This window comes from Sinohyriopsis cumingii, chromosome 11 (genome assembly GCF_028554795.1).
Source record: "Sinohyriopsis cumingii isolate HCF-2022 chromosome 11, ASM2855479v2, whole genome shotgun sequence".
In the NCBI taxonomy this organism is placed as follows: domain Eukaryota; kingdom Metazoa; phylum Mollusca; class Bivalvia; order Unionida; family Unionidae; genus Sinohyriopsis; species Sinohyriopsis cumingii.
In genome coordinates, this window is record NC_142971.1 from 112,891,910 (window position 1) to 113,036,088 (window position 144,179).

The 144,179-nt window shown below is 36.1% G+C and overlaps 3 protein-coding genes across 4 annotated transcripts; 2 read left to right on the top strand and 1 right to left on the bottom strand.

The window, feature by feature from the left end:
• The first annotated feature begins 7,065 nt into the window (after nt 1–7,065).
• On the top strand, nt 7,066–9,249 carry LOC149789432 (macrophage-expressed gene 1 protein-like). The gene has a single exon (XM_089973603.1). The coding sequence runs from the start codon at nt 7,066–7,068 to the stop codon at nt 9,247–9,249; it is 2,184 nt and encodes a 727-aa protein (XP_089829729.1).
• A 7,140-nt stretch (nt 9,250–16,389) lies between these two features.
• Nucleotides 16,390–83,617, bottom strand: LOC149789433 (transmembrane protein 209-like). The gene is made up of 16 exons (XM_089975520.1): nt 83,569–83,617; nt 79,303–79,456; nt 73,355–73,413; nt 72,511–72,642; nt 65,610–65,836; nt 62,957–63,137; nt 57,768–57,854; nt 53,961–54,139; nt 48,846–48,908; nt 48,008–48,104; nt 46,058–46,183; nt 44,023–44,117; nt 36,869–36,983; nt 31,273–31,370; nt 26,747–26,820; nt 16,390–21,627 (listed from the first exon to the last, which is right to left on the bottom strand). The coding sequence occupies exons 2-16, from the start codon at nt 79,440–79,442 to the stop codon at nt 21,573–21,575; spliced, it is 1,728 nt and encodes a 575-aa protein (XP_089831646.1). The 5' UTR covers nt 79,443–79,456; nt 83,569–83,617; the 3' UTR covers nt 16,390–21,572.
• A 25,919-nt stretch (nt 83,618–109,536) lies between these two features.
• On the top strand, nt 109,537–128,171 carry LOC149789434 (U6 snRNA-associated Sm-like protein LSm3). 2 transcript variants are annotated; one of them, XR_016424356.1, is made up of 5 exons: nt 109,537–109,662; nt 116,777–116,887; nt 121,108–121,203; nt 122,322–124,114; nt 124,197–128,171. XR_016424356.1 is itself a non-coding variant. In XM_089975521.1 (4 exons), the coding sequence occupies exons 1-4, from the start codon at nt 109,642–109,644 to the stop codon at nt 122,403–122,405; spliced, it is 312 nt and encodes a 103-aa protein (XP_089831647.1). In that variant the 5' UTR covers nt 109,537–109,641; the 3' UTR covers nt 122,406–128,171. The 2 variants fall into 2 exon arrangements, 1 of the variants encoding a protein (XP_089831647.1); XM_089975521.1 differs by having other exon boundaries at nt 122,322–128,171.
• The last annotated feature ends 16,008 nt before the right edge of the window (nt 128,172–144,179 follow it).

Consider the following 144,179-nt stretch of genomic DNA (forward strand, 5'->3'; position numbering starts at 1 on the left):
TCCAACATGAGCCTATCTGATACATCATCGTCAATAGACGACATGCAGTCAACCCTGCTTCCAAGAAGTGTCTCCAACAATATATCTTCTTCTTGATTGAATAAGTTAACCCCGTCTCTCACTTCTAAAGAGTCAATCACTCTCTCAAAGAAAACGTTTCGCTCCTCAAGTAACATTTCGCAACCTAAAATAAGATGTTTCGCTCTGTCGTCATTCTCTTTTCCACAGAGTTTGCATACCATAACTTTATATAGTTTCATTACTTCAGAGAGAGGCCATAACATGGATGGAAATTTACGTCAAGAAACCATATACTACTTGGTTTTAAGTCCAAATGAATGTTTCTGAAGTGAATTAAATCACCTCTTAGTTCCATATTTGCTATCATGTAGTTTCTTCATGGTTTTGAATAATATCTATAATATGTCGATTTCAAACGATTTTTCCTTCTGTTTGTACTCTTGCTGCATAGTCTAAAAGAACACTTCCCATACCATATTTCTTAGTTATTCTGTCAATATCTGGTATAAATCCCGTCTGTTTTAGCGGGTTGGTCAGATACTGACATAAGCACATAATGAAAATCTTTTTCCAGATAAAAGTTCAATCGCCCTTACACAATTGGTTGAAAAAGAGCAATGTCATCCTATCTATGTATGCTTCCATTGACCAGAGTCCTAAGGTACTACTCGTTGCCTCCGTAGGCGAATATTTATCGAAAGCTTGCATACGTCGCGCTGCATATCTCTGGCATAACTCAAGTTCTACTATATTTGAGTTTGTGATACCTGACCATAGTTCACATCAATATAGGACCGAGGGTAAAATAATTCTTTTCCAAATCTTCAGACTTATTAAAGGGTTCATTCCTCCATCTCTGATACCAATAAAATAAAAAGAGTTTAACAAGCGTTTGCCTTCATCGCATGCTTGTTTTATCGCGTCGTTTGGTTTTAAGTTGTATTTTAGAGGTATGCCGGCATACTTCTTACTTTTGACTACCGGAATTGGAGATTTGTGGAGCAGAAAAGAATGTATACCAGTCGTTCTTTTGTTAGTAAGCAAGATGGTGCAACTTTTATCTGCGTTATATTTTAATCTCCACCTTTTCGCATAGTTGGAAATTGTATCAAGCAGCTGTTGCATTGAATGATGCGAGTTAGACATTACAGTTGTGTCATCTGCTAATAAGATACAAGGCAGGTGGAGATCGACAAGTTTTAGACCTCGCAAAGTGTGATCCAGTTCTAATTCCGTGATCAAATCATCTATCATTACGCGCGCGCGCGCGCGTGTGTGTGTGTGTGTGTGTGTGTGTGTGATATCTTGGTTTATTTCCAAAGCATTTTTGAATGCTCATTAATTAGTTCAGTTTGGAATAGAGCAGAATACGATAATCTTGTTTCCAATTATCTTTCCTTGTTTAGTTTTGTAATTTTGTTGACAACAAAATATGTTTAAACCATGGGATAGATGCTATTTTAAATACAAGCTTTCATAATCTTTTCAGATGATTTGGAGAGTGCTAACTGCAATATATGTGCAGTGACAGTCCGTATTGACTCACATTAAATAAAGTATAGCTCGTTCCGCACTGGATCGCGAATAGTTTCCACGTCTGTTTCAATTGAATTTTCACGTCAGGGACTCGAACTGTAGCTAAAATGACTGAATTAGTTTCGTGAATGAATGAATGATTTAAACGTAATTTATATTGACATAAAGCGCAACACTATTCAATCGATAGATGTTGAACAAGACTGGCCTGAGTACGCTACCCGTAATCCGCCATGTTCGTCCAAGTTCTGAGCTAGTCCGTTTTTGATACTGCAATGAAATCAACGCAAGGCAACCACATTGTGATTGAATATAGCTTAAATAGGAAATTGGATCACTATTTAATAAGCAAATCAACTGCCCCACAGTCATGGCGGCATCGAACTTTTTTATGCAAACATACAACCCTGTTTTAGCATGTATACAATGAGATGTGTTACGGTCTACTTTGATTCTAACGGCGTTGATATACACGAAAAAAGTAGTTACTTTTAATTACATTTAATGACTCTTGCCAAAATGTTCACTGTCCTACAGACATAGTCCGATAAATGAACACTCCAAATTTGTGTTGATACTGGTGGACGATATTTTGGCCGGATGTCACCTGTTCACTAAAATGTGCAAGTTTGCTGCATGAAAACCTTTTCAGAACAAACCAGCGTAAAATTTAGACACATAACGGAAATTGGTAACAGCCATATCTGCGCGAAAATAAAAATGGCCACTGGACAGAGGGTTGTGCTATTCCACGTTGATTTACAAGTCACCAAACATAGCATTAACTCCTGAAATATAATGTGATGATTTAAAAGAACCCATTTGCCGACGGTAGCTCCACAGCCACGAGAAATACCGGTAAGTGTATAGAATGTGTACCAATATGTGCAACCAAACGTGCTGATTTTTGCATGTTTTAATGAATAGGTGATATCAGCCCCTACACCGATAATCAGTGTCATCACTGGTGAGGGGATGATTTATCGACCTACTACAGACTCGGATGTTATTTGATATGCTGTGCGGAAAGAACTATAGAATGTCTTGCTTTGTTCTGACTACTTCTTTACGACGTGCTTTTTCAATGGATTTCCTCTTTGTACTTCTTTGGACTAGCTACCCCTTCTCCCGAACCAATTTTCTCCTAATGCAATGATTCTATGCAGACTAAAACTGCTTACGTATTTTGGTCGAATTGGGTTAAAGTTTATAAAGTTTTGCTGCACAGGAAATCCTGGAGCAACCAAAGCAGATCTGGTAGCCGACCTAAAGTCTGGCAGACGAAATTGAAGTGGTTTATTAGTGTGTATCTTTCGTAATAAAACATATTTTCACGTTTCTCCAAAGAGTACATATTCAATGCTGAATGCTGGTGACAGAATAATAATGTAAACTCGAAGGGATTGATGCTATAATACCCGAATAGAATTTCTAGGAATTCAAAATATTTAATGTTGAAATCATGTCTCACATTTTTCTTCAATAACAAGATTTTAAATTAGCTGCTTTGGATGTCAGGTTGATACTATTTTCATTTAGAACCAAAAAGACATTATTTATGATAAAGAAGACAATATGAAATCATCTGGTGGAAACTCGTGTTGATACGACTTTCCGTTTAGTAAAGATAACAATAACAAGATCTGCAAGATGAATGGCATCATAACCATATGTATAACATATTGACGCCATTCCATTTGGGACTAATTTGGCATCATAAAAAGTCGTTTGGTGAAGCCTGATGCCGATTAGACCAGCCATTTAGGAGAAGTGGCCATAATACCATTTTCATTAATGTCCATTGTGGTAGTCAAATTGGAAGTCCGATCGTTATCACTTACTACCAACTCGACATTTTAAAAAAAAAGTATGTCAGTGAAAACTGCATCTTAATATGACCATTCATTCGGAAGTAGCGATAACAAGATTTTCAAAATGGCCACTAGATGTCTGATGAGTACAATTTTCATTTAGGACCAACTATGTGTCACAGGAAGTCTCAGAAAGAGTAGGGATAAAAAATACTTGCAAGATGGCTGCTATGGTGTCCATATTGGATATCAGATTGGATTTCAGATGGCCACAGTTGTTTATTTAGGACCAACTAGACATCATTAAACGTATTTCAGTGAAAACCACAAGTTGAGATGAGGAGCAGCAATAACAATATTTTCAAGATGTCAACTTTGGCGGCCATATTGGCTGTCCAAGCGGCACCATTCTCATTTCGGACGAACAAGCCCATGGGATGAATCTGTGCTGTGTGCAACGTTTCATGGTAATCCTAGAAGAAGTTTAGGAGGAACAACAATGACAATCTTGTACCAAGGAACGGACTTACGACGGACAACATAACATTATATAAGCTCCCCTGTTATGTGTATGACCAGTAGAGCTAAAACCAGTCGTTTGAGATGAAATGTCATTGCTTAACTCACGGTATGAAGTATATGGCAAATGGGAACCAGTCTAGAGATGAGTTAACATGAAATAGAGGATACACGAGTTTGGAGGGCCATGACTGGTTGATAATGAAAAGTAAGTTTCGTTTTTAGCAATATTTTGAGATGTTGCCCTATTTGTAACTGAAAAATTTTGAGAGAATTTTTAATTCACACAATTTTAGACTTTTACAGGTTTTACTTCAGAACACTCATTACTGAAATCAATACACGATTATTTAGTTGCGGATCTAAAAACATGTTTTAAACACACAAAATATACCATGACTCGTTCGATTTTCTCAACAAAGAAGATTGCACCAAAGATGGGTCTATACTGATAAATATAACATTGATCATAGGCGTTCAGATATTGTAAGTTATTAAGGTTTTAATATAAAGGTGTTTCCATAGGTCTACTTCGGAAGCTGAAAAAGTACTGCGAGTCCAGCGGGGGGGGGGGGGATATAATGCAGGGAACCAGATTAATAAGAAAATGTGCCTTATGGACACACGGTACTAATTATACGGAAGAACTGTGAACCAGTGTAGAAATGGGTGAAGAAATAATAGAGTATTTACGGGTTTGGTGGTCCATAATTGGTTAATAATGAAAATTAAAATTTTAGGAAAAATATCTTTTGAGAGCTTATCCTATATGTAATTTAACAAAAATATAGACAAATTTCTACTGATGCAATTTTAGCATTCTTACAGGCTTGACTCAGGAGTACTCAATAATGAAAGTAGCACCTGATTCATTTGGTGCAGAATCAATAACATGTGTTTCATGCACATTTATGTAAACAAAATGCCGCGGTTCTCCACACATAAGCTTGCACCAAGGTTAGATGTGCATGGAGAATTATAGGTCTCATCATCAGCACCCAGAAATTTTAAGTTATTGAATTTTGAATATGATGGTTTTTCCATATGTTTACTATTGGAGTTGAATTAGTACCGTGTGTCCTTATGGGAAACATGTACAGAGAATTCCATTCGTAACTAATGCTCCGGTGGATTAGTGGTTAGAGCGTCCTCCTCGGATGAGTGAGGTCGTGGGTTCTAACCCCGGCCGAGTCATACCAAAGACTTAGGAAAATGGTATCAGCAGCTGCCTCGCTAGGAGCTCAGCATTAGGAGGTTAGTCTCATGATTGGTCTGCCTGGTGTCAGGATAATGTGACTGTGGGACATCATGTTACATGTCTGCGGCGTTATGTCCCAGTGCTAGACATCACTATAAGCTGTCACACTGCAGACATTGTGGCGATATGACTGAAAAATTGTTGAAGCTACGTTAAAAATCCAAATCACACACACACACACACACACACACACCATTCAGAACTTCTTGGTCAATCCTACAGATTCTACAATTTAGTCTCGCAGAAATAGCCGATGACGTTCAGGGAATTCGTACGTTGACTAGGATGGGGAAAACATCAGAAGTTCGGTGTTTTTCAAAACGATCGCTTCCATATAGGCATCATGGGGTTGCAGACTTCATGCAAGAGTTGCCTACGTCCGAAATCGAAATGCTTGAAAGCCTGCAAAATACTTACCTCCGAAACTAAAGATTTGACAACGGAAGTGCTTCAATGTGCATGGTCAATTTCTCACTCTAGAAAACAACTTTTACGAAACATTTTACCAAGTTCAGATTACAATGAAGACATATATTTGACTGACTTTGGCAAGCTATCACAACAAAAAAGTAAAGGGGGCTAATTGTTTCGAACTCTTTTGTCAGACTCTTAACATGCATTCATGTCCACTAAGCTTGTCGACGTAGGCATAATAACAGGTTAGTAAATCGCCAGATAGCAAATGCACTTACTTAGCGACAATCGTGCAGTATGCAATGAAGGAAGTATCTGCACTTTCACGAGCACCAGGAGTGTGACGCAACCGTTAAAGAAATATTAGCAAAGCCAAGTTTAGTGTAACGATATATGATCTTGCTGAAAGCTCAGTGTTACCCTGTATACACAATTAGTGGAGTATATTTATAGTTCGTTTTCATATATATATATATATATATATATATATATATATATATATATATATATATATATATATATATATATATATATATATAAATTAGCGATACCTGTCTCCATGTTTAATATATATCCCTTAATGGTATCATGTATCTTTCTGCAAAGAAAGAAAATGTCATATTTTACTACGTTTCAGTAACTAGTTCCACGTGCGGTATCAAAAATGATAATCATACACGTAGTTTCAACAACGCACTACAATAGCAGCATATTGTAGAGTAAGAATGAGTCAGCAAATACGCAACAAGTATTGGAGACTTTTCTTGATTTATGCATTGTCCTAAGGAAGCATTTACTGAGACTTGTTTTCAAAGTCAATAACTTGACCCATGACATTGCAAATACAAGTAGCCTCCCAGCCATCGCACCACAACAATTAATTGGACGTTCCCTTGTTGAAATAAAATATTGAAAAATATCTTTAAAATGACCCTCTTCCTAAATTCATGACGATAACATGGAAATGAGCTTGAAGAAGAAATTACGTGCAATGTACGATCATAACACATGTAGTAGTGAATGCGATGAGTTTTTCAAATGAAGTTGTGCAAAGTTAACAAAAAATATTCTCCTTTTTGAACAAATGAGCTTACTCTAAAGGAAAATAACACATTTGTTCAAGTAGGACGTGGAATACATAATCATACTTATTTTTCAACTATGAAGAGAAGCGGATTAAAGTATATATCAGATAAAACCTGTGTATCGTATCGTACTCTAGCAACGATCAAAGTTTGGGATCATCATTTGAAAATAGGGCATACCGAGTTATCCTAGATAATCACTGACCGTATTCCTTATTGAATCGTGTTGCTAACACATAAACGATTGCAATTCCGGTACCTTTGTTCAATGTTTGACTAACACCTCAAATAAATCTAGTACGAGGAGTGCGCATGCTCATATTCCACGTATTTACACGCAGAAGTAGCTACGTGGATATATACGACGTTAGAGTATTTAAATGACTTTGTCTCGACCTTACAGTTGATAACCGAGTGGAAGATGGTACCATACAGATGGATCTTGCCCCTTTGCATAACAGCAGGGGTAATGGCCAGCACATATGCATTGTCAGAAATAGATAGAACACCTACTAAGGATTTACCACCAGAAAGTCCTCGGAGATGCATGTTCGAGCTGGGCCACGATATTACGCTTTTTGAGGTCCTTCCTGGACTCGGATGGGACAACTTACAGAACCTTGAAATGGGGCGAGTACTCCTGATGAACTACAGCAAATGTCAAATGAGCGATGACGGCAAGTACCTGCTACCAAACGATGCTATTTTGATTCCCATAAGGCAGAGTAATTATGATATGGTCTCTGAAGTGATCGACACCATGAGCAAATATACTTCCGTAACATCGAAGTCAATAAATATCAATACAAAATTTGTGGGACCATATTTTTCAGTAGGTGGTTCTTTCTCAAACGAGCATAAGACGGTGAGACAGCAGCTGTCAGAGTCTCAGTCAGTAGTTGTGAGATCACAGGCTAGGTTTGTGGTATATAAAATAAATATGCAGCCAGATGCTGCACTCCATCCAACCTTTCGGAAAAGAGTTTTGGAAATTGCGAAATACGTATACTTGAATGAAAAGAAAATGGCAAGATATCTTTCTCAGTTGTTGATAAGAGATTTCGGAACACACGTTTTGATGAGTATGGAAGCGGGCGCAGCCATTGTAAAAGAGGACATGCTGGACAGATACTATGTTCAAAACAAAACATCAACGACGGATAAAACTATGCTGGGTGCGAATGCCAGTGTCAATTTTGAACTTCTTTTAGCTAACTTTGATATTGGTACCAGTGTCATGCACAGGTCAGAAGATCAAAATACAGTTACTGATGACTATGAGCAAAGCTTACGACATTCAGTGGTGAGGACGTATGGTGGTATGAATTTTGGAGCGTCGAACATCTCTACAAACAAATGGGTAAAAAGCTTGGACAATGGTCTCGTAGCAGTAGACAGAGCAGGCGACCCGCTGTTTTCTTTTTTGACACCACTTCTGTTTCCAGAACTACCGGAATTTACAGTAAGAAAGACACAGGAAGTCATAAAAGAGGAAATTCTGAACTACTACAAAATTAATTCATACCGTGGCTGTACCGACCCACTTAGTTTCAACTTTGACATGAAAGCCAACATAGACGACGGTTCCTGCAATCCTCCTACTGATAATAAGAGTCTGGGTGGTCTATACCAGAACTGCACCTCAACTGAAACTGAAAACGGTGACCTTTGTCTGAATGACGCACATAAAAACCCTATGACTGGAGACACCACATGTCCCATGGGGTATAAACAAATACAGCTAATTTCATCCGAAGTGTCAAGTGTTGAATACGAACCTCAATGCAGTCAAGTTTTGTTCTGGAAGTTTTGCCACGGCACGCGAACATTGACAAGTCTTGCGACCTACACAGCATACTGGTGTTACACTGAGATGCCAGATGGGGAGAACAATTCGTACAAATTTGGTGGGGTATTTACTGACGATAAGCCAAATGTTTTTACTAACAACCATTCATGTCCCCCTGATTATCAAAGTCTGGAAATTGCCGAGAGAGTATTTGTGTGTGTTTCAGACGATTACGATGCATTTGACTTTGGAAATATATTCGGTGGCTTCTTTACTTGCCAGGTAGGAAATCCCTATGCAAATTCTAAATTATTATATTCTGATCCAAAATCTTGGCCAAAAGGCTGTCCCACAAACTACAATGAACATTTACTAACAGTTATCGATGGCTGCGAGATAAGTTACTGCATGGGTTCCTTTATTGGCAATGGAACGCATCAAGTTGTACCTAACATAATTCCTCCTCCTTTTATGGATGCCCCAATGCCAGAAAATGCCGAAACGAGTTTTGTTTATCTTCACGAGGACAAAAACACGTGGCTCCAAAACGAAGATGCACTGGACAAGCTATCCAATACAGAATACCTATCGTCGGCAATGAGTACATACATTGATCATTTTAAAAACTGGACTTCCCTTCCAGACTGGTCATCTTTTAACTCTTTGTTTTCTTTCAGTGTCAACCATACTACACCCACCGCCTCAGTGTTGACTTCCAAAAGCAGCCATAATCCACCAACGTCTGCTCACACAGTTAATAATTCTGACACGCCATCAACAACTCAACGATCAACAACAGTACATGGAAAAAGCTGAACATCCAATGATAGGCGTTCAACAAGAGGCAATGGAAAGGTAAATCCATTATCAGACTCTGCCACTGTATGAACGCAATATTCTAATTCTTGTAATATAAAGCAAATTAAAAATTAAATGTACTGAAATAAATCCTTAAATTTATCCAACTATTTTAGGGCTGAAGTAGATTCAGATAGATATCATTTGTAAAAAGAAAAGTATCCCAATTTTGCAATATGCTACAAGTAAATATTTGTCCATTTAATTTCTAATTTAAAATAAAATTAAGACGACAAAGTTTTAATTTGATACAGTAATTATTTGATGAATTGTGTAGTTTGATTTTCTTATTCCTTAATTTAGAAATGATGTGTCATCTATACCTAATAAGTAAAGACTCCTTTCATGATCTGAATAAAATCGTATGTAACCCATGAAAAAAATTCACATTTTAAATATAAAGTACGCAAGTTAGCTAACTTGCTGGTGGTAGAAAGACTTAATAGATTGCTCACGTATTACACAAATATTAGGAAATTAGGACTGTTATGGATATTTTATTGCACAACAAAAACACAAGTAGTGTCAAGGAAACTTAAGCAAAATACATTATCCAAGCTCAAACAAAAATAACGCATCCAGGTTTATCCGATAATAGGGGGATCATTTGATGATGGAATTAGAATCCTCGCTCTTTTCGGATGCGCTTTAGAGTGATGGAATTGTAAAACTAGTCCAGTCCTCTTCAGTCCCATTATCTTACAATAAATCCATTAAATACTTGCCACATTGATAGCAAAGTGTGTGTATTAAGATTGATTCACAAATGATATGCGGCTTGTGAAATATTTTTCACACAAACAATACAATGAAACAGTATACATTTCCAGACTGTTATCAAAGTAATACATAGGTACATTTTGGTTTTACTTTTTTGTTAATATGCGATATTTTGTAACTTTACATTTTAATGCACTAGGTGTACTCTAATAGTAGTGCAATTTAAGTTCACGGCTGTCCTACTACTTTGTGTGCAGAGGTTTCAAATGCGCTGCATAAGAGCAGCACCTTTAGTAGGGTTAAGTTTAATGTAACTGTTGCTATGCTGACCTACCTCTCACTCAAATTAGCGGTGTATACATTGCGAGTTAGGCCACTCATTTAATAGAAGACGCTAGTGTGCTATCTTTATTTGATGTAAGGCATCAGAATGTTGAAGTCGTTTTATTTTGTTTTTTAAGTAAAAGAGTACTTCCATACTGGGCTGCTTTTGACAGCGTCACACTAAACGACGATACACTGTAATAAAAGTATATTCTACCCGTCAAACGTTTCGTAAATTGAACAGTGTAACCTGCATACATAAAATGGCTCATTTTCAGAATGTAAAACAACTGGAATCGCTTCAGCTTTCTTTGCTAAATGCGATCTGCTGAGCATGCGCACCACTGCGTCAAATGAACTGACGAAAGCCTTTTACGTGAATACGAGTTCTTCCAATCAATTGGATCCCGGATAAAAAGGCATCCTTTATAGAAGCTGATTTTCTATTTCTTTCAAGATATATAGAAAATTCTTGTAAAATCACAGTGTACATAGCAATAACCTGTGTTTCCATTTATTGACAAGAAAATCTAAACAGCTGCTGAAGAAGCTGATGAAGCCAAACACTTCATTTGCATTTAGATCAAACGGTTGTATGACAAGATATTACTGCAGTTTTACAATTATTAGAAGGTACATTTGTTTTGTTAGCATCATTATACATGCGAACACTTTAACGACCGGTATTATTGTGCCAACATAATTTAGCAGAATATATATTAAGTTTATAATTTAACCCTATCACTCGTTTGTCGTAAATAATATGCAAGGGGCCATCCATTTAGTACGTAGGCAAAATTCTGGCAAAGCTGGACCCCCTCCCCCATACGTACTTTTTACAACCACATGCGTACGTACGCTTGACGCAAACACCCCCCACCCCACCCCACCCCCATTCTATAGAACGACCTATATTTAATCCACGCAGAAATCATAAAGGATTAATAATATTAACGTGTTTAATAAAACAGATAGTCCACCGACGTTGAATGTCTGGCTGCATCAAAGAAATAAGCTACGTAACTTTAAACAGTTTGTTTAAGTGTCCGCTAAAATTCAAACGCCGACTGAACCCAGTCGAACAGGTTAGGTATTAAACAAATTATTATCGAGGTTTCACCACCACCTCCGTTTCCTACGCTTACTTACATTATTAGTAGACGTACCCCCACCCCCATGCAAGCGTATGCATTTGGGTTACTCCCTCCCCTCCATGCGTACGTACTAAATGGACGGCCCCATAGCATCAAAATAATACAATACTTGAGTTCTTCTTGAATTTCACTAATAAAAACAAGTCCAAGTGTATGAAACGAGTATATCTCGAAGCTGAAAGTAAAGATGGCAGTCGAGTACGGTTTGACCCAGGACTTGCACATGTGTACACAATAGTCATTATGCCATATATTTTACCTTACAGGTGGTTTCCAATTTCGTTAAAACAAAAAAAAAAAAACATTTTTCGCAACACACCCCCCCCCCCAAAAAAAAAAAAACAGACGGGTACTTGTGTGGTTTCAGCTTCGTTAAAAGCCCTCTGAAACAAACAGAGATCTCAGGATTTTATTCCTGCTCGACAATGAGTGATTATCTTCTGTCACGTTGATGAAAGACAATGAGTAGTAAAAGGAGGATCACTATGATCAACACCTCTTGTTTGATCAATACGAAGAACAGCAATGACCTCATCAAGACATTGACAAAATAATGTGTCGGGTAAAGGAATAATTTCCTAATCAAATTCATTCTCAGGAGTTATTTTTCCATAGCTCTTAGTAACTGCACAAGCAGGGTATACATCAGGGATTTCAATATCAACAGAATCAAGATTTTTTATCCAATCAAGTCTTGTCAGTTATAAGTGGATTAACCAAGACCTTATCTCCAGGTAGGTCACTATCTACTAATAAATAAATACCCTCAATTTGCAAAGAAGTCATAGTTTTGATAGTCAATGATCCTGAGACTAAGTCTTATTCCAAATTGACAACATGGAGAGGAACATTAATAAAAAGTCGCGCTCGACTCCCTGAATAAGAACACTTTCACTGGAAGACAGAGTCGCAGATAAAGTCAAAGTACCTGATATTAAAAGACTGAGAAGTCCCTGTATCCTTTATATTGTAATAGGGATAGGTTCGGCAGAATCGCCAATAAGTGATATAGAACCTTTCACCACGAATGGTCCACAAGTTCTCCATAATAAAATGCGACTGGTGTTTGTTTGACCCAACCAAGGTGTTGCTTTCAATACAAGACCGTGATCTTGACATCATAAAAATAAGAGTATTTGAAATAGCTGTCTTTATTTTGTTGCTTATTTTAAAACTGCCATCATTGACAGAGAACTCTTTATTATTTTGAGACTGCCGTCATTGACAGAGAACTCTCCCGACTGAACATCAACATTGCCTGCCTCCAGGAGACCCGACTGGATGACTGCGGCACCATCAGGGAAGCCAATTACACGTTCTTTTGGCAGGGGAAGCCCTCCGATGAACCTAGACAGCATGGTGTAGGCTTTGCCGTAAAGAACACGCTAATCGCCTTCATTGAACCTCCATCATCAGGTACTGAGAGAATCCTTGCCCTCCGGCTGTCAACATCCTTAGGCCCGGTCAACATCTTCAGCGTGTACACCCCAGCCCTCTGCTCCCCCCCACGAGGAGAATGACAAGTTTTATGAGGCTCTGGATCAGGCAATATCCAGTATCCCCAACACTGAAAGCCTTTACTTACTAGGAGACTTCAATGCTAGAGTGGGAGCTGACCATGAGGCCTGGTCCACCTGTCTCGGCTTTAACGGAAGGGGCAAGATCAACGAGAATGGTCAGAGACTGCTGAAGATGTGCTGCTACCACAGCCTATGTGTGACCAATACTTTCTTCAAATGCAAGGAGATCCACCAGGTGTCGTGGAGACACCCACTTTCACGCCACTGGCACAGCTAGACCTCGTCATCACCAGGCGTGCAGAACTGGCCAGTGTCCTCCTCACCCGGAGCTACCACAGTGCCGATTGCAACACGGACCATTCCCTCGTGGCCAGCAAGGTGCTAATATTACCCAAGAAGCTGCACCACGCCAAGAAGAAGGGTCACCCACGCATCAACACCTGCCGTGCAAGCAACCCAGAGAAAACACTGCAGTTCATCAGCAAACTGAAGGAAGCCCTCACTAAAGTGACACGTGATGACACCATTGACTCCAAGTGGTCCCATATCCGTGACTATGTGTACAATTCAGCCATCACAGCTTACGGGAAGAGGGAGCGAAAGAATGTCGACTGGTATGAGGCAAACTGGGAGGAGATGGAGCCCGTGCCTGAGGCAAAGAGGAAAGCCCTCCTGGCATACAAGGCTGCACCTAGCCCCAGAACACTACAAGCCCTCAGGATTGCAAGGAACAACGCCCAGAAGACCGCCCGCCGCTGTACCTATACCTATTAGCTGAACCTTTGCAACAGTATACAGACAGCTGCCGACACCGGGGATGCAAGAGGAATGTACGAGGGCATCAGAAAGGCGACAGGTTCCCCCCAGCTACAAAACCGCCCCCCTCAAGTCCAAGACGGGCGAAGTCATCACAGACCAGGGGAAACAACTGCAGCGATGGGTTCAGCACTATCTCGAGCTATATGCAACCCAAAACAATGTCACCAGAACTGCCCTGGACGCCATTCCAGACCTGCCTGTCATGAAGGAGCTAGACACAGCCCACCCTGGAAGAGCTGCGAAAAGCCATCGACTGCCTTGCATGTGGGAAGGCTCCTGGAAGCGAAGGCATTCCGCCTGAAGTCCTCAAGAACGGAAAACCAACACTGCTAATACAGCCCCTACACATACTCTTCTGCCGTTGCTGGGAACAGGGATGCATCCCACAGGACATGCGTGACGCCAACGTCGTCACTCTGTACAAAAACAAGGGAGACCGTAGCGACTGCAACAACTACCTGGGCATCTCCCTCCTCAGCATCGTCGGAAAGGCTTTCGCCTGTGTTGACTTGGTGCGCTTGCAGATCCTAGCCTCCCGCGTCTACCCAGAGTGCCAGTGTGGATTTCGAGCCGGCAGGTCAACTATAGACATGATCTTCTCACTACGTCAGTTGCAGGAGAAGTGTCGCGAGCAGCAGATGCCCCTCTACATTGCCTTCATAGACCTGACGAAGGCGTTTGACCTAGTTAGTCGGAGTGGACTCTTCAGACTCCTGCAGAAGATTGGCTGCCCCCCACGTCTGCTTGCTGTCATCATGTCGTTCCACGAGAACATGCACAGCACAGTGTGCTTCAATGGCGCAACATCTGAAGCATTCCCAGTCATCAGCGGAGTCAAAAAAGGCTGTGTCCTTGAGCCGACGCTCTTTGCCATCTTCTTCTCCATGCTTCTCCAGTATGCATTCAAGGACTGCAGCGAGGGAGTGTACATCCATACCAGGGCTGACGGCAAGCTGTTCAACATCGCCCGTCTCCGTGCTAAGACTAAAGTCACAGAGGTACTCATCCGTGAATTGCTCTTCGCCGATGATGCAGCCTTGACATCACACACAGAAGATGGACTTCAGCAGCTGGTATGCCGCCTCTTCCTTGCTTGTAAGGAATTTGGACTGACCATCAGTTTGAAGAAAACGAACGTCATGGCGCAGGACGCATACTCCCCTCCCTCTGGCACCATCGATGGGTACAACTTGGAAGTTGTTGAGAACTTCACATACCTCGGGTCTAACATCTCCAGCTCACTCTCCAATGATTCTGAGGTGAACGGCAGGATTGCCAAGGCAGCAGCAGTGATGGCCAGACTTAACCAAAGAGTCTGGAACACCCCAACCTCACCGAAAAGACCAAACGGCGTGTCTACCAAGCCTGCGTGCTCAGCTCACTTCTCTACAGCAGCGAAACATGGACCTATGCAAGACACGACAGGAAACTCAACAGCTGTCACCTGAGATGTCTGTGGCGCATTCTGCACATCCAGTGGCAGGACAAAGTACCCAACACAGAGGTTCTAGAACGCGCCAACATGAATAGCATGTTCTCCATTCTCAGCGAGAGGCGCCTCCGCTGGCTTGGCCATGTCAAGAGAATGGACCCAGGGCGCATTCCCAAGGAACTGTTATATGGGAAGTTAGCAGAAGGTGCACTACCACATCTGCGCTACAAAGATGTTTGCAAGAAGGATATGAAGACAGCAAACATCAATGTCAACGACTGGGAGAGCTGTGCAAACAACTGTTCTAGCTGGCGTCTAGCTATCAGGCAGGGAGTTCAAAACGCAGAGGAAGAAAGAAAAACTTCAAACATCCAATCAGACAATTGCATCAAACTGTACACAGGTTAATTTTCTAGGCTGTAAACAACCTATTTATAGCTTCACTATCCTAAGGTAGAATCCACAATCATGGTGCCAAGACTTTGACCAGTATGATCGAGTGATGATGAACATATCACTAAATCATGGACAAATATTAGATATGTAATATGTTGCTAATAAATGATCATTACAATCTACAATCATGGATAAAAATTTAACACAATGTAGGTACAGAAAACACTATATAAATTGTGAACCACCTGTCTACAGATGACAATAATAAAAGGAATCAAATATTATATGGAATTCAAATACATATAAGCTCTATGACTAGGAAAATACTTAAAAGCAATGCAAAATGAAAACATGATCTGGCATCGTGCAGCTAATGCAAAAAAGCTGCACAATAAAGCAACTTTTTGTATGTAATGCATACAGCACAATATATGTTAATGGACAGTAGATCAATATCTGTATTAGAAAATGTACCCTAGAGGTGGTAAGCTATGCAGTTCTGATAAAACCATCCCTTGATGCTGGACATATATGCAGTAAACAATTTATACCCTAACTTCCACCTAAATATGCAGATGACTTTATCTTAAAGTTTTCATGTGAGAGAGCTGGATTTGCAAGGAAGTAGCAGTTTTCTTCAGGTATTATGATTGGGTAACATACTGAAGAAATGAAGTGTCTCACTCCATCACCTATCATGTGCATATAGTTTTAAAATACTGACAGAGAAATGTTCGTTGAAGTCATACTTTTATTCATAAGTGATTTTATGGGGAAAAAAATAAATTGCAAAACAGATTTACATGTGACATTTAAATACATATTACAGGACTGTGTCAAACAATCAACATGACCTATCTTACAAACATACTGCAATTAGGCTGAGGGAGACAACTTTTATATACTAATTTCTTTGTATCTTTTACAAGAAATAATGAGGTATGGCTTAAGTGCTGGAAGCCAGCAACACTTCCTTTTATGGTATCCAAATTTATTTACAATCATCAAATTCTAAAACCAGTAGAGCTATCACATATACAATGAGCATTAATTATAATTCTGGCTAAGCAGTCTTATTAATATATCAAACTTACGAAAGTTACAAACAGACTGTTTATGTATTCTTATCACTGCTATACATAAACAATGGCAGCCCATGATGTTTATCACTGGATCTATGCATGCTTAATCACCACCAAGTCTCCCTGTTGTCCAAGCCTGTGTCCAGTGCTAAAACTTCCTTGCTTCTTGATTTTTAAATTCCCAGAGACACATAATCCAGTGTACTGCTATCTAAAAAAAATTCCCTCTAAATGGTTTGACACAATACTGGCTGAAAAGAATTTCTAGGAATCCAAGATAAGACCATCTTCCTTTTAACTGCTGAGTATCCAAACTGTCTCTAATATTCTTGAAAACTCTAAAATACCAATTTGGAAGCAGAAATATTGTCTTGCATGTCTAAATCAAGATGTTCACAAGATATCTTAAGTGCTGGACAAAATCTTTGTCGTGGCTAGTGACCTTGAACCTGATAATTATGAAATCATTCAACTTGTGTCTGGCAATGTCAATATATACTCCTGTGTCTAGTTTAGCCACATCAAAAGCATTTTTTGTTTTAAAAAGAACAGTAATTGAAGTGGCCTGTGATTCATCAGATATACCTAAAAACTATATTTAAATTATACATTTTTGCTTAATCATGCTCATCAGCCAATACAGCTAAACAGTGGAGTCAAGACTTTTGACGTTAAGATCAATGTTAGTGCTGACTATGAACTTATTTATTGGAATGTAACTAATTAGGTCTAGTTAAAATTCTTTAGCATAATTAGCTACATTGATTACATGTGTAAATGGTTTTGCTTATTTTACTGCCACTAAATCTTTACAAAATTGGTAAAAGTGTAAAAAAACATGCACTTGGCAGTCAATGATACAGGAACTATCTGTTCCAATTAAAGGATATATTTTCACATCTTTGATTATAGCACTTTTACTTTGATTTTTTTGTTATAGTTTCCTTAAGGTATGGATATTTTCATATTAAATGTGGCCTTTCATAAAAAAAAAAAACAAAGTTAAAAAAAATTGCACATTAACGTTGATACTCACTTATGAGTCAAGTCAAATTGCAAACAACAAATATCCTGACCTGCCATATCATAATGAACCTGCAGATTAAGGTCTATGTTATATCTTCTACTGATTACTTCTTATAAACTGCACAGACCATATCTGCTGGTGCATCATACGATGACAAATCTGGGTCTGTACAATTTGCAGTTGGACTCATCAGCAAGTATATCTGGTACATAACAGGATGATTTACTGAAAATGCTGACAAATATTTTGGTATAAACATTATTTACCTTCGAAAAACATATTTCTAAACAGAATCTTTGATAAGTAACAAGTATTTAAAGAAACACCGTTTTAAGTTCTTAAATTACTCAGCAGTTTGATCATGAATCTTAAAAGCATCTCATGCACATGTCAGGGGAATACATCAGGTTGCATTCTCAACTTTTTATCATGTACATCTATGCAGCAGTACGAAATGATATCACAATGATCCTACAGACATTTAAGCAAACTGTCAGACATATTCAACAAAACAAATCCTACCAATGAATCCTATCATAATAAGACGTCAACCCAACATACAGATTCTGGTCGAAGGTTGAGCTATGAATTGGTTCAATTAAACAACATCATATCAGTTACTACACATGGTGTGCACCTTAGACATTTTGGTAAACAATACAGCCTTGCTTGAGCTGGACTTGATTATGTACAAGTAAATGTGTTCATAAGCTCAATGAAGTACAAAAAAAATAATCATTGTAATACGGAAAGAAGTTGTTTGAAATGCTGGAATGGAAATCTGTTTAGAACTAGCTGTCACAATATTTTTCAAATTTTACATAGGCATCATATCATTCTGGACCAACCAACTACACATAGTGAAAAGTGTTTCAGTGAAAATTCATATCAGTATGACCATGCTGTCAAAAGCAGACACAATACTGAGTCTCATGATGTCCATCATTGATCAGTATCATTTTTATTTAGGACCAACTTGCAAACAAGTCTTTGGTGAAAACCTCATGTCAATATGAACATGCATTCATGATTACAGATAACAAGATTTTCAACATGACCACCAATAATGGCTGTACCGGGTGTCCAGGTACCGCTGTCATTTAGGATCAACAAGACATCATAAAAAGTCCCTTAATGAAAACCCTGTCGGTATGAATAGCCTTTCTGGACAAGTATTGACCACAAGATGACTACCACGTTGGACATATTGGATGTTAGCACCATTTTCATTTGGGGCCAAGTACACATTAAACATGTCATTTGGTGAAAATTTTATGTTGATATAACCATTTGTTAAGAAGTATTGATACAAAATATTCAAGATGGCTAACATGGTGGCCGTAGTGGATGTCACCATTTTCATCTATGGCCACTGACGTTTCATTCGTTAGTGGTAGCAACAAGTAGATTGACATAACTGCTTTGATGTCAATATTGGATGGTCAGATCAGCACCATTTATTTGGGACCAACTAGACATAAAACAGAAGTCTTTCAGTTGAAATTTCCATGTTGATATGTCTCTGTCTAGAAGTAGTGATACCAAGATTTTCAAGATGGCCCCTGTACTGGATGTGCATTGATGCCATTTTCATTTAGTCCCAACCAGACCTTCAAAGGAATGTGTGTTTGTAAAGTTTCATTGCAATCTTCCAATGAGTAAAGGAATAGTGATAACTTGTGCTGATGAACAGATAAATTACAGATGGGAAATGGACAATGGGCTCATCTAGTCTATAATCAACTGAGTTACAAATAATGGTATTTTGTCAGCAATATTTCTGAGCAGCGATGTTACCTTAACTGGAGTTGAACTAAAATTCTAACTACCTGTAAAGTCTGGGTGAGTCACAAGGTACTCGGTTTTGAATACCAAAATTAAGTTGATTAGAAAATGCAGTTTCAGATTACTTAGCTTGTCAGTCATCAAAAATCTCTGCATTATTCTATGCTTAAATACTTTGAGGAAAATAATGAAAAGTAAATCCAAGCAGTATTTGTAAGTTGCTGTATGGGAAAATATGAAGGAATTTTTTGAGCTATAATGCATGATGTTAAGAGTACAGTATAGCTCAGAAAACAAACCGAGTTCATATTTTCCTATACAAATGTATTAACCTTTTTATTATACAGTCATACTGCTTATCTACCTAAGGCTGAATAATAAAAAGAACATGCTACAAGGAACAAAGTTAATGAATTTCTGCTTGATTTTGAAGTAAATACACAAACATGGCATGGTTAAATAAATGTACAGTAACAGTTTTCATGTGCACATAGCACCACTTGGAGACTTCTGAATTTGGTAGCGGATCACACTCTCAGTCCATCATTTAACAAAGGAATCTCATTTTGATACACTTATGATTGAATTATCGAGTCATACTGTGAATTACTCCACCCTGAAGCAACTTTTCCAGTTGGTCTGGAATGGAGGTATTTTGCATCTCTGTTGATTTAACTAAATTCTGCTTATCTGATTGTGATGGACTGGAGTTATTAGTAGGGTCAAAGCTGTACAATATACATGTGGCTAAAAAAATGGCCCAGAAGCAAAGCTGTATGTGTTTCTGGTCTGTCATTGTCTGAAATCATTAAGGTTGTCAAAATATGAAACTTTTAAAAGAAAAAGTCCCAAGAAGATGCAGATATTGTCTGTTAGGGATTACATCAAATTTGTTTTGTTTTGGAGTGCTGGAAATGTATTCTAGATTGAAGCAAAATTTTGTACTGTGGATCAATTTTTTTGAAACCCATGTAATTCTGATTATCTGAATTAACTAGGAAAAGAACATCTTGAGTAAATTCAAGAGACAACTATTACTAGCTGTAGATATATTTTTTTAGCCTTTGACTTGCATGTTCTTTGTTGGAGGGACCACAGCTACATGACGTGTGATTTGTACAATTTCTCAAAAAAAATCAAACGGAAAAGCAACTGGCTTATTGGCTATAAGGCTCTCGATATTCTACAAAAACCTGCTTTCTTAAAGTTTCAATTTTTAATTTAGTGTTTGGACTGGCTTGTAAAATGGGATGTCTCTGAGGGAGACAGGATAGCCTTTGGCATTGGGATATGCCTTTCTGTGCCATTTGTATAGGCTATAGAGAGCACAGCTGAACCATTCGATCTGCAAATCATTATGAACATTTCCGCAAAATAACTGAAAGATCAGAATTATATTTTCAATACTGCACATATTATATCTGTATTCATAAAGCCATCGCTGAACACTGCAGATATCACATTCAGTTCTTTGTTTGGTTGAAAGCTTTATGATTCAGGGAATTCATTGACATCATCAACAATTATGATCTCTACTTTCATACAGATCAAATAGCTTGCTTAGTTCATCAATAAAACAAATCCAATATATCAAACATTACAGTGTCGTCTACATCAGCATACATTGTTTGTAATAAAAAGTAGTACATAATGCATGATACTATTTTTAGACATACATTTCATGCAGTATGAAGCAGTGCAGTATTGAGAAATACTGCATGACTCTGACAATGTAAAATTAATGGAGAAAAGAGTATTTAAAAACTCGACATATTTTGCTGAATGTTTTTCCCTCATGCAGCTGAGTTTGAAAACCAAATGGTGATTATGAAAATGCTCCGATATTTAAAATGTCTTCATTTGAAATGATTCACCTGGTCAGAAACTGGTAATATCCTTGCCAGTTCTGCGTAAGGAAAGAATCCATGGTATTGCTGCAACCATTCTGTTTATTTCAGTCAGTGTGGGTGTACTATAAGTGAATGAACATATTATCACATGCTGCAAGCACACTCTGAACAATCAACTGTCAAATATATTGAGGATGTTAACTCCAGACATTCCAAGGCTGACTCTCCTGCAAGACAAATGTTTGGTACAATGAGATGAAACAGTGAGTATGGATAATACTATGGGGTATTATTAAGTTAAAATTTCTTACTTTAGGTTTTAAATATCTCTCTGTGTGTAGTGTTATATATTACAAAATGTAAAACACAGTAGAGAAATAAAACAGATATTGACAAGCAAACAGAATGACAGACAGGCAGGAAGGAGTCTTACATGTTAGGGATCTCTGCCAGAGTTCAGTGCACTCTGTTCACTTTACCACTGTCAAGGTCTCATGAACTTTACAGTATGTGACAAATGAACTGGGGCTAATCACCACATAACCAACATCCTGAAATATTGAGGTCTGTTCTTTTAAAATGCACATGGGATCCCAGGGAAGGCACTTTGAATTTGAAGTTGTCACCAAAAGTTGCAATTTGTATATCTGCATTATTTTCAGAGGAAATCTTCAAGTAATCAGAGGACACTGCCATATATTTTAAGCAAAAATCCCATGATGGGATGTATGCTCGACTAGCTGATACAATCATTTCTTCCTTTAAACTGTGAAATGCTGAAACCATCTTTGATATTCTTCAGCAGTTTTAAGATTTCAAATTAGTTGCTGTGGTAGACATACTGGACGTCAACTTGGCACCATTTTTATTTAGGAACAACAAGGCATCATAACAAGTATTTTGGTGTAAAACCCATTTTGGTATGACTTTCCATTTTGGAGGTGTAATGAAAACAAACTTTTCAAGAACAGACACAATGGATATCAGATTTGCACCATTCTATTTCATACCAACCAGACACCATAAAAATCTTTTGATGAAAGCACAATGTCAATATGACCAGCCATAGGAGAAATAGTGATAACAACATGTTCAAGATGGCTGCTGTTCTGTTTGTATTGTCAGATTAACACCATTTTCAATCTGGATAAAATATACATCATCAGAAGTCTTTTGGTGGAAACGCCATGTCAATATTATGTTTCATTGAGAAGGATTAGCAATAACAAGAATTTCAAGATGACCAATGTGGCAAACATATAAGACTTAAAATCGACACCATTTTCATTTAGAACCAACTAGTCACCTTAATAAGTCTTTTCATGAAAATTCCATGTTGATAAGACCATGAATTCATGAGGAGTAATGATAGGATTTTCAAAATGGCTGCTCCAGTGGCCATGTTGGCCACTGAATCATTGCCATTTTCTTTCAGTGCAAACTAGACATCGAAATAAATCTTCTATTTAGAAGGAGTACCAATAGCAATATTTTCAAGATGGCTCTTGTGGCAGCCATACTGGACAACAATTGTCCCCATTTTCTTTCAAGACCAACTACACATTATACGTCTTTCAGTGAGAACCCTATGTAGATAATACCATCCAAACAGAAGTGGTCATTACAAGTTATTTAAGATGGCTGTAGTATTAGCCATACTGAATACCAGATTTGCTGCATTATCATTTAGACTTAATATTTCTTTTTAGTAAAAAACTGTATAATGATCTGACCATCCATTTTGGATAAGCAGTGAAAACAAGATTTTCAAGACAGTCACTGTGGCAGCTATACTGGATGTCTGTGCAGCACCATTTTCATTTAGGTCCAAGTAGATCATAGGATGAAGGTGTCTAATGCTTTATTGAAATCCTCCAAGCTGTTTTAGGAGGAGTAGGGATAAGATAAAAACAGAACAAAAAATAACAGACAATGGGTGGACAACAGATTATCCCAAATGTTTTTCTGGTCTATGACCAATAGAACTCAACATCTGCATTCCCTGGATGCCATGTATGTGTAAATGAAACATCCCTGAACTAAATACTGCTATTTATGTCTCCAAATAATAATTTAATTTACCATTTTGTTAGAAAACATGCTGTACTTACAATGCAAAGATGAAATAAATCTGGAGAATGATAACTGTAAACATTAATATTTTTAATTTTGCTAGATTCTGTCAAACTACCAAGACACTGACAATGTTAAATAGAATGACAGGCAATTAATTCTGAATGAGAAAGATATGCTACAGATAACACTTCTGTCAAACAGAGTGGAATGTAATTAACTTTGGAAGAAAAAGAAATACTGCAAGTAGACCTTCTGTCAAATAGAATGGAATGTAATTAACTTGGAAAAAAAAGAAATACCACAGGTAGACCTTCTGTCAAATAGAGTGAAATGTAATTACTTTGGAAGAAAAAGAAATACTGCAGGTAGAACTTCTGTCAAATTGGAGTGGAATGTAGATAACTTTGGAAGAGAAATAAATAATGCAGGCAGAACTTCTGTCAAATAGAATGGAATGTAATTAACTTTGGAAGAGAAAGAAAAACTGCAGGAAGAACTTCTGTCAAATAGAGTGGAATGAAATTAACTTTGGAAGAGAAAGAAATACTGCAGGTAGAAGAGAAGGAAATACTGCAGGTAGAACTTCTGTCAAATAGAGTGGAATGTAATTAACTTTGGAAGAGAAGAAAATACTGGAGGTAGAAGAAAAGAAAATACTGCACATAGAACTTCTGTCAAACAGAGTGGAATGTAGATAATTTTGGAAGAGAACGAAATTCTGCCGGTAGAACTACTGTCAAATAGAGTGGAATGTAATTAACTTTGGAAGAGAAAGAAAAACTGCAGGTAGAACTTCTGTCAAATAGAGTGGAATGTAATTAACTTTGGAAGAGAATGAAATATTGCAGTTAGAACTTCTGTCAAATAGTGGAATGTAATTAACTTTGGAAGAGAAGAAAATACTGGAGGTAGAAGAGAAGGAAAAACTGCAGGTAGAACTTCTGTCAAATAGAGTGGAATATAATTAACTTTGGAAGAGGAAGAAAAACTGCAGGTAGAACTTCTGTCAAACAGAGTGGAATGTAATTAACTTTGGAAGAGAAAGAAAAACTACAGGTAGAACTTCTGTCAAACAGAGTGGAATGTAATTAACTTTGGAAGAGAAAGAAAAAATGCAGGTAGAACTTCTGTCAAATAGAGTGGAATGTAATTAACTTTGGAAGAGAATGAAATACTGCAGGTAGAACTTCTGTCAAATAGAGTGGAATGTAATTAACTTTGGAAGAGAATGAAATACTGCAGGTAGAACTTCTGTCAAATAGAGTGGAATGTAATTAACTTTGGAAGAGAATGAAATACTGCAGGTAGAACTTCTGTCAAATTGAGTGGAATGTAATTAACTTTGGAAGAGAAGAAAATACTGGAGGTAGAAGAGAAGGAAATACTGCAGGTAGAACTTCTGTCAAACAGAATGGAATGTAATTAACTTTGGAAGAGAAAGAAAAACTGCAGGTAGAACTTCTGTCAAATTGAGTGGAATGTAATTAACTTTGGAAGAGAAAAATACTGCAGGTAGAACTTCTGTCAAATCGAGTGGAATGTAATTAACTTTGGAAGAGAAAAATACTTCAGGTAGAACTTCTGTCAAATTGAGTGGAATGTAATTAACTTTGGAAGAGAAAAATACTGCAGGTAGAACTTCTGTCAAATCGAGTGGAATGTAATTAACTTTGGAAGAGAAAAATACTGCAGGTAGAGCTTCTGTCAAATCAAATGGAATGTAATTAACTTTGGAAGAGAATGAAATACTGCAGGTAGAACTTCTGTCAAATAGAGTGGAATGTAATTAACTTTGGAAGAGAATGAAATACTGCAGGTAGAACTTCTGTCAAATAGAGTGGAATGTAATTAACTTTGGAAGAGAATGAAATACTGCAGGTAGAACTTCTGTCAAATAGAGTGGAATGTAATTAACTTTGGAAGAGAAAAATACTGCAGGTAGAACTTCTGTCAAATCGAGTGGAATGTAATTAACTTTGGAAGAGAAAAATACTTCAGGTAGAACTTCTGTCAAATAGTGGAATGTAATTAACTTTGGAAGAGAAGAAAATACTGGAGGTAGAAGAGAAGGAAATACTGCAGGTAGAACTTCTGTCAAACAGAATGGAATGTAATTAACTTTGGAAGAGAAAGAAAAACTGCAGGTAGAACTTCTGTCAAATTGAGTGGAATGTAATTAACTTTGGAAGAGAAAAATACTGCAGGTAGAACTTCTGTCAAATAGTGGAATGTAATTAACTTTGGAAGAGAAGAAAATACTGGAGGTAGAAGAGAAGGAAATACTGCAGGTAGAACTTCTGTCAAACAGAATGGAATGTAATTAACTTTGGAAGAGAAAGAAAAACTGCAGGTAGAACTTCTGTCAAATTGAGTGGAATGTAATTAACTTTGGAAGAGAAAAATACTGCAGGTAGAACTTCTGTCAAATAGTGGAATGTAATTAACTTTGGAAGAGAAGAAAATACTGGAGGTAGAAGAGAAGGAAATACTGCAGGTAGAACTTCTGTCAAACAGAATGGAATGTAATTAACTTTGGAAGAGAAAGAAAAACTGCAGGTAGAACTGCTGTCAAATTGAGTGGAATGTAATTAACTTTGGAAGAGAAAAATACTGCAGGTAGAACTTCTGTCAAATCAAGTGGAATGTAATTAACTTTGGAAGAGAAAAATACTTCAGGTAGAACTTCTGTCAAATTGAGTGGAATGTAATTAACTTTGGAAGAGAAAAATACTGCAGGTAGAACTTCTGTCAAATCGAGTGGAATGTAATTAACTTTGGAAGAGAAAAATACTGCAGGTAGAGCTTCTGTCAAATCAAGTGGAATGTAATTAACTTTGGAAGAGAATGAAATACTGCAGGTAGAACTTCTGTCAAATATAGTGAAATGTAAAATAGAGTGGAATGTAACCAACTTTGGAAGAAAAAGACATTGCAAGTAGTGTTTCAATCAAAAAGAGTGGCATACAATTAACTTTTGAAGTGAAAGAGATACTGCAGGTAGTACTTCAGTCAAATAGAGCAGCATATAAATGTACGAGACATACTGCAGGTAGTGCTTTGCTCAAAACTTTCACCTCACTTTCAGATAATAATGCTTAAGACTAAAAAGTACCCTATCTGCATGACAGACATTTAATTGAAATAAGTGGTTACATGCAAATAAGGATAATGTATTGTATATCTTAAATTCATAACTAAAGGAGCTAGATATTTATGACCAAGTAGTTACTAGTTTTTAAGTTTTAAATAAAGGCACGTATATGTTCTCACCCAAGCATCCCATGTTCCCTGGTCTGTATGTGATACAAGAACAACAGGATTGCTTGAAACATATTGTTTCGACCCTGTGGAAAGCAAAAAAGAAAATAAGTGCAAGCATTTTTATTAAGGCTTTCCAGAAATAAATTGATAAATTGGGGGTTGGGGTGTCAGAGGCACATATTTTTATTTTTATCCACCCAACACATTGTGCCTTGAATGGTCAACATAAAACACTTATTCTGGATTAATCTCAAACTCACATTTATTTAATAAGCACCTTCCAGCCAATGACCTTCACTTTTTTGATCTAAAGAACAGAGACATTTCAATATACCAAATGGGAGTACACAAGGTATGATCAGACTATGCATTTTGCACAGTCTGGCAAAAATTATATTTCTTCAGACTGGGTGTAGCATTGGCTGCCTTTGTCAAAAATGGAAATTTATAATTCCTGGTGACCCTTGCCTCACATTTGTTACACCTCATATTTCAGGCAATTATTGTCTTGATGCACACTACTTAAGTAATAAGAACCCATATTACAGAAAGAACAACTTAAAAGACAGGATGCATTTACTGCTCATTGTCTAATGCTGTTAAATGAGTTTTACAAGAGAATATAATATGCTGCAAAGTGCAATTGTGAAAACAAGGAGCAGAAAAAGCATATTTGTCAGGTGTGCTGATTATGTTATTTTTGGAAACTACTATGAACATACTGTCACTGTTGCAGAAAGATTTGTTTTCCCTCAATGCCACAGTTATCTCAATCAATATTATTACACCAGAAAAAGAAATGGGGGTGGGCATGATCTAAGGAGATTATTATGATTATATGTACATAAATTGTGCCCAATAAATTACATTGAGTTCAGGCCTAGTGAATCATTTAGTAAATCACTTTACATCTTCTAGTATCCTTGAACATTATAAGAAAGAGGCATGTAATACTGAAATGCACCATCTGTCCATGTTTTACATGTGTTTATGTTATAGTATTATAGAAATGTCATCCAACAAATGAAAACACATTGTAGCAGCCTCTTAAAAAGTTCAAACTACATTCCTCAGATGTAGCAATAATGAAGATTTTTAAGATAGTACACCCCCGCACTATTTTCGTTTAGGATAAACTAGATATTATGTATACTTAATTTAATTGTTAGTCTGTTAGTTTTAATTTTTATATTTTATTACATGTTTTTGTAATGCAACATTGTATGCTGAACATGACCCTGTCCAACACTGAGTTCATTTTTGCTTGACCCGATTTACTTTTGTTTTCTTTTTTTAATATATTTATTTCATTTAGGTAAACAACTAATAATAGCTTAATTATTCCCTATGTGTAACTGAATTATTATTCAGGTAAACAAGAAGCGGTAAATATGTTGATCAGGGTCAGCATTTTGGAAATTCCTAAGTGAATTTTGTGGGCTATTGTGTTGTAAATAATCAAGGCTCATTAGATCATTCTAGACGGGTTTTTCCCATTAGGTAATGGTTGTTTTGGTCAAGAAGAGAACTATACTATCTTGGGACTGAGGATTTTACCAGTTGTGCTTTGACATATTGCACTTTAAGTTGTATATGTTGTGACCAGTTTGGGTTCAATTTTATTTTCTTCAAATTATTGAATTCAGGTGATTATTTTCTCTCAAAATACAAAAGTGCTCTGATAAAATTCTTGGATAAAGACATGCATTGAAAATTATACTGAATTAAAACCTGGAATAATTATTAGGTACAATGATGCTTATGACAGTGAATTTAACCAATAAACTTAATGAAATACAGCCTTTTATAGTTTTAGATTCTGATGTTGAAAGTTACTACTGTATATAATTCATTTAAAAATGATCATTTGTCCTAGAGTATTGGTGTATGCTTTTAATTGTGTCTTATCATAAGTCATGGCCCATACATGATTGATCAGTTCTTAGCTGTGACAGACCAGTATAGGGGCCCCGAGTGGCCGAGTGGTCTAAAGCGCTCTTCGTTACAGATCACTGCCATCTCACCTCTGTCTGCGGCAGTTCGAGTCTAAGATTCAGCCAATGTGGGTATGTGAGAAAGCTTGCCAGTAGCTTCTCGAGGGTCGGTGGTTCTTTCCGGGGTTTTCCCGGGTTCTTCCTCCACCATTAATACTGGCCACCATGTATAGCCTATCGTGTGCTGAAAAATGGCGTTAAACCCCACAACAACAACAACAACAACAAAAGACCAGTGTAGTGCAGCATAGTCAACTGAATTATGTTTATTGACTTAAGCCATGACTAATGGAAATGGCCATGGTACAATACATGCCAACCTCTCAATCTATAAGCATAATTTTGCTAATATAAGTGGCAAAAGAGCATAACCTGAGCATAAAAAGCATAATCTATATATTACTAGTACTAATATTCAAACCCCTACTTCACTAAGGCTATAACATTACATGCCGCAATTACAGTACAATGTACGAAAAATGTACATTTATATTTTCTACTAACCTGGATCTGCGGGTCAAAATACTTGGAAAAAATGGGCATAGTGCATGTGGACTAGAACCAAAAAAAATGCTCTTACACTATACTTATGCAGCAGTCTTTCATTTTTGAATATTTTCAAATTTTTATGAGTGGAATTAAAGAAATGAGAAGATAAATTACAAACATGACTTTTTTTTACTTTACTTTATAATGTACCATAAATTCATATACAGGCAAGTGGAAGATGTAATTCTGTGAAAAAAGCAGTGTATCCCCCAGGGGTGTAAAACTGAGGGTAAACAAAAAACCTTGGTGTCAGAACTGGGGATCGAATTAAAAATGTGGGGGTCAAAAATATACTGACAAATATTCATCCGACTTGTACTTTTTCAGCTTGAAATAGGATATTGCAATTTGCACAACATACTGTCTCTCTCTCTCTCTAAACATACAAATAAACCAACAGGCACAATTAACAAACAAATGCATTGTCCATTCAAGGAATAATTTTATTAGATCATTTTTCTTTTAAAATCGTACTTTTAACAGTGTCCTTATAATCTTTCTGAAGCAATATTATAGACCAACATATTACATACAAGCCAATACAAACAGCCTAATAGATCTTTTTAACCAATGGCATTCAATTTACTGCCTGTCATAAAATGTGTACTATCATCGGTTTCATTGTACTTTGTCCTAGAACAGATTTATCCAAAATTCAAGGAGGCTAATGATTCATCTTGTTTCTAATAAGTTACACTTGAACTTTAAGGTCTTTCTTTTACTGCAGCAAAGTTAAAAACCAGCAAAATCTGCAATGACCCCCGACTGTGTAGTCCAAATAAACGCATTTGTCTCAGCAAGTTTACTGATTTCTTTGTTGTGAAAGAATGTCTTGGGTTATAATGTGTTCTCCAGATATCTTGTGGTGAACGAAGGCAGATTTTTTAAAATTCTTAAACCCTGTCACGAAAGGATTATTCACTTTCACAGTCTTTGCAATCACGCTATCAGAAGTCACACCAGTAAGCCTAATGGATGTGCCGTATTCCAGTCAAGGGAATTATTTTCTCCATTTTTCATTAAAGTTAGATCCACAGTTACTCTTTTGTGTTCTGCTTCTTTCACTTTCTTTGCTAATGATTTTTAGTGCATGTCGTTTTAATCTGAAGATCACTTTCTAGTGCAACAAGCATTGAGGTTAAACATCAAGATGACATCTTGTTGAGCTCAATGGAAATTGCGTGAGAGCTCGCGAGATTAGGGGAAGCTACTCCGTTATAACATTGCCTATGTTAGTCTGGTTCCATATTTTGTATGTTCCCTGCGTTCCACTCCGCTATACGAATAGAGGAGCCCAACAAAGGGAGTAGACAAAGCGGGGAACTAGTCAATGCCTATGCTCGAAGTATACATGATGCCATGCCACCCTTCGTCCAACGTATTAGGTATTAAATAAATCCTAATCGCATTATGCGAATCCCTTGCATCAAAAAAATGCACGGCAACAAAATGTGTGCATCAATTTTCTCCAATGTAAAGGGAAACACTGAAAAATGTATAATGATTATGCCAAAAGCATAATGGTTGGCATGAATGTGGCAGTTGTGACCTTTGGTGATACATTAAATGTGTTGTCAGATTTGCTACATTACCTGCATATATGAATTCAGGTCGACATGTTAAAAAAGCAAATGTTTTGTCATGTTTACTGCTCCCCAATCCCCTTCTGAGTAAAAAGTATTCCAAATCGAGCAATTTAACAAGTTTCATTTTTAGTAGCTGCTATGGCGAATATGACACTAAGACAAAAGGAAGACAGTGGTGCACTCAAAACCAGTCATGAATGCTTGAATCTAGTGGGGAGAAAACAAAACAATAATACATTAATACTACTATATTTAAATCACAATATAACATATCAGGCACATTGTATTGCAAAATTACCAGTAGACTATTACACCTTTAAAAGTACTATCTTGGTTTTCGTACAATATTTGTTAAATATTATTGTGCAATATTTGCTACAATTATTTCTAGAAAAAGAATTCTTACCTTTGGTAAACTGAATACATTATTCTTTATGATGACTTGAAAATGGGGTGAATTAATTGCTGACTGGTATATAAGAAAGTTGTCTTTCTTCTCTAAATCTGAAACATACAATAGTTGTCATTAGTATAGTAATAAAATAAACTCACATATTTAACTAAAAATCTTTAAGAAGGTCCCTTTCAAGCAAACAGATATATGTCAGTATGAAATAGCAAACACTGTATGTGCACATGCTTTGAGAGATCAAATGGCAGCTAAGTGGAGTCATTACACAATGATTCCAATTTTTGTGAACTTAAAAGTTCAAGATGTGTTTCAGACACTCTTCAACTTTTCAAAATAAAATATCAACTGAAGCTATTACCTTGTCCTCCAGATATCATTAAAAGGAAAGGATTCCTTCATGGAGATATCCTAATAAGAAACTGTTTCCTCCATGGAGATATAATAATTAGAAATGGTTTCCTCCATGGAGATATCATTATAGGAAATGGTTTATTCCATGGGGATATCATAATAAGAAATGGTTTCCTCTATGGAGATATAATAAAAAATGATTTCCCACATGGAAATAACATAGTAAGAAATTTGTTAAGTAAATATTCAGCAGAATACCAGGATATTATTCTGCTAATATCATTTTCTGTAGATAAGCAGTGAAAAACTATCAATAATAATATTAAACTTTCAGCTGATTAACGGAATAAAAAAAATGTATGTTAAACATAAATGAACATTTTATGTACATATTAGTAAAACAGCATATCCTCAGGGGCCTCGAGTGGCTGAGTGGTCTAAAGCGGTCACCGTTCTAGATCAATGCCATCTCACCACTGTCTGCGTGGGTTCGAGTCCAGGGCTCGGCTAGCGTGGGTACGTGGGAAAGCGTGCCAGTAGCTTCTCTTGGGTTGGTGGTTCTCCCCTGGGTCTTCCAGGGTTCTTCCTCCACCAGTTATACTGGCCGTCATGTATAGACTATCATGTGCTGAAAATGCCGTTAAACCCTAGAACAACAACAACAACAACATCCTGAACAACATAATTAACTTTCATGAATGGCCCTTATTTTCAGCTATGACCTATGTTAACAACGGAAAGATAAATATGAAGTTAGGAAATAACAGATACATAAGTACTTAAATTATTGGGAAACTTATCTATCTGACATTCAAAAGCTGAATTTTTCTTTCTTCTGTAAAACAAAAAAATCAACATATGAGATCATTTTCCTAAAGAAAATTTGTGTTAGTTATATGAATTTATTATTATCTGAATGCCTTTTTAATTGTAATACCCTCCATCCATCTGTCCATCAATCTGTTCCCAAACCTCCTCCTAAACCACTGGGTGAAATACACAAAACTTTGTAGTCATGCTGACTATTTAGTAACCACATGTGAGAGGATGTCATCTTTGGCTTCTGTTCCTGGGGTTTCTGGGAAGGGATCAAATGTGAAATGGGGAATATTTTAATTAACAAGGACATTTTAAAATACTTTCTAACCAAACTTCATTGTATATGCAGTCTAAGCAGGAAAACACACCATATATGAGATGAACTCATGAGATGCAGTACGATATCACCCCTACCCATCACCCCTGTCACTAGCTGGTGACACTGGAGTTGGGAGAGGATTTTGCAATATGCATTAGAAATGTAAACAAGCATAGGGGTTTGTTATGATTTGTCATTGCAGTTGCTCTAATTTATCACTGGATACTAGTTTTCTTTGGCTGCCACATATGTAAAGATCCAATAATCAATAATTTTTCCATAGGCACAACAAAATTCTCCCTCATTTTAAAATTTAGGTACATAAAAAAAAAATGCTATTTCTTGCAAAACAAGGAAAACTTATTTCTGTGAAAACCAACTTTGAGAGCAAAGTATGTTTCTTTTTGCTAACATGATCACAGTACATAAGGAATACATCAATTACATTTCAAATCCAGCCTTTACAAGCTAGAAAAGACATTACTCTTTTTGGCTTGCTTTCACAACAGAAGTGATAATCATCTGCCTACCAAGACTGAAGTTGGAGTAGAGCGGTCTACCCTTAGAAAGAGGAACTGGTACCAGATCCTGGCATTCACCAGTTACTAATGTAGTGGACCTGCACACTTCTCCATGGAATCAACAGCTACAAGAACTTGGTAAGGTGTGCCTGTATTAATACTGGCAAGTATTATATAAGACACCTATTTATGGCTGTGTAAAACTTAATTTCGGTATGCAAGTCTAAATTGTTACTCGCCTGAATTAGCTAGTGTGAAGAAAAGTTAGTTATGTTTCTCTGTCTCTATAATTTTACTGAAGACCCAGGGAGCAATGCTAAGTCAAAAGAGAATGGTGTGAATTGGTATTCCATATAAGTGAATGCAAACTGCAGGAATTTTCAGGAAGACTTGTGCATTGGTATGTGGTGTTATGCATCCTTTAGGATCTATACTAATTATGAAATCTCCTTCCATAATGGCACTGAGAACTAGTCTCCATATCTTCATTTTGAACCATGATTATCAAGTGAAAAGGTTGTGGAAGCCTAGATCAATGATTGACCAAAGTGTGTGTGCTAATGACCTTTGGCACCAAAAACAGTCTGGAGTAAAATTCTGGTGAGTTATTGTTTTGCTACTTTTTTTCTCAAAAATGTATCGTCTGAGAAAAGGGTTTGTAGGACTGTTTCTCCTTTTAGCATGCCCTAGTGGGTCATTCATTTTTCTCTGGTCTTATCTCTGAAATGTGGGCATAGCTCTAGGACACTGTGTCTGTATTAGGTTTTCCCTTTAGCAGTCTGTTCCCATCCTTCCTAAACATGACCACTGAAGAGCAAGTTGACAATACTGGCTGTGATCTAAGGGCAAATTTATGGTTTTCCTCAAGGAAGGCAGATGTAGAGAGAAAGGCATCTCTTTCTACAAGCTATAAGTTCAATGATGCCACTAGGTAATTGTTAAGTATGTGCTGTGTTGCTCTGTTCAGAACAGGCATCATCCATGACACTGACTCCCAAGCATGACCAGAAGGTTTATTTAAAAGGTGACTAGACTATGTTTAGATTGCTGAATATAGTCACAGATAATAAGTTGAGCATAACTCCTACTGCAATGACATTTCACAAGCAAGCTGAGAAGGACAGTGAACTAGACATCCCCAGTCTAGTTCCTGCCAAGCTGTGACACTGTTCTCTTGAGACATTCACCAAGTGAATTTGTTGATGGTCCTGGAACAGTATTGGGAGGCAGGTAATGGTCAGAGGCCATTCATTCTTTGATGCTGGTGCCAGTAATACAGGATGTCTTGGTATATCCATCACCAATCCAGATGGGCCTCTTTAGAAAACAGTGCTGGCACTTGATGCACTGCTGAGTAGACCTATTCCAGCATGAGAGCACAACAATGGCATGTAATGGTGAAACAAGTCAAGCACTGTGTGACCTTACTGGGAAAAGGTACAAATGACAAATAAATGTCTACAATAATAACAATAACAAATTTATAGCAAATAATATAGACAATTACTTAACAGGCACACCAGACCAAGGACTGATATAAATTTAAATACTATAGACTGTCACCTTATGGCACATAATTATATTAGGAATTAAACTGGCAGTGATATGTACATCATACAATGAAGTCCTGACAAATAAAGTGTGAATTCTTCATCACAAAATAGAAATCATATGTGATAATACTCTTTGGAGTCACTCATCTAGTGTAAAGGCATAAGTAAACTGGTTTTGCAAGTCTTGAAAATCAGCATGCTTCCAGTAAGTTCAATTAATTGCCTGTCTGCAGACCCGCCAACCCTTATGATTTTACCATAAGTCTTGCTGCAATGACTCTTAAATTATGGACTTAAGGAAAATAAGAGCAAAATTTACAAAAATATGATGATTGTGTTCCATGTTTGATCCCAGGTCCTGGTTTCATATTAGGTTCAATGGAGTTTGTTAGAGATCCAGTCTGACTTCACAGGAATGTGTCAGATGCCTGCATGATCATGCTGTTGGCCATAGCATTTTCCAGAAATGATGTCCACGAAACAAAAATACTTAGTAGATGAAATGGACAGTATCAGAAAAAGTTTTAAAAATTAGCATAGAATGAACTATAAAACAGAACTACAGTTTCTGAAACTGTAATGGAGGTCTAAGTATACTTTACAAATCAGTTAATTGAACATAACATTTGCCTTCACAGCATTAGTGTCAAATCACACTTACGAATTTTTTAATACATTTTTCTAAGTCAGCAGTAGCAGTAAATGATATTTTGTTGGACCTTAATGAAAATTGGTTGAACTTGTAGAAAAATGTTCACTGCCATATTGAGAAGGTCTCGGTAGGGTTGGCAGGTTCTTGTCTGATTTCACATGTGTTTGCCAGTGTTATTCTCTGTTCAGAGGGGCCCCGAATGGTCGAGTGGTCTAAAGCGCTCTCCGTTACGGATCACTGCCATCTCACCTGTTTGCGTGGGTTCGAGTCTCGGATTTGGCCAATGTGGGTATGTGAGAAAGCTTGCCAGTAGCTTCTTGAGGGTCGGTGGTTCTTTCCGGGGATTTCCCGGGTTCTTCCTCCACCATTAATACTGGCCGCCATGTATAGTCTATCGTGTGCTGAAAAATGGCATTAAGCCCAACAACAACAACTCTATTTAGAGGTGTCAACACAATGGACAGAATTAAAATGTGTGTGGGATAAAAACAGTTCAGATTTATTGACAACAATCATTACCTGTACAGATTGTATAGGAATCATTTTTAGACCATACATGTGATGTACACCGAATGAATAAAAGAGGGTTGAGTAAAGAGCTGAACTGAAAGCACTATAAACCATAAGACAGGTAATTAAGATCAGGTCAGATAAATTTACTGATGATAAAGTTAGACCACTGAAGTGTAATATATTTGTCAACGATGAGGATAAAGCAAGAAATATACAGAAAAATAGACCAATATAACTTCCCCATGGACAAGTTCAACTGAGAAAACACCCATGAATATCTCAGTAGATGAAAAAGTACAATTCATTATTTGCAAGGCCTCAGGAAAGAACATGTTTACAGTGCAAGCAGAAGTATCAACTGATGAGAAGATGGTATTTTGGCAATAATCCCTCCATCCAAGGGGCACCACCCTAATCTGACTTTAATCCTGGCACCCAGACAAACTTTGAGTGCTTCTTTTGCTAAAGTAAGTCAATGAGATTCAGTGAATGTATATTTAGCTTTAAAGGGCTGGAGTTACTAACATATAATAGGTATTATATTTCAAGATGAATTCACAGTACACACAAAAATAGGTGGTGACATTCACAGCAAAATCAATATATATTAAATGTCAAGTAGGTAAACTGTGAGACCCTGAATGTAATATCCAGAAAACATGAGGAACCCTGTGATTTCATAAGTTTCTTGACAGGTCACACATGTATCTATATTCATTTCTGCAAACATGTTATTCCAGGTATGTGACTCCAGTTTGTCCCAGGCTAAAACTTGTTTCCGAATATATGGTCAGCCATGCATCTTAAACATATTTTTAATTATATTATTTCCAGGAACCTGAGCATATGCCTTATGTCTTACTTGGTTTGTCTGGTGTCTTCATAAAGTACTGGTTGGTAAAAGTTTTACCATCAGGATATTTGGGCTGGGCTGGTAGCCTGGAGTCCAGATATGTACAAAACAAATGCATCACAAGCTGAAAATATCAAAATTTATATTTTCTGACACTTTGCCATCTACAATACTATATCATTAGTATTTGCAAATAATAACATAATGGTTAACATACACAAAACTGACATTGTTACTTTAACACTTGTTTCAGATTATAATGCTTAGTTTCAAGAAGATGCTCATGGTATTTCTAAGGATCCAACTGGGTGATACTGTAAATATTCTGTGTCTGCTTGCAGTGTGACTGATCTGTAAAAAAAAGGCTTGTAAGATAGCAGTAAACAATGGTCCAAAAGTCTGTGGAAGTATAAACTGAGACAAACCAACTGACTGGATTTAAAATGAGAGGGTTATAATAACTGTGAAATTTTTTATGGTTAAGAATGTCTGACTCTACAATTCTATTTTGAAAAATTATACAGCAGAAAGTAGTGTGGAAAATGTACCACAATCAAGCCTGCCTAGTAAGATCAGCCACCAAGATGAACCTCACTTATTGAGAATTGTCATGAAATATCATGACAAGATTTTGAGAGATATTACAAATGAATTCAATAAACACTGAACTGATTCATCCTGTGACTGTTCTGCAAATTTTACATAAGATTTTTTTAATTGTTAAATAAAAGATATGTAATGGAAATCATCCTGAAAAAAAAAAGGATGCTCACTCAGTTTATATTTGGAGAATGAGACCTACTGTCCTGACTGCATGTTCTTTATGTCAATGTGTTATTTTTTTTAAATCACAAGTTGAGGGGTGAATCACATGTTACGGTGTAGTAACCATGTGTGTGCATCACATGTTATGGTGTAGAGACCCTGTGTGTGCATCACATTACGGTGTAGGATGCTGTGTGGTACATCACATTACAGTGTAGGGACGATGTGTGTGCATCATATGTTAAGGTGTAGGAAGCCTGTGTGTTCATCACATGTTACAGAATAGGGACCCTGTGGGATGCATTACATGTTACAGTTTAAGAACCCAGTGGAAGCATCACAACTTACAGTGTAGGGACCCTGTCGGTGCATTGCCTGTGTGTGATTTGGATTTTTAACAAAGCTCTAACATCTTTTCAGTCATATCGCTACAATGTCTGCAGTGTCAGTTTATAGTGATGTCTAGCACTGGGTCATCATGCCACAGACATGTAGCATATCCCATCCTGTCACTTTATCATGACACCAGGCTGACCAGTCCTAACACTAACCTCTTAATGCTGAGCGCCAAGCGAGGTAACTGCTAATACCATTTTTGTATGTCTTTGGTATGACTCAACCAGGGATCGAACCCACAACCTCTCACATCCGAGGTGGATGCTCTAACCACTAGGCCACTGCAGCAGTCCTGTGGGTGCATTGCATGTTATAGTGTAGGGACCCTGTGGGTACATCACATATTATAGTGTAGCGACCCTGTGGGTACATCACATGTTATAGTGTAGAGACCCTGTGGGTACATCACATGTTACAGTGTATGGACCCTGTGGGTACATCACATGTTATAGTGTAGCCACCCTGTGGGTACATACATGTTATAGTGTAGGGACCCTGTGGGTACATCACATGTTATAGTGTAGGGACTCTGTGGGTACATCACATGTTACAGTGCAGGGTGAAAAATACTGTGACATTTTTTATCAATATCTACAACAAATTTTAGCAAGACAATTCAGTAATAAAACACACTTCTTCCATTGGGCACACATGTTAAGGAGTATAAATATGCTAACAGTAGTAGAGTTGATGTATTACATAGCCAGCTGACCTAGAATATAAAAACAGTCCATGACTTTTAATCAAATGATCACCAGCAATTTTACTAGAATCATTTAAAACCCAGATGAACTTTTGGCCCTTGTATATGGTATTTGGGTTAATTTTAATACTGAATTAGTCCATGATATTTGGCTTCATTTTCGTCCAGAATACCACATATAGTCAGAAACTTTGCTCACTGGTTCTGAAAGGCAAAGTTTTAATTTTACTCCATCCTCCATTGGATTCTGATACAGATTCCTCCAAATAAATAACTACAATACTGATAAAACAATTTTTTATGCACATAAACAAACTGCCATGTTTTTAAAGGAAGTGATCTTGTCACGTGATTCATTAGTCGCAGTCTGGTACCCTATTTTTTTAAATACATTTCTTTACACTAAGTGAGTGAAGCCAAAACGGTTTCGATGTGTACCATTTAGCATCACGCAGATTTGACCTCATGACCGTTAGGATTTGTAATTTTGACAGTTATTGTCAGTAGTAATAGCCACTAATTATCAAAGTGAACAAGCTGAACATCTTACTAAGGGAAGCCATAAAGGCTATCAAACCATTTTCCAGCTGACCTGTGTATTGTACATCGATGCTGCCACTTCTCAGCTGTTACGACTGTTCAATAATTGCAATCTTAACAATTATCGAAGTGACTAAACCGGACATCTTATGATAACACAGCAGTAAGGCTAATTGGATTGCATGTACTTACCTTTTTATATGGATTAAAATTTGAGGCTTTCTCGGCTTTATGGAATAAATGTGGCTTTTCGTGAGGCGTAAATGATATAATATTAACTTTAGTGGTGCATGTACTTTAGTCAACATTTCTTTCAGTAACGGAAACCTGACATCAGGAAACAGAAATCGGATTACTTAACACACGTTATGATACTGGCTGTGGATACATATCAAAATAAAATGCAGCTGCTTGTGAGTGGTAGATTTTATTGCACTAATATGCTGGCTGCTGGTTGCGTTAGCCGGGTGGCCTTTCGTGAGGGGTACTTTTGAACACAAACTCGTCGTTGCCAACGGATTATGGCCATAAGGAGCGGGTGGCAGGTGGCCGCTGGTCAGGGGGGCCGTTCAAGAGGGGGACTACCGTATTAAGATTTTATGTCTTCAAATAAAAAAGAAATTGTGCACTAAATTGTTTTTCCAAAATTACTTAAGTAATCGCATTAATGTTATGAATTACTTCTGCTACCTCCAGAATCCAGCCATCCCAAAGACTTTGTATAGACCAAGGGAAGTAACTCTTACAGACTGCTACTCAATACCCCACTAGGTGATGCTTCATATACCAGATATAAGCAGTTTTAACTTTAGCTGTGGGAAAGGGTGTGAGGGATTCATAGTAATATGATTGGGTATGTACTTTTAAAGAAACAATTTACTATAACATTTCTTTTCTCCCTCAAATACATTACCCAATCATATTAACATTTAATAGCAGAATACGTCCGTGGATGTAATGTGATGTGATTTGGATTTTTAACATAGCTGTAACAATTTTTCAGTCATATCGCTATGATGTCTGCAATGTGGCCGTTTATAGTGATGTCCTGTACTGGGGCATCATGCCACAGACATGTAGCATGATGTCCCACCCAGTCACATTATCCTGACACTGGGCCGACCAGTCCTAACACTAACCTCTTAATGTTGAGCGCCAAGTGAGGCAGCTGTTAGTACCATTTCTGTTAGTCTTTGGTATGACTTGACTGGGGTTAGAACCCACCACCTCCCGCATCAGAGGTGGATGCTCTAACCACTAGGTCACCGGAGCGGTCACAGGAGGAAATGCTGAGCATCCAAACCCCTACCTACAAGTACCCTGTGGAGTCTTTACTTGTAAGTGTAAAACTCTCCTAACTATATTTGACAAAACCGAATATAAATGTGTGTGTATATATATATATATATATATATATATATATATATATATATATATATATATATATATATATATATATGTTTAAGCAATTACTGCTCTGCACTTGAAAAATAATAACAATGTTTTTCTTGGACGAATCCAATGAAAGTTGACTGATTCTACCCAATGGTGAGGTTGTGTCAGGAGTGACTTGATCTGCTGACTGCTTACTTAGCAGCAACCAAAGGACCAATGAGATTTAACTCCATCTAAACGTGAGGCCATGTCATGCAAATAGAAAGTGGAAAAGTGGACTGGGCATACGAACCAACTGATTATTTGTCTTTAATTAAGTTCTGGAAGCCAGGACTAAAAGAAATAGCTTGTATTTCATGAGCCAAAATCTTTATCAGACATACCTGTTTCTGTAATAGATCAGAGCATGCTGACTGGATGCCTCCCTTTAGCTTGGATGATAATTCTTGTGGGGCTACATCCTTTATCCTCGTTTTATTTTGGGAGCAAAAGCCTCATGTATCTGGACCGGGTAGACTATGTGTGCTTCAAACAGATTTGGAGAGCATGTACCAGGTCCTGAAACCTTGCCTCTCTCAAAGGATCTATCAACAAGTGGGATTGTAAAATTAGTTTCTGGTTGCCAGTTGACAGAAGCAACTTTATAGTGATGAAACCTATCTCTGTCATTAAAAGTACTGAACCATCTGAATGATACTGTTTGTAGTTTGGATCTTAATGAAAGCATGAAGCATGTTTACTCTTGACACCAAAGCTATCAGGAAGTGCATTTTGTACAATAACTGCTTCAGGGGAAGTGGACAAAGGTTCAAACCTTAAGAGTGGAGTTGAGCCTTGTCAAAACCCACGAGAGACTGCATACTTTTGGAACAGGGTCAGCGAAAGAAGCTGGAATACATCAAAGTTGGTCAGCAAGCCAAAAACGTGACAAATGATGGGGGTTGTGGCTGCAATTTTCTTTCAAGATGCTTTTATTTTAATTTAATATGATGATAATTATTTTCCTCCAAATTGGAGATAATGGATATAATATGGAGTTAAGTTTCTCTGAATCAGAGCAGGATATTTTTCCAGCTATTTGAGAGCTGAAAATGTCGAAAATAAAAAACAATCCAGGGACCTGCCACAGAAAAATAAATTGGTCCCTAGTATAATTGCAGTATACTATGAATTATGGTATATTCAAAACTACTGCAGTACACCACCAGAGGCCAAGTACATGAGTGAGAAAATAGAAACCACATTCAATATGTACAAGTTTTGAAGTGGCATTGAAAATATGCCTGTCCACCTTGTAATACAGAGGGAAAAACATACTGACAGCAACAAAATCTTTGTCAAGGCCAGGAACATCTGTATCATAAACACGGATAAATAATAGCTGGAAGCTGATGGAAAAGAAAGCCATTTTATTACCTAATTACCGATTTTGTCTGATAAGTGACCAACTATTTTGGCAATCTTCAATGACTGAGGTTAAACTCAAACAGATGGAAGTACATTATCTACATCCTGACTGACTGAAGATTTGACTTTGTATGCTATTCTTGTAACCAGCAGTGGCAACCTTCTGAAGAGGGTGGATTTGAAATATATCCTCTATGCAAGCATTAAAACTGAATTCAGTCCAATTAAGTTCAGAATTATCAAGAGACTCTAAATCAGAATGTTCATCAACTTGAAGGTCTTCATCCTCATGTGCGTATGCTCTAAAATATGTCATACCTTAAGGCAAAGTGGCCGTCATATTGTCAGCATGCAATACTGTTCATCTTCCCAATAGGAAAGCTACAAAAGGTGGTCAGGAGGCATTCCGGACAGCTTGTGTACTAATGTGGTGGTATGACATGGCTGGCTTGGCTGGGACAGTACAGATGGCCTAATTGGCTGGGTAGACAACTTGACATATGAAATGGATCAGTTGGACAGCCAGAAAGGCTGGAATGGGCAGCCAAGTCTGATAATACATCATTGCTGATGGTACGGGCAAACAGTACTTGAGAACTGAATCCATACCATATCAGATGTGTCTGAACAGTTGGCTGAGTGGCTGGACAGTTGAGAGTCAAAGCGGCAAATAAATCACCAAAAATGAATGCTGGCCAGGTCAGCTAGCAAATCATAAAACACTCTTATATGCCTGGCTTCATCATCTATATCATGCCAGGAGTGGTGAGCTGAAGTTATACCCTGTGAGTTGCCTATGAAGAAACTTTGTCATACTTGCTTGTTGATATTCTTGTTGACAAAACTTTGTGAATGATACTGATCATTCTAGATCTCTTTTGGTGTCCATCTGCAATATGTCCTCTCTATGTGATAATTTAATGGGTGGAAGAGGAGGCACTAACACAAACTAGATAATGAGTAAGAGGTAGGGTGTAAACTTAAAATGTCTTGTTCACTAGATTTGGATAAGGCCCTTTCTTCCTTGCCCTCAAGCTCTTTTTTGAAAAATGTTGGATCATACGTCTTGTATCCACAATGAACACACCTTGCAGGTGTTGGACAGTGAGCATTTTGTGCAGGAATGGCAGGAGGGTAGAAAACATTATAGACTTAAAACAAACTTTCTCCAGATTTTCACACAAGGTAATTCATCCTCTAGCCATTACATAAGGGGGTACTTTTGACAGTATCTATGAACAGACTTCCTTAAACTTTACATTTAATAGCCACATTGTCGCAGACTATCTGAATATATAAAGACCAAAATACAACAGGCATAATACAAGGTGATATAATGGCTATCAAATGTCAAATTATGAATGCACATTTCTGCAGATGTTTCAAATCAACAAATGTCTGCAAGTCAAATGTGAAATCAGATACTGACTGAATTTACAAAGGCAAAATGGAACAGTAATTCAGTATATACTGATAATAAGAAAAATGAGAAAATACATTCTAAAAGACAAACATAAGAACAAAAACAGTGTACTGGGGTGTGAGTCAGCAGTGAGTATGGAGTTACTGACTGAACATATTCTCATAAACATCTGAACATTCACCAAAATAAATCAAAATGCAATATACACTACATAGAATGATTGCATCACTTACTGTAATACCAAAAATAGGATTGTTTATGGGTAAGAAACAAATGAGAAATCGACAGACAAACTGAGGCTGTTGACTGGATACAGCAAAAGTTAAAACAGGCTATTTGCAGTATGGACACAGCCACCTAGCGGGTAAGGTGGGTAATCTGTATTATTTACTTCTCTTTTTTGATACACTCTTTGAAGGCTGGATTCCGAAGGTAGCAAAAGAAATTCCTAATGTTAATATGATTAGGTAATGTATTTGACAGAGAACAAAAATATTTGTTTACAAAGTTGGAAACAAGATTTCATAGACTTACAGCAGCATCAGTTGGTAGATGTTCTCCCCAATGTTTCCCATAGTTGCCTCCACTTGCCCAACTGAACTCGCTTATACAACCATCCTTACCCAGATCTGAAATTCAAATGTTTATCTGTTTTTTTTATCAATGTTAATCAGTATTATTACTACTCTGAAAAATAACTGAGTAACTCCATTTCAATTCATAATGAAATACAATAAACATACCTTCTAATACACAAAGAGGGTAGAAAACATTATAGACTTAAAACAAACTTTCTCCAGATTTTCACACAAGGTAATTCATCCTCTAGCCATTACATAAGGGAGTACTTTCGACAGTATCTATGAATAGACTTCCTTACACTTTGTTTCGGGGCCCCGAGTGGCTGAGTGGTCTAAAGCGCTCTCTGTTACGGATCACTGCCATCTCACCTCTGTCTGCATGGGTTCGAGTCTCGGATTCAGCCAATGTGGGTATGTGAGAAAGCTTGCTAGTAGCTTCTTGTGGGTCGGTGGTTCTTTCCGGGTTTTTTCTGCGTTCTTCCTTCACCATTAATACTGGCTGCAATGTATAGCCTATTGTGTGCTGAAAAATGGCGTTAAACCCTACAACAACACTAATAATTCTGATTTGCCCTGACACCATGGATGGAATAAAAATCAGGATAACAAAGGTAAAAACTTGGGATATGGATACAAAACATAGGTCAGTGCTTGCAACAATATACCGTATACTCCTTAATTAAAGTAAGCACTCTAATGCCCCCTCCCCTTTTCAAAACAGAAAATTTTAATGACACAGTGTAACCTCAGTGCAAAAGGTCCTAGGGTTCAGGTTAACACCAGTACAGAAGGTCCTGGGGATTTAGGTTTGGTATTACAGTTTCCAAATGATCAGGCTTTATTTGTCAATGTATTGATCATTTTAACTGTGCTGATATGTACATTGAATGGGTGTGTATGTGTAATTTGGATTTTTAACATAGCTTTAACAACTTTTCAGTCATGTCTGCAGTGTCTCAGTTTATAGTGATGTCTAGCACTGGGGCATCATGCTGCAGACATGTTGCATGATGTCCCACCCAGTCACATTATCCTGACACAAGGCCGACCAGTCCTAACACTAACCTCTTAATGCTGGGTGCCAAACGAGGCAGATGTTAGTACCATTTTTGTAAGTCTTTGGTATGACTCAACTGGGTATCGAACTCACGACCTCCCGCATCCGAGGCGGACGCTCCAACCATTAGGCCACCAGAGCGATTCTACAATGAATGGACTAAGCTGCTGTAGAGTATTCCTCATGGAATTTCTGCATCACTTCTGCTCTCTTTGCACTGCTATTGTGAATCAAAAGGCATTTGTACAAATTTGGATTTGGGGCAAAAAATTTGGAAATTGGGATTCTTTAAACTTTTAAACAAAATTTCTTGATGATTCCAATCGGGACAAGTAGCAGGTCTGGTAATGGTAGTCATATTTTATAGCAAATTGGCACTTTTTTAATAATCCAAAGACCTTCATGCCAGGACATTGTCAAATCTGGCTGAAATCTGTTGAATGGATTTTCATTTAGTAATGTGTGAGAAAGCTTGCCAGTAGCTTCTCGTGGGTGGTTCTTTCCGGGGGTTTTCCTCCACCATCAATACTGGCCACCGTGTATAGCCTATCGTGTGCTGAAAAATGGCATTAAACCCCACAACAACAACAGCATTTAGTAATGGTGGCAATACCTGATGGTGAATTGGCATCATCTGAATATCTGGAAGACCTTCATGCCTGGATGCTGTCAAATTTGGTCAAATTCAGTATATTAAAAGCTGTTTAAAGGGTTTTTTTTATTGTCAGTAATGGAATTCATTTGGGATGACAGATCAGCATCCACTGAACAAAAAGGCCTTGATAATGATCCATGTGTAAAATCATGTGCAAACTGATCAAGTGGTTTTGGAAAGTTGTACATAATAACTGTGAACAGACCATGGATAATGAATGATGACTAACAATAAACTTGGCAGATTAAATAAACTAAGTATAGATGCCTTACTAACCTTTAATTCTTTGCACCATGTATTCCTGAGGGGAAGGGTAATCAAGATAAGGAAGCAGTGAATTCAGTGTTGGAATCAGTGTTCCTTTTGTCAATTCTAAATGCTTCAATGTAGATATGGATACCTCTGAAAGTTAATAGAAAAACAACTGAAAATGATTATATAACATGAAAATTGTATAATTTATCCATTATAATGTACTCTCAAATGGAAATAGTTTTCATTTCATACCCATAATACATCATTTTTTGTATATGATCTATTATAAGTATGGCATTTAACCCTATGATTGGCAAAACTGTCAAGATGATTGTATGCAGACCTACCAACCCTGATGAGACTGCCTCAGTAAGGCAGTTGATTTTTTTCCTTAAGTTTGACCTATTTTCTGTCAGATGTAATTTGAAGAAAATAAAATTCAGCCCAAACTGGTCACAACAAAATACAACTTAAAGTACTAGATGTTAAAGTACAACTGGTAAAATCGTCACAGTCACAAGATAATACAGTTCTCTGCTTGACCTCAGGTCACAATTAGCGTTTTCTAAAAACAACCATTACCTAATGGAAAATAACTTTCTAGAATGATCTAATGAGCCTTGTTTATTTACAACACAATAGCCTATAAAATTCACTTAGGAATCTCCAAAACCGTGACCCTGATCAACATTTTTAGTCCCTCTTATTTACCTGAATAATAATCCTAATAATAAGCTCATACACATAGAGAATAATGAAGCTATTATTAGTTGTTTACATAAATGAAATTAAAAAAATGAATTGCACTCAATTTCAGACAAGGTCAAGTCAAGCATAGAATGTTACATTACAATAACATGTAATAAAAAAAATTAAAACTAACAAACATTTAAATTAAATATACCCAACAAAAACATCTGAGGTACTCCTGAAAAGTTAGTCTGGTTCCCTGACTACTTCCACCAATTCTAAAATGAAACCTGGATCCAAATCAAGCAGGAATGAACCAGTTATCCAGATTTTTCAATAACAATCATTTTTCCATATTTTTTGCTTTTATTCCATTAAGTCCCATTTTCGTAAGTCTTATGGCAAAATCATAAGGGTTGGCAGGTCTGTGTATGTACCACAGTACAAGAATACATTATTGTACATGTATTTCTATTATATGATATTTATTACACACTATGTTCTTGTGTATAATTGCATTTTTAAGGCAGTCAGCCTTTGTAAAATCATTTGCACAGCTTGAAATGATGTTATAATTGCATAATGATTATCGATATGATGTCATCTGTTTGGTGTAATGCAGCACTATGATCTATAGAAACGATTGGACACAAAATGACATCTATGTGAATTATGTCTCATATAAAACAACCCCTTAAACCCTGATATGCTAACACATGATTTCCAGTGAACACCTTAGACCTTGATTTGCTGACACTGGAATTCTGACAATTAAGAATTTGAAATATCACTAAACACATGTAATAATTCTACAAAAGCCATAACAGTTGATATCTCGTTGACAATTACAATTTTCAGTGAACATTTTAGACCCTGATTATATGACACTTATGATTTCTATCGAACACCTTTAGGCTCTGATTTTCTGACATGTATAATTTCTGGTAAATAGCTTAAATCCTGATCTACCAACACTTGTGATTTTACAGTGAATACTCACAGACCCTGATCTGCTGACATTTACGATTTCTAGTGAACACCTTAGACCCCAATATGCTGACATTTATGATTCATAGTGAATACCTTAAACTCTGATTTGCCAATGCTGTGATTTCCAGTGAAGACCTTAGATCCTGATCTGCTGACACTAATGCAATGACCGATTTGCTGTTACAGTATGTGCCAGCAGACCTAGGCGTGCATTACTCATTTGCTTAAATTTAAATACAATTTACATAAGAAAGAAAAGACTGAACAACATTTTCCAATCTGAAAACATACCTCCGATCTCAGTATCTTCACATCCTATCCTTGTAAGGGCTGCATTTACTGTAATTATTTCTTCACTAACACGAGAAACTATTGTTTGACATAGCCACTGAAAAAGAATATGTTAGCTTAAACAGATTAAAGATTAATCAAGTCTGAATACCAAGACTCCAGGAATTATTCACGATAGATTTATTTTGTCATGATATACAGTGAAACCTGTCTTTAAGGGACACATAAGGTACTAACACAAATGTGTCCTTTATAGGTAGACATTTTGGATATAAAGGTAACAATTATATGAACATCAACGAAAGTAACCCATAAACATTATCAAGTTTTACCTCAGATACAGTTGATACAAAGATTTATGAACCGCAGAAAACTTATATTCACTAAAGCCACTGACGGAATTGAACATAATTTTTCTGGGGTGGATAAATCGTTGTATGAAATACCCATTTAATTTTATCTGATCTGTTACTTGGTACAGATGCTTATTTTAACTTTCATTACACTGTAAAACCAAAACTGGAGAGTGTAAAATATAGGGCATGCAATACACACTAAACCAGGAGAAAAGGCCCAGTTATACAAATCATGATACACAAATTTATAGAAAATGTATAAACTCAAAATAACAGAGATTACCATTGATAGACTTAAAACAGTAAATATTTTGGGAAATTATTATAGCAAAACAATAATGTGAATCTACTATTTTTCATAAGGGTACCAATTTTCTTGGTTTCGTGGCTGCTATGAACCTCAAAATCAAGGATGCAATACACAAACTATTGTGGTGCCCCAAAGATCCATTACAACTGTATCAATTTCTCAAACCACAGACCTTTCTAAGTCTTTCAATCCACAGATAAAGATCATCCTCTGTGACATCCAGTTCTCTCCATACCTGCAAAATCAAGACAATAAAAAGTCTGGAGAAAAAAAGGACATGTAGACCTACTCATGAGAAAAGTTAAAAATAATTCAACAATTTTTTTTCTACCTGTAACAAACACTGATCAAAAAACTTTCACTCTATGCAACCAACTGCCCATTTACTGGAACCATAGCTGACGATGCATACTGGCTTATAGAAGGTATAATCTGTTCATTTAAATTATGTTTTTATGGATGACTGTTTGTCAAATGTTACAGTACCTAATTTTTGTGTGTGAAATGTTCATTATTGTTTTTCTCATAGCTTAAGGGCCAAAGCAATCCAAAATCAAATAAAAAATTGAGGTTGAATGCACATTTTCCTGTTATTCTAAACTGAATATCTATTCCAAAGTAAGAATCAACACAATCGATTTTCAAATCCATTCATGAAATGCAAGTGTTTGATCCAGTTTTGTTTAACATTCAAACTTCTGCATTCTGTTATTGCTGTTATGGAGTTTAATGCCATTTCTCAGCACCAGACAGGCTAAACATGGTGGCTAATATAACTGGTGAGGGATGAGCCCGGGAACAACCAATGACCCACAAGAAACCACTGGCAAGCCTTCTCATGTACCCACATTAGCAAAGTCCGATACTCGAACCCACACAGAGAGAGATGAGACAACAGTGATATGGAATGGTAAGTGCTTTAGACAACTCAGTCACTCAGGGCCCATCCAGCATTCTGTGTTACAATTGTGCTTACTGATTTTCATTTCCATTAATTCTGCATTCCGTTTACATTTCACTAGTAAAGTTACACATTTCAGGGTTCTGTATTATGAAGGCTATGTGCATCTATGATGCTAATCCTTTACAGAGACAGTGCTTAGTCATAATAGGGATTTTGATGACTTGCACTACAATGGCTGTTTGTAACAAGCACATCTGTCTGGTTTATGCTATCTGGCATACAACTTTACCGCATAATTCTAATGTAACTTGTAACCAACCTAAACTTTCTTCTCACTTTAATATACACCTTGGCTCAAAACAATCAGCACTCGACCAAGAACTCTACTCAGCAATCAGTTAAAAAGGATTCAATCAAGACTAGAAGTGTTTAAATCTGGCTTTATGATATGCCTATTCACAGAAGAGCTGAAATACACACATTTTGAAAACAAAATCATGACCACTGGTCGTATTTAGCAAGTGGTTTCTCAGGTCAGTAGACTAATATACTGATATAGTAAATCTGACCCATACATGACAATTTTGGTCACAAACAACATATAATCACTCACAGCCCAGAATTGCTCAAATTAGATTTTACTATTGCAAGATAAATGTGATGGCAGGATAGATCATAGGCAGAATGGATGAAACAAGAGTACCATGAATGGTACATTATTTTGCCAGTTACATGTTTAATAGTCCTTTACGAAGACACTTAACACACTAAAACTAATGTGCAGAAACAATTTTCTTATGAGACCTCTGACCTTCAGCCCTAGATAGTAAGGTCACTCTATAACCCTAAATGCAAGTCATTAACAAAGTTTTGTCAAGACACTTGCTCTGGGAGAAATTACTCTGCAAAACCCATTTTTGTGCTACAATAACCCTGACCTTTAACCTTATGACCCTTTATGATCCCCAAATCAATACACCTCTTCCATACTTTAATTGCAAACCCTCCACACACTTTGGTTAATGTACATGGTCAAATAAAAAGTTATTATTTTTAAAAAAATCATTTTCTTCTTTCAATTAAAGTGACAATGTTCATTTGACTTTTTGACACTAAAATCAAAAGCCCTCTTTCACACCTTCACTGCAAAATCCCAACATTGTTATCAAGGAAATGGTTTTAAACAATAGTTATTATGCAAAAACCATTTTTTTTTTTTACATCTGACCTTTTGACACCAAAATCAACAGTTTTTTTTCCTATCCACTAACTTTCCTGATGGATATGGTTGTAACCATTTTTCTTCTTACACCAACACAGTGACCTTAACCTTTGACATTTTGATTACAAAATCAGCAGGTTTCTTCCTCGTTTCAAGTAAAGCCATCCACAAGCATGGTCCAAGTCAGTTTAAAAACTTGTTATTGTGTGGAAACCATTTTCCCCCACTTTTAGTCAGTGTCCTTGACCTCTGAATGTTTGACCCCAAAATCAATGGGCTTCTTTCCTAACCCAAGTGCAGTCCATACAATTTGGTAACTGCAGATTATAATAAACTTAAGTTTTGTGCATAGCATGTTTTTTTTCTGTTTTCATTCATGATGACCTTGACTTTTGACCTTTTGATGACAATATTAATAGACTTCTAGTGTAAGCAATCCATAAAGTCAGGTAACTGTAGATGGTGGACAATTCAAGTTATTGTGAAGTAATTTCTGTTCTTTCAGTCATAGTTACCTTGCCCTTAATCCATCTGACTCAAAGATCAATAAGCTTCTTCACTGACACAAGTGATCTGCAAAGTTTGGTAACTGAAAACATTGGAAAACTTGAGTTTTTGGGAGGAAAGTAAATTTTTAAGTAAATTATGTTTCTCAGAGAATACTTATCCAATCGCACTACAATATATTAGGTATAAGGTCAACAGTAGTGTGATGGCATGGTGGTCGTGTAAGACTAAGTCCCAACAAGTGACAAATCACTCAAAAATCGGCAGAAATTGTAAAATAAAGCATACAACCTGTAGTAGATTGATAAATCCACAGAATATATCCAAAATGAACATTGGATGGGCCCATAGGAACACAAAAAGAGCTGGATTGTCAGATGATAAATGTACAACATGTAGTCTGTGCAGCAGTGAAGCTAAAAACTGGTGACACCTGGTGGTATCAAGTAACAGGCAAGAGTTATTACTCTATGTCGATTGATATATACTTGGAAAGACAAATTTTCATTTTTTAGTAGGGCTGGATTCACAAGGTAGCAGGCTAATATTCCTGATGTAATGTAATGTGATTGGGAAACATACTTGAAGAAGAAAGTTTTTCCTCTTTCTGTCACACTACTGACCAAGGATCTTTAAACAGGCACAATTACTTGCTAAACACAGAGCATTGTGTGCAATAACTACAGATTAATCTGACAGTGATATTCAGTGGTTGCCAATGAACAGATTGGACTGAGTGGTATTCAGTGGTTGCCAATGAAGGAATAGATTAGTCTGACAGTGGTATTCAGTGGTTGCCAATGAAGGAATAGATTAGTCTGACAGTGGTATTCAGTGGTTGCCAATGAAGGAATATATTAGTCTGACAGTGATATTCAGTGGTTGCCAATGAAGGAATAGATTAGTCTGACAGTGGTATTCAGTGGTTGCCAATGAAGGAATAGATTAGTCTGACAGTGGTATTCAGTGGTTGCCAATGAAGGAATATATTAGTCTGACAGTGGTATTCAGTGGCTGCCAATGAAGGAATATATTAGTCTGACAGTGGTATTCAGTGGTTGCCAATGAAGGAATATATTAGTCTGACAGTGATATTCATGGTTTGCCAATGAACAGATTGGACTGACAGTGGTATTCAGTGGTTGCCAATGAATAAATAAGTTCTTGCATAAGGTGCAAAATGTCATCAGACATTCTTAGTTTAGAAAGAAATGTGAAGGCAATTCAATTTAATGAAAAGACCGTCCCACTGTCACTGCTAAGATATCTGACATCAGAGATATTTTTTTTAAAATCATTAATTATACATCCTGTAGCAGTATAAATGTGATAGATGGAAAATAATAGTTACAGCCAAATGTTTACACCCTGACTGGGGTTTTGAATGACTTTGTACTGTGCAAGATAATTTTTCATAAATTTAAGTTCTTTCATATTGATTGTATATAACATGCATGTACCTCTTACATTTTTAAAAAATATTTATAAATTAGTTATTCCTTTTTTCTTTTACATGTAATTTTTACTCTCATTTGTGTGATCCTCCTCAGCAAGGGCCATCCCTCATATAAGGCCACTTTCCTGCTGCAGACAGAATGGTCTTATAAGATGTATTTGAATAGAAAATTTATGTTCAAATATTTGTTTGTTTACTTAGTTTGGCAGTATTTTGTAAACAAAACAGGGCTAAAAGAGTGTGTGTGTGATTTGGATTTTTAACGTAGCTTTAACAATTTTTCAGTAATATTGCTACAATGTCTGAAGTGTGGCAGTTTTTAGTGATATCTAGCACGGGACATCATGCCACAGACATGTAGCATGATGTCCCACCCAGTAACATTATCCTGACACCAGGCCAACCAGTTTTAACACTAACCTCTTAATGCTGAGCGCCAAGCAAGGCAGCTGTTAGTACCATTTTTATAAGTCTTTGGTATGACTTGGCCGAGGCAGATGCTCTAACCACTAGGCCACCAGAGCAGTTGTAGGGCTAAATAAAAACTATGCAATTGTGTATTAGTTTACAAAGGAACAACTTCAAATCTGCTAAATCACCTGAAATTCAAACTCCAACTTGCAAGATAATCATAATGTAAAATTCTGAATATTAACGCTTTTAACAAAATCACTATTTCCATTCAATGTCATTTAGGAACTCTTAAAACGATAATGTTTAATACAGCATGCTGATGACGAAAATGGTATATAACAGTGTTGTATCAAAGTAAATAAAGTCTATATAAATCAATCAACCAGAGCTCCAAATAACTGGTGATCTGTTGTAAATTCATTCCATCAAAAGCATTTGTAGTCCATACCAAATACCATTACCACCTTACCCTACACCCATCTTCTCTGGGAAAATTAATTCCAGTATATTTCCACACGTGGGTTTTTATTAATTTTTAAAGTCATTACACAGCAATGAAATCACAACATTCTTATTTAAACAGACAAGGTACCCAGGGAAGGAAGTTTTAAAAAAATACACAGCAGGATACTTGAGATACTTGGAGTTCACACTGAAAGTGGTTTCCCCTGGACCCCTGTACAGCAATGCCTCTCTTAGAAGTCACCCTATCTGCGGCAGGAAAGTGGCCTTACAAGAAAATAATCTTTCTAGAGGGCAATCACTTCTATTATTAAATATGTACCTCATTTCCCTGAGTGGATGCCTGATCACTGTCATCAGCTCGAGATTTGCTGGACTGAGGGGACCGACTGGCAATCTGGTATGTGTATTTACGAAGCATATGACTGTAATCAAGACTTGGTCTATTGCCGTAACTCCAGAATGATGAAAACCCACCAGAAAGTGACAAGTCAACTGTCCCTGTTAAGGATAATGTATGTACAAAAAGAAAACATAGACTCTGGATGTTTAATCAAATTGTACTTAGTTTTCTAATGGGTTTTGATAAGCTGAGTTTTGCTAAGAAAAATAGTGAACATCAAAATGAAATCCATCACCAAGTTATTTTCATGTACATTAATATGCTCAAGTGTTATGTCATTTATTACATAACTCAAGATGGATCAGTGGTTTTAGATACTAAATAAAACTGCAATTGTCATTTATAACACAACTGTATATAGGCCAGTGGCCATAGTTACTAATCAAGAGCTGTCATTGTCATTCATAACTTTATATTGGCCAGTGGCCTTAGATAATAAATTAAGTTGTGATTGTCATTTATAACACAAATGTACATGGGCCAGTGGCCTTAATTCCTAAATAATGTTGTCATTTTCATCTATAACACAAATGTACATTGACCTATGGCCTTAGTTATTAAAAAAAGTTGTCATTGTCATTCATAACTGTACATGGGGCAGTGACCTTAGTTCTGAAATAAAGTTGGCATTATCATTTATAACATAACTGTACACAGGCCAGTGACATTAGTTATGAAATGGAGTTGTCACTGTCATTCACACCTGTAGATGGGCCAGTGGCATAAATAAAGTTGTCACTGTCATTCACACTTGTAGATGGGCCAGTGGCATTAGCTACTAAATAAAGCTGTCATTGTCATTTATGATACAAATGTACACAGGTAAGTGACATTAGTTATGAAATGGAGCTGTCTTGTCGCTGTCATTCACACCTGTAGATGGGCCAGTGGCATAAATAAAGCTGTCGCTGTCATTTACACCTGTAGATGGGCCAGTGGCATTAGATACTAAATAAAGTTGTCATTGTCATTTATGATACAAATGTACACAGGCGAGTGACATTAGTTATGAAATAGAGCTGTCTTGTCACTGTCATTCACACCTGTAGGTGGGTCAGTGGCATAAAGTTGTCATTGATACTGACATTTATAGTAAAGTCGAGTTTTGTGAAATTGCTTTAGTCTCCATATACAACACATGGAAAATAACAGGTATTCATCTTGCATAATAGATGCTCAACATGACAAAACATGCACAGCTAGATTTTTGTGTTCTGGTACTGATTCAACAGATCATAATTCGTGCAAAAAGACTAAACAAAAAATATATATCTTTAATTTCTTATTTCAATACATTTAAGTACAGCATTTTAAGTAAACTTCCCATTAAAATCCTTGGATTAATCAAATGTTGATAGATCTAAAGCTTCCCCATACATCATCGGCATCAATTTCCATCTTAGCAAAGCAAACCTGCCAAATAATGCAACTTTTATCATTCAGTATGTTAAGCAAGATGCCCAACCCATGTTGACCTAAAACAAATTTTTCTTGTAAAATATGTTTCTTCGACAATACTTACCCATTTGTAATACCATAGAACTACAACTCTTTCACAAATCAAGTCCTCCCAGCTAACACTTTTAGCTAAAAAGAAGCTAAATGTTATCTGCCCACCTAGGGGGCCTTGGGCTGAGTGATCTCCCCTTGGTAAAGGATTGGCACCAAATCCCATAAATATTTCAATACACTACTGGAGTGCTAAATAATCAATTCTAGTCACAATAATGTGTAGGCATGTGAATCGACTATATCACTAAAGCATCACTTATATTACTTATATGTATAAACTGGAAGGTCAATAATCAATTCTAGTGATAGCTAACCTGTAGGAAGGCCAATTGTTTGACTGCTTGCACAGATAAAAATTACTCAAGCGTCACTTATACTAACATGCATGAGCTGGATACTACTGAGTAAACCATGTATAGAAAATGTGCCTGTACTTACTTGACCAGAGAGGAAGCTATATTGTAATATAACAAGTTTTCTATATTACACACAAAAACCTGCACCTAAAAAAGGAACTGAAGCACCATTATTGATAATGAAGAAATAGGTGCTACAATATCTATTATGAGACAATTTTTCATGTAGGAAAAGGTCCGTTGATATTCTATACAGGTAAAATCAATAAAGTGTTACATATACGACTATGAATTAACGCTAGCAGACTGCCTAAAGAAAGCATTTAAAAGTCAATATATAATATCAATTCACAATATTACTTGGTCACACATTATCAATAAAACTATAGCCAGAACTATTCTGAATTCACATAGGCTACCCATGCAAGTATGTAAATACTATTAAGTGATGGCAAAGTGATAATTGTAAAATCAGAACTTTGTCATCATAGGAAGAAAAAAAGTTGGAAATCTAGATGGAGTATACTTTCCTTTTAAAGTGAATATTCTTCCAACTGTGGTGAAGAACTTCTAAAAACTTGGAAAATTATTTTGTGAGGTTCTTCTTGATGAAAGCATGCTGCTTTGCACAAGTGGAAGTTGTAACTGACATATTAACTGGATTTGGTGCCTACACCTATACCAAGGGGAGATCACTCTGCACCAACTGCCACCTAGGTTGGCAGACAACAGCTTCTTTTTATTTTAGCTAAAAGTGTTATCTGGGAGGTCTGGATTTGTGAGCTAGTAGTAGTTCTCCTAAGGTATTATGACCAGGTAATGTATTTAAAGAAGAAGAGCTAATCTTGCTGACATCCTCAAAGCCAAATGCCCTGGGAGTTGACAAGAAATCTGTCATTACACTGCTTCCTGACATTAATAGGTTTTTCAATATTTATTAATGGCAGCCTTACTAGATATCTGATTGACAATTTTTTTTCTCTGTCCTACACCATTGGAGTCATAACATGAAACCCACTGAAATTCCCATCCAAGAAATGTGTGGTATAACCAACTGAGATTCCGATTCAAGAAAATTGTGGTGGAACCCATTCCAATTCCCACTCAAGAAAGCTGTGGTGGAACCCATTGAGATTCCCAAACAGGAAAGCTGTGGTGGAACCCATTGAGATCCCCATTGAAGAAAGGTGTGGTGGAACCCACTGTCAGAGATTCCCACACAGGAAAGCTGTGGTGGAATCCATTGAGATTCCCACACAGGAAAGCTGTGGTGGAACCTACTGTCAGAGATTCCCACACAGGAAAACTGGTGTATTATTCTGTTTATCATGGATTATTTTAATATATCCATAAATAAATGTTGTGAACTGACTATAAAGTACATCCAGATGCATTGGACATAAAACCATTTTTTGTTGTTGCTTCTGCAATCATCCAAACTATAATAAGCTGCTATTTGATACAAGATATAACAAACTTATATGGGTTTATAACTCTAAATTTGCAGCAGCTGCATGAAAAATGTTCCTATTAGCATGAATTCAACATTTTTTCTAGAGTACCTTTTTGTGGATTTTATGGCTGACATAAACGACTTTGAAAACCTGACTAATAATGATCCTTCTGTGAAACAAAAGAAACCCTTCTTCCATCTACAAATTTAAGTACTAATGAAAATGTTATTCTTCCCAAAATCATGAAAATTGATTCCCAAGAAAAGACAACAATTCACAGTATGTGGTGGAAAGTAAGTGATGCCGTAGGATCCCATTTTACATCGCAAACCATGTGATTTTATAATAAAGCAACAACCAAATGACAGGCAAAAATATCAATCTGTAGAATGATTAATACGCACCTAGAGAGGACTTGAAATCCTTTTCATCTTGTTCCTGTAGATATTGAGTCAAGGCATTCTGGTCTGTAATCACTTCAGAAGATGATGCTACAATAAAATAAAGACCAAATCATTTTGGTAAATAATCCCAAGCAGCTATCTAAAGTTCACTGGGAAATCTGCATCAGCTGGATGCATTCTTAAGAACATTCTTCCAATGCTGTTGATTTCATATGTGATGAAAAGAACTGTTTCATGGTTACCTAACTCTGAAATCTTCATCAGGAGCTGACTATTTTTTTCTTGACCTTGGACAATACAATTCTGATTCAAATTTATGCTGGGTCAAGTCTTATGGCACCATGGTCCCAGTAATTTAATTATGTTACACCAAACATGCAATATGGATCATATTATTTGAGAAGTATTTGCTTACAATGGTAAATATATATTTCCCGTTAGATTCTGTTGCTTCATTTCCCATATATACATGTATCTCTACCTATATTTTCATCTACATTGTTCACAATACCTGTTATTTTTCAGTTGGGACTGAGCCTAGCAGACTGGTGGGGCAAGACAAATATCTGATCAAAAGGTCTAACACATAGGTACCCAACCTCTGGCATATGAAATTTTCAGCTTATGCTCATCATTATTTGACACATAAGCCTCATTTGTCCAATATTGCAAATCCATGTTGCTTTTTGTCAAAGTTAATGAAACTGAGTTAATTTTTCTAACATAAAATTGCTTATATGTTTTTCAATTTTTAGAGATGTGGCAATATTTAATAGCTATGCATCATTTCAAAGGCATTGAAGCCAGGACGCCTTCTGTCAAATTTGGTCAAATCCTGCTGACTGGCTGCTGAGAAGGTAGTGGCAGCGAGTGTGTGTGTGATTTGGATGTGAACCAGCTTTATGCCAACATGCTAGGTTAAATTTGGTCAATTCTGTTGAATGGTTTTTGAGAAGTTGTGTAATGGATTTTTTATTTTTAGTAATGGTAGCTGTAATGGATGGTAGTAGGTTGGTTGGATTTTAACCCATTATTGACTACAACAATGAAGAGATGGGAGTTAAGTCCCTTTCCCAAGAACACACTGAACAGCTGGGTCAGTACGACAGGTATCAAACCTATGACTCTAAGATTGGAAATTCAATGCTTTACCAACTAAGCAATGTAGGCTACTGGTTTTGATGGTGGATTGACATCATTTGTGAAAAAAGCCCTTAATGCCAGGTTGCTTTCTGTCCAATTTGGTCAGTTCTGCAGAGCACCATTTGAGAAGTCATTTGAAAGGATTTTCCATATTTGGTAAAAGTGGCCACATCTAACAGTTGACTGGAATCATAATACAAATCTAAACAACCTCCACATGAGGAAGCTGTCTAATCTAGTGAAAATTTCCAAGGCAAAGATATGACAAAATCAATGATGAGTTGCATTTTACTTAGGAATTTAAGAGTGACTTGAAGCAATAATATGCATCTAAATGTCAGACCTGTTATTGTATTACCTATTCTTTGAGATGATGTGAAGCAAACACACCTACTCATGATATGAGCTCAAGATTTGTAGCAAAATGCCATATGAAGATCAGAGACAGAATCATTCAAAGCTCATGTCAGGCAAAGTATCTCAACAACAGTGGAACTGCTATCTTCTGCTTTCAAAATTAATTTGAAATAAAAAATTGCTGATATTATTGAACTTCAGAACAAAAGATGAGTTTCTGTGAGTGACAGCAATGAGTTATGTACCAGAATGCGCAATCTAGAACTTGTTCTAAATTTGTATTCACAAGATGTCTTTTAATGCAAAGAATACGTTTGATTTTCACTTACATGCTACAAAAGAAACCACAGCATTATTATTTTACACCTCTGTAAGCACTAGGGGTGAAATGATTAATTGATATATCAATGCATCAATACTTTTGCTGTAATGATACATATAAAAATACAAGAGATGGAGAATCGATACAAAACAATACCCACCTTATATAATTTATTTTAGTCTTCAGCAGTCATGAATAATTATTATTATTAGTTTTGTCTTGCTGTTCTTTAAATACAGCATTCATCTGAAACAGCATTTGCAGTCCTAGACACCAAATTTGATTAGTAAAAATGAAAAAGACTATTGAGAATATTTGTTCACCATCTGCAAATTAAAACGAAGTGACACGGTTCATAATCTGCCCCCCCCCCCTTCCGATACTAATTATCTTAACCCAGCAGCATGCTCAGCATATACTATACATTCCAAACTAGTTCCACGTGTTTAATGAAGCTCTTTACTCATCATTTAATGACCACTTTTAGGCAAAGTTTCTACCTTTAATTGTATCTTGTCAACTTTGGTTGATTTGAAAGCTACACCACCGGTGTGTCACACAGTGAAATATGTTACAATAAACTCTTATTGGTGGTTATTGCTTGTTCTGGTCCAGGTTAAATAATAACTACCAATCAGGAATTAGTGTAGTTTATTCCCTGTGTGACAAACAGGAAGTACTTGCAAAGCAACAGAAAAACTTTTACACAAAAGTCATTGATATGTAGCACTCAGAGATGCTGTTAGGGTGTGCAATTACATGAAGCATGCAAAATTCACACACCTGGAGAACAGTGATGCGCAAGAACTCCCACAAATTAACTGAAGTCACACATGAAAATGTGTTTGATGAAGTAAACAATTTTGATTTAACCGTTGTGACAGGTTTTTCATGCAGGCAACTGTTTACACATCTGGCTTCTTCAAGCATGACAAGAATGGTTCCTAAAATAAAATTGACTGGCATAATGTGCCCTGGAATTAGCATCATGGTGTAGTTTGAACGCTCCATGAAGGATGTTTTACAAATGCGTGTTTAACATATGTGATACCTAGAATGCCAAAATGTCTGATTCCTGGCGTGGTTCATTACATTTTTGTTCAGCAAATACTGGCTGGTGATAGTGATGATGACAACAATGTTTGAATGTATGAAGTATATTGGATTATTGGAGCTGGAAACTTGTTAATGGATATACAAGTGAGTGATTTTGAGCCTGAAAAGGGTGAAAAATACAAGTCAGATATACATGATGGTATGATGGATGGATAAAAATAGACAGCATGATAGTCAATCTCCCTTTCAGCAGTATTTCAAAATTAAATGTACAAAGGACATATTATAATACAGACCGTTTGAAAGTAAAATGCATTATCATTTTTATTTTATCAATCAATTTAGCCTTGCAGATCATATGCTATAAAACCATATATCAATATCAGGGCTAAGATAAACTGAATAAATAAGGATGAAAAAAAATTAAATTAAGAAGTAAAGGTATTTATCTGAATACCTCTCTCTGTCTGCACAAGCAGACTATGCAATTGATGGACTAAAAACCCTAATACAGCATTAAGGAACAGATAAGAAATCTGGCATGGTAGTCAGTAAACTAATGATTCAAGAAAGTAAGTTTATTTTAGTAAAAAATCCTATTTTGAAGCAGGTGTATCAAGAAGATAATGCATGTGAGCTCTGGTAAATTGTAAATAATAGCCAAAAAGATGCTCCCTCAGAAGGAAGCACAAAAAAATTTTCATACACAGATAGGAACAGAACATGCTCAGCAAAAGTTAACAGATTAATACTTATAACACTAAAGGTGACATCTTGAAAAGATTTTGATTTCAGTAGAGTTCTAAAAAGTTGGAGCAGGAAGAAAGAGAGGCAGATATTGAAGTGTTAGGTAAATATTGAACTATGACCATTTCATCCCTTCCTCTTTCTTTTCTGATATCCGCTTCTTTCAGTGACAAAAGGTGAACTCCCACTTACAATAAAATCCTCGTAGATTCTCTCCTTAAATTGCACATGGGAGCAAATTTGGAATTTCTTTTTTTATTCTGAGATATCAAACCAGTGAATGAATGTGCTGATGGAATAAATAAAATTAGCATAGAATCAAGAAGGGGGAAGAGTTTAAACTGCTCAGGTTTATCACCTTGTGTAAAAAAAAAAATTTTTAATTATAGACCAGGACAAGGTGTTGTCAAAAGTTTTCCTTCTCCACTAACAAAAACAAGTACCTCTGGCCACAGCAGTCTATTGCATATGCAGGAATTACAATGTGATAGACTTTGTTGGTATTCATACTCATTACCATGCACGGATTTGTTCCAGATGAGATTTTCTTTGTACCCGGAAACAGCTTTATTTCTTCTGTTTTAAATGCAACATCATAATGTCTTCCAAGTTTAAGTGAGACATGAAATTGGTAATGTGTTCAACACATTCGTGCCATGCAAAACAAAGGGTCAAGTGGCTAAAGTGAGTTAAATGAAGCCACCATTAAATGGTCTAAAACACTGAATAAAACTCAGACAACCAACAGGTAGTCTATTTGAAAGTATTGTTTTCTTGTCATTGATGAGAATTGCATATAAATATATGATAACTATATCTCTATATGTAATCTGCATACTGGAAATACAACCAACTACCTTCCAAAGCTGGAAAGACTAACAAGTTCATATGTATACTGATATGTATCATACTGCAGGCTGTGTATCTTGAATCGTATCGATATGTGGCACAGATGTGTCGTTTTACCCCTAGTAATCACCAAAGTAAATGAAACATCCCAATACAGAAATCTCTGCAAGCTGAAATCGCCTTGAAGCTGAAATAAAATTAAATCTGTAAATCATAAACCTATTGAAACCCAAATTTCAATTTGCTTCTAAGTACTTTTGATGTTGAGAGGTTTCACTGTAGTTAGATGTTGCAGCTCTCCCAAGTGTTAAAAAATTGTGGTAGCTCAGTGGTGAGTACACTAAATTCACAACCATAGAGTGTGGGTTTAAACACTACCATCAGATCAGCCCAGATCAGTTGTCATGGTATGTCCTGGATAAGGTACTTTAATCCAACTCCCTCATCATTAAATAACCTACTTGTGATGCTGTACTGTAAAACCAAGCCCAACTTATTTAAGTGCACAAACCAGAGGTGAATCAAAAACCCATATTATATTTATACCTGAAAACTTTCATATTTTTTAAAAAAAAGCTCAAGTTCAGCAGTATTTCCAATGGAACAAGAGACCAATATTTGGCCTGAAAAACCTCAAATAATCCAGATGTATGCACACTACAGAAAAAAATTAAATATTTACATTTTTTCAACATGAGATCATTGCAAATCTTACATGGACTTGATCTGAATGAAGTGGCTGGCATGGAAAGACTTTGATTTCTTGACCGCAGACCACTACTGTCCAGGCTGCTAAAGTGACCAGATGATATGGAGAGGTAAGGAGATGTGGTCATATGTGGTGAAAATGATAAGTTTGGTGAAAAGGACACATTGCTCTTTCCATAATTCAAACTCTGTAAAAAATAAACAAAATCAAAATATCAATTTAGATAAACAAAATAAAATCTAATCAATGACTTCAAATACTGACTACCGTCTTACTTTTGGTAGGCAAATCCATTTTTCTCACTAGTTCTTATTATTCAATACATTTCTGGATTCTCAAATAATATATCTGTAGAATTTCTAAAATTAAATTTAAAAAATCATAGGAATACATAATTTCAAAATTATTTTGACATTTTGCTATTATTTTACAATTTTTTACTACCACTCATCTTTTCTGATATTTTCCAGAATTTGACAAATCAAGGTCAAAACTTTTGCAACAGTCCAAATATAAGCTACTTTGTAACAAAGAACACAGGTAAGGTTTTAATAACACGCAATTGTTGACATGTGATTGGATTAAGTGCAGAATCACAAAAAACAGTACAAACTAGAAATCTGTTATAGGATGTATGCCCTCCAGATGAGCTCACTATATTAAGGGCATAACCCCAAAGACTCCAATCCAGGGGAAATAATACAACTGTGAGTAAAGGTAAATAAAACCTTGTTATATTCCTAAATAATGCATTTAATGGCCCAAGTCCAACACACAGGTCATAAGCAGGATTGGTACAATGAGACAGATAAGTAGGAGTCCTGCAGCGTCACCTCTCTCAATGGACTGGTTAAGAAGAGAATGTTAATAGTTACTTGTTAGTTGCCTATTGATGGAATTTTATTTTTAGAATGAAACCAGGCTGCATATGAGCTGCTGGAACAAACTCGACATAGTTCAGATCCATGCAGCTTACTCATCCTGGAAGATGAAGCATGTCCTATCAGGAAGCAAGTCTTGTACAATAACTGCTTCAATAAGGTGGAAAAATGGGCTCCAACTTGAAAGAGTTGAGCCATGTCAAGACCCAGAAGAAGATGCATTCTGGGAATATGAACATGACCTGGATATGTCGAAATTAGACAAGTTGAAAAGGACCTTGTTGCAACCAGTATCGACTCTTCCATGATATTTAAATGTGTCTTAGATCATGAAACAGTTTCCTTCGACTGTGACAGCTGATAGCTTCCTGTCTTCAAAGAGGGAAAGAAAGAAGTTAACCAGCTGAGGAATGGAGGCTGATAGTTATCATGACATCAGAAATCAGGCACTCACTCATATATGCCATTAATTGATTCCCAGACATGGTCACTAACTATTGTTAGATATGCCAGGTCAAGTAGTTGGGGAGTCAACATGATGTTCCAGACCACCTTTGACATGGTTATCATCACTTTATATAATAGTGTGAAGAGACATGTTGACATCAATAATATCCTCATATAGCTAAGTACATATGAAGGGTAAACATCAGTAGGTGATTTTATCAGTGTGATGATTTGATCTGGTGCTTTACTGCAGAGTTAAACAAGCTGGTTTTTTAGTGCCAAGGCAATTAGAGTAAAGTGCCTTACCCAAGGACACACCACAGTAGCTGATCTGAACCAGCACCCTTTTGCTCCAGAATATGGCATGGGAGCACTGTGCCAATGCTGCTTCCAAACTTGTGTAGTTATAAAGCTGCAGAAAAGAATGCCCTAGAATTAATGGGATCTTGAATTTTATCCTAGAGTCACCCAGTAATTTCAGCAGTTTTTGTGACAATTGTGGCAAAATTCTGAAAGACGGCTTTATGTCTGTCATCATCATCCATGTCCAGCAAGCTCTCTATCTTGTGGATAATTATGGTGGAGGACATTAAGATGGAGGTAAACTTCTTCATATTTGTCACCAGGGTATAATATTCCACAAGTCAATGATGATGCAGAATGCATGAAAAAAACCAAAATATTATTTCTAGGAAAGGTCTTATGTCACCAATCAAAAATCAAAGTCTGATTCAAGTTCAAAACATAGATCAAGTCCAGAATTAGCCACTTTATTAGGCTACTTTTACCAATATTACCAAACTAAAATCCAAATTGAAGTGTAAGCTTTGAAAATTTATCAGACATGAAAAGTGAACTTTCACAAGGTTTGATTACAACCAAGAAAACTATATATCCATTTCGAGGATCTTTTCATACTAATCAAAACAATTCAAACTATGACAGAATGAGGAAGAGTACTTCTTTTCTCACAATGAAAACCTGAACAACAACATGATGTAACAGTGCTATTCACATCTCAAATAAGAATGAATAGGAGAATTAACAATGAGCTGGGCCTTTTAAATTCACTCCTGTGAAGCTAAAACTTCACATTTTTAGTATATAATATTGTGTCAGTTTTAATTATAGCTCTATCGATATTACATTTTGGGTTTGGGGTTTAAAGTATATTACAAATAAGATATGAATTTGTTCTGGAAAATATCAATGTGGGCTCATAGTTTTTCTGGCCTGGGCTTACTAACAAAACAATTCATCAATGCAAGTATTTATCTCATAGTACAAATTTAACAAACCATACACACAACAATGTTTAAGAAATTTCTTACTTTATCATAGTTTCCTGGTGTAGACATTGATGAGAATGACCCCTGGGGACTTGGATAACTGTATGACCCTGAAAAAGACCCAGGATTAGTGGGGGTCACTTGTCCAGATGAACCCCAAGGGCTGGAAGAAGGTGAATATGGGGTCTGTCCAGGTGAGCTGGAAAAGATGAGACTTTTCTCTGAAGATGGTGTCTGGGGTTTCACAGGTGAGACACAGAACCCCAAATCTGTAATATGAGAGAAAAATATTTTCAAAATTTTGAATAAACAATTAATCTTAACAGTGACAAGCAATTATGGATCACATTGAATAAGAGGAAAAAAAGCTTAGCACAGTGTCTTTCCATTATTGTGGTCCATGGTTCAAAATATCTTATGCATTGCTCCAGCTAGAAAGATATAAATTGTAGGGTTTGAATATAACATTTAACGCCAGGGAGACAGATAAGTTTTATCATATATTTCAGACCTACCAACATTGAAAAAAATCACAATCAGGAAAATCACCATTAAAAATCAAGAGGCAGGGTAAAAAATCAAGAAGTACAAGAGTATGGTGTATATATCATGATAAAGATGTATACTTTTCTTATTTCAGTCCACCGTGTGTTGCAGATTTGCATTTCTGCAAAAGTTCCTTTTTTTTGTCCTTGGGTGCCAAATTTGCTAACAAGAATAGCTTCCAGGGTCGATGCTAACCGACTGGCTATTTGGCTAGTTCTGTTTTTTCTGACCACTGAGAATGCTCTGTATTGCTGTTGCTGTGCGGTATTGAAAGTACTGATAGCATTACTTTCCCAAGGGTTGGAAACAACAGTTGGCCAGATCCATCCTTTTTTTCCTGAGAGCAACCCACAGATGATCTGCTCTTTCCACATTGAATTTTACATCTAAATTGCATGCAGATCTGGTAAAGGTGAAACTCTCTATGCAGATCATCAGTGCTGATTCTTTCCATTCGGCTGGAGAAAAAGGACAGGTCCTTAAACAATACTACATATTGTTTAGGCACATTGCAATGCTTGCACTGTGTTTATTAATGTCATCTTGACCATCACATTGTATTGAGAGATGCTGTGAGCAACACTGGCAGATTGCATAATAGGCCCTGCGAGTCAATGGATGAATGAAAGCAAACTGCTTCCCCCAATCACTCCTATATTCTGATCCCATTTCTTTTTCTTGGCTGGTGAAAATTCATCAGTTACTTCCTTTTCTTATTTTTTTCACTTCTAGCTGAGAAACTTGTCCATCATGTTGCTGTGATTTGCTGATGGGGTCAGATAAAGAGAACCACACTGTGAGACAATCTCTTTGTATTGGTGGATAAAAACTAAAAATCAAGCAGGATATAGTAAAGTGCTAAGAAAAATACCAGACACACAAACAGGGAAACTGATAATTATGTTTTTGTATAAACAAAATACAGATTTATTTCAAAATTGGGGAATCGGGAGATAGGTCCAAAAATTGTGATTTTCCCAATTTTTCCAGTAGGGTTGACAGGTTTGCTATTTGTCCCATACAAGTTATTACTGGAACCAAAGGCATAACTGCAAATAGTTCTGTCATTTTTCTAACAAACTGGGACTAGGTTATCATTTGAGATTTTTTTCAAACACAATGTGCATTTACTTGCACAATGAAAATTACAAAATATTTCTAAATTAGGTTACTCAATATTCTGAGCAATATTAAATGGGGATAGCTGCATATATAAAAAAAAACTAAAAGATCTTGACATTCGTACTGGACCTTCAGTAAATTTACCAGCTTTGGGCTAGCTGCTACTATTTTTAGCCCTGCTGGAGAAATTGCTTCTGTGTTTATATATCAATATTCATGCCATATTTGGCCCTCATCCTATATCTTTGCTCTGATCACTAATGTAACCACTTTAAAACTGAAAAACTCTAACTAGAGGTATTAGCAAAGAGTGCATCACAAAAGGATCCATTTTCTACAACTGACTTAACAGGAACTTGCATCAAAACCAAACTCAGAAGAATGTGCTTTCAAAGGACATGATTCCTCCGAATGACATAATTCTTTCAAATGACAATGTGGAATGAGATCCAACTCATTCAAGGTCACATAAGAATAAATATACATGACAAATCTTGTTGAAATCCAACATTCCTAAGCAAAAATATGATTTGGAAAAAAAAGTTTGGAATGGCAATGAAAGACCACTGCTCTTCTAAATGATAAAACGAAACACTGGGAATGAAGCTCATTAAAGTATCGTCAACATAAAGAAGCATGCCATATCCGGTTCAAATTCAACAATCCTTCTTAATGTAATGTTGCATAAATTCTAGCCAGAGGACAGACACTTAGTGCCACAACTCTCGTAAATTAGGTTGTAGAATACTAGAAAAAATGTCTTATTTTTTATTTGGGTGCATGCAAAATCTATTTCAAATCCAAGAACCCCTTAGCACAAATCAAAGTTAGAATGATGGAAAATCTGGGATTGTAGCTCCCTCTAAATGCCATTATAGAATGCTGGAAATAAAATTAATTCAGTCTTATGAATATAAAGATACATACCAAAATGGTTTAAAATCTTACACTCCTGGTAATGATGCAAAAACCAACGTCAGGAGGACACTCAGGGGGAGTAACTCCCTAAAATGATGCCCTGAAGTTGTAGTGGAAATTGAAGTTATTAAAGATCTCTTTAATATAAAGATGCAGACCAAAATTGGTTCAAATCTGAGAAAGTACTGCTGTGGAAACCAAAATCAAAAGGATAAAGAACTTGAGGGCAAAATTCCAGCAAATGATGTCATAGATAACTGGGGGAAAAAGCACTTATTCATGGTCTCATCAATAAAGACTGAAATCTCACATTTCTTGGTAAACTTCAGAAAGATAAATTTGGACGATGGGCAGCTAAAGGACATCACTCTTCTAGATGATGTTGAAAGAATTATGTCAAATTGTTTTTTTCCCTCCTTTCAGTCCTTGTTACCATGACCTTTGACCCTAAAATGAATTAAAAATTTTTTTCAAATGCAAGCTATTAAGAAAGCTTGTTAAAGTAAGCAAGTATGCAGAATACATTGGAATCATTAAGACCCTGATCTTTAGATTTTTTGACACCAAAAATCAGTAGTAACTTTCTCAAATGGAAGCCATGAATGTAGAAATTTTGGTCAAAGTAACTGGTATACAAGTTGAGTTACTGACCTTTTGATCCCAAAATCAATACATTTGTTTCTGGCACCAAATGCAACCTAATTACAAAGATTGGTAATGGCAGATGGTGGAGAGCTACAGTCACTGTACAGAAACGAAACAGGGACCAGACAAACATATGTACAGACAGATGGACACCATAAGATAATACTGCCTTATGATGGATATGTTACAAAAAAGCATTCCACCAACTGCAAGATAATATGTACTCAACAGTCTTGTGGTTATTACTCTTTATTTACAGTTCATTACACCAGCATGGGAGAAAGTTGGGAAAAACCATAATACTGAAAAGTAGGCTTAAATTCAAGGGGCTGCCCAGGCCCCCTTGGCAGGGATTGGGGTGTAGGCCTGAAGCTAAAAAGGAGTGATTTTGACACTATATGTTTGCATGAAAATCATAACTGAACAGCTGAAAATTCTGGTTCTTTAATATGAAGATTTCATATATTGAATCGTTAATACATAAATTTCTCATTGTAAATTTTGCGAAAAAAGTGCCTACTTTTTCACAACACATAATTTATCGGACAACCAACTAGATATATGCTGCTGTTAAAATCGTGGTACAAGTACATGTATTTCAGAAACTAACAGTAAGCATTAAAAAAGGGAACATGTACCCACAATGGATTACTCAAGAAATATGATCAGATATTCTGAACTTTTTCAAGTATATTAAACATAAAATTACAGTGCTTGGTTTTTTACATTTTATTCAATACATATCTGTTGGAATCAAACTGGTTATTTCTTTCTTTCTTTTCTAAATGACTATGCATCTGGAGTGTTCTCCCCATGAATGTCAGCACGTATATATATATTGTATAAAGCTGCTGAAATAGGTAATGCATTTTCATCCAAACATGACCAGCAGACAGGAGAAGTAGTCAGCCATGCTCTGATGTTTCAATTCAAAGGAATGTCTTTTCTTAACTATTTCTGCACATTTAGCATAAGCAAAATTTCAATTGTCCTGACCAGCGACTTCGAAGCCAGGAAAATGCAACAAATTATGTTTTCTTTAAAAAGAAAATCAATCTATGAAGCAAAGTGGTGAATACAGAAAACAATGGTAGAATGATAACACATTGAGGTATAGAATCAGCCAAGGTGTTTCACTCAAAATAATTCAGCAACCTTTATCCACTATCAATCCTACATGGTAAATGCAGGAATCAAATAGCAGTGAAATATAATAACGAGTTATTAGAGTTTCCATTGAGGGAAATGAATTATGGAGTTAAATATGAACTCATGATTCAGCAGAATACATACAAGGAGCCTCTAGTGAATTGGAGCACAAAAATTTCTGTGCGCTTGCTCAACCACTTTAACATCCTGCCCATCCCATAAAAAAACAATGGATTTGCACTATTTGGAAGATTGACCTGTCAAAACATTCTGAAGACGGAATTTCCATTATATGACAGAGAACTTTCACCTGTGCAAGTGTTATGACTGTTCACAAAATAAATCTACCCCCCAAACACCTGTTTTCACAATAGATGCCTAGTTATGCAGACAGTCCATTTAGAATCAATGCTCAATTTAGAAAAACGCTGACTCAGCTTGCACATTTCCCAGACTAGTTGTCTCTAGCTAGCACAACACTTCCTACAGACAGAGTAAGTCAATCTGCATATAATCAAGTTTCACCATTGAATAAGGTGTTACTGTACTCCAAAAAGTCACTTCAAATTTTATTTGATTTAGCATAGTAAATACTGGATCAAAAGTATGATCAGTAGGGAACAAGAGTTATGCATGATGAAACTTCTTCAAGCCATTATTTAAACAAATAGTTTCTGGTTATGACATTACGACCATTTAAATCAATTCAGCAACAAGCTAAAGCTTCAGTACAACTGAATGCACATGACATGGAAACAAAGTACAAATTAGATGTGTTTGTTTTTTTTGTTTCAGCCAGCCTGGGTGGTACAGCTTTCCAGAACATATATTCCACCAATAGTGTCATGAAGAAATGATTTCTATATGTTATGCATATCTATGGCGGAGAGCTCTAATACATCTGCCATTAAATTGTTTAAGAAAAACGACAATCCAGCCAATGAACAAGTGCATGTACAACCATGGTTAAAAGTGACAAAACATCAAAAACTGGTTTATAATTGGACAAGCATGGTTTTGTAATTTCATACAGACTGAATGGAAATTGATGACAGTTATTTTTTAGGGTAAATTAGAAAATACTAACAAAATACATTTTTTTCTGTCTTTTATAAACCAGATCATACCCCAGCCATAATGGCATACTCAAGTGTCAGTCGCAGAATGAACATAACTTCCAAATTAAGAAAGAGTTTGGTAAACCAACTTTAAATACCTTGTTTGTACCTATTATTGTATACAAATGGTTGTTTACTTTTCTGTGCCAAAAAGATGCAGGAGCTTGAGTGCATAGCTACTGTTTTTTTTACTGCAATTATTCATCATGATTTCACAGTGCTTTATGTATGAGGCAATGTAAGGTCACAAAAGCTTTGTTGTTACCCTCCACTTCAAAATGCCTGCAATAAGCACTCAACTACACTGTTGATCAATATACGAGGCAATGAAGAATGAAAAAGGTAATACAAGTGGACAAAATCCACTTCATTCAACACTGAGGTGATTTTATTTCTGATGTATTCTGATCACACAAGCATGCGTCCTTATAGTTGGTACATGCAATACAATAAAAAAAACTTGGTTGCAATTCTTCAGCATTACTGATATACAAGTACCATTGTATCATGTCCCCAACCATGTACCCTGAATTGATCAATCCACACAGCATGGAAATGAATTAACAAGAAAACAACAAAACTTCAGTAATCACCTATGCTACAGGTAATGTATCTATGGAAAAATAGTTTATAGATGATTCTAGTAAATAAATTAACAGAGATCAAATGTATGACTTTCAAGGTTCAAGTTTTCAAAGCAAGCAATTTTTAAGTTAAGATTATGACTCATATGCTCTCTCATTTTTCTGATGAAAAAGTAATTATGCCCAAATACACAATTCAATGAATAACTTATATGTATACTAGAGTTTTGGAGTATGTAATGCCTTATTTGTTAGTAAGGCAAAACACAAGTCCACATGGACTGACTTAATATGGCTGCTGGAAGTATTGTACTAGCATGGGATAACCTGCATGGGAAAAATGCAAGCTAAACTGAAGAAAAAAAGTCAATTTCAGAGGCAGCTTTTGAATACTCTATTCAGTACCTCAGCAGCTTCTTAAACGGACCAGCTGCTTGACTAAGACAATACTGCATCAACATTAATTAGTGATCATGTTGAACAACATAATTAATGAATTTATTAAATTAATCAACAATTTAATCAATTATATCATTCAGGATATCTATCTAACCTAACCATGAATTGCAACACATTGTAAAACTGCAGCTAATTTCTGCTCATTAAGAAATCACATATTTTATACATTTCTTCAATATTCCAGATTTTCAATTTTGAGATTTTTTGACCAATTTGATAGAACAAAATGTGAAAATCAAACCATCTGGAAATTCCTTAGGAGTCTAACCATGTAAGCTTTTGTAACTTTGGTGAATACTTTCCTTGATGGACTAAATATGATAAAATAGCACAGTTTATTTATGGATATAATGGCTACTGGGAAAATGTCCATGCATTTACGTTGCATGCAGGTGTACAGACCCTTATCTCCAACACCCAGAAGGTGCTTTTGATGTAGGTTCACTTCAACAGGACTTGTGGAAACATAGGCCCAAATGTACTTCAAGAAGTCAAAGGCAGCATTTAGGGAAAATATCACAAACAGAATGCATTCTGAAATGAAAACAATAAACATCTAAATTTACAAAATACATATCATGAAAAAAAAACAGAGTTCAAACCCTACAATACAAACAAGGGATAATAAAATCCCAGTAATAATCCAAGAATCATCTCAACTAAAATCTTCTCAAGAACAAATGACGAATAGAATAAACATTTTCAGAGCTTTCACTTCTATACTACTGGGTCTGGCCATGATCAAATAAATGTAGCAAATACATGTATGTTGACCATTTTTGCAAAAAAGACTTTTACAACTTTATATTAGTTCAATCCTGATAAATTTAAAACTTCATTTACTCTGACTGTACAATTATTGATGACCCAAATGTTGCCATAACAAATGGCCCCTTATATCCCCAAACATGAAAACCATTCAAAAATGAAATAGGGTTAAACAGCCACTTATCCTTGCATGTGTGGGTGCATGAAATAGAACCTGATACAGTTGAGATATTAAAAGCTAGTGTTTGTTTATGCAGGTCTCATGTGTGTGTTTGTTTATGACATCTGACAGTTTGGGTCATCAATCAATGTTCATATCTCTCCCTGTCATACAAAGATTCATGGATACTGGTACAAAAGCAAAGCCAGTAAAACAAACTTAATACTGCTCATTTTCCATGTAAAACAAACAAACTGAAAACGTTTTCCTCAAGTAAAGGAAAACAGACAAGGTTTATGCAATATTAAACTCACATACCTATGTACCAAAGGATAGTATGCCAACCTTCCAAGCAACTGCTAAAAAAGGTAAAACTCCTGAAAAACACAATAGAACTTTAAAGTCATATCTGTAGCCATTCATCAACAATCTTAACTAAAAGTCTGAAGAGGATATTTCTATCTACATGCAACATCAAAGATTTCTGTATTGTGTAGTGGGTGAATGGTAAGGGGTAACATAAGCAGACCTCAAAATTACTGAGAAAATCATGTCACACAGATCTAACACAGGACTTAGATGTTACATGCATCAAAAAATGTATTAAAAAAGAAAAACAAAACAATTATCTGTATCCATGCTAAAAATAGTCTCCACACCACTGAGTATGGTAATACCTTATGTACCGTATATATTGGAACAAGGTAAAATAATAATTTGTTGGCCTGTCCCAAGACTTAAGAAATGAAATAAATATATGCTGAATTTGTGCCCCACCCCATGGCAATTTTCGATAAAAATAATAAACAAAATGCTTCAAAATAAAAGAAACTAACTTTTTATTATTTATTATCATTTATTCCTCTTTTTTATCATGAGCATTAAAGAAAAAATATATCCACGAACTCCACATACATAGTATATGCATTGATTCTATAGTGTGTATGTCAAATAACACACAGTGTTAGGACTTGTCAGCCTGGTGTCAGGATAATGTGACTGGGTGGGACATCATGCTACATGTCTGCTGCATGATGCCCCAGTGCTAGAGATCACTATAAACTGTTACACTGCAGACATCATAGCAATATGACTGAAAAATTGTTAAAGCTACGCTAAAAATCCAAATCACACACACACACACACACACAAATAACACATAACATATTATTCACGATGTGCATAGAGACAAAAATCATGTTTGGCTGCATTCAGAATTATGAATATTGCATCAAACTGAAAACTGGACACAACAAAATTACAAAAGAGAGAAAGAAAAAAGGAAATATCAACCAACTGCTTCAAGGCACCTGCCATTCATGCACCACATGGTGAGTGCAAATGGCAATCTTTTCATTAGCTTGGTTACAAAAGGTATTATTAAAGCAAGTTGTTACTATGTATACTATTTACTATGAAGCCATCAATTCTTTTTTGTATCAATTACGATTACAGATGGCAAGCAAATATAAGTCCAGGTGTTGAACAAATACAACTGGCAGCCAGCAATAAACTCACTGTTTGAATTTACGGATAGGATATCAACTGCAGAGGTTATTTTATTACAAAACTGATGCCGGATTCTTTAAAGTATGGTGCTTTTTTTAAAATAACAAGTTGGTCTATTTAGGAAGCCAACTTTGGTTTCTTTTTACCAGTATTCATAGGAATTTTGAAAAGAAACTGAAACAATGGAACAGTTTTTAAAGCAACACAATCTAGTGCATCACGCACAAACATCAATGATGCAGCATCTCTCAGAAGATTTGGAGGAGAAAATAAAATCATTCATGACAGCCTGAAAACGATGATTTCACCAACAATGTGATCATAAACATAAATGAAACACAGTGTACTTTGATCTCACTCCTGGAGAGACTGTTGATAAGATGAGGATTAAAAGTGATAATTCGCACAACTGGTGCAGATTTAAAAAAATCTTAATTATGTCCTTGCAATTTCTGCTTCAGATGTGTTGCTTCCAATGATAGTTTTCCACATCATGAAGAAGCTATAAAAATATTCATGCACCAAAAGGATGGATCATATGTGTGCAGGAGAAGGATTGGGTTCATGGGATTATGCTGCAGTGGATTAAAGAGTTTTATCTCAAGTATACAGTTTAACATTTTACAAAAATAAAATATAAGTTTGAGTGCATTTTCTATTGATTTAAAAGATAATTTTCAGTTAATTTAAATGGTGTCCCAAAACTTACAACTAAATATAAATCAATGTGTCCCAGAACATACAGTGCACAAAAAATTACTTAAAATATTCATTTACAGTGTCACCAAAAATATGGTCTCCCAATATATACAGTAAACATGATAGCTATTTTGTTTTCTTCTCTGAACTTTTCATCATTTTTATGCCAAAACAATATACACCTATGGATGTGGTGATCTCAACTTATAGCTCTTCCAGTAAAATCAGAGTATATAAACACAAACATATTTTATTAGGTCAAATTATATGAAGGATATTTGAATGAACAGCTTTCATATGGGACTATAGCCCACTACAATCATTATTTCAGATGTCTGACAAACTATCCAACATTTTCCAGACGTCTCATATATATATATATATATATGTATATATATATATATATATATATATATATATATATATATATATATATATATATATATATACAGAGAGAGAGAGAGAGAGAGCAGGCTTCCTGAAATCCCTATAATTGCTGGACATGACAGCTAGTTTAAAGATTTTGACAGGCACATACTATGAGCAACCAGACATCTGTCATAGAATATCCCAAATATCATTATATCAATTGTCTTTAATTTGTTTATCCAATAAACTAATTTAAACCTGAAAGTAGGAAAATTCAAAGGTCACTGTATAGTTTACACATTGCTTCTTTGTTGCTGGTCAATCAACAGAGGTGTTGCCTATTAGCAGTGAAATGATTTATCAATATATTGCTTTATACATAGTGACTATAAATCATGTGGTTTGAAATCTGACCCCCCCCCCTCCAAACTGCATGCTAATTATTTTATCCCAAATGCATATCCAGACAATGATAACATTTATCAATGTAACGCAGACAGCACAGATGTGTCTACATGTATGATTTAAGTACTTTACTAGTTGTTTAATGACCACTTTTATGTACCAGTAATGGTTATCTGTTACTTCACACCTGGTCTACTTTCAGTGAATTTGAAGGCTACACTTCAAGTGTGTCATGCAGTGATATATCTTACATGCAGTTCTTATTGGTTGCTACAGCTTGGTAAAGTCCAGAGTAAAACAATAACCACCAATTAGAACTGTAGTTTAGTCACTGCATGACATACAAGAAGTTATTATTAAAAAATCTTTCCAAACAGATACAAAGCAGCAGAGAAAATTCAAGCAAAAGTGAATGATCTGTAAAATATTTAAATAATTCACATCTCTTTACACTGATATATGTAATAAACAACTGATCATGCATGATGCAGACATGATTTTAAAAAAATCACCACAGAATCAAAGAATGGTAGATTCCAAACTGAAAGTTACAGCCACCTTGTAAATCTGTAGAAGGGGAGTGGGTGTTCTCAATATTTTCTCTTTTTACTGACAAAGAAATGAGAGCATGCGGCCACAGTAGTTGCTTTACATCTGCACAAAACACAATGCAATCGATTTGTTGCTTGTATTATCCACTCCGACATTCTGATTTGATCTAAACAAGATGTTCATTGCACTAGGAAACTGCAGTTTATTCTGTTCTGATAACAATAGTATTAAGTAAAAACATGAAATTGGTAATGTTTTAAAAATAATAATGCAATGCAAAACAAAAGGCATGGATGAATCCTGTGTCTTATCAAATGGACCTAAAAGGATGAATAAACATCACTGACATCTAACATGTAGTCTCTTGAGAAATGTTTATTTTTTAAATCTCGTCAAAGATGCGAATGGCATATAAACAGATAAGCATGTATCTGTCTATAATTTGCATACTGGAAATATGTAAACACATAAAAAAAATGGCACCACCATACCAATGACAGACCTTCTAAAGTTAGAAAAAAGACCATCATATTCACACATGTATTGATAATGTATCATTTCATAGGCTGTATATCAATAATCATATCGATACATGGCAGGTGCTTCATTTCACCCTTACTGATGACAAAGTTTGTTAGAACTCAAATGCCTAAAGACTATACTGCTCACAGCTTGTTAACATTTCACCCTTACTGATGACAAAGTTTGTTACAAGTCAAATGCCTTAAGGTTATACTGCTCACGGCTTGTTAACATTTCACCCTTACTGATGACAAAGTTTGTTACAAGTCAAATGTCTTAAGGTTATACTGCTCACGGCTTGTTAACATTTCACCCTTACTGATGACAAAGTTTGTTACAACTCAAATGCCTGAAGGCTATACTGCTCACGGCTTGTTGGGTAGAGAAGGGCTACTGAATCCTATAGTGTAATGAATTTCAAATATTGGATTCTCAATGAAAATATTTGTTTGCTAAATGTTTTTTCTTCTTCAAATTGATTGGTTATATGTGCTTAAATAAAGCAATAAAGTATCAATATAGATCTTAAGCAATCACTATTCATCTCGTCAAAATGTAAGCATAATAAGAACGAAACCATAACCATTAGACAGTGTTTGCAGACAAGAGATTTGACTTATGTTACCATGAAACATGTTGATGGATATGTTTGATATCATTGCAAGCTCTGTACCTCGGAGTTGGCAAAATTTATAGTAAAATATGTTTCTCCAAGATTACCTACCCCATTTCATTTAACATTTGGAATGAAAGCCTGCTTACCTACCAAATCCAGCATTGTTAAAAGATGAAAATTCATCATTTTGTTAACATCTGAAAGACAAAGGACAATAACTCTTGTCATTACTTCCCCTTGCCACCACTAGGTGTTACAAGTATTAAGCTGGTCAAACTAACAACACGGATGCTTGCACAACAGAGTGGTTGGGAGGGTCTTCAAGTAATGTGTTCGAGTTAGATCTCTCAGAGAAACAACTTACTGAAAAATTTACTTTTGAATACATTCCCCAATCACATTAGCATTAGAAAAATAGGTAGTAGGTGGAGTTATGCTTAGCATCCTACCTCTACCTTGAGTATCCTTCTTGCGAAGAAATATTGGATTCACTATGTGAATGATAACCTGTTCTCTTGCTTAAAGCTCCATAGCTGTATAAGGATAAGATGCTTACTAAAGTTTTCTTAACTGCAAACTTCCCTGGTGAATCCAGCAAAGCTTAGATGCTGTGCTGGTTTTATTAGGTTTAGCAAAGCCACAGGCTTCAGATTTTATCTCTTTCGCAGCTAAATCCCTAAGATTAAAACTTGGGAAGGTTAGTTTCTGTGATCTCTTGGATAGAAACATTGCTCACAGAGATTGTTCTAATATCATGAGCTGAAATCCTCATGAGGCAACTTTGATGTTTTGGGATGTTCGAGTACACCAAGTGTGTAACCCATTTAAGCCACAAAGACTGGGCTGAGAGGTGATATCATGCTCTCCTGCCTTCTGGGGGAGAAAGAGTCTTTTGCGACTGCCATGAATTGTGTCTGTGCACTTCAAGTAGCGATTGAGAGCATGGCCATTGCTCTTGACATATCTATAGATGAGCGGGAGTATACGATGACTTTATGACTGCCCACTGACAGTAATCCGCTTTTTGCCATGAATCCTGGTTGTGTCATGTGGATCACCAAACCAAACAATCTAAATAGTTCATGTAGACTGAAAGGGCATGTAACTCACTCACCCTGCAAGAAGAAGCTATCAGACAGATATATAGACAGACAGAGAGACAAACAGATAGATATGCACAACATTGTGATAACTGAAATTTTAATAATTTTATCTACTGAGTTTTCAGTGAAATGCAAGAAAATAGTCTCAAGGAAAGGAACTCCCAAACTTCCAGCCATAAAAGTTCAGGACTTCCAAATAATTAAAACTTAGAGAACCCTTGCATGAGGTCACAATTTCATAACTTATACTAATACGCATAATTAGGGGAGGGGGAGCAGAGAACGAGAGAAAATTCTGAGATTTACTTTTTTTGCCCAGATAGAATGATTATGGTAAAATGGTCTTGTCAATTTCAATTTGTGCTCTTTTCTCCAAATACAAACTGGATTCATTACTCATTACATTAGAGTTTACTTGCCCCACAATGATTGTTAGTTGTCAATGCTTGAACACATGAACATGAATTCTTATAAATTATCTTACAACTCACATTTCCAAATATATGAGAAAAGCAAGAAAAATGTTGATGAAGGTCCACTGGAAACACTTGCGAGCATTTTTCCAAGATTCCCTTTTCTTCCAACTCTGATCTACTACAGGGCTGCTTGTGTTTCCAATGGGAGATGACATCTTCCAAATGGTAACTGGAAATGAGAAGCAGGTCATTATTTAAATTAATAATACTGTTGATTTTCTCAATAAAAATAGATTTTAGAATTTAAAATATCTACTCTTAATATTTACTTTATGTCTTGTATGATTTGTCACACGTTTCCTTAAAATAGCAACACCATTTATTTTTTTCTCATGGACCAATTTCTCTATTGACTTTTTTCCAGTTGTGCAGGTGTTCTTGATTCTTGTTTAATTCAAAAGAGGTAAAATGTTCAATTAAATTACAACAGTACCACCAACTTATGCCTTTATCACATTTCTTACCACAGGACAAAAAGAATAACAATATTCTGTCAGTGTTTCCCCAAGGGATGCAAGATTGGAAGAACTAGGGGTCACATTAGAAATTTGGAGATCTCTCATGCACAGATGAGGATCAAGATTAACACTGTTTCTGTGCCAATATTTGATTGAATAAATAAGTTTAAAACAAAATTGCATTAAGCAAACACAATAAATCAAACTTTCATCTCCTCAAATATAGTGAATTCTGTTAAAGAAATCATGAACACTTCAACTGTCCTTGACATCAAATTAGAGATGAAAACAAACAGATACTGAACTCTATAAGCAAGCATAATAAAATGAAATTGTAAGCTTTTACATGTTACTTTTATTTTCAAGATACCCAACCTTTCAAAGATCATGAACATTCTCTAAATGGTTTTAACTACCATCACATGGATGCAAAAACATTGTCAATGCTTTTTGTTGGGGATGCACAACAAAACAAGATTCCTTTTTCCCAAAACTATGGACATTATTTCATGAAAGAACAGTCAAAATCGAAACTAGGTTTCTGACTTTTGTTTTATTAGTAAAATACTGATGCCGTGATTTCATTGCAAGTAATAGTGAAACTTCTTCTCATCCTTGAGGAAATCTTTGAGTTCCAATTCTGGAATTTAAGCACAGTACAAACTCTGTAACTCACCTCTCCATAACGAACATCTCTGTGAAACAAAGCTTTGTATTTGCAAATTACTAATTTTACTTGGTTACCTTGCAATCATAGTTTACATTTATGAATGAGTAGGCTAATTTATGGTAGTTTAATTATACTGCTTACAAAATAATAATTTTCATAACAGTGTTTGATTGATAAGTTTACACATGACTGTGACTGCTAGATCTTCTGCAGGTAGAATTTGCATGCTTTTTAACTTTTCTTGTCCAACCCCTTTATTTGATTTGATATAGAAGACATAATTAACGTGACAATACAAAGCATGTTCACTTTTAATTGAGTGCAACAATGGAATAAATACTTCAGAGATCAAAATATGTGGTTGGTGGTGACTTACTCTTGTAGACATAACAGTAATGGTAGATTGACATTTTTTGTGTATGAAAACAAGAATGCATATTGCATTTATGCTTATGAAGCCAAATTAAAAGATAGAACTTAAACACAAATGCCACTTGACAAAATTAATTTAATTGTATTTATTTTTTATAGTGTTGACACCAGTAAGGGTGACATTTTCATTCATCAAAATTTCATTGAATATTGTTATTTACAGTGAACTGAGAATGTTGTTTGGATGTGATGTGATTTTGATTTTTAACCTAACTTTAAAAAAATTTCAGTCATATCGCTACGATGTCTGCAATGTGCCAGTTTATAGTGATGTCTAGCACTGGGGCATCATGCCGCAGACATGTAGCATCATGTCCCACCCAGTCACATTATCCTGACACCAGGCCAACCAGTCCTAACTCTAACCTCTTAATGCTGAACGCCAAGCGAGGCAGCTGTTAGTACCATTTTGTAAGTCTCTGGTATGACTCGGCTGGGGATCGAACCCACGACCTCCCGCTTCTGAGGCGGACGCTCTAACCACTAGGCCACCAGAGCAGTCAAATGTTGTTTGGAAAGAAAATTTAACAAAACAGATGACTTCATTTCAAGAATTTCATGATGTTAATTCATATTTCCAGGTACTATCAACCATTTTCAAAGATAAAACAAGTATTATATCAAAGATTCAGTTACCAATTTTGACAGCAATTTTCTTCACATTCAACAAATAGGGGCCAATTTTGTGGGGTATTTTTTTTATTTTAAAAAATAGGATCCATGTGTGAACCCACATTATAAGCAGGTTCTCAAGTTAACTGGGCACAATTTATTGAGGGAGTGGTATACATATATTTTCTGAATTACTTTTCTTTCTAATCAAACAAATCATTAATTACAAGACAAACTGTGTATCGGCATAAATGTAATCACCTTTTTCAACCTCAAAATAAATTAAAACTTCACCACAAGAGTGGTGATATTAACCAAAAAAATACACTACACTAATGGCCATCAAACATTTTAAACTGCAACTCTGCCAGCTATCACAAACTTTGAATGTTTTCATTGCCAGATACATTGTTTTAAAACAAATATTCATTGTGAACTTAGTTTTATCACCTTTTGTGACTCTGGACATTCCTAGCACCACCAGAGCCATGGGTGGACATCTACTAACAAAAAGTAGTACATTGTTCAAATTTTTTTCTGATAAAAAAGCACTCCAAGGAGGGTAAACAGGATCCAGATTTGGAGGGCAGCAAGCCCACTCTACATGCAACATTACTGAATGCACCACCATTTCACTTTTTTGTAAACAATAGAGATATTGATAGTTAAATCATCTATATCAGCAAGATGCTTATCAAACTTTTATGCAACTGAAGAATATCAATTTGACCTGGGCAAGTTGCATAGTTATTGCAGTATGATTCTGAGCTATTGCATCACTCACTCACTGCTGTATGTCAAGTCAAGCTATTATATATGCCAAGATCAGCATTCCAAACTGATGAAATGGCACACATATGTATAACTGATATTTTGGGGCCAAAGTGGGCAAAAACCATCTTCCAATTTTCCCAAAGATGATAATACTGGTAATACAGCAGATTCCAAACTGACCCTTCACAACTATCGTGAACTAGTTCATACTCAATCCACAAGCCTGTTTCTGTCAGCACCAAATGGTCACTGGGGGTAAAATGATCTCTGCGTAGAAGCAAGTTTGGCAATCAGTGTCATTTACATCGTTCAGGTATATAGCAAGACCACTTTTTCAAATAGCAATCAAATTAGTTTTTGCTATTGACTCTGCTGTGTGTTGAGTGATTTTTTTTGTTTTTGAGACATAAACACCAAAAGCAAATGTGAATGCTTTAACTTAAATGTTGCAGAATACACTTAGTAAGTTTTATAAGTCAATCGTTTTGTTACTTCATGCAAATAAGTGCACCATATCAAAATTTGGTGTTGGAAAATATAGTCAGACACTGATGTTAACAGACTGAAACTCTACAAGATTTAACCAGAGCTAAACATGCAAAGAGAAGTCAAGCTGGAAAAGGGCTTTACACCAAGCGGAGAATTGAGGGAATCTACATTGAACATAAAAAGAAATGAGATCACAGTAAGGGCATTAACCATGTCTCAGGACAAAGAGAAGTTCTGAAAGTGAATCCGTTTTGTGTTTGTTATTTATTATTATTTTTTATAGTTGCTTATAATGTCAATGTGCTATGATTTACTTTCTTTGCATTTCAGACGTAGACATTAATTTCTAATTTGTATTAAGCAGTGTTTCCCTTTTGCGCTTCAGAGACCCCAACATTTTTAATCTGACCTCAGTTTTCATACCAAAGTATGTTTTTTTTACTCAGTCTGACCCGCAGTTTTGACACCAAAGAGATTTTTGACTTTTGCATTGATTAAATATACTAATCAAATGAGTACGAGCAAGTGATGCTTAATGAGTATGAGCCCAGAGTTGGCTAAGAAACTGGGTTTAATTGCAGGTAATTCAAATAAATTTTGTTATACCTTTTAAAATTTGAGGCATATTATTTTTTTATACATACATGTACTATAACCAGCACAAGTCCAAAAATCGAAATTACATTTCATTCAGCGAAAATATGTGCCTCATCAATTAAGCAGCAATAGTTTATTAAAGACTACAGGTTATATGATCACCCAGAATGTTTAAAGGCAGTTAAGAATAATACAGTGGTCCTCAAAAAAGTCAAGCTCATATAACGCAGTGTAGAACGTTTTATATACCTCCAAAGGTTACTGTATCACAATTGTTGAATGGCGCGCTTCGTTCCACTTCCTGTCATACTAATACTCGAGCACTTAAGTTTAGCGGAACTATGAGACTAGTTAAACATTTTACGTTGGTCGTATGATGTTGAATTGAATTGTTAAAATAAATAAATAAATAAATAAATAAATAATAATAATAATAATAATAATAATAATAATAATAGTTGTTGTTGTTGTTGTTGTTATTATTATTATTATAATTATTCGTGTCACATTTAATACACATTCCCCAATTTTTATATGGCACTAAATAAAGTATAAACAACCAAACAATTCTACGAGGATTTAAGGCTAGATAGTCAATACTTTTTTTCCTTTTGGGTCGTATCTTGTGCATAATCTAGTCCTCCAAAAGGTAGATAATATTTAATATAAAACAGGTAGTCAAAATGCACACAATCAGGCAGAGTAGTCACAATATATAATCACAGTAATATAATCAATATTTTAGTGAAGGATGACAAACATAAACAAATTTGCTCTCATCTATATAAATTAGAATTGCATCACACATAAAAGAAAATACACAATAAAAATGTTATGAGTGAAAGAGATTTTTGCCTAAGGTGAAGTAAAAATCTACATAAAGTCAACGGCTACGTGACCTCTACCTGCACATGAAGAACTGAAATATTAAGAGTGATCTTGACTATATATCCTTTGTTGCCATCTTTTGTAAAATAATGTCGACAGTAATTTAAGACGGATGCTCAGTTATTAATAACTGATTCATCATCTGAGCTTCGTGATCACAAAATGTTTAGTTCCAGAGTCAACGATCGCAGATCATATATTTATTATGTGTATAGCAACCATAAAAGGCTCAAAATGTTATTCTAATTTTAACATAAGAATAGAAAATAATTTCCTCTTCTACAGGAAATTTACATAGTGGACAATTTCTATCTCTTACATGAATATGCCAATACCCACCCACATAACCCTTTAAAATAAATACAAAACATGAGCACTTATCATCGTTCTGATCAGATTTAGAGGAGGGTTCTACCGAACCAAACTCACTACTTCCAGTTCAAAAATAGTATACCTTTCAGTGTAACAAAGATGACATTTTGTCATTGCATGCGTAACAAACCACCACTTTTAAACCCTAATCCCTTAGCTAAAACCCTGGATTCGCTGCTGTTTATATGAAGTACAAGTTGTATTTAATGTTAGAGCACTCTCATAGTATTTCACCACTGTTTTTTCATTCGCATGTTTTAACAAAATAATTTCCTGACTGAATATTTCAGATATATTTGTTTTGGTTTTCATTTTACTAAAACAATACAGTGACGAGAGATCATTGTTCGAGTGTGGTTTCTGTTTCATAACATACGTCGTTTTTTTGCGCACTTAGAGAGTATATTAGAGGGTGCGAGTTTTACACCTTCTCTGTTTGTTTGATATTTAAATTTCCACACACGAGCTTCTCACAACAACTAATTCATTGTTAGGACACACATTTACCAACCCATAGCACACGGTGCACCAGTTGCGGTCACCTTCTAGTCTACGAACAATTTACTAAACAGCAACTAGCACAGTCTATCCTAAACAAAGCTTATATCAGTCCTGAAATTTATAAAGGATCAAATCATACACATACTAAAAACATTTTATTAAAAAGAATTTGTTAAACAGATACACATCTTCATCTACCTGATGGTAATTAATTTTCAGCTGTGTACTGTCGTACATAGTCTTCTGAAGTTTTTTATTTTATTATTATGCCGTCTCTTGTTAATTGGGGAACATGGATTCACGTAACGCTCCCAGTCAGTACGCAGCCAAGGCTCCGCTCCAGGTGGTGGAAGCAAAATATCCAACTTGCAAACCGGGACCCCGAGTGGTCTAAAGCACTATCCGTCACGGATCACTGCCATCTCACCTCTGTCTGCGTGGGCTCGAGTTTCGGGCTCGGCCAATGTGGATAGTGAGAAAGCTTGCCGGTAGCTTCTCGTGGGCCGGTGGTTCTTTCTGGGGTTTTCCCTGGTTCTTCCTCCACCATTAATACTGGCCGCCATGTATAGCCTATCTTGTGCTGAAAAATGGCGTTAAACCCCATAACAACAGCAACAACAACAACACCCAACTTGCAAACCGAATTGAGCATTGAATCCTGGTTACGTGCCACTATCAAGAGCAACCCCCGACTTGTACACCATTGGAGGCTTTGACCTCATCTCATCAACGCCAGATTCCAAATTCGGCCGTGCAACGTATGCACGCTGTGACATCACTGATGCCATTCCAGTTTCCTCCACCAGATTCTGCGATGTGGTCCAGGTTGGAGGGTATAAGATTACTAATATCTACAAACCGCCCAGTGACAATTGGGACAACAATATGCTTCCAATTCTCAAACACCCAGACGATGCTATTCGCGACATCAACAGTCATCATCTTGACGGGGGCTACTCGCACCCAATGAAGAAGGGGAACACTTGGTAGACTTGGCAATGAAACATTGAAAATCTAGATCTAGTTAATTTTGTAAAGTTGTCGCTTTCAGCAATAATAATTTACTAACTAATTTAGCAGCTCATTGCCATCAATATCATTTTTTTATTTATTTTTCACGACAAATTTTTTACGTAAACAATATTCAAGACCGGTGAGAAACCACTGTACGCACTTTCAATGTTTGTATGTCCGCTGGCGCGCCACCTACTTTTAGATTTGTCGTTTTAACTTTATCTTGTCTTCTTATTTTCTGATTGCTAGTCTTATTCACATTCCAAGGTAAGTTTTTCTCAAGATCGACGTAAATTTTATTATAACTTTTTCCATATACGTAAACCAAGACTGCATACCAAACTCCTTCAAAATTTTTGAATACATATTTCTAGGCATAACAACATTTTCGCTAGCTGTATTTATGTTCTCTTCTCTAATTTGGAGAAACCGTTCAGGATTAACAATAATTTATAATTCTTCGTGATGTCTTTTTTATTTTTTAAAACAATCGAATTTCCACACAAAATCCCTGACAAAGAAATATTTATTTCTTATGGCATTTATTTATTTTGACATTTATTTGTTTTGAAGTTATATTTACAGATCTATAAAATAGAATGTGTACGTTGTTGATTAAAAACCTGTTATCATCTCCGTCTGACAACGCTGCCTTGATCATAGTTCTTTGATAGATTTCATGCTGATTAGACTTACGTAAGTTCATTTCTTGAAATGTTTCCTCGTGGTTGAATAAGTAATCACAGTGCATATCAAATATAACATTCTTTTTTATCTCATATTTTTATGAATTTTTTTATGCCATTGCATACCATTTTCTCTTCATGATGAGTTTGTTTTAAACAAACAGTTTTTTCCCTAACTATGATGCAACATTTTAATAGGTATGCTGTTTTTCTCGTCTTTGAAAAGTCCTGATATTTTTCTGTTTACCCGTGGGAAAACAAATACCTTGACCTTAGTATAATCGCTCATACCATAAAATGTATCGTTTTCTTTCAGGTGACTCTAAAAGTTATCATTTTTAATATAAACGCATAATGCATACATATCGGTCATAAGAAATTGAATCAAACAATCATTTTTCATTCCAACTTATTGCAGTAGAATTCAAACACCAATAAAAATATAACTTTAAATCCACCATAAATTGTCTTCTATTTTTAATTTTTGTTCTCATTTTCCTCTTTTCGATGCTAATTAAAATCATATCAGCATCCAATTTTGTTTTTATACAAGCTTAAAGACCGTTTCAGCATTTGGAAATTTCTTTTAACTTCAGTGGTACTTTAACATTTGTCTTTTTCCTTGCCTTCTACCTCTGTTCTCTGACTACACTGTTTTTATCAATTTAAATTAGCCTTTCTCAAAATCGTACGTGTTTTTCTGCCGTAAACTTGTATTTGGTTCAGTGTAGAATTTAAGCTACGCTTGCTTTTCAGACACGACTGATGTATCCATCGTTTTTAATTGTAAACTCAAAAGAACGAAACGCTGGTTGTATATTTTTTTCTTCTTCTCAGTACAATAAACATTCTTGGGAGTTCTGATAATTTATCCACACAAAGTTTTTAAGTGCTAGTGTAAGCATTCGTGTAACTTATTCCTTTTCTCTAAATCAGCCTCTAGAACATAAGGAATTTCATTGTCTACTAAGGCATTTAAGTGATTTCGTTCTCTCCATCTAATTTGTTCAATAGTTGAGCATCTAAATATTTATTCCGGCATGTATTGATACTGGACAGAATCGTATGTGTTGTTCTTTTCAAAGTACATCACGAAGGACTTCGGTTTAGACTTCTCCATTCTATTAACTTTGAAGTGATAATGAGTATAGTTTTCGTGGTATTGTGTATATTTTGCCTGGTATTCCGATCTCAATAATCAGAAAAAATGGTAAACTGCCAACAATTCTTATTCTATTACAGTTATCTTCAAACTTGCAACAAAAATGACGATCTTCTTTCAATCATGGTTGAACACTGTTCTATTTCGTTGCTGTTGTTGTTGTTTGTTTCTTACGGCGTTGATTTCTGTGTCTACGAAGTTGTGCTGTTTCACAGTTCTACTTTGCACAGACTCTGTCGTTTGACCTTTCTTTGGAATCTAAGATGTTCCTGTTTTTAAATTTCAGCTTCCTTCACAAACTGCTATTCGTCGTTCAAATTTCTCTTCTCTTTGTGTCTCTGCCATTGTGTCCTGCTTATCTTTTGCTCAGCTTCATCTTTCAGTCTTGTGCGTAATACAGACATTGCTTTTTTTAACTTTTCGTCGGGTTCTGAGAATTTCTTGTATTTGATTTTGAAACTGATCAGCAATATGTTGTTCTAATATTTTTTTGTTTCTTTGTTTTTTTAATTATCCATTTTTACCCTTAGTTTTTAAATTTCGTCGACGATGGAGATTGGTAACAATGTATCAAGAGACTGACCTCAATTGGGCGGAACACTAGCAACAATGTTGCAAGTGGCTGACCTGAATACGCGCTACCCTACGTAGAGACAAATGCAGCAGAGAAATATACATATATAACACAGACATAAATTGATGAACATCAGTCTATCACACAACCAACTGTACAAGCAACAAAACAAAATAAGGCAAGAAAGAAAATCTTTTCGAATCATATGAGTGGTCCTTAAAAGGGCCTTTGAGTTTCTTCTATTTTCATGCAAACCCGAAATATACTATTCACATAGAGGGAAGAGGAAAAAGAACAAACCCCAAATATACTATCCACACAAACATACGAGAATTCATTCAAACACACACTCTACCATTCATACGAAATGAAATAAAAACACTCTACTGTCCACACAAACGTACGCAAACGCATACAAACACACAAACACACACACCACAGAGGGAAGAAGAAAAAACAAAACCAAAAATCTACTATCCACACAAACGTACGCATACAAACACACACACACACACACACACACTCACACACACACGCGCGCACACGCACACACTCTCTACTATCCACACAGAAGGGAAGGGTAAAAAGCCCAATATCTTCCTGAACGCCCAAAAATGTCCCCTAATAGAAGTGCACACCACTCACTGGCTAAGAAAGGAACGAAAAGGAAAGGAATGAAAAGGAAAGGACTGCCTCCTAGTTCACCCATGCGAAAAAAACTCATGCAACCAGCCTCTAAAGACGTCGTCGATACAGTGTGTGAATCTTGCATCAACGTCTTGAAAGGCACGATACCTTTGTCTCCACATCATAAATAATGCTTAGCCAAGCATCGACATGTTCTTCGCCAAATGGTCCAAAAGAAAATACCCATCCGTCAAAAGAAGATGTTGGTACAACGCGGAGGAATTTTGCCCATCTTGTTAGGACCCTTGCTGAAAAGAGTATTGGGAATAATGCTGGGAGGATTCATGGGGGCAAGATAAAAAAAGGACCAAGAAGATAAAAGTTACCTCTGGAGTCAAAAGATCTTAGACGTGACCATTGAAATCCGATGGAAGGACGAAAACTGGCTCTAGTGCCTTACAAACGATGGATGGAACACCATCGTTGGAAAGAACAACAGACTCCGCATTTGCATCTCAATCCTCATTTGACCGAGATGCCCCACTTACAACACGAATTGCAATCGTTGATGGATCAAAACGATTTTTCCAAAACAGGAAAATCGCAAAGGTCAACTGATGCAACAACTGCAACCCATTCAGCAGAAAGCTTTAGACGAAACAGCTCTGCCAACTCCGAAAGGTTTTAACACCATCACCATCACCACCACCCCACCATCACCCAGCGGTCAACACAGACGCAGTGCCACGAATGCCTGAAGAAGAATAAGTACGAGAAGTCATTCAAACACAGTCAGCAGTTCTCATTCCTAATAAGATTGCAGCGTCCTTGTTGGCCCCTTCTCCCACTCCCCAACGATAAGAACTTAAATTTGGGTAAAAAAGATGTCCACTCATCCTTCGATATAAGTCAAAATAAAATAAGGGAAACAAGAAGTGAAAACAGAAAAGAAGACCAAAGCCATCCCATTACCACCACCACCACTGCCATAACCAGCCTCATTTTCTACCCCGTGGCACTTCGGACACATAAAGACGTTTCCGACCACCACCATTTCGCCCCATCCAAGGTAGCATCAGCAAAGAGTGGGTGACTTATTAAAAAATGGTGAAGGTGTTAGGCAGCATTTATTACGATCAAGCCCATCCTTCATGTTACGGAGTAGTTCAGCAATTGTATCGTGCTGCCAAAACCCGTCGCAAACGTCTCCGTTTACCTCAAGTGCAACGATGGTTACAAGAACAAGCCACGTACACTTTACACAAACCCACTGGACGAAAATTTTCCAGAAGTCGCACCCGAGTGGAGGGCATCAATTATCAATGGCAAACCGATTTAAACGATGTCTCTAATTTGGACACCTACAATAGTGGTTACAAGTATTTGTTTTGTGTCATCGACGGCTTTTCCATTTGCCTGGTTTGTACCATTGACTTCCAAATCGAACAGTGAGTTAATGCGAGCCCTCAAAGTGGTGTTGAAACCCTCTTCGACAGCAAACTGACAAAGGCACCGAATTTCTGAACCAAGCTTTAAAAAAAGAATTAAAGAAACGAGACATTCATTTTTTCACCACCGATAATCCCAAAACCAAAGCCAGCATCGTAGAACGTTTTGAACGTACCTTGAAAGAGCTCACGTGGAATTATTTTATGCATCAACACACTCTCAAATACATCTATGTCTCTTACCGTATCTTGTCCAAGTGTACAACCGATCTTACCATCGGAGCATAGGACGTGCCCCCCACCCAAGAAGTGACTCTCGACAACGAAGTGACAACGACGGTGACTGTCCCCAAGAAAAGTGGAGTGTTGGCAGCAGGATATTAGGTGTGTATTGGCAAAACCACATGCACTTTCGACAAAGGTTACGTACCCATCTAGAACACCGAATTGTTTCGTGTCACTGTACGAGGTCATGGCCGACATCACGCCGTCTATAAATTAAAAGCCATGAACATGGAAGTGTTAAAAGGAACGTTTTACTTGCCCGAGTTACAACGCGTGACCAAACAAGAAGACGAAGTGTACGAAATCATTCTTGAACGAAGAACCCGTAAAGTCGGAAAACCTTGTGTCAAAGAAGTCAAAGTGCGTTGGAAAGGATATCCTCTCAATTTTGAATCTTGGATCGACGCTTCGCAAGTTATTGCTATAGAAGAAGTGACCATCATACCCTTCAACACAGCCTCAACCGCTAGCACAGCAGTGACCACTCCTTCACCGAGTTCTTCTCTGCAAGATCTACAAAAGCAACCCTTGTGGGTGTGGTCTGGAGACAGTCTGCCTAAAACGCAAATCGTCTTTTACTGACAAATCGTAGTGGTGTATTGTATCATCGGTCCGGCCATTGCCAATTTGAGTTTGCAACAAGGAGACAAACAATTGTGGACTATTTTACTGAGCAATTGCATCGGCTACCTTCTCTCAATCCTTCCCTTAAATACTCCTCAAACGCGAACACTGGGAGTCTTGTATCCAATGTCAGTCACCTCTCCAACAATAACGACAAAAGAAATCATCTTTTAGACACTTCTCTGACTTCGAGTGATCCCTCGGACAGCAGCAGAGCTCTGGAATTATGACCTACAACAACCAATTTTAATTAACGTTACCCAGTGACAGTTCCATGGACGTGTTTTCCAACAATAATGTGTGCTGTTACACGGCCAAATTACCTCAGCCCATCCAATTAGATCACGAAGCCCATTTGGAATTGGCTTTGGTGGAAATCATTTACCCTACACAACAAAAAACATCACTGAAACACAAAACATTTTCCAGATCGAAATCCTGAACGTCCAATTGCAAGAAGAAATGAATAAAATCCGGTTTTCAGGTGACACAAAGTCAGCAAGCAATTTATCGTTTAGCATCTACACGGTCATAATTGCGGCAGGCTATTATTTTACCGGTGAACATTCGGAGAACACAAGTGCTGACAGGTTCGAGGATGCGTTTGGCAAAGCCCTGAACAGAGTATTAAAAAAAGTGTTAAGATTGAGTACCATAAAGTGGCTCTTCAACTACTGCTGAATTTCAGGATACCGTTACTACGTGTAATTCCTTTCAAAGTGGATTCTACCACGACCAATGACCAAAAAGGTGGAAACACCTATCACGTTCACCACTAATTTGTACATCCTCACTATTTACTCGACAGTAAGCTGTAATTTGGCACTGTCAACAGTGCTATAAAAGGAGATCTGGGACAAAATATTGCATTCTGCAAAGGAAAAGTCACGGTGAAACTCCATTTTCGAAAACGATTATCGAACGAGTTGTAAGTCATGAATCCAATATCGACAGCGATGACATTGTTTAGGAGATATGCATAAATCGGCCTTTCGTTCGGTGCCCTGGTTTTGAAACCGATGATGATACTAGGTTTGCATGCTTTGAAAGATGCCGCATTGACGCACGACAAAGAATTTCTCCAAAATGTTATCATCGACAATCAAAACCCCAAGGAAGCTTTGCTGAGAGCAGGTAAAACTGCCTTGCTTCAAACGGGCAAAGACATTTTGGGCCGACAAGAAACTCCTATAAATGCCACGGACGCTACCGAGCCAGGCATTCCTGCTTCCCTGACGCCACATCAAGGACACGGCAGAAAGAGACGACGAAGATACCCTTCTAGAGGACTTTACAAACCTAGAGATAGAAAGACCAACAAAAGAAGAACCGTCCGAGACCTAGACGTTTTTGATTATTAAAAAACAGAGAGAAAAAAGAAAGAAAGAAAACGATGCACAGAGAGTTTTATACCTGTTCCAAGTCGGAGCTGGATCTGTTTGCCATGCCACCCACCATGATGACGATGCAAGAATCACAATGAGTCGAATTTATTCCCGTCTCTTCTGTCAAGGACTCGGGATCAGCTCCCATCGAGTTTGAAATCAAAGGAAAGCCCGAAGATTACATCGATCTGAATAGTAGGTACTTGTACTTGAAAGTAAAAGTGATCGACACATCGACGGATATAAAGCACGAAGATAAAGTAGCCCCCGTCAACAAAATCATATATTCCTTGTTCAGTGGAGTGGATTTGTACTTGAATAACAAACTGGTGAGTAGCAGCTTGGATACTAACCCTTACCGAGCGTATCTAGAAAAACTCTTGACGTACGGAAAAGAAGTCAAAAATACGCATCTGGTGCTTGTGTAGTATGATACCGATTTGATTACAGATAAAGAATCAAACCACAATGTGGGACTCAACAGTCGACGAAACAAAATCAAACGACCCAACACAAATTTAGAACTGATGGATCGTTTGTATTCAGACATGTGGCTGCAAGAAAAGTATTTGCTGAAAGGAGTGGATGTCCGCCTGAGACTGAATCGAAGCAGTGCCGCTTTCCATTTTATAGCTGAGTCTGCCTATTACAAAACAGTCATTCAAGAAGCCAGTCTCTACGTACAACGTGTGGAAGTGTTACTTAAAGTGGGAAACGACATCAGTCACACTTTGAACAGAACGACCAACAAGTATCCGATACGACGTGTGAAAGTGAAAACCTTTACCATTCCCGTTGCACATCAATCGATGATCGAGGATCATCTGTTCCAAGGACAGTTACCCAAACGTTTGATCATTGGTATCGTCAAAAATACAATCTTCAATGGAGCCTTCGATTAAAATCCCTTTGAGTTTCAGTACTACAACGCGTCCAAGATCGAAGTCAGTCGAGATGGCAAAACCTTGTGTGCCAGGCCTTTCGAACCTTACTTTAGTGACGAGAAGAATTACTTGATCGTGCTTGTCCTTGTACGAAGCCAGGGGACAGTTATGAATCAACACCAGTCACATAATTACGTACGAGGATTATGCAGAAAGTTACACTTTGTGGGCCTTTGATTTTACTCAAGACCAAATCAGCGACGAGGGACATTTACACTCTTTACAATTCGGCCAAATTCGTGTGGAACCTGAGTTTGCAAAGCCAATACCAGTAAACAACACGGTGAACGTCATCTTTCATGCCGAGTGATACAAAACGATAGAAATCAACAGTTTGAGAGAAGTCATTCTAGATTATTAGAAATTGTAGATGATCCTTATCCTTCTTTGAATGGTGGAGAATCTATGGAAATGGAATGGAAGAATACCGTGGAAGCCAAACCCCAAGACAAAGACGAAGAGGACGTGGTGATGAGGTCCAGATGGCCAGAACAACAACAACAACATTTAGTCTCCTGTTTTGCCAAAAACCTGGCAGAAAAAATTACGGAATTGATCAAGAAAGATTGCTATAGATGTCAAAATGATCATCCCAGACAAATCAACACGTTAAATGCCTGATGATGAGTAAAAAACCAATTGGACGAGTATCTGGAGGACGCTTGGAGTCTCATCTCGGAAGAAACCGTGTTGCATCAGTGGTATAAAGACTTGCGTGATCACTCCTCCCCTCCAATGATGGCTCTAGAGATCCATCACACAGACGCTCTTTTGGCCCAGACGAAGCGGAGAAACGGTTACTTGTCAGATATTTTCAAGCAAAAAGTCAGGATTGATTTGATGACTTATCATTGCCTGTGAAATAAACAAGAAATAAAAGAACATCACAAATAATGGACACCTGGGAACTTTATTACCTTTTGAACAACAGTTCTTACACTGCTTCTAGGAATCCAGTGGTGTGTGCTAAAGATGAACTGCCTCATCGCAAACCTCAAGACCATCAAGCTTATGTCATCAACACTGGCGACAGTCATCTCCAAAGAACCCATTGGGTAGTCGTTTACTTCCCTAGAGAGGGTTGTGTGGAGTATATTGATTCGTAAGGATTACCACCTTTGGAAAAAGACATCGTCAACTTTATGAGAAGAAATGCCCAGACAACACGATTCAATAATACGAAACTACAAGGCACATATTCCCTGGTGTGTGGACAATATTGTGTGTATTTTCTTCACCAATGCAGTCTTGGATATTCTTTAGAACATTTAGTGACTTATTTTGATCGTCATTCTTCTAGAAACGATGACAAAGTAGATCGATGGTTTTGTGACCATTACGGCTATCTCTTGTCTTTATTAGTGTGCATTAATGGCCCAGTGACTTCCATCAGTGGAAATCTCACTTCACTTCACAACGTTGTCAACCTTGTTAAAAATAATTTATTTGTTTGAGAAAAAAAATTGTTTGTTTGTTTGAAGAATAAAAGGTGTTTTGGGGTTAATTGTTGATTGTTTGAATTAAAAATGTTGTTTTGAAAAAAATATGTATGTCGTTTGTTTTCAATTTTTACCATTATATATGCTCTTTGACTTCTCTCAAGCCGTCACCCTAAATCAACTCTATAGTATTCCGACCCAACAAAAATCGTAGGGATGTATTCTATCACGTCCGCGCTTGAACCATATTATGCGAAGCAGTCTCCAGTCCATCTGAATTGATCTGTTTTGGTACCGCCGTTTAAATTCTCACACTTACTCTTTTACCATACGTTACTCAATTGCTATAAGTCGTTTAGGCTTGACCGATTGGTTTTTAATTTCAATAAGTATGTACACTATGTACACTAAATTCAAACTTGTTCGGAAAATTTTATTCAAAATTTATAACTCTTATGGTTTGATTAATTGCAGAGGTGGCTAACACATTATTGGTATATTTTGTCCATTAGTAAAACTGGACATGATTTGGAATAAGTACGGGCTGGCGTTTTGGGGAGTACATGACATCCATGGCTGGCTTTCCGAGTACCTTTCCTCCTTTACCACGCTCGGACAACGTACACGTGGCAGTATGTGGAACGATTTCCACCTGCCACAAGACCAGGTGTCCTAATGTGACGTCATCGCTGCCGACCAATCGTAGCGGGCGTCACATACTGCTTGGGTTGACACCTGGGGCATTTCAATCCAACTAAGAAACATGAGTGTGTGGTGTGACTATTCCCACTCATGTTTATTAGCCTTTCAGTCAGGTTGTTAAGGACTAGTTAGTCCTACACCTGAGTGGCTAAATTAAAAAGTACTCTGTGAGTACATAAAAGCCTGGGGGATGAGGCTCCATTTCCTTCCCCCAGGAGTAATTAAAAATCACGCAGTGCGTGAATCAACAAGTGGTACATGTTCAAAAGAACGAAAACCACTATAATCCAGCTAACCAACCAACCAGTCCGACCATGGATTTTGTCGCTATTAAGAAGTGGCAGATCCAGAAAATACAAATTTGATTTTTGCTTTGATGCTGCATAATCACAACCACCAAACATTACCGCAACCTTCAACTACAACAACAATAATATCCAGAGGATTTGTAGACCGCCCAGCAGTTTCGACTGCAGACGAGGTCTAGCTGCCCTTCAAGCTGCATCGACCTGCAGAAGTGGACCAGCATCCCGCTATACTGCCTGCCAAGCTGTTTCGACCTGTAGAAGAGGCCCAGCTGCCCGCCTACCAGAACCAAATAATACGTTCGCACCCTCTTTTATCATCAAATTATGTCAGGGATCCTAAAGGTAATTAATTATTGGTATTAAACCTTCGGGTATATATCTATTTGTGCTGTTTAAAACTCTCTACCTTCACTATTTTCTCATTTCTCATTCTACCTAACAATTCACATTATTTACAATATTTACATTTATTTAATTAAGCAGAAATAGTAGACGCATAGAATATTCTGACCCCCTCAAAATATCTAGAGTTACTAGACCCCAAGTCAAAATGAATACCAATAGATATATTAGGAAAACGAACAATCTGTTAAACAAAATCAGCAAACTGAATAACTCAATTGGGAACAATTCAACAAGTCCAGACACCTCTGGCAAGATTGGCAAGATCGAAGAAAATATGGAAAGCAATGGCACCAGTAACAGGTCCATTTCAAACACTAGACCGGACAGTCCTTCAACTTCCATACTATTCTTGGACATTTTACTTCCAGCCCTACCTCAAGTCTAGACATTCAGCGCCCGTTTGATGTTATTTCACACATCCCAGGCCCCAATACCCTAACAACCAATACAGGAATCGCAATAAAGGAAACCAGACCTTTTAAATTGGGCGGAAAGACTGTACTGTCCCAAATGCCCTCGGCCATCACATGTAGCCCGATACTGACCTATAAGGCAGCATTAACAAAATCAGCATCGCCGACAACTCTGCCTGCCCCGACCAGACTGGAAGTGCTAAACCTCTCTCCAAATAAGAAAAAATCCAATTAAGATTGTATTAGATTACAGTATCATGGCAACCGTGACAGGATCACCATGTAAAACAAGAGAGGACGCGGAGCTCCCGTATTAGTCGTGACTGCCAGACCTGTAGGATTTGTTGCTGGATTTACCCATAATACACATGACCCCATAACGCCCGTCCCACGCAGTTGAAACCCCCACACTTACCCCCACTCAACAACAAACCTACAACTGCCAGAATTACCACAGCTATCATCACCTACCATCGCATCTCTAATAAATTACCTACCTAAGTGTTTGTCTCCATTACCACCCTCACCAGCCCAATGCCATTCTCCTAACCATAAATGTCAACAGAACAAACTGGTGACAGATTCTGCAAAACCCACAACCACCAGAAACAAGAGTAAGATCACCAAAACGGGTAAATTGGTTCAAACCCCAATATTGCCACTAGGTAAACACAAAAATGGACTGACCAATCCAAATAAAACGTAGAACCGGAACCATAAAAAGGCCGAACCCCAGGTCATTCCGTGGAAAAAACCATGTCAGACCTAGATGACCCAAATATGAACGACGCATTACCGTCAGAAGAAGATTATTGCCACATGCTATCACCAGAGAAGAAATAAGCAAGGTCACCAGAAGAAATATTGAATTCCAAAAAGGGCAAAACCCCATTGAACGGAATATCCAAGGCCAAGAATATAACCAAGACAACTATTAAGACGACAACAATCAAAACAACCAAGACTCCTATCAAATCAACAAAGAAAATAACCGCAACCGCACAAGCAACAGTAGGTAACACCAAGGAAGGACTAAACAACATATAAAAATGAACAACGAAACAACAATGGGAAACAAACACGGAAAAACTCAGTACCATAGTATTGATCATACCCTATTCATAATAACAGCTCCAAACAACTCAATATAAGCAATATTAGTCTAGCACCCATTCTAACTAAAACTTGTGCTGGAGCCTTCTAAATCATCCGACCAAGATCGAATTATATCATAGTCAGATGTAGCACCTCAAGGCAAGTGGCTAAATATGTGGAGATTCAACAAATAGCCAAACCAAAGTTAACATAACAAGGCATAAAACACTCTCCAAAAACACCTCAAATAAAATACAGCAGGACCAAATAATGAATAAGAAAAAAGGAGGAAATATCAGATATCGTCCAAAAAACCAATAAACAACAAAAAACACGGACGATTTGATCCAAATCAACTACAACATACGAAAAAGTTATTAAACTACATCCAAAATTTAATCACCTAAGTAACAACGACATAGCCTTAGAACTAATAAACCAGGGAACTGATATATCAAGAGCTTCCAGGTTTAAGACGATCCAAGGACAACCGACCAACATCTTCCTACTAGATTTATATACAATTCCACCACTTCTGTAGTCATTGCAAATCATAGAGACACCGAGCCAGCAGCTGCAAAAACAATAAAAGATGCGACACCTAAGGAGGAAATCACAGAAGCAAATATACATACCAAGGACAAAAATGTCCCAATTGCAACGTTCACCACCATCATATCTCCAAAGACTTTCAGTACAACAGAAGAGAAGAGGAAATCATACAAACAATGAAAGAGCAAAAACTGCCCTATGCAATTGCCAAATTAACTCACCTATCACAACGCCCCGTTCAGGAAAAGGAACAAATATTACAAACACATGCTATTAACGGTGCAAAACCCCAAACAAAACCCAAAACCCGCCCCTATCCAAGTCCGTCCTAATCCGAAAATTCAACTGACAACAGGAACCACCATCTTGCACTTAAGCAACAATAAAAAAGACAGGGAGATCCTAAAACAAAACAAATAATTAAGGATATTAATATTACCACCAAATCAACCAACTCAGACATATCGACCTTCGTACAGGACGTTCGAAACCAAGCAAAAACTGAAATTGCAGACCCACCACTACCAGGCGATGCAAGTAGCAAGAGTAAAAGCAATGCAGGTAACACAAATGCGCCCCCACATGAGTAATTCTCACATGACACCATTATCCATTACTTGAACATTAATAAACCAGAAGTAATGATTAAACTCCAACAATCTAAAATTAAACCTGATTTGATAGTCATACGAGAAACATGTATCCATCAATAAACAAAAAATATTCAGCACTAACTTCACGATGAGAGATAATGAGATCAGAGGGGGTGGTTTAGCCATCTTTGTCAGTAATTCCCTTCCAAATACATCATTTCAACAACACACTGTTGCCATAAACCCCATTAACCCCACACCCCTCCAGTATCAATCTATACTCATCCATAGCAGGCAGTGTTTATTTGGAATCTTTAATATTAATGATCCTGGCAAACCTCATGCCGTCTCCCATCTCAGCAATGCCCAACTCATCAGCACAACAAAGGAATATGATATGCGGTGACTTCAACGCACGTAGCAAAAGATGGGGAGGAAAGCATAAAAACAAGAGAGGCAAACTAATCGAAGAATGGACCACCAACAATAATCTGGTTACACTTAATGATGGTACTAAAATCAGAATTTCACCAGAGGATGGATCACTATCTGCAATTGACCTAACAATTTGTACGCCCAGATTAGCATCTATATCTAACTGGGAAGTAGATAGAGATACCACGTTGGGCAGCAACCATTTCCCCATTAGTATTATCATAAATGTTACCAATCTTGTTGCCACTTCCTCCAAAATCCCCAAATGGAGACTGGACAAAGCCAACTGGCACACATTTAATTCTTTGCTCACCGAAGTGACTATAGCCAGCCTACGGGACGAAGACATAAATAAATATAACAGAAAAATCATCGAAACGGTCAGTGCAGCCGACACTCAAAGTATCCCCACTACTGGAACCAAAATCACCGCTAATGCTAAGCAACCAATCCCGTGGTGGAACGACGACTGCAATATATAATCAAGGAAAAAAAGAGATCCCTCAATAAATTTCGCCATACAGGTCTCTCAACCGATTATACAAATTATAAAATAAAAGTACAACAAGCAAAGAATATCATTAAAAGAACAAATGAAAAATCTTGGCGAAGATATTGCTCCACCCTTGAAATTAACCAATACAATTAACCAAAACAAGTTTGGAATAAACTAAAAGCATTGCGAGGTGCAAATAATAACAGTATTCCAAACATCAAGGGTGCAACAACTGATAAGGATAAAGCAGAACAATTAGCAATACACTTTGCTGGGACGAACAAGAATGACAATCATACACCTAAATTCCAAGTACACAGAAAAACAATCGAGTATTAATACCCATACCTATTTACTTACCTAGATCAAAGGAATTCTTAATTAAACGAACTGTTCAGCCTAGACGAATGGAAAACATCCCTTAGACATAAGAAAACCACCTCCCCATGGGAAGATAACCTAGGACACAAAATATATAACAAAATACCACCTAATATGGAAGAAATCATACTAGATTTGGTTAATCAATCATGGCAGACAGGACAAATTCCCCATAAATGGAAAGAGGCATATTCATCCCGATCCCTAAAGCTGGCAAAGACCCCACATAAATATCCTCATACAGAACGATCTCTCTTACCGATACCATATGCAAGATGAGGGAGACGATGGTAAACAACAGACTCAAACATCACCTTGAAAGTAACAATATTCTCTCACAAAACCAAAATGGCTTCAGCAATAAAAGATCCTCCCTAGATCAACTAATAAGGCTCGAGTCTCGTATCAAACTAGCTTTCAATGCTAAAAGAAAATGCGATAGGCACTTCATATCCATTTTCTTAGACCTTGAGAAAGCCTTCGATTTAGTTTGGACTGATGGTCTTATTACCAAATTGAACCATAGTGGAATCAATGGCAACATGCATAAATGGATTAAAACCTTCTTAAAAGACAGACTCATCAGAACCAGAATAGGAGCGCACTGTTCAGAAGAATATGTGGTAGAGAACTGCACCCCACAAGGAAGTGTCCTGAGTCCGACCTTATTTAACATCATGATAAACGATCTAGAACGCTCTGTCAATCTTAGCAAAATAGACCTATCGCAGTTTGCTGACGACAGCGGCTTATGGAAAGCGGGCAACCCACGCAGCCAACAACTACTAACAGAACTGCAAGTCATCCTAACATCGGCAAATGGGCCGACAAATGGGGGTTCAAACTTTCAAAAGGAAAAACAACGGGAATACTATTCTACCCCCATAAAAAGATACAATATAGAGCCACCAACCCTATATATTCAAGGCGAACCAATCAAATTTGAAAGAGTGGCAAAATTCTTTGGTATGTATTGCGATCAACATCTCACATGGAACCGTCACATCACCGAATTAATACGAAAATGTAACGGAGACCTTAATCTTCTGAAAAACATCAAAGGTTCATAATGGGGTGCAGACCAAGATACATTGGTAACTCTCTATAGGGCCTTAATTAGATCCAAATTGGATTATGGATGCCAGATTTATGCATCTGCTAGACCATCAATACTCAAACGCAGAGGCGTATTAATCATTAAGAAGACTAAGCACGTGCTTAGGGCATCAGGGCCAAAGGGGGCACCACAAAGTTGAGAAAAGGGTGAAAAGAAAAAAAAAACGAATGAAGATTTGTAAAAACATTTGATAAAACTAGTGCAAATTGATCATAATGTTCTCTTTCTTGATCATGGTGCACCCTAGGGTTATCTTCCCAGGTGTACGTGTAAAGGGGGGGGGGGGGCACCAAGATTTGTCAGTGCTTAGGGCACCAGTGAGCCTTAATCCGCCCCTGCTCAAACGCCTTGACATAATCCAAGCAAAAGCTTTACGTATATGCACAGGCACACTCCGAAATACCTCTAAAGAATAACTACAAATCCTAACAGGCGAAACATCTTTAACACTAAGGACAGAAGAATTGATATTAAGATATGCAGACAAAATTTCAATATAAAATCCAAACCACCCAGCAAGAAACGTCATTAACAAATGCAACATCCCATTTAGCCGGAGACTCGTCCCCTTCCCGCCATCTGGGAAAATAATCCACACAGTATGTAAAGAACTACAACTGCCTTCGTGCAGAATCAATACGATATCCAGCCCGTACCCTATCGTCAAGGAAAACCCCAACTATTAACACCCTAGCAACAACCTTCGGATCCAAAGATCCTCACTATATTAGACAGCTCTTATAAAGAAATTGCCAAAATATATACAGACGGGTCCAAATCAAGTAACCCAGACAGAACTGATGCACCACCAACTATACCGGAACTGAACAACGAAATAGGAAGCCGACTACCGGACAAATGCTCAATATACACAGCAGAATTCTGGGCTATATTCGAAGCAGTAAAGATAGCATATCAACAGAAACTTTATAAAATACTAATAGTAAGCGATTCACTTAGTGTACTTAAAACACTGGAAACAGGCAATTCAAATGAGCATGAAAACCTCCTTAAAGAAACCTATTTGATAATTAACAACATGGAAAAACAAGGCCAAATTGTAGAATTCGTGTAGGTTCCATCACATATAAACATCCCAGGCAACGAGAATTCTGATCAAGCAGCAACGAACACACTAAGCGAACTTGACCCAACCCACATCGATTACAGCGTCTCAGAATTGTACAGCATGATAACCACGAAAATTGTCTCTAAATGGCAAACACAATGGGATACACGCCTCAAAGGATGTACCCTGTACTCGATTAAAAAACAGTGAGTCACAATATCAAAGCACCGAAAACCAATATCAAGCATCATCAACGGATCATTAACCGAATCAATACAGGAAAAACCTTTCTTGCAAGCAGTATGGGGAAATATGTCCTGGCTAATCGTGAATTTGGAGCAAAGTGCCCCAATTGCGTTGATGGTGAAGATCTACGACATGTTTTCAATATATCACCGAAATATGACGAACAAAGGAAAAAATTGGCCGATACACTAAGGACAATTAATTCGTCATACACCTACCCCGAACCTTTTTACCAAACTAACCCAATACCCAATCAAACAATTGATGTTATGTTGATTTTCCTTAAGGAAATTTACAAAATCAATATATTATAAGCCAACCAAATCCATGCTCAGAACGACGGGACACCTAAGGCGACCATATAAGCAATATATTCTAAGGCATAACTTTAGAAATAGGACAAATTAATAAACATCCATACATCATTAGAATGTACACTAGCGGACACCCCTCTTAGTGCAGCTGGGTGGGAAAGTGGGGTAGCTTACGGTTTACAATCCGAATATGGGGCGAGTACCGCCATTGAGCGGGCTGATGCTGTACTTGCACCTATCACCCACTTCGGCGCCATGAGCTGACCAAATGTATAGTCTATCAGGAAATGTAACCAGTAATCGGTAATTATGGAAACATCATACATACTAACATATATATTCTATCATTACTTAAAGCATGATGAATCGACATAAAATATACTAATTATGACTGGCCAACAAAATTAAATATTATAAGATAGTATAAATCAGGGCTGCACAATGCGGCAACAAATTAACCATAAACTAACTAGAAACTTAGAGTAACAACCCAAAACTAGATCTATAAGGTGGCTAAAAACCTAACTCCATCAGGACTAGCCACGCAAGGTGGCACCAAATTATATAATTAGGAATTAAATCCTTAAAATAATGATCTATAAGGTGATTAAAAACCCAGTCAATCAGGCACACTGCACAAGGCGGAAACGTTTATTTTTAGAATAGAAACACCAAATACCATTCGATTAAATAATTTTCTCCCTAAATTGGATTAGAAGATTCATCTTTATATATATATATATATATATATATATATATATATATATATATATATATATATATATATATATATATATATATATATATATATATATATATATATATATATATATATTCTTCAAACACCAAAAATGATTTTCCAAAATTATAAATATGGCAAATGACGCAATTTACTATTCGAAAATTGGGGACAAAAATCGATACCGGATGTAGTGTGCATCCCTTCGACTGAGCCCAATCCTCCTTTGCCGCCTCCAGACGTGTACCATCTAGGTGAGTGAGTGTGGAGCATTCCCACTCACCACTAGTCCCGTGAGACATAAATGTCTCGAAACCGGACCAATCAAATAGCACTTCTTAAGTGCAATAATGCGTTGGGGGAAGTGGCACCATTCCTTCCTCCTCGAAAAATCAATCGTTCCCAAATGGGAAATAAACCGGTCGTACATGTCCGAAAGGGCGATAAACGACCTTAATTCAATCAGTCAGTCAGTCAGTCTGACCATCCATTGTTGACTTGTTCAACTATGAAGATGACTTCTAATTTATCTAAACTAAACGAAGCCTACGTGCATTTCCAACGTGTCATGCAAAGCCTGATACCCAAACTTGAAGATATAGAGAATATCAGGATGTTGAAAGTGGATGAAGACCTCATAAATGAGGTCTTCAGAGAGGAAATCAAGAAGGAGAAAAAAGAATGGACGGAGAATAACAGCCTTCAGAAGCAGAGAGATCAGCAGCAACAACAGCATGAACCAGACAGATGTTTGGTCGACAGCCGTCTGGACATGAAAGAGTTCTTCTCTTTCCGAAGAAGCAGATCCTATTATGTGTGAAAGCCTGCTGCTAGACGGGGGATGCAGTCTTAGATGATAAAAGATTGCCATAACTCCCCGTCCACAAAAACAGCCCTTTTCAGGGCTACCCCAATACTTTAGAAAAGAGACTATTCAAATTGCCAGTTGGTATGAGTGTGGAATAGTGTGACTATTTACACTCACTACTTACTGATTTGTGTGTGTGTGTGTGTGTGTGTGTGTGTGTGTGTGTGTGTGTGTTTGTATGTGTGTGTGTGTGTGTGTGTATATATATGTGTGTGTGTGTGTGTGTGTGTGTGTGTGTGTGTGTGTGTATGCGTGCGCGTACGTTTGTGTGGATAGTAGATATTTTTTTTAAATAGTAAATATTGGGTATTCGTGATAGCAGATATTGGATGTGTTACCCATCCCTTCTGTGTGGATGGTGGAGTGTGTGATTGTATGCGTTCGTGTACGTTGTGTGAATAGGATGTGTTTTTTTTTCTTCTTCTCGTGTGTGGATAGTAGATTTGGGGCTTTTGATATTAAATATTTGGGTATTTTTGATAGTAGATATTGGGTTTTTTGCCATTCCCTTCTGTGTGGATAGTAGAGTGTGTTTTGTCCCGTCTATTCTGTGTGGACAGTAGAGTGTGTGCATTTGTATGCGTTCGCGTACGTTTGTGTAGATATTATACATTGTGTTTTTTTTTTTTTCCTTCCCTTCTGTGTGGATAGTAGAGTGTGTATTTGTATGCGTTCGCATACGTTGTGTGGATAGTATATTTTAGGTTTGTATGCGTTCGCTTGCGTTTGTGTGGATAGTAGAGTTTGTGTTTGTATGCGTTAGCGTGCGTTTGTGTGGATAGTCTATTTGGGGTTTGTTTTTTTCCTCTTCCCTCTTTGTGGATAGTATATTTGGTGTTTTGTTTTTCCTCTTCCCGTGTGTGGATAATATATTTAGGGTTTGTTTGCGTTCGCGAACGTTTGTGTGGATATTATATTTTTTCTTCTTCTCTTCCCTCTGTGTGGATAGTATATTTTGGGTTTGTTTTTTCTTCTTCCCTCTGTGGTGTGTGTGTGTGTGTGTGTGTGTGTGTGTGTGTGTGTGTTCGCGTACGTTTGTGAGAATAGTAGAGTGTGTTTGTGTGCGTCAGGGTACGTTTGTGTGGATAGTATATTTGTTTTGTTTTTTTTCCTTTTCACTCTGTGTGGATAGTATATTTTGGGTCTGTATGAAAATAGAAGAAACCCAAAGGTCCTATTTTAAGGACCACTAGTATGCCTAGAAAAGATTTGCTTTCTTGCCTGATTTTTTTAGTCGGTTGTATAGTTGTTTGTGTGATAGACTGATGTTCATCAATCCATATCTATGTGTTATATATGTCTATGTCTCTACTGTATTTGTCTCTACCTAGGGTAGCGCGTATTCAGGTCAGCCACTTGCAACATTTTCACCTTGCGCGGCCATTTTGAGTTCCTAACAAACTTTTGTCAACATTAGTCATCACGTATATTCAGGATAATAATCTGATTTAACTGGCGATAAGGACATTGACTTGATCGAAACGATACATAGATTATACTTGAAATTAAGTACCCTATAGCACGAAAATAAAAATAAAACTGGAAGTTCCCTTGCTTTTATCGAAAGACAGAATAGTGAATTTGAACTGTAATCGTGCATATTGATATCATATACAAATGCAGTTATTTTTTATTTTATTTTACCAACAGACCATATTGACATTTTTAAAAAGTGTTTCTCTACATTTCCCTAAGCTTGTCATCTTGAAAGAATGTTTCCGGACAAAGATTTTCAGGATAGAATATCAGTAACGAATTAAAATTTCGTAGCATATCTTTTATGCCAGAACTTTTATGTACAAAAATACTTTTCGCGACAAACAGTTTCATCTTCAGTGTATTCAAGCGAAACACGTACCAAACGGAACAGGACTTTGTGTCGAATGTCAAAAAGTATTCCTGAAATGCTTTTAGAAATACGAAATTATATATTAACAATTAGCATTTTAACTTGAACGATAGCCAGATGATTGATTTCAGCCCATGAAAATTGAAAATCATTACATGTTTCTACTTGTTTGTGAATCTATTTGTTATGCACTGGTTTATTGATCGATCTATTTTGTTTGTGAAGAATAACAAAGATGGTTGAAATTTAAATGTTTTACTTGAAGACAAGAAGAAAAGTTACGCATTCAGTCTCGTGCGGTTGACATGCACAACACAATGTGATGTATTATTATATTCTTACACACAAAATGAGACGTGCCTTCGTAATTATGCGGGGAAAAACAATGATATTAGGTGCCGGTTTGCAGGGCTAAGGATTCAAAATGGCGGATATGGATGTACACATGTTTGGCTACATCACGTGAAAACAACCGATACAAAACCCAACCTTTTGTCCTGTCGCTCTAGTGGCTCAGGGTGATTTTAAAAATGTTGTCGCTATAGTGGCCCAGGGTTGTCTTGTAATGCTAATTCACATAGTCGCTAAAGTGGTCCCATTCACTACTACCGTTTAATCTATCGGTGAATTTTTTTTTTCAATATTGGCTAGAAAGAAGTCTTCGAACTTTCAACACTTTTATCCATCTGTTAAATCCTCAAATTTATATAGTGAAAATTTATCCATTGTGAAAGTTTATCTATTGTGAAAATGTATCCATTGTGAAAATTTATCCAGTATTGACACAAACTTATTCTTAAAAGAAAGCGTCATGAAATCTTAAACATAAATCTAAAATTTTATCAAATACGCGAAAACTATGAAGTTGAATTTATTAAAACCTTAAAGATAAAAACTAAACAGTTAATTCAACATGCTCGAGAAGATCGAAGAGAGTTCGAACAATTAAATCTATCGCACGAAATTTAGGATAAAGAAACGTATGATGACCTCAGGCAAATGGAGGAGATTTAAGAGGAAAAGGATTTAACAGACATTTTGAAAGATTTAAAAAAAACGGAAGAAGATGAAAAAGAAAAAGGTATTTAACACATAATTTACAAATTAGAAACACACCCAAAGCAACAAACTGTACAACATGCATCTTTTAAAATAAGAAAGTAGCTGTCTATAACCTATCGTACGCAAAACAATTTTAAATCTTCATATAAGCAATAATATTCCTAAAAGTTTATAACTTTGTACATGTATACATTACGTAGTGAAATGTCTGAATACATAACATTCCTAAAATATGAATATTTTGTACATGTATACATTACGTAGTGAAATGTCATAACATTCCTAAAATATGAATATTTTGTACATGTATACATTACGTAGTGAAATGTCATAACATTCCTAAAATACGAATATTTTGTACATGTATACATTACGTAGTGAAATGTCTGAATACATAACATTCCTAGAATTGTATAACTTTGTACATGTATAAATTACGTAGTGAAATGTCTGATAAAATAAACATCTTAAATTTTATTTACAGCGCTATAAGCAGGCAACGTAACTATTTATTGTATGCCAATTAAAAACTATTCATCTGCAAGAAGGATTGTGCCAGTTGGTCTCCTGGATATCACGATATACAATCTAATTATTCAGGATTATTACCGGATGGAATAGGCCTGTTTACATCTATTCTAGTATCTATTCAGTTGTCCATTCTTGCAACTGATACATTCTTTCGTGTCTTGCAAATGTGCTAAATGTAATGTATTTCATGTTTCATTGCAGAGATGTATGACTTGAGTTCTTGTATAGTTTCATTTATGTTCGTTGTTGTGATTAAAACGCGTAAAACAAGGACAGTTGTGTCCATTTTGGTTTATATAACGTAAATTGGTTTGCAAAAGCTGTTTATTACTGTCATCGATTGTATTTATCGATGAACAAATATGGTTCTTGGTATAATTTTCACTGTTTCTAAAACTGTTATTTCACATGAGTCTTGGCAAATAAAACATTTAGCATAATTACAAAACCAAAGAACTGACCAACAATATGTTCAATATTATGTTGTTTTCAAAACAAAATTTTAATAAGGTTTCGCATAAAGTGTATGTGTTACTCATTTATTTCAGAACTGTTCATTTACGACGGCAGCCAGGTACTAAACTGGGTCAAGAAAAGAGGACGTCTTAAATAACAAATAATAGTGAAGTATGGATTTTTTGTTTTCAACACGCGCTGCTTTCATTGTGACATCACAGCGTGCGGCAATCGATTCGGTTTGTACTGGATCACACTTTTATGTTGACCTCGTCCAAAAATGTACACATAATTTAACACTGATTTTGCCGTAAATATTTCTCGGGGCTTGTAAATTATGCCTTTTCAAACGCCTTTTCAAACACAGAGGATTCAAATAAAGTGAATAATTGGCATTTAAAGGTATGTGTAATCAAATTCTAATAAATCACACCTATTACTGAACGCCTACATGACATGAATTATTTTTTAAAAATATATATAGTATGAAATGCGAAGCATGTGGGTATTTCAATGGGAAAAAAACCGCACAGTAAGTGTCAGAGTGCTCACATCTCAACTAGTCTTTGGTAGAGCAAGAGACTGTTTCTAGTGCACACTTTAGAAGAGCTATTAAGCTGCATATACAGCTTTGTTTATCAGCATTTGCCTAGTGTCTGCAAACAAATAAGAGTGCACATTTTTCCGAAACGTTTCTTTTAGTTTGCGTCTGGTTCATTCTTTGCCTGACCTTATAGGCAAGATGGCGGACGAAACCGAGCAGGTACGTAAATATGTCTAATATATTTTAATAATTTTAAATTCAGATATCTTCCTTCTGGTGCGAAATGCACTGTAAAAACACTGGACTTAGATATGGCAGTCTCAGAGGCAGGTAGGCGTAACATGTCATGTGCCGTGTACATGACAACGTAACGGCACATGCAAGCTAGGAACCTGTTTTCGTTGGAACCTTCGGTCATCTCTAATTATTAAATTTTTGCTTAATGTAGACAGACCCAGGAGAGATAAAAAGCAAGCATAATTTTAGTTGCGTGTCGTGTATATAATTAATTATTTGCACCAATGAGCAACGTGACACCTAGTCAAGTAATGTCTGCAGTTGCAAGAATGTGTATCGTAGACTGTCATCCACCAACATGTTCTCCGTCACGTTTTATTATTATCTGACATAAAGTGGTCGAGAGCAGCCTTACAAGCTGCGGTTCATTGGTGGAATATCTGTACTAATGTTTTTTTATGACAAAGTTCCTTAAATTCAGTGACACCCTCCAAAAAAGGGGCCCCGAGTGACCGAGTGGTCTAAAGCGCTCTCCGTTACGGATCACTGCCATCTCACCTCTGTCTGCGTGGGTTCGAGTCTCGGATTCGGCTAATGTGGGTATGTGAGAAAGCTTGCCAGTAGCTTCACGTGGGTCGGTGGGGTTTCCGGGGTTTTTCCGGGTTCTTCCTCCACCATTAATACTGGCCATGTATAGCCTATCGTGTGCTGCAAAATGGCGTTAAACCCTACAACAACAACAACAACCCTCCAAAAAATAAATAAATGAGCAAGCACGCAAAACTCGCGCACAGTCGATTCGTTGTGAACATTCGATACTTAATACATTCGTTACTGTTACAGTGTTAGATAAACATAATTTGACCATGTAAGTTGTTGACTTCTAGATCAACTGCTTTAATAAAACTCCTACAACATACAGGGCAGATCAAATGTTGGTTCAGCTGCATGTGTGTTCAGAACAGGTAGTTTAAGAAAATCCACTTGTCCCACGTACGTTTACATTTGTCACAAAACTTAAGTCATGATATGCCTAGACTCAATGAGGCATATATGCACTTTAATCCAAAACAAAATAAATGTACAACGTCTTTATTTCTCTGAGATCTTAAGTTTTTTTTTAATGTAGTCTGATGTTATTTATTTCACTGCTTTAGTCATATATGTTTTAAAACGGGGATTTCAAACTCAAATCACTGTGAGGGCCACATGAGAGATAGTACATTGGCCAAAGGGCCACATCAGTGAAACCTTTTCATACAATGAAAGCAGCTCATATTAAAGGTACCAGTTGGAAACAGGAAGTAAATGATTTAGTAATTTTTTTATATCAAAACTGGTTGGCTGTTAAGAAATACTTTGCGTTATTGATTATGTGACAAATTTCTAGGTGTTGTAGCAGGCCACATTAAATAACTTGATGGGCCACATACAACTAGTGGGACACATGTCTGAGACCAGTGTTTTAGAAAATGGATTGGAAAAAATTGTCAATGTACATGTCTGCCACCTTGACTAATACTAAGCCAGCAATTGATAGCTGTGACATTGTTTGCAATAACTGCATGGTATTTTTCCTTTAGAGTCACTGAAATCAAGTAATAATTAATTATCAAGCCAATATGATTGAAAATGTCTGTTCCTTAGTTTTGGCAATTCAACAATTTTTTTGCTGCCAGAGATTGACTTGTTTCTCCCTGGAGAAATAGTTACCTCAGACTCAGTGGCAGTCCTGTTTTAACCTTCCACTTGAATGTTGTTGTTTTAGGGTTTACATCATTTTTCAACACAAGATAGGCTATACATGGCGGCCAGTATAAATGGTGGAGGAAGAACCCGGGAAAACTCTGGAAAGAACCACCGACCCACGAGAAGCTACTGGCAAGCTTTCTCACATACCCACATTGGCCAAGCCTGAGACTCGAACCCACACAGACAGAGGTGAGATGGCAGTGATCCATGATGTAGACCACTTGGCCACTTGGGGCCCCTCCATTTGAATGAAAATTGTTCTTCTCTGAATCTTCACATTCCTTGTAACTTTCTTCTAACTATCTATGAATTATATTTCCAACCATTGATTCACCTTTTTTTTCCTTCTTAGCGAGTTATGCTATTAGATATATGATTGATTTTCATAATTTTAATTACTGGCATAAGGTCTCAGTTTACAAAAGTTTTCAGTTTGAAAACTAAAGATAACAGAAAACAAAAAAGCAAATTGTAAAATAAATACATTGGTTAACACTATCTCAGGAATACACCTCATATTTTATTTGTAACTTATTAACTGTCTTTGTGAAATTTTATTGTTGTATTTTTGAGCAAGCTCACTCTTCCAATGGGCAATATCTCAATCAGCTGGCCAGTCCTGCTGTAAGTAACAGATTGAAAACTGTCTGACCTAATCAAAACCTCTTAAAATGTTCTGGGTATTAACGTCTCCTGAATTTATTAAAGAAAGGTAAATAATAACCTTGAAAAAGAAATGCCTGTTAATTAAAAGGCATTATGATTATTAAATTGTGCCATAGTAAAGACAAACACAATTTATAAAGTTACATATTGGGTGTGTCACTGTGATACATGAGTTAGTTGACTAGCCTTCTTTTATTTAATACTTTTGATGAACTCTGGTACATTCAACATTTAAAAATTTAAACCTATTTTTTTAAGGGATGCTTTATTTCTACATTCAGTGGTTTCATGATTGTAACCCATATTAATATCATTATCTTTACTTGCTGTGGTTGAATGATTGTAATCCATATTCATATAGTTATCTCTGCATGCAGTGGTTTCATGATTGTAACCTATATTCATATTGTTATCTCTGCATGCAGTGGTTTAATGATTGTAAACCATATTAATATTGTTATCTCTACATGCAGTGGTTTAATGATTGTAACCCATATTAATATTATTATTTCTACATGCAATGGTTTAATGATTGTAACCCATATTAATGTTGTTATCTCTACATGCAGTGATTTAATGATTGTAACCCATATTAATATTGTTATCTCTACATGCAGTGGTTTAATGATTGTATCCCATATTAATATTATTATTTCTACATGCAATGGTTTAATGATTGTAACCCATATTAATGTTGTTATCTCTGCATGCAGTGATTTAATGATTGTAACCCATAGTAATATTGTTATCTCTACATGCAGTGGTTTAATGATTATAACCTATATTAATATTGCTATCTCCGAATGCAGTGGTTTCATGGTTGTAACCCATATTAATATCGTTATCTCTGCATGCAGTATTTTATGATTGTAACCCATATTAATATTGCTATATTTACATGCAGTGGTTTCATGATTGTAATCCATATTAATATCATCTTTACATGCAGTGGATTCATGATTATAACCCATATTAATATCTTTATCTCTTCATGCAGTGGATTCATGATTGTAATCGATATTAATATCTTTATCTCTTCATGAAGTGGATTCATGATTGTACCCCATATTAATATCTTTATCTCTCCATGCAGTGGATTCATGATTGTACCCCATATTAATATCTTTATCTCTTCATGCAGTGGATTCATGATTGTACCCCATATTAATATCTTTATCTCTTCATGCAGTGGATTCATGATTGTAATCGATATTAATATCTTTATCTCTCCATGCAGTGGATTCATGATTGTACCCCATATTAATATCTTTATCTCTTCATGCAGTGGATTCATGATTGTACCCCATATTAATATCTTTATCTCTTCATGCAGTGGATTCATGATTGTACCCCATATTAATATCTTTATCTCTTCATGCAGTGGATTCATGATTGTAATCGATATTAATATCTTTATCTCTCCATGCAGTGGATTCATGATTGTACCCCATATTAATATCTTTATCTCTTCATGCAGTGGATTCATGATTGTACCCCATATTAATATCTTTATCTCTTCATGCAGTGGATTCATGATTGTAATCGATATTAATATCTTTATCTCTCCATGCAGTGGATTCATGATTGTACCCAATATTAATATCTTTATCTCTTCATGCAGTGGATTCATGATTGTACCCCATATTAATATCTTTATCTCTTCATGCAGTGGATTCATGATTGTACCCCATATTAATATCTTTATCTCTTCATGCAGTGGATTCATGATTGTACCCCATATTAATATCTTTATCTCTTCATGCTATGGTTTCAAAATTGTAACCCATATTAATATCATTATCTCTACATGCAGTGGATTCATGGTTGTAACCCATATTAATATTGTTATCTCTACATGCAGTGGTCTCATGATTGTAACCCATATTACTACTCTGCATCTGAAAATGTATTTGTTTGAGACTTCTGAAATTTAAAGTCTGACTTAAGATTTTGGGAATGACCTGCACATCCCATACTGACCTGGGCATCCACATTCTGAAGTAGCCATTTTAACACAGTACATCTTGCACATTGTACACAGTACATTTATGATTTTTTTTGCCTGTGAAATAATTTGTATCACATCACTGCTCCTCATGTACATTAGACTGCTCCAGCATGGATCTAACATTGCACTTGCCATTGGCATTTTCCAGATTGCAAATGTTGGAGCAGACAGAGGATGGTATAAATAAAGTATGTGAAAAGTATGAAATGGATTAAATAATTCTGAGCTACACCATCATTGTGCCAGTTAGAGGATGGATGGCTGTACTAATAGACTCATTTCCTCAACTACATCAACAATAATGAAATCTTGTCCTGGAAATAATTTATTTACATACCAGGGTGATTTGAGAACACTTAATTTTATCCATGTAACTACTTGCCAAACAGCACGTTTTTATCAGTCTCCTGTAATTACTGTGCAAACTAAACATGATAAATACCACTTATGCATAGCTATGATTTGTACATTGGTAAATCCACATGGCCAATCAGTAGCTATCAATGTCTTTTATTTCTGAACACATCTGTTACAGACTGTTAGATCATTAATAATTATAACAAGGTCATCATGAATTTGGTGACATGCATCAAACCAATCTTTTTGAGTAGATTTTTTAAGTCACTGTGCTTGGCACATTAGACCAGAAAGACACAGGGAGTTACATTGAAAAGTGTGATGATTAGACCTATTCACTCACTACCAGTGGATATATTTTAAATCGATGAATCCTATATACTTGCAAATACTATGATTAAAATATAACTGATAATTTAAAATAATACTTAATCCATATGTGTCAGAACTTACTGTGTGTAATAAGCATTCATATTTATCACATGAGATCATGTGAGACTTACCTGGACACCTGCAAACAGTAATGTGACACTTACCTTGACATTGACCACAAGATATAAATGTGAAATAAAGAATCAATAGATGAATGAAACTTAATGCATTGATGTAGTAGATGCATGTATATATGCTAAATACCTATAATGGTTCTGATATATATATCCTGTGAAAAGAACACAGAACAAGTGTTAAACTTGCAAAACATAAAGCATTACAAATTGAACATAACCCCCACCACCTTCTTTGGACTTGCCTGCAGGCAAGTACCTTGTAAATTGAATTTGCCTGGGGCAAATTTGAGCTTGTCCTGAGTGATGGGCAGGTGGATTTGCCTAGCTCTGTTGAACATTTTCTTAACACCAAGAAGAGCTATGTGAATACTTTTATAGGCGTCAGTGTTGTATCTGCTACATTGTATGTTTTTCTGTTACGGATCACTGCCATCTCACCTCTGTCTGCACCGGTTCGAGTCACGGATTCGGCCAATGTGGGTATGTGAGAAAGCTTGCCAGTAGCTTCTCGTGGGTCAGTGGTTCTTTCCGGGGTTTTCCCAGGTACTTCCTCCACTATTAATACTGGCCGCCATGTATAGCCTATCGTGTGCTGAAAAATGGTGTTAAACCCTACTACAACAACAACAACAACAAGCATAAGCTAAATTGTACATTTCATCAGTGCTGTGTTGCACCAGCTACATCAGGAGTGTGATTTGTATGATTTGGATTTTTAACGTAACTTTAAAAATTTATTTAGTCATGTCACCACAATGTCTGCATTGTGGCAGTTTATAGTGATGCCTAGCACTGGGGCATCATGCCACACACGTGTAGCATCATGTCCCACCCAGTCACATCTTTTAATGCTGAGTGCCAAGTGAAGTAGCTGCTAGTACCATTTTTATAAGTCTTTGGTATGACTTGGGCAGGGTTCAAACCCATCACCGCCTGCATCCAAAGCAGATGCTTTAACCACTTAGGCCACTTATGGCAGGCCAGATTTGATATAAATGTACTTTACTTGGACCATATGTATCATGTATAAGATAACACTTTTGATACTAACAAGAGACATGGTCTGTGGACTGGACTAGTGAATCTGGCAGGCCAAATGATTGACACCCATGAGTTTCATTGTATATTGCATCAGTGTTGCATCAGCTACATTGTACATTAGCTGTCACATCCACAAGGCAACTAAAACTGCTGTTCTGAAGGAAAGGTAGGTATATGGGATTGTATAGGAAAAAGAAAATGAAATGATCAACACATCTATAGTAGCAATAGGTAGCAGAGTGGTCTGATGGGCTTGCTTTACAGATTACTGCCATTCTCACCTCTGTCTGCGTGAGTTCAAGTCTCGAGGCTTGGCCAGTGTGGGTATGTGTGAAAACTTTCCAGTAACCTCCCATGGGTCAGTGTTTCTTACCAGGGTTTTTCCAGGTTCTTCCTCCACCTGTTTTACTGGCTGCCATGTATAACCTATCATGTGTTGAAAAATGGAGTTAAACCCCAAAACAACAATAACCACAACCAACACATCTATGCACTATACAAATTGTGAATTTTGGGTTTTGGACACTACTAGTTAATTTTCCACTTTATAATACCAGATTGTTTTGCTTCTTTACAAATACTAATGATAGCAGTTTGAGATCTTCTGTCTTTGAATGTGTCTTTTGACGGGCCAAAGCATGTGATTATTATGACTGGTAATAGTTAGGTCATTTTGATAAGGGACTAACATAACTGTCAGGCTACACATGTGCCTAGTATCCAATGAGCATCTGTAATTATTTTTTACTTCCTTTTTCTATAGCTTGTTCCAGCACAAACAGTTGAGGAGCCTCTAGATTTGATCCGACTTAGTCTGGATGAGAGGATCTATGTGAAAATGAGAAATGATAGGGAGCTCAGGGGAAGACTACATGTAAGCTTAAATTTACAATGATCAGAGTAAAGCCTTTTCAGACAGTCCCAGGGCAAGTTGATTACGAAGAAATCACTTGCCCAGACTCAAATTCCATATAGGGCCATATGCTTTTACTATTACTTTTTTGCTATCATTTTGACACAGCTTTGAAATTACTAATTTTAAATAAAAAGAAATATCAAAATATTTTAATTTGAAATTTTTTCTTTGTTTATTTGCTATTCAAAATAGTGTGCTTTGAAAGGTATAAAATGTGTATGTTTTTTACAATTTTAATTTAATTAAAAGTAGTGATTTCTTCAGGTCTTGAGGCAAACCAATGCTTAGTACCAAAATAATTCATGTTTTTTAGTGTTCTGAATAGGGATAAAATTATTCATCGATAAATAGATACTTTTGTTGAAGCGATACACATACTGATACAAGAGACGGAGAATCAATACAAATCTATACCTACCATATGCATGTTATTTTAGTCTTCAGCAGTCATAAATAATTATTATTAGCTGCCTTGTTATTCTGTAAAAATTATGATCCATCTGAAACAGCATTTGCAGTCACAGGCACTCATGTTTATTAGTAAAAACGAAAAAGATTATTTGAGAATACCCACTCACCATCTACAAGTTAACACAAAGTGACATGGTTAATAATCTGCCCCACCCCCATTCCATGCTAATTATCTTAAGCCAGAAGTATGCTCAGCATATACTTTACATACAAACATGTTCCACATGTATAATGAAGTACTTTACTCATCATTTAATAACCATTTTCATGCAAAGTTTCTAAATTGAATCATATCTTGCGCTGCTTTGGTCAGTTTGAAAGCTATGTTACTGGTGTGTTGCACTTTGAAATCTGTTAGCTTGAATTCTCAGTTATGGTTATTGCTTCTTATGCTCCAGTTAAAAATCTGAGCAACAGAGAGACTTCACTGGAAAGTTATTAGATATGTCAAATACTTAAGCGGAGATGCTGTCAGATTGTGCGAATCGTGCAAAAGTTTTACAAATTCACGCACTTGAAGAACAGCGAAACACAAGAACATCGGCAAATTCAATGAAAGTCCCACATATGAAAATGTGCTCAGGAAATTATAGAATTTTTATTTAACCAGTCTTATTGTTTTTCAGGTAGCAACTGTTCCACATTTGGGTTCTTCAAGCATGACATGAATGGTTGTGAAACTAAATTTAATTAGAACAGTGTGCCCAGGAATAAAAATTTATGGCATAGTTTGAACCATTCATGAAGAAAGTTTCATAAATGCATGTTTAAAATATGGTCTACCTAGAAAACCCAAAATGTCTGATTCCTGTCGTGGTTCATTACAATTTCATTTGGCAAATACTTAATAATGATGGTGATGATGACAATAATTTTTAAAGTTATGAAGTATATCTGATTATTGGAGTGGGGAAAGTGTTAATGGAGATACCAGTGAGTCATTTCGAGCCCAAAATGGTGTTAAATACAAGTCAGGTGTTCATGCTGGATGGACAAAATATAGATGGCATAACCCTTTCATTGGTATTTTACTAAATTAAATGTACAAAGGGAAGAATACTGAGCCTAATTAAAACACAGACAATTTAAAAGTATAATGCAATTTTCAATTTTTTAATTAATCAAATTTGCCCTGCAGATGATATGCTACAAAACCATATGTAGTCATATTAGGGTTGAAATAAACTGAATAAATAAGGGTTTTTAAAAAATGCAATTAAGAAATAAAGGTATTTGTGTTAATACTCGTGTCTGCACAAGCATTGATGGCCGACTAAATACTCTTATACTTGATGATGGAACAGATAAGAAATTTGGCATAGTAGTCAGTAAACTAATGATTTAACAAAGGAGGTTTATGTTAGTGAAAAATCCTATTTTGGAGCAGATGTATCCAAAAGATAATATCTTCGATCTTTGGAAAATGGCACAAACAGTCACAAATATCAGTTTCACAACATATACAAGCTGACAAAGATAGCTGTGTATATGCCCCTTCATAAAGAAGCACAGAACAATATTGATACAAAGAAAAGAAGCAGAGTATGCTCAGAATTAATTAAATGATTAATGCTTATACAACAATAGGTCAAAAATGTTGATTTCAGTAGAGCTGTAAGAAAGTGTAGCAGGAAGAAAGAGAGACAGATATTGAAGTTTAGAAAAATATTGACCTCCCCTCCTTTTTTCTTTGATTAAGGGGGAAGTCTCCCTTAAGATAAAATCCTGTTATCATCTCTCCTTTAATTTTACATGGGGAAACAAATTTGGAATTTCTCTTTTTTATTTAACCAGTGAATGAAGGTACTGATGGAGTAAATGAAATTATTATAGAATGAGTGATGGGGCAGATTTCAAACTGCCCAAGTTTATCACTTGTGTAAGTTTAAAAAAAATTGTAGAATAGGACTGGTCATAGTCAGTAGTTTTCCTTCTTCACTAACAAATCTAACTACTTGTGGCTGCATCAAATAAAATGTGATAGATTTTGCTGGTATTCAACCTTATTCCCATGCCTGGATTTGTTCTAGATGAGATTTTCTTTGCACAAGGAATTGCATTATTTCTTCTGTTTTGAAGATAACATTGTAATGTCTTCCAGGTGTAACTGAGACATGAAATAGGTAATAATATGTTTTCTGATCTTTCAAAATTGTACAAAACAAAGGGAATTAAATGGAGCCACCATTAAATGGCCAAAAACATTAGATAAAACTCACCACAACGAACAGATAGTCTGTTTGAAAGTACTGTTGTTATCTTCTCATCAGTGAGAATTGCATATAAATATATGATACCTGTATGTTTATCTGTAGTCTGTAAACTAGAAATAGGACTAGAATGTCAACATACATGAAAGAGCACCACCTACTTTCCAAAGATGGAAAGACCATCAAGTTCATATGTGTATTGCTATGTATCATATCACAGGCTCTGTATCGTGAATTGTATCAATATTCGGCACAGGTGTATCATTTCACCACTAGATCTGAAATAACATTTGTGTCTTTATTTACTTAGGTTGATTCCATTTCACAGAAAGGAATGGTTTCTTTACAGTCTTCACAGTCCTGATGTAAACCATTGTCTGATTGCTAAATTAATGTCCTTACTGACTGGATCAGCTGAATTGATGTTCATAAACATTATGAAGCTTGTAATGCATTGAATTGTTTCTCTTTGATACTATAATGTTGGTATTGTTTATGAGACTGAATTCTGATTCACATTATACTGTAGAGGGGCTCACAGCTAGTATGATTTCCAACAATTTCACAATTTCTCCATGTTCACTTGTAGAATTTTAATACTTGTGGCATATGCCTCCACTCTTGGAATCTCTGACCAACTCTTTAAGCTAAGATAATTAAAATACAGTGCAAAGTATTTCTGTTTCTTTAGGGTTAAAAACATATTCAGTATGCTTTTGTTGGCTACCATTCTCTTATCTGGATTAATTTTTAGCCAATCGTATAGTTATTTCTCAGTATATTTAACAAACTATGCATTACAATATATGCATGAGCAAGAGACAGCTTATTACATTTTTGCATTAATGAAGGACAAGTGAGTGCTAATTTTAGGTAACCAATGAGATAAAGAGAACAAAAATAGTGTTTTTCGCCATTCATTGGTCATGTGCTTCACTTTGTGCACAAATTTTAAGAGTTTTCCATGGTGACCTGCAAATGGAGCCCCAGCAGGGGGCTGAATATTAATAATTCTCCAGTGTCTTTTAGGAATTTCAAAATGAAATACCAGATTTCATTATTACTTAAGGTTTTGTAGGGTCAGTCAGATTAAAAAAAAAATTCTTTGCACAAGGCCAATGGGCAACTCACTTAGAATGCACTCAATTTATTTTCCATAACATTCCCAGCTTACATTTTCACTCAGAATTTATCTGATATTAGAACATTTATGGAGAATTTATTAAAGTCGAAATGAAACAAATTTTGTATGTAATTGTGTAGATTTTGTAATAGTTAAGTCTGCTTTCAATATATTCTGTTGTTCATTGTCCTTTACATGTAGTGAAAATTGGCAAAAAGATGTGTCTCTAGTCTACACTAGACAGGTGCCTTTTATATAAAGGAATATCCTAATTATAGGGATTTATATTGGCAGAATTCATAAACATGATTTCTCGACATGTATCATGCATACACAGGTGTCTTTTAAGGCAGGTTTCCCTTCCCTTTTCTCAGGCCTATGATCAGCATCTTAATATGATAATGGGAGACGTTGAAGAGACGGTCACAACAGTTGAGATAGATGAGGAAACTTATGAAGAGATATACAAGGTGATTATTGAGATGACTGAAATATTGTGAATTTACTTTATACATGTGAGCAAACTCAGTTGTATGATTTGTGGTTGCTACAAACTACAGACTTAAAGATGCAGCATAAAATGTCATCTCTGTGCATGCCATTGTCAGACAGTTTTCCAGATAATAAATACAGATGAAAATATTGTTTTTAATAAAAACCACAAAAATGATTCCAAGAGAAATTAAATTCTGAGGAAAATTATATTCATATGATTTGATAGTCTGTTTACAATTACATATCTTCAGATTGAAGCCCATTTCTTTAGTCAACATACATTTTCATAGTATTGTTTTTTATTCAAAAGAAGAAAATTAATTAAATTGATTTTAAATAAATAAAAGGAATTTTAGAAAGACAATTAAGTGTAAGACTTGTGTTCATTTAAAAGTATTTACAGTCTTTACTGTTAGTGCTACATTTCCTAATATTTTTTTATACAGTATATCTTGAATCAATTACCATACTGATTATAAAGGTTAAAGGTAAAGACAATCAACAATAATATTAAAAGAATTATACACATGATATTAAAGCTCACTGTAATTATACACAATATTAAAGCTCACTGTAGTTATACACAATATTAAAGCTCACTGTAATTATACATAGTATTAAAGCTCACTGTAATTATACACATGATATTAAAGCTAACTGTAATTATACACAGTATTAAAGCTCACTGTAATTATACACATGATATTAAAGCTCACTGTAATTATACACACGATATTAAAGCTCACTAATTATACACGATATTAAAGCTCACTGTAATTATACACACAATATTAAAGCTCACTGTAATTATACACACGTTATTAAAGCTCACTGTAATTATACACTCGATATTAAAGCTCACTGTAATTATACACACAATATTAAAGCTCACTGTAATTATACACACAATATTAAAGCTCACTGTAATTATACACACAATGAGTTAAAGATACTTTTGGCATATTTTGATTCTAATTCTGAAAAAGGAGGTTTTCATTTACAAACCACAATATTTGATGGTTCACATTTTTTATATAAAAAAAATTACAAGAAAGACTACCAAAGTTTATTTTGCATGTCATCTATTTTTCAGACAACAAAGAGGAATATACCCATGTTGTTTGTGAGAGGAGATGGCGTGATACTGGTCTCCCCGCCCATGAGAACAGGGACTTAGTTGTAAAAAATATACAGGATCTCAATCTCCCTATTTGCATTGCAAGCATTATTGTGTTTTCATCGGGAAATGACAATAACACATTCATTAAAACATTTTGTACATTGAGTCATTATAGTGATTTCACTGGAAATGAAAAAAAATACAACCAAAGATATTTTTTTTATTGTTATGTCCTACATTTTGAGTTTCATATGACCAGGATGTAGCTATTGTATGGTTAAATTAAGTTTTCTCGTTAATTTCAAGAACCAGCCATGGGTTTCTAGTTTTATTTACTTAAATAACATTTTAGTTGCTTTTCATTGAACTGTTTTAATTTGCATGGATATTCTTTACATAAGTTAAAAGAAAGCTGCATGAGAAAATTCTGTTTATTGATATACATGATACTTTTTGCCAAACCCAGGCAACAGCATATAAATTAAAAAAATTCACCAGATGAGTAGCTAAACGATGCAGTTAAAACTAGCATAAAAATTCTTATATTTTGTAGTACATGTACTATACATGTTCGCTTATAGGTCGAGTCCAGCTGCAAACAACATGAACCCTGAACTGCTGTCACATAATGAGCTGTCAGATCAGGGTCTCTGTTATTTGTTCTGCTTACTACTCTTTACAAACTATATAGAGCCAGGTCTGTCAGTGGATGTTTAAACGTTTACGGCAGTCATTGTCGAGTGAGAAAAACAAATATACTACATATCGGATAATAGTCCTTTAAAACTTAATAATCTCTGGTGCAATGCAGGCCAAAATTTTTGTCAAGACTGCATAATTTATAGATTTTTAGGTTGTAGACAAGAATGCCTGAACCCTTTTCAACACAGAAGAACATCTAGAAGCCCTTACCTTGATTAAGTGCAAGTGCCTTTCTATGTCTTTAACATATTTATGTGAAGGCATGTTTGGATACTGGTGCCACATCTCTGGACATGGATGCTTTTGGACATCCATGGTAAACAAGTGCCATTTGCATGGTCATTTTAAGGTACTAAATGAGTATATGCCCTCAAAGTAAAACAGGTTTTCCTTCATGTTATGTCAGTTACTAATGTATTAAATGTTTTTTGTTGTTGTTGTGGGGTTTAACGCCATTTGTCAGAATACGATAGGCTATACATTGCGGCCAGTATTAATGGTAGAGGATGAACCCCAGAAAAAACACCGACCCACAAGAAGCTACTAGCAAGCTTTCTCACATACCCACATTGACAGAATCCAAGACTCAGATCCATGTAGGAGAGGTGAGATGGCAGTGATCTGTAACGGAGAGCGCTTTAGACAACTCTGCTAAGAGGATATTGGTAATTCCCCTAAAATGTAAATAGCTGCCACTGTTTTTATTACAGAAGCATGAAACCCTAACTTCTTTTTGAAGATTAAATGTAATATAAAACCATGTCAGTAATCGGTAAAACTTTAATAAACAAAGAGAAGCCAACCAGTCTATTATTGTACACAACAATGACATTCATGAGCAATCTTTGAAACAAAACATTGAGTGAAACCTGTATCATACTAACCTGGGAGTCACCACTTCATGTGGAGTCAAGAATGTCACTGTTCATCATTTTATACTTAGAGCATTTTATACTTTAGAAAGAAACAGTATACACTAAATATTGAATCTGAAAGCTTCAGATATGCCTATCCAGTTATTCCCAGTAATGCAGTCCTATTCAGATACTCTCAACTGGTTCTAGGCTGTTTTATCTATACAGTACATTGTACATTATGGCAAGAGGCTGTTTTATCTATACAGTACATTGTACATTATGGCAAGAGGCTGTTTTATCTATACAGTACATTGTACATTATGGCAAGAGGCTGTAGTTCAGTGGATCAGACTATAAGTTAATGGTGTTGGGACTGAGCATGTTATTCAAGTGATACCAATCATTTAAGGGATTGATGAATGCGATGATGACATCTTACTGTATTGTAGATTTATGTCAGCAATTCATAGATTCTGAATATGTGCATCAGACTTGTTTGTTTATGTATAAAAATATTGCACAGTTCAGAATATGGCACAGAATTAATTTGATGAAGAATAAAGCAACACCTTTTTTCTGCTTGTCTTTGCACAAGCCATAAGGTACAGTGACACTACCATGTATGACATGCCAGACAGGTGCTTCACTGCATGCCTTGATTTTACCAACATACTTTATTTGCCATCTTTCCCTATAGCTGCCATATTAGTACCATAATCTAAAATAATTTCAGTGATTTTTTGAGAGATAATTATTTTCTTTAGTTATTCGCATAATTTCTCCTTTAAAAAAATGGTGATGACTTCAAGTACATATTTTTTACCAGTACCATTTTAGAATTAAATATTAACAGAAGAGACTTCCTAAATACCCATTTATGCATACAGATATAAAATATTAGATTTTGTTCATCTTAGGTAGATTTAGATGAATTTCCCCAGACCTGATCCTTGTCAGATACTCATGTGTACCTAAATAGTACGACTTTACTCACCACTTTGGGAGGAACTGGAAAATCGGTATTTGTAATGAGTGCAAAAATGATAGGACAGTTTATTTCTCAGAATATTGTTCATCAGCTCCAGTATAGCAAATGCATCATGCATCTGACCTTAGTGTGAAAGTTCATTATCTAGTTTAGTATTTTTACATCTGCTGGTCTTTAGGCTAGAAGAGCTTACGGGATGGTCTTTCTTCCATTGTCAGTTTGTTTTCTGTCCATTAGCACAGGCTAGAAGAGCTTATGGGATGGTCTTTCTTCCATTGTCAATTTGTTGTCTGTCCATTAGCACAGGTTTGCTGTTGCTACTCTTCCTTGACTGCTTTGAAGATTGCCATGAAACTTTATGAATACATTCATCCCATGCCTAGTTGGTCCTAAATGAAAATGGTGCTACTTGGTCACATGACATTAGCCATCTTAAAAATCTTGTTATGGCTACTTGCCTGAATGAATGGTCATAGTTAGAAAAGGGTTTTATTAAAATATTTCCTATGATGTCTAGTTGGTCCTTCTTGAAAATAATGCCGATTTGATGTCCAGAATAGCAGTGATCTTGACAGTCTTATTATCGCTCTTCTTCCTGATGAATGGATGGGCATATCAGTATGGTGTTTCTACTGAATGACTTTTAGTATCTAGTTGGTTTTAAATGAAAATGGTGCCTATTGGATTTCCAACATGGCTGCCATGGCAGTGTTCTTGAAAATCTTTTTATTGCTACTTCTCCTGAATGAGAAGTCATATTAACATAAGGTTTTAACCAGAAGACTTCTTGTGATGTTTAGTTATTTCTAAATAAAAATGGTGCCTTACTGATGTATAATATGGCAGCAGTTATCCTCAGAATCTTGTTATTGCAGTTCCTGATGAACAAAGAGACATGTTAACAAAGGGATTTCTTTAGATGACTTCCAGTGATGTCCAAACGGAATCGGTCAAATTTTGTAGGCAGTGCGAGGCCTGGGCTGAGTTTGATTGACACTGTTTTACATCATCATTTAGTCATCTGTTTTGTTGATTTTTGGGCACACCTACTTTCATCCACACAATAATCTCATTGGCTGTTCATAGCACCAAGTGTAGCATGATTAGCCATGAGGTAAACTTTTAATACAAGAAGTATGGGCAAGTTATCCCACCCTTTCTCCATCATTAGCAAAGGTGTCATGAATGTAAAGCTGCCTGTGGTAGGCGTTTTGGAACATTAATTTTGTGTAGAAAATATTCTGTATTAGTTGGGTAGGAGATCAAGTACATGATGACAGTTGTTATTGGTGGCTTTCCAACACAAGCTTTATATGGTCATTGGCTTGGTAATTCTTAAGTAATTTTGTAGGAAAGAAAATCCATTCATAGTTCACTTATCTATTGATTCTTTAGTTCCACTTGTCATGGTATGGTCTGATATCCATCATATATTGTCTTCCAAACATCCATTATCACAAGTTTGTTGTTGATACTAGTATTAATATACTTGTAAGATTGCCATAAATCTTTAAACTTTCCTTCATTCAATGGTATAAGTTGGTCCAAGATTAAAAAAATAGTGCCTACTGGCTTTCAATTTGTCTGCCACAATCACCCATCGTGAAAATCGTGTTATCACTACTCTGCCTGAAAGATTTAATATGATGTCCAGTTGGTCTGAAATGAAAACGGTGCTAGATGTGAGGTTCCACTATGACAGCAATCTAGTTATCATTACTCAGTGGGTTGGATTTTCACCAAAACAGCTTTATGATTTCTAGTTGGTCCTAAATGAAAATATTGCCAATCTGTTTTTCTAATATGGTTGCCATGACAGCCATCTTGAAAAACTTGTTATGGCTTCTTCTTCATGGATCATCATATTACTATGAGGTTTTCACTAAAAGATTTCTTACGCCTAGTTGGTCCTGAATAAAAGTTGTACCTATCTAATGTCCAGTATGGCCAATATCGTGGCCATTTTTAGAATTTTCTTATCACTACTCCTCCTACATCGATGGTCATATTGGCATTTGGTCTTCACTAAAATACTTCCTATTAAAATAAAAATGGTGCTGAGCTGACATCAGGTATATCCACCATTGCAGCCACCTTGAAAATCTTTATGACAAATCTAGCTGAACAGAAAGTCATAATGACATGGGGTTTACACCAGAAGACCTCTTATGATGTCCAGTTGGTTTTAAATGAAAATATTGCCGATCTGACATCCAGTATGGCTGCCACACATTGGCTGTCTTAAAACTCTTTATGACTACTTCTGAATGGATGGTCATATTAACATGAGCTTGTCACTAAAAGACTTAGAAACGAAAATAGTGCCAATCTGATATCAAATATGGACACCACAGCAGCCATCTTGAAATCTTTTAATTGTTGCTACTCCTGGATGGAAAGTCGTATCCTGAAAATATTATATCTACTCCTCCCAGATAGATGGTATATCAACATGGTGTTTTCACCAATAGACTTAGTATGATGCCTAATTAGCCCTAATACTTGGAATAAAAATTAAGAAACGGTCTTATCTTGAATTTCTGGAAATTCTTTTCACATAGAAAAGCACTAGTTTCTTCAAGGGACTATTTTTTTAAAAAAGACCATTTGGGTTTTGTATGATAAGCTTTTGCTACACTAATTTCTACAATTTTGTTCAGTATTGATCTGTTGGCATCATCACTGGCCAAGGTTCCAATAACACTAACTGCACCTTGGAGAACCGAACAGACATTTAAGTTGTTCAAATTTGAACACGGCTCCTACGTGATCAAGTAAAGGGGAGCACACAACTTGAGTGGACTGATAAATAAACAATTTTCCACTGCCGGTCAGTCCATGTTTGCACAAATAGCATTCACTCAAATACACCTATAATAGCTTTCCTGTGCTACATAGTTGTACTTTCAATGTTAAACTTACAAAGTATCCTGTTTGGGTTAATTGCCTCCACCGTTTTCAGCCGATATACAGTACACAAAGCTATTGATTATTTGGCATAACATACTAAGGGAGGCAATAAATGAAATCCAATAGATGTCACTAGGACAAAGCAATGATACAGCTGTTCGATCCACTAAGGTGTAGATAGGGTTATCGGAACCTTGGTTAGTGAAGATATCTGTTGTAGGGATGCTGAGTTTTACTGACTTTCAATCCCTTTTGGAAGGTCATAGAGGTGCGAATATGTGTGAAGTAACCTGAAAAAATGTCATGCAAATATTTTATATTCACATTTTTACATCCTCATATGAGAATAAACATGATTGCTTTGTAGTTTATTGCAGTGCATGGATTTTCACCTGTCATGCTGCAAGCTTGCACATGGACCGTGTACAGTACTCTTAAGTGCTTTATTTATGATTCACCTAAATTTGTTTGTAAGACTTCCACTAAATTCGTCTATCAGTTTCTTACATAATTGTTTTGTGGAGTGATACCCCATGAATGGTCGATCCATTTTTTGAAAATGCATAATTACTCTTTTATTTATTATTTGTTTTTTTGTTTTTTTTTACACGACCCCTCCTGTTATTTATTATTGGATTTTGTTTTTACACGATCACTCTCTTATTTATTATAGAATTGTTTTTTTTTACACGACCACTCCTGTTATTTATTATAGGATTTTGTTTTTACACGATCACTCCCTTATTTATTATTGGATTCTTTATATGATCACTCCCTTATTTATTATTGGATTTTTTTAAAAAATACAATCACTTCCTTATTTATTATTGAATTTTTTAAATACGATCACTCCCTTATTTATTATTGGATTTTATTTTACACGACCACTCCCGTTATTGATTATTGGATTTTATGTTACAAGATCACTCCCTTATTTATTATTGGATTTTTTTTTATATGATCAATCCCTTATTTATTATTGGATTTTGTTTTACACGATCACTCCCTTATTTATTATTGGATTGTGTTTTTTCATGATTACTCCTTTATTTAATATGGGATTTTTGTACACGATCATTCCGTTATTTATTATTGGATTTTGTTTTCACACGATCACTCCCTTATTTAATATTGAATTTTTTACACGATTACCCCCATATTTATTACAGGATTTAAAAATTAGTGGGCTACTGTCACCGAACGGCCAGATGTTTGAGGGATAAAACAGTGGTCTTGTTTGCTGTTGGTTTTTTCTGCCTTTACTGATCTAAAATAAAATATGAATTGTTGTTAAATAATTTAATGCCAAATTAGTTTTACGAAAGCCTGTTCAATCCTGATTGTTATCTGCACATTAGTTATCTTCACAACTTCCAGCCAAGTATTATAGATTTGATAAACTTGATACTTTAGCATTGGGTCAGGTGTAATCATTACCAGTGATGGCTGTAATTAAAAAAAATTCCACTACCCAATTCCAGTACCCAGCGCTTTCAGTGTAACATAGTGTACGCTATTCAAACTGTGTTACACTGGCTCGCATCTTTTGGTGTCCTTATCTTTAAATATCGATGTAATTGAGCATTGGTTTTGTTGTATACATTTCTCAGAACGTTTGTATAATTATCTTCCATGGGATATTGACCGATGAGCAATGAAATAAATGGAATAATTGCCATTTGAAGTTATATGTATTCAAATTCTCAAAGTTGACGCTGAAATACTTGGTATCAAACGCCACATGGCCTGTATGTCTTGTACTTAATACATGCCAACCTGTAGCGGTGCTACTGGTTGTGGTGTTATGAGGTTGTACCTTCTTACAAGGTGTCTGCTTGTTTGGCTATCGTTATCTAGAGGGTGATCGCCCTTGGTATTGTTGCTCAGAATAAGTAAATTTTAAAATAAAGTGTGAAATTATAGATGGAATAAATAGAGATCTCAGCAGATACATAGAACAGGATGACATGAGTCCCCGTGGAAAAAAAATAATAATAATCAGTTACATAAACAATTGTGATAATACATTACATTAGGAATATACTTCTTTTTAAAAAAAATCTTTCACCGAATTTCAAAGAAATATATTTTTATAAATAGCCGATCTGTTTTAAGTGATAGAATTAGTTCATCATATAATCAAATGAACGATCCAAGGTAGATACGTAAGTACGTAGATGCATATATAAGCAGGTACGTGGATACGTCCATGGAGCTATTTCCCCATACAAAATAAACTGAGACAACCTAAATATTCTGTCAGTTATCCTGGGAACAGATAATTACTCACCTCATATTATGTCAGATATCGTTCTGTTGGAATTCAAACAGATCAAAGGCTGTCTGATCAAGCTAAACATGTCAGACCATAAACAAACCCAGTTTCACAAGGTTAATGTACTTTCTAATGGGTATTTCATCACTGATTCCCATTAACATTACACGAGAAATAACGGTCCCGTTCTTGTCTCAGTTACACGAATGAATGAAATTCAATAGATGACTTAACTTCGATATTTTCAGCGAATGCACACATTCAAGTCTTTATCATACGTCAAATCATCTATGAACGGAGAATTCACACGGATTCTCGTAACTCGTATCAACTAAAGTAATGCATGCAATTCTTAGATTCCTATAACAATCAAGATGACACATTCAAACAATTCGTCAGACTTGTATAAAGACGATCATTGTACGAATTCAGATAGATGAACTCAACAGTTACACTCGCACCAAGATAATTGATCTACGGATTTAAAAAAAAAAATTCTTGCAGATATAAACGAAATCCAAGCAAATTATTATATTGGTATAAACGAATTGCATGAGATTGACGTAAATACATTGTGCTTTCAAGCTTTGTTGGCTTCTATCGCGCGAATTGTGTATGTTGACATTCCAGACATCCAGTCCCTTTTGACAAATGTTTTATGAGAGAATTTCTTCCAAATTCAATCTCAGAGTCCCTTTATATTTTCACTCTTATAGGAAAAATGCAGACTGACTAGATTTTTTTTCAGTAAGGGCAATTTAACTCTAAGAAAGTTCTTCCTTTTATAAACAGGCCCCAAAATTGCGGTCAGTCTGACTTCTAGATTGACAAAAAACATATCTGGAAAAACTCAGCTTTTGACAGTTCCGATATAAAATCTAAGTTAACCTTCCTTTTTCTAGTAATCTAACGGTTAAGTAAACGAAGGCTTAATTAAGAATCACTTCCTCTCCCGACACAGACATTAGAAATCATGGCAGTATAGCGATTTAACAAGCACATGTCCCCATGAATCTAAATGTTCTCTGGCCCAAATTAATGTGCCCTTCATAGATCGACATCAGTTTGCATCCTTGCACAACTATTATGCTTTTGGCGTAATCATTACGCTTTTCCCCACAAAATTACGCATTACGCGTAAACATATTCGGACTACTCGTTTTCGGTATATCCCCCTCCCAAAAGAATAATTTGTTTTCTCAGTTTGTATTAACATCTCATTAATCCCACAGACCGTATTCTAGAATATACGGCTTCTACATAACTACGACATAAGAGTACACTTGTTCGTAAAGACTTTTCTAACAATATTATGTTCTGTTTATAGCGGCTGCCCTATTTCCAAGAAACGTGCTGGTTTCTACTTTCAAACTTTTGACCTCGGTTTCTATTTATAGCAGCTATATGGCTTAGTTAGGAGACAACATACTGGTTTTCTAATTTTTAATCTTTGCTCGCAGATTCTTTGTTCTGATTCATATCTGGTACAGAACCAATCTGTATATATTTGTCGCTAAAAGTCGTAAGATTTATTTAAGTCGATGCATGTGTTAGAGCAAAAATATTTTTCAAATAATTTCACAGACGAAATAATTTCAAAGACGAAAATCCAATTCAAAGATGAATACATGAATTACATAATACAACGTTCCATTCTAGGGCCACTTCACACTAATTGCAGGATGTGCGGAAAGGATTTTAATGATGGTTGTAAAACAAACGAAAAACTTGAATTAACTTTTTTTTTTTACTAACTCCAATACTAAGGTAACTTCTTTTTTACAGCAGAACTCAATTGTGGACATGAGTTTTATAAATGCAGAGATGTTATTTACCGAGTTTTTACAGAACACGGACTACCCTCAGCGCCATAGCGGTAGAAGACTACGTTGGTTCTTTGTTCCGACAAATGTTTCTTGATTCCAAAATTGCAGAAAATATGCATGTGCAAAAACAAAATCATATAATATTGTTTGGCGTTTAGCAGAAGATACTTTACTTAAATTTGCAGAAGCCATGTAAATCGGGTCGTTTAGTATTGCCACAGATAGGAGTAGTGATTATGATAACAAAAAGTTGTACTCAATCTGTGTTAGATACTTGGAAAACGAAAAGAGCAAAGTCAGAGTGCTCTTCTTTTATTACCAGAATTAACAGTAGATTCCACTGAAGAAAACATTTTTGATTTGCTTGATGATCATTTGAATAAACATAAGTTGGCAGAACTATATGAGGTTTTCAGCTGATAATGCATCAGTGATGACTGGAATTCATAAAGGAGTTGCATTCTATATTTTGAAAAATGTCTCCATCAGTGTACATAACAGGTTGTCCCTGTCATTTGATACACCTTGTTGCAAGAAAGGCTGATGATAAATTAGAAGGAGAACTCCTGAAGTATCAAGCTGGCATTCTACCTGACAACTTACTTCAGTAGTCTCTAATGTGCTAATGTACCAATAACCTGAATTGCAATGATGTGCCAACAGTCTTTTTATTAAAAAAAATCATAGTAGTATAACCTAAATAAAATGAACTTGATTTTGGACAAAGTGAGCTGCAAAATACAATTTTGCATAAGCTATAACATATGATAAATAAATAACAAACAATGCAAATTAGATATACATAATAGTGTAAGACACGTCGAGTTTTCTCCCCCTTTTTAATGGGAACCTGATCACTTGCGTGAACGAGCTCGTGTATAGCATATGGCAGCAGGATGGATGCTCTTTTTCCGGGACAAATAAATTGCATCAGTGCAGTCATATCCCACCATTGGTTAAATAACTGGTATATTTTATTAATTTAATTTGGTTAGACAGTTTCAAATATAAATAAAATGAAGTAAATTATACAAATAGTGAATTCTTCCTAAAGTAACTTTAGTTATTAAATAACTTTTTGGGGGAAATAAAAAATAACATTAGTGTTAATTGTATTTGTAACCAGTATATATTGAAAAAATTCAAGAAGATTAAAGGTAAACACTAAAGTAACCACTGCTTGTTTGCGGGGAATGGATGAGTCTGGTTTATTATTCCATCTTCCACGTTCATCTGTCCGCCACATTATTAGATGAAGAAAATAAATTATCAGCGTTCATGAGTCAGTTATCAACCTTAGTAAGTGACTTCCCTGTGGATTGTATGCTTGACTAAGGCTTCACAATATCTGTGTAACCCACAAACCGTCCCAAACGGCCCCAGCGTGGGGCCGAAAGGACCTGGAATGCCCTTTCTGTCGATGAAGCTTTACGTGTTCATTTTTTCATAATTCTTATTAAAAAAACGCACACACCCCATATATATATATATATATATATATATATATATATATATATATATATATATATATATAGAGAGAGAGAGAGAGAGAGAGAGAGAGAGAGAGAGAGATTGATTATTATGCCGACTTCCGATTATACTAACAATGTCTCACGACGAATAGTTACCTTGGAGGATAGGATTGCCTATGTGTTGTATGTTTCTCTTGAATTGTTATGCAGGAAAATCTAGTGGTGCTTTAGAAAATAAATAATGTTTTAATGAATGCATACATCCCCATACACAATAATTGACTACTAGGCAGACAGGCACCTGTTATTCCATGTTTCTGAAAAGTCTTCATTGAATTATTCCATACAGCCTGGCCTCGAGATTGATGTCCCATTTAGCGTCGCAAATGTTGAACCTCGATAACATAAATTAAACAACTTATTTCAGTACTTGTTAACTTTGAGATTCCCAAAGTTCTAAAGAAAACTGAAATTACGGTTTTAAAAAAGTCATAGGCGTTGAAAAGCAATTGACATTTTCGAACTCCTATGTAGTTACGGTAAATGTATTTAAATTGATAAAGGTGACTGCTGAGTGCCACTGTCCCTACAATTCCACTAAAATGGCTGAGTGGCAAAATGGCTCAGATCTCGCATGCAAATATGCGCACAGGAATGATTTTTTATATATATAAAAAAAGGTTTTAAAACAAAAATCAATCCTGTCTGCGCCGTCTGGTGCTTGAGGCGACAGCAAAGGAGCACCATTTTGGTCTGTCGGCTGCTGTTATGGGGCGGTCTGCAGGTTTTATTACCTAATTAATAGCTTGCAAAAATGGCGATTCTAATTGACATTGTCACGGTGAATTTATTATAGAGGTACCATGTAAATTTAGGTTCCCGCCTCATAGAACTCACGCAGCGAAATAAAACATGTCATCTCATGTTTTTCATAATTTAGGTTTGACAGAATTTTGTTGTCGTCTTTTGGGTGAAGAAAAGGTTTATGTTTTAATTAGAATATCGACCTGCTCAAGGTTCTCATAATTAGCCTGCCTACATATAGCTACAATGTTGAATGAAATTTCACAAAATATAAAGTCCATATGAAGTATACAGGAAACGCATTTTCTGTTGCACTGTAATGTGTTGAGAAATTTATCCACTGCAGATACGTGAAACATACGCATGTACTGACAAAACCTATACCTGTTAGCTTTTATAGATGTTTTCAAAATAGCGATTCCTTATTTAATATTCTCAAACAGAACAATTAGTGTGCCAAACTTTATATCAACGAATATATATGTTTAATGTTATTTTACAGGTAACCTTTTGAGTCGCGAACTGTTTTCTCAGCTATTCAATATAAATTTTGCAGATTGGGTACTCGACATTCCTCTTACCTAAGGTTATATAAATATAATTCATTGAACTTGCTGGATTGTCATACACATGACAGAGTTTGTTGATTCTAGAATATAATTATGACTACCCGTATCCATTCGACCAGCCTTCCATACACTGACCATGAAATGATATATCAGTATGATTTCGCCTGCAGAGTTTCCTTGTCAGTATGCCACAAAAAAAGTAATTAATTTCAAAACCACCTTTCATCAGCAAAGCCTACCCGTAGTCGGGTAATAGAGCTGTCCAATTTTCTACTTCTCAGTCAATAACCAATTAAGGAACCGAGTACATGATGGACCATTATGATATTTTCTTCGTCATGTAAGACTTGCTACTGCTGTCTCCATCGTTTTTGTCCATATTGAATCTGACGTCAGTACGAATAGGTTTTCAATCGATTATTTTTATCAAGTAAAAAAGGCTGTGAACGAAATGATCTTTACGTAATTATATATTGATTGAAATAGTGAGACTTTGCAGTCTTTATACCTTGGAAATTAAATCCTACAATATACATAGTCACCATATTAATCCTCAATTTTCATGAGATGCCGAAGTATCCCGTTGGAATAAACATTTTGCTTAAGGGAAACAAAGCTGATTTTAAAAACATATGTACTAATGAATGGACGGATCATTTTTGGGGTTTCCTAGAGGCGGTAAGATAATGCTGGAGGACAATATATTCTTCTGAAGAGTGTTATAAGTATCGTTTTTACAACCGAATCGAGTGGCAAAACTAGAGGAGAAAATGTTCTGAAAGATTGGTTTGCTATTTGAAAATAATTTCCTTATATCGACAGAAAATTCACAGTTACATGCTGTTTATTTTCATAAAAATGCTATGTATGTATGTATGTATGTATGTTTGGTGCTGAGTAGGTTTAGGTATATACTTTTACTTCTTTTCAGTAATTATGTATGTATGTAGTATGTATGTATGTATGTATGTATGTATGTATCCCACTCAAGAGCTCACATGGAAGACTAAATAGATGCACCGTCTTGACTTAATGCGCAGAATGTAACATGCTAACAGTATCCTTGTGAAAAAAAATGTCCTTTCATAGATGGACTGTTGACTTTGAAAAGGATTATTTCCCTCATCAGTGCAAACTGTATTGGCCAGAACCAATATCAAGTAAAACTAAATAATCTAAGCCCGAGTCAACTTTCGGAGTTTAATATTGTGCCAAGATATTAAATTGAACGCGCAGGGCCTAATAGATTTAAATGCTGCAAGGTTTTGTGCATACCAGGTAACTGAGTTTTTTTGCGCTTGGTTGATAATGAGCTATCGATTTTTTTTTATCCGCTGTGTTCAAAAAGAATTATCGCATGAAATTTGACTTTGAATCTGATATACCGCTGCTTCGTCCATAAGGTTTAATTTATCACACAGTGTCATTCCAGTTACGTTAATCTGACCCATTGCATAGATAGATAGATAGATAGATAGATAGATGGATGGATGGATGGGTGGGTGGGTGTGGGTGGATGGATGGTTGGATGGATAGATGGTTGGGTGGGTGGATGGACGGACGGACGGGAGGACAAACAAACAAATATTATGTCCCTTGTTATATATTATTTCAAACCTAAGTGGAAAAACTAACGTACAAATCTTGAATATTCTCTTAATTGGTTCTAAATCTGTTCCTTTTTAAAAATCACTGTCTTGAAGAAGGAAAAAGGACAATTCGTCAAAACTAATTATTGCACTATTAGCCAGTGTAGAAAAACTTTCTCGTTTTCTGTGTTTAATGAGCTTAAGCAAAGTTCACCTTTTGATAAAATCATGTGTACACTTTAGGAAATGAACTCTTTTACTTGGACTTGTAAAGCTCTCTTCACATTCAGGAAACCGTACTTGTTAAACTGAAAGTCAGGTATTGTTGATATATCCTGTTTTGGTATCATATAGATGAAGTATTCTTAATTACCTTTCCAAGCGAGAAAAGGTGGTCGTTTAGGGAGCGAATTCAATCTGGAAAGATAAAAAAAAAAGAAAATTGCTACAAATTGTTAACAGTTTGAATACGTTCAAAACTTTAACTTATAATTTTGTATGTGTATAAGGGCTCCTATCTTTGTATTTGATATTAGTAATACAGGAGAACTTAGATCTCTTTATCAATTACAGCATGCAGTCAGAGTCGATCACGCTTCATTTTGGCTTAGAGACTTCGGGGTTAGGCCATAAAGGACTGTTGACAGTAAGTAATACTGAAGACCTCTTCTGTTTCTAATCGGTAGGATGTATTATAAATTCCGATATCGAGCAGTTAAAACACGTTTCTATATGTCAGCAGATTTTGAAACACACACACACGAGTACTCTTGGAGGACGTGATTTTGTGGAATTCTTGATATCGTCTGTACTAGGTTGCGGAAATTGAAAGACTTGGATGGAATACTTATAATCACTTCTGGTTCTAGAGCTCTCTCTCTCTCTCTCTCTCTTAAAACTGGTACTTCAACTTTGCAAAGCGAGCAAGTCTTCCTGCACATTTTACTCCCCAGTATGGATAAGAACGTTAAATATCCGCCACTTTTCTCTTATGATCGTTTCGAATTTCTTATTCCCTAGCGATTCAGTTATATTTAATTCTCCTTGATGTATCTGAAAACAGATTATCGATATTGAAAGATACTTTTTTTAGGAAAAGAAACCAAGCAGATTTATATGTGCTAGTACCCAAATACAACAACGTTCTGTGTGCATTTTAGGTAATGTACTAGACTGCTTGTTTGAAATGTTAATATACCAGCTAATACAAGCGGTATATTTAAACAAACTCGAGAACAGCAACTGAAAGTTAAATTTTGCATAGTCATAATTAGTTTCAGTTTTAAAAATTTCATCGTTACTTTTTAACGCGTGTAAATGGATATATTTAGCACGTGCTATTTACCTGAAGATAAAACTGTACGTTTGATACACAGATCTTTTTAAGTGTATTGAATGGACATTCTCTCATTTGTATACTATTAGAAACCGTTCTTTGATCGATTATTGATTTTAAACGATTACTTTACTTTTATTCAAAACATTGACATAAACTCAACATCTTTGTTGTTGTTTCTACTTCTTTAAGGATTGTATTAGCCTTAGATAACTAATTTTTCTCCCAGAAACTGCGGTTTATTAATAACGCATTCGAGGTGGGTTCTCTAACCACTTAGGTCACTGGAGCGGTCACATGTGTGCTTTGATATGCTTAGCTTTAGTGTTCATAGTGTCGTTCAGCCAGAAAGATATTCGCCATGCACGAGTGAGGTCATCGTCACAAGTCAAGGGAGATAACTCACTAAGCTCCTTTATCATTCGTGGTTACCATTTCGATTTTCCCCATCGACAAGAATATGCATAAACTTTCCAAACCGATGAGTAAAATCGTCTTGCAGTTGAAATCCTATTCTATTTAAATGAGCCAATCAAAGTTTTTCTTTCAATAAATTAAATTATTGATCTGTTGTATTCATATTTATGCTAAATGGTGGACAATCTTATTAAAATCAGATCTCCACTGTCCAACATGAAGATCTGACAGCTACCAATTAGGGGTCATGTTCTTGTGACATTTGCTATTACTGTTAATCTCTAATTTTATCAGCAAATCAGATGAAAACTTATCTCATCGCGTTTAGGAGACTGAGCAGTATAGCTGAAGAGCATCAGTGTGTGACGAAAGATTTGATTCACTTTCAAATTTCTGCAAGCTGCATTCCCATAGTCTAACTTAAACGTTACCAGAACATGTCCCCCAAACCGTCTCTGTCAGATCTTCACCCAGAACAGTGACAATCTACAATTAATCAGATTAACTGATAGAAATCTACGCACAGGTAGCCGTGGGTGATTCTCGAGGGTAACCAATTGTCTCCTGTGACATGCGACGATAGAATTTGGTAAATTTCTATGCAAAATATTATAACTTTGGTAAAGTCGCTGATTCGTTGCTATGGTTGTCAGCGTTCTTGATCATATAAACGGGAAATTCTCAATGGCGGATCAAGAAATATCGTTTGAAGTGGGGGAGGGTACAGAAGTAGTAGAGAGAAGTGTGGAGCTGGACCCCGAAACATAAGCATAAGTGGGCGAAGCCAGAAAATGAGATTGCGCCGACACATCGTTTACACTGAAAGCTTCCGTTTAGTTTGAAACGCGAAAAAGATTTCACTGTTAGGTGTTAGAAATTACAAATCAGTGAATAAAAAAATGAGTTAGTTTTGTGCATTTCCATATCTTTGTTGCTTTTTGTATTTTGGTGGGGGTTTTTTCCTTCAATTTTTTTCGTCCTTTTGATGTCTTTGTTTCTGAAGACGAGGTGGCGAGATCTGGCCCTGATTTGTATATTATTGTTTTATGTTTCAAACCGATCACATAGAGCACACAGTATATTTAGCAGTTATTAATATAGGGGAAACTAATTTTGACAGACTAGTCGATTCCACCTGTTTAAAAGGCAATGAAGGAATTGCCAAAAATATAAAATTGGCTCTGATTTTACTATTGACCTCTGAGGTCCAGGAAGTGAAACTGACCAAGTGGAGATAGCAGTTGTTTGACAGATGCAATTCTGAAGTAAGGCCAAGGTGCATCTGTACCCCATATTACAACCATCAATTATATACCAAACTAAAGAGAAATAAAGGTTCTTTTAACAAGACCTGAGATAAACAACTGCTTTTATCAAATAACCAGCATAACTAGTGAGACAAAGTCTTTTTCTGTAAATAAAATCCAACCCTATGCAAAATACGAAGCTCTAGAGCGCCACCTTTACCAAGGTGAAAATTATTAGTTATCTGTGGTCTTACAAGCACCGAAAGTTTTCGGTGATCTTTCGGAGTCACTAGAGCCTGATCAAACGATTCTAACTTTGTATTCTAATAAACAGATACTTCCCTCACGCTATATTCATTAAAATATATATAAACTTAAAATAGCCAACAAAGCAAATAAAATGTCTACCAAATAGACTACTTTTATTAACAAACGATTGGAAATATATTCGTTATTTGGCTGAAAATAAAAATACTCTCATTGTATAATACATTTAAGGAGCAGCAAGTATGGTTTAACATTTTAATGCTTTCTTCTCTCCATTTCAAAGTATTTTCTAATTACTTTTCTGAATAAAAACTGGCCAGTGTGCCGTATACAGTAAAACACAAGGAATAGCTCATGGTGGTATACGAATTGCCAATAGTCATGGATTGGTGAGGATACTGTTGATATTTCGTGAAAGATCTTCATTTGATCACTGTTGACTTTCCTAAGGATTATTACCCTATATTCATATGTGGGCAAAAGATAATCTAGCCACAAATAAAATATAAATCAATATTATCGTATGTTGACCTTTCATCGTTCCATAAAATGGATATAAATTATTCAGGTTTAGTATACAAAGTTAGTGGGTTTGAATGTCAAAAGGTTAAGAGTAGACCCAGCAACGGAGTTACATTAATGGATGGATCATAACCAATGATCCATTTGAAACCAGAATCTATGACGAAACTAACTACAAGAAATATTGTCTTTACCTACGTTCCACTGCAGCTGTGTCCCAACAGGATCCAGTTTGATAGTTCAGTTAGAGATTTAGGTATCGCATATGAAGGTGTACTTACTTCTCTGTTCTCAGTTCATCGGTCACTTCTCATAATGAAGTGTAACTCTGTGTGAATAAGAGAATATAAACTCTTGATGTATATATTAATGTATCGAAATATCGACTAGAAAAAGGATCTTTAGATTGGTCATTCTCAGAGGACGTTAAATTCCACAAATCCGGAAATCCATTTGAACACACCAACTTATTGATGAAATGTGATGTTTTTTTACACAGTGTGTGGGATTTAGCTACAAATGTATCTGATACGCTTTCCTGTCAGTGGTACACTACGTATTTGAAAATAAACACTGCCATGCGTTTGTCAGGAGGACTTTTGGCTACTTGGTTGAATTGAATAGAGTAAGTAAACGGTAAAATACACGTATTTGCTAAGGACTCTCGAGTCATTTAGTGCCTTTGTATGGGGTAGTACAAAGTAACCAAAAACACAATACATGCAGTCTAATCCAGTCACATAAGCACATCTCGAGAATTTTGTGTGTGTTTGTTTTTTACTTGTTAGTGGTCGGCTATAAACTATTTATCAATTATAAACGTACCGGAAAGAATGCATATATTCAGAAACTGTGTTATAAGCTGTTGCAATATTACTTTTGCATTCGCAAAGAACATTTGCATCGCAAACCTTCAACACTGGCAAGAAAGATTCGCCTAAGTTTAAAAGAACTTGTTGGTAAGTGCACCATGAGAACTCAAAGCTTCAAAATATTTTAAAGGTTTGTTTTGTTATCCAGTTAAGCTCTGCAACTGGTAAGCAAAAAGTTTTAAAATGGTATTGACATAGGTTTGCTAACAAGACGGTAGGTGATACTATTTGTTTTATTTTGCTTTTCTAAAGTTTCTACTCCTTCAAATTGTTTACTAATCAACCGATAATCAAATCAAGGATGCGATATTACAACTAATAACACCGTGTAATCATACATCTTGATAACCTGTGTCTAATTACTCTGATCTTGTAAGTGTACAATAACTACTGTGTATAACTACCCTGATCTTGTAAGTGTACCAGAACTACTGTGTATAATTACTTTGATATTGTAAGTCATCATACATGTATATATTCAATTGCGATTTGTCTGCGTAAATTATTCCAGAGTGCTTCAATCCACTAAAAAGGAACATTTTTATGATCGAAGGCAACTTTGGGGGCGGGGAGGACAAATGACTTTCGAGGTCAGATCACTAAGAGACGTAATATCTGGGGGTTGCATGTCATATTTGAACAATTCCTCTTAATTTATTCCTAGTTCGATTCAATAATGGGATGTAAATTGCAACCTGTGCGGGTGTGGCATTTTTAATTGAGTGGTTACGGTCTCTTTGATATCGTCCTTGTAACAAAATCACATTCAGCAGCACTAGAAAAATTGTAATCAACCTGAATGGTTAAAAAAATCCACTGATTATCAATATCCAGGATCAAAGGAAACCTCAAGTGGTTTTTATCTCTTTTTATTCAGTTTACCAACACATTAAGTTTTGATCGTTAAACATCTACTTTGCCATTCACTTCCCATAATTCTAGTTTCTTATCTTCCTCATCTTTGTCCTAAAATGTACTCATTACACCTGAATAATTGCAACATACATGGTAGTTTGTTGAAATACTTAAAAATGACACAAATAATATTTTTGGCTCAGATCAAAACTGATTTCCAAAGGTGAACATATTTTCTTAACTATTATACATAAGATTTTCACGTTCAAAAACTAAATATTGTTCCTTTACCCTACATGTCCAGATTTATCGTATTTAAGTAGGCCACACTCTCGACCGGTCACGGTTAATGTGTGTGTGTGTTTTTTAACGTAGCTTTAAAAAAATTCAGTCATATCGCTACGATGTCTGTAGTGTGATAGTTTATAGTGATGTATAACACGGGCATCATGCCGCAGACATGTAGCATGATGTCCCACCCAGTCACATTATCCTGACATCGGGCCGACCAGTCATAACACTAACCTCTTAATGATGAGCGCAAAGCGAGGTAGCTGTTAGTACCATTTTTGCAAGTCTTTGGAATGACTCGACTGTGGATCGAACCCACGACCTCTCGCATCCGAGGCGGACGCTCTAACCTCACGGTTAATAATTATTTGAGTCCTAATTCGAGCATTGACTTTAAAAGGCGGTGTTCACTATTCTCCTTTCAGCTCAAAATAAACTGGCCTTTGAAAAATATAACTTAATAACTTATCATACTGCATAATTATCTACATTGACGTACCAATATATGGAGGCGGGAGGTCAATGGTTCGAATCCCGGTTGAGTCATAAGAAAGACTTATAAAAATGGTACTAGCAGCTGCCTCGCATGGCGCTTAGTATTAAGAGGTTAGTACTAGGACTGGTCGGTCTGGTGTCAGGATAATGTAACTGGGTGGGACATAATGTATGATGCCCCAGTGCTAGACATTATTATAAGCTGTCACACTGCAGGCATCGTCGAGATATGACTGAACAATTTTGTAAGCTATGTTAAAAATCCAAAACACACAGACGCCATGTAGATGGACTTTGAAAGCCTTGAGTTTTGGCATAGACCTGGGAACGGAGTTATCTTAATGCTTGGTTGATCGATTTGGAATCTGAGTCTCTTATGGGAAACAATATAGCGAGAAATGTAGATTTTAACTGGGCTAGAGAGTGATATACCAATAGTATTGCTACAGACAGAAGGTTTAGTTTATCACCCCCTTTAATAACCTAATAGAAGTGATTACACAACCTTTACAAAAATTAAAAATATACACAATGTGTCTTCAAATATACTGTGCCTGAAATAATACTTTTTCCTACAGAGATCTGAATCTGCAACCACTGAAGAACTCGAACTGGCGTGGACCATGGAACATGGTGGATGCGGAGCATTCAATGACACTATAATGTCGATGGTAAGTGATCTTCAATTTCTCTTTGTTTTCATTTTATTTCGGCTTTTATCACATCTTACAGTTAAAATCACAGCACTGTGCGAAGAGAGATTTTGAGATGCATGCACCAAATTATCCGTGATAGGATACACGTTTCAGAAACAGTAACATTGTTTGGCACAAGTAAGTCACCGCTTCTACAATTCCATTTTCTTCTCTAGTGATTGGCTGTGTTGTATATTATTCGTGTTTATGTTTGAGAGTCGCGTATCAACCTTTTGCTGGATTGGTCTTAGCCCGCTTTAAATGAATTTTTGGGTAGAGGCTCATGTAGGACAGCGGAGATCTGATTTTAATGAGATTGGGCAGTGAGCGGCTGCAGAAATTATAGTTTGTTCGCCTTGACTGACTTGTACATCGAAATACTCAGAATTTTAACAATTTATCTTTCAAAATATTCTTAAAAACAACATATCAAGATATAAAACATATAGAAAGAACAGATGACTATTTGTAATAGGTTTACACAATAAACGTTGTAAGGATTTGACCATTCAAATTGTGCGTTTGAGGGCCATTACAAAAACTGTTCTTTTAATATCTTATTCATGTTAGTTTTCATTAAAAAGGCTATATTAATGCAAAATATAAATATTTAAGGAATTTAACTTTCACGTTTCAAATCATAACATTTAAAAAATATATTTACATCAGAAATCTATATGATCTTCAAGAAAGGAAACTCCTTGACACGTAGTGCATGTTTGCATTCATTTTAATATCGATTTCTCTCATTATATGTGCCTTTATAATGAAGTTTATTCCGTCTGTCTTTATTTATACACCTTTATAATACATTATATAATTGTATCTTTATTTTATATACT

Bases quoted from the DNA above. Each gene is read 5' to 3' on its own strand.
- LOC149789432 (XM_089973603.1), top strand. From the start codon at position 7,066: ATGGTACCATACAGATGGATCTTGCCCCTTTGCATAACAGCAGGGGTA.
- LOC149789433 (XM_089975520.1), bottom strand. From the start codon at position 79,442: ATGTCATCTCCCATTGGAAACACAAGCAGCCCTGTAGTAGATCAGAGT. The intron at 31,371-36,868 runs GTAAGACATAAG...TGTATGTTTCAG, and splicing joins GAAGACACCAGACAAACCAA to ATTTAGAGAAGAAAGACAAC. The intron at 21,628-26,746 runs GTGAGAACATAT...TTTGTCTTGCAG, and splicing joins AGGGAACATGGGATGCTTGG to GAGAGTCAGCCTTGGAATGT.
- LOC149789434 (XM_089975521.1), top strand. From the start codon at position 109,642: ATGGCGGACGAAACCGAGCAG. The intron at 116,888-121,107 runs GTAAGCTTAAAT...CCCTTTTCTCAG, and splicing joins AGCTCAGGGGAAGACTACAT to GCCTATGATCAGCATCTTAA. The intron at 121,204-122,321 runs GTGATTATTGAG...TCTATTTTTCAG, and splicing joins CTTATGAAGAGATATACAAG to ACAACAAAGAGGAATATACC.